Genomic DNA, 144179 nt, shown 5'->3' on the forward strand with positions numbered 1-144179 from the left:
TGCTCAAGACTAGAAAACTGCAGAGAACCAAGTAGAACTTTATTAAAAGCTTGGCGTCCTATTTTCAGGAACCTTTTTGTTTTGGCCTTTCTACCCTTAGGGCTCCTTCACACGAGCATGTGGTGACGGCTTATTACAGACGCAGGTTTTGCGCACGTAATACGGTGTATCAAGCTGCCATAGGCTCCCATGTTGCCGCTCACACACATTGCATGAAACTGTTTCCCTGAAATGAAGACAGGGACTTTTATTAATTTTTGCTTCAAAATATATATTTTTTTTTACATGTATAGCTGCCTGGAAACTTTTTAAAAATCATGCTAGGCCTTATTTTCAGGGAAACGGGGTACATGTGCAAGAAAGATCGCAAGATGTTCTATCTTGGCGCTTATTACGCACCTACAAGATGGTGCATGACGATTGGCGGCATGCAGCAAATACACAATGTCACCTGTGTGATGTTGCCCTTACAAGTGCGTATTTTTGCTGGAATTACTGACCACATTTGGTGATGCACCTGAAATAGAGCCACAGAGCGATGTTATGGTAGAGTAGTAGACCATCCACCCTCAATACAAATTGTTGCAGTGCGAGGATTGTCTGACGTCACCAGCGTGTTGTGCAGACAGTAAAGCATGAAAACTACACACATTTCAGCACTTGATTTTATTTTTTACATATTAAAAAGACTATTTGGCTGTGACCGATTCAGGGCTTATTCACACATCCGTATATCGGCTGGGTTTTCACGCCTGGCTGATATACGGTGTCCCTTTCTGCAGGAGGAGGAGGCGGGCCGGGCCGGGAGGCATATTAACACATTCTGCCGCAGTTCTCCAGCGCGGCCGATTCACCCAATCAGCTGGCTGGAATCGGCACATGTGACTACACAGCGTGCACGCGGATTGCCTGCAGCAGCCGTGTGCACTACACAGTACAGTTAAGCAGCCGTGTACTACACACTCCACTTAAGCAGCACGGGGTTAGGTTTAGGGTTAGGTTTAGGGTTAGGGTTAACTAAACCTAACCCTAACCCCAACCCTAAACCTAACCCTAACCCCAACCCTAAACCTAACCCTAAACACTAACCCTAAACCTTAACCCTAAAGCTTAACACTAACCCTAAACACTAACCCTAAACACTAACCCTAAACCTAACCCTAAACCTAACCCTAAACCTAACCCTAAACCTAACCCTAAACCTAACCCTAAACCTAACCCTAAACCTAACCCTAAACCTAACCCTAAACCTAACCCTAAACCTAACCCTAAACCTAACCCTAAACCTAACCCTAAACCTAACCGTAAACCTAACCGTAAACCTAACCCTAAACCCTAACCCCGTGCTGCTTAAGTGGAGTGTGTAGTACACGGCTGCTTAACTGTACTGTGTAGTGCACACGGCTGCTGCAGGCAATCCGCGTGCACGCTGTGTAGTCACATGTGCCGATTCCAGCCAGCTGATTGGGTGAATCGGCCGCGCTGGAGAACTGCGGCAGAATGTGTTAATATGCGGCCGGGAGCAGTACACTGAGCTTTCACCCGATCTCCATTATTTGCAATGGGAGGGGGTGGGATGGGACTTAGCTCCGCCTCATCCTCCCATTGCAAACAGTGGTGAGGGGCAGGGAGGGTGCGGGAGCTCAGTGCACTGCTCCTGGCCCAACCCGCCTCCTCCCCCCTTCAAAAAGGGACACCGTATATCGCCCGGGCGTGAAAACTCGGCCAATATATGGATGTGTGTATAAGCCCTCATTTTGTATCCTGGGATACATGCATATATATATATATATATATTTTTCTGTAAAACAAAAAAACTGAAACCTAAAATCCCATCTTATTTCTTTGTCTCCACAGCATGGCTACCCAGTTGGCTGTTGTGCTGTGCCTCCTGCTGGTATAAAGCTGATACCTGCCACTGATGGCATCTCCTGACGTCGACTGCTCGCTTACCAAATTACTGCTTTCTCTAATAAAATAATTTTACACTACTAATAATCTGTTGTAATTTATTGATTTGCCCCTAAGAAACTAGTAAATTTGTGTGTACATGGTGGATGGTTGCCATGTGTGGCTACTAGAGTTATGGCCCTTTTACACGGGACCTGACTCTGATTCTCGTTAGCAGAACAAGCTGCTGATTGCTTAAGCATGTTTGTTTGTTGCCATAGCTAGATAGGCCACGCTACTACGACTTGTCATCTGTGGATGAAAATGGACTGGTCCTTCTACTACCCCTCGTGATGGACACCTATAACGCACCACCACATTACATCAAGGGGGTCCTTTTCACTGAGGGCCAGATCAGAATTATGATTGCCTTTTAAAGGGCGGTTTGTAAGCCCTCATTCACACAGGCATGTTTGCACTCTGTATTAGAAGCATCAATACAGAGAGATTAAGGGCTCTTCCACACGGGCGTCAGCGTTTTTATGTTTGTCCGCTGGTGCCGTTAAAAAGCGTGAACAGGCGCATATATAACTAGCCCACAATGCCGTTGGGCGGGGAGGAAACAGTTTAGCTCTGCTAAGCTGTCTCCTTCCCTCCCCCTTGCCAGCTCTCAGCAATGGGAAGAGGCAGAACGGGCGGGAGCTAGTGTGCTAAGCTTCTGCACCCTCTTGACAGCCAGCAATGGGAGGGGGCAGCAGCTTAGCAGCTAGCTCTGCCCCTGTCACACCCCTCACATTGCAAACAGCTGGTAAGGGGCAGAGAGGAGGAGGTAAGGGGGTGGGAGTTTAACAGTGTGTATACTAAACTGAGAGGAGGAGGTAAGGGGGTGGGAGTTTAGTATCCATGCTGATAAACTCCCTCCCACCTCCCTTCTCCGGCCGCTGTCATTGGCTCACATAGGAGTCTATGCAGCGGCCAACTTATTTCGGCCAGAAAGATAGTCCTAAAACTATCTTTCCTGCCCGATGGTATATTGGCTGGCCAGGGGCTTTTACACCGTGGGAATATGCCTGTGTGATCTGATGCATTGGAATCCAATGCATCAGATGGTATTATATATTGGCCAGCCGTGAAAACGGCAGCTGATATACGCTCGTGTGAATAAGCCCTAAACACCATTGATTTGCATTGGGGTATTCAGACAAGCGTTTTTTATATATGTAATTGTGTGGTCTGTTACAAACCCAAACTGCCCATTCAATTCAATGGGCTTGCGTAAATACAATGAATATGCATGATACATGCGTATACATGGTATATTAACGCATGAAGGCTGTAGAAATCCTATGGGACCTTCTTGCGGGTTTTTTCTTTTATTGCACACCTGAAAAATGCAGAATACGTGTGCAGAAACCCCCCAACAAAACGCAAAGTCCAAATACGTAGTTAATGCGCATATTTTCGGTACGTGAAAATGCTATATATTTCACAGACCAAAACTGTGTCCACCCGTATGAATGAGCCATAAATAGAAGTACTCCTTAATATGGTGGTGTAGTTCTATGCACTATGCTGGCGTCTCTCCACTTCCAACTCTTTAGCACTCATCTTCCTACCCTGGAGGGTGGCTAAGGTGTCTGGGTAGGGTTGTCAGTGCTGTGCCACCACCTGGGAGATGGTTAATAGAGCGGTGTGGAGGTGTGCGCTGGACCTCAGAATCCAAGACTGTACCCAGTTGCTGTGGTGACACCACTCCCTCTGCCAAGCGCTGGCTGTGTCTTCGGGGGCAAGAGGAGAGCTGGTCCTCCTGCATCCAGACCACATAAAATGATGTAAAGGCCCGGATTCGAGCTCTGGGCCTGAGCTTGACACGTTTGCAATACTGTCAACTGATCCACCAATCTAACATCTATTTAGTGTGTGCAGCCAGCTTAATGCTATCGATACCCCTGTCAGCGCCATCACCAGATAATAACCAGGGGATCAGTTATCAGGGAAAGCTGCACGCTTCTACTGTAGCGACCACTGCAGGAAAAATATGGTACTACGTGCTTTAATGCACTTTTGGCATTTGATACTCTTTTTGTGAGGAGGCATTGTTTTTGCTTCATACACTACGGTTTAGATGTAGAGCATGAAACTACAGGTTTGGCTTTATTTGCACCTGAGGCCGCTGGTACGTTACTTGTGCGCAGTAATGTGGATCAAGCCCCCCATGTTTTACTTCTGCTACACATCATAAAGATGGAGACAGCCATCTGACTTTTACACTAGACCTTGCATGGGGAGAGATCAGGCAATTAGAACACAGAGCTCAATATTGTGAAGACACACTTTGGAAAACTTATCTTTATTGACCATCTTTTCTCATTAAAGAAACAAACAAACAAACAAAAAAGTGTTAATTGAACCTGAGCTGATGAGGGCCTTGCCCATGAGAGACTCATGTCTGGCCAGTTTAAGGGTATGCCCGTATGTGCTGGATTTGCTGCCGATTTTTTTTATTTATTTATTTTTCCTCCATGTGGAAAGTAGCAGCAAAGTAAATGAGAATGTAAGGCTCTCCTTCTCGGCTGCAGATATGAACATGCGGTGTGGAATTTAAAACTGCAGCATGTTAAGTATAACATGGGGTTTCCGATCCGGAATCTTCCAATGGGGTGATGCATTATTACTGAAAGGCTGTTGTGGTTCCGCACCAAAATGGTGCAGATTTTTTCAGCTGCAGAACATCTACAGCAAATCCCCCATGTTTGAACGCATCATAAAGGGGATTCCCATAGACCTGTGTGGACAGCGGAGGTTGCGCACGTACACCTCCACTTCATTCACTTTGATTGGGCTGCTGGAGATAGGTAAGCGTTGAACTTGGCTATCTTCGGCTTTTCCAATGAAGTGAAAGGAGCACAAGTATGTATGTGCATTCTTCACTGCCTGCTCTCCCTGACGACAGTTTAAGGGTTGGTGGGCGTCCCAGCATCACATTATCTAAGCTCCTGCGGATAGGGGATAACCAGTTTTGGTGGGAATACTTCATACATACTGCTCTTCTACAACTCTAGATAGAACCTCCGAGTTGTACAGCATGGTAAGACCGCACACCGGCATCTATGGGGCCCCGACTGTAAGCCGCAGATTTCATACAAATTGCGTCAGATTACATATGAACCCGACAGAACCTAAAGTTGTGCCATGTACTATTGGCCCATTATACTATGGCGCTACAGTCCAGTAGAGCAGTTTCCAGGGAAGAATCTCTCCATACTATGGCAACACACACGCCACGTTCATGGCGCATATTTCTTATGTTGCCAATCTTTGACCTACTAAATAATAAAGCGAGAAAAAAAAAACCCTATATCTACAACTTCCAAATATTCCGGTTAGGGCTCTATTCCATGGGCTGATGGATCGTTCAGTGTAAGGCTGGGGTCTCACAGGACGGAATCCCCTGGAAATCTTGCGGTTTTGCCGCAGCGAAAAACTGCAAGATTTCTGCCGGGAAAGCGCTGCTTCAAAAGCCGTGGTACTCAGTCATGGGTTTGGAGCGGCTTGGCTGCATGCTTTTCCATTGTAGCGAGCACAGCCGCAACTGGAAAAAAAAATAGACATGCTGCAGCCAGGAAACCCAGAGTGACGGATTAGCTGTCCCGTGTGGATGAGATTTTTGACAAATCTCGTCCACAAACGGATGGCTAATCCCTAGATTAGCGTCCGCAAGGAAATTCCAGACCCACAGCAAATCTGCCCTGTGTGAACCCAGCCTAAATGCAAACTCCAAATGAAAGGCGAACAAGAATACAGAAAACTGAACGATGGATCGGCACATGTAAACATGCAGTCGTTCACTTCTGAACCACTGTCTGTCTACTGTGAATAGAGGCGGGTGGGCCGGAATGATCACCGCTCCGCCATCATTCAGTAGCGATGCTCGTTCCTGCATAAAAGCACAGAATTGATTATTGCTGGGACGACTTGTTGGGCATCAGCATGCAACAAGTCATCCTGTGTAAAAGGGCCCTTTGAGGAAAGAATACAAGTACCTTCAGGATGCCATGACTAAGAGCGGTGACTACTGAAAGGCGTAGGCGCTGTTGTGTGCAGGTACTACCTTTGTCATTTTTTATGGATTGGTAATAAAGTTGAACTTTGTAAGGAAGTGCTGGGATTTTTTTCAATGTCTGGATCACTTTACTATCTCCAAGGGTCCACTGGAACTTCCCTGCGCACTCCTCTAAGCAACTCAGGTTGAAAGCAAGATTGGGTGAGCGGACCTTTTTCTTAACCCCCGCCCCTTATAAATGAACGCACACGGACTCCATGATAATTTTCCACTTTTATTAGCACAGTAACAAATGCAGACTTCTTTAGCCTACAACATATAACCAATCCACGGAGTAATTCTTATTCACTTTTACATTTAGACAGCTTAAGGTATTTCACTACAGATTCCGTCTCTCTCAGCTGAGTTTACCGATATACAAAAAGGAAGAATATAAAGGAAGCTATAAAGTGTAAGATGGTTCCATAATACGGATATAACCAGTTCCTCAAAGCATGGTGGAGACTTGGTTAGGTTACACACACACACGCTGCGGCTCATCTCTCGTACACAAACGACTCATTCAACCCTTCAACAAAACGTAACACAGACATTTACTGTATAAGCAGTGTAACTGTACAAAATCAAATAGCTTCGATCGCTTACGAGTCATAGAACAAAAATGGGGGGGGGTGGGGGGGAGGACTTTCGGTTTCTTTGTGTTCCTTACAAGGTAACATTACAGGTTTAGGTCGGTCTTGTCTCGCTCCAGTCAATAACTGCAGAAAGATACCTTAAGTTACAATAACAAAATTCTCTGGAAATAAAAAGACTGAATAAAATCTGTTATAGAAATAACCTATTCTTTGCGGACTCCCACCCTCCATTGCCTAGATAACAAGCAGCTCTCTCCATCGCAGACTCAGCGGGGTGTCGGGATATCTATGTAGCGTATCTCTTGGTCCACTGTCGGGCCATTCTGTCATGCTCGGCTCTGTTGGTCATGTACTGAGTGGCGATACTTCCAACGAGAGGATCAGCTGCAAGAGAGGAGAAGAGTTTGTGTTACACATGGAGGATACAGAGGTTTTAAAGAGTTGGACCAAGATGAACTTATAACGTATCCACAGGACCCCCACCATCCAGAAAACAAGGGGTCCAGTCTCCCCCGTTCTCTGCACCAGTGAGGAGGAGGTTGAATGGGGTGATGACCGAGCATGCATGGCGCTGCTCCAATCATTTTCAGTGGGCTGTTGGATACAGTGAAGTACAGGCGCTCGACTATTTCTGTCAACCCGATTAGAAATGAATAGAGTGGCAGCCGTGGCCATAACTCCATTCATTCTGACCCTACTGCAGGTGGGAGGAGTGACCACACATTGATGAGAAAATAGAGAGATGGGACCCCCGTTCTCAAGATCCGTTGGGGCTTCAGCAGTAAGGCGTCCATCAGTCACTTTTACCACCTACCATGGAGCACTTTGTCATCGTGATAACAATATAATGATAGTTTAGTCACAGAGAATCGCGGCAAGCCGTAATTTTTAGACATGTACATCGGGCTGCGCTTTCTATAGTTATCCTATGGAAAGCGTTCACTGCGTTACCCACGTGCAGATTATCGCCGCAGGTAACGCTGTGAAATGTCGGCCTTGGGCAGGAGGCCTTACACTCTTTGTAAAAAAAAAAATCTAAGTACCTCGGCGTGCAGTTACATCTCAGGCAGATATACAATTTGAGTTGTGGCTCGATTAGATGAACAGTCTTGTCACTTGAGGACCTTACGGTGAATGCCTACGGACGTATCTGTACTGCGGCGGAAATCCGTGTGAGAATTCCGCAGCTGTTAGGTTCTATTGAACCTAATAGTTTTCTTCCTGCCAATGCTCACGTGCAGAATTCTACCGTGGATTTCTAAGAGCGGGGGAAAAAAAAAAAGCATGTTCTATTTTCCGCGGATTTACGTAGCGGAAGGTCTCCATTAATATAGCATTAATGGAGACCGCAGAAATTTGCGATCACTTGCAGGCACTTTTTTGTTTTTAATTGCGGTACTCTCGCGGTGTAAATCCGTAGGCGTATTCCGCGTTGTTCGTGGGCATGAGCCCTAAAAGTGGTTCCTCCCTTGGCCTATAAGAGGCTCTCGGAGGCTCCTTGTGTGTAGTGACCTCTTCTACCGCTTGTGTAGAGCTTGTTGACCACTAGACGCCTCTACGACACAAAGAAGAGATGTCACCCCGTTACCAGAGTCTGAGAGGGGCGCATTATTGGGATGTGAGAAGCTGGATGGTCGTATCGATGAATTGTCCCCCCAGGCCGTTCTGTCCAGACTGCTAGGGGGTGTTGGGACCATTGGATGTGTAAGGCTACACAAGCCAACCGAGCTCAAGACACCCTCAACAGATCACCAGTCAGACAATCCTTTCTATAAGCATGAGCACCTCCGACTGTTTCGTATTCCGCCATGCAGAGACAGTTGGCGCCATCTTTAAAGGGCCCTGTGTCTGTCAGAACCATTTCCAGGACATTTGGTCCCACGGCACCAATTACATGTACTGCCATTTGCAGTGGTGTTGTGAGCGACAAAACTAGGATTAGTCTGGAATGTCTCCACAACATTGTCACACTTCTGTGGCTGCCCGGTCACCAGATTTATCCCCAATAGAACATGTATGGGGCCATCTGGGATGACAGCTTGCATGTTTGCAAAATCTAGGCGCAGGGTACAACAGAGTACTAGAGCCTCCATGCCCACCCGCATCACATCTTGTATACAAGCTAGAGGCGGTACAATAGGGTACTAGAGCCTCCATGCCCACCCGCATCACATCTTGTATCCAAGCTAGAGGCGGTACAACAGGGTACTAGAGCCACCATGCCCGCCCGCATCACATCTTGTATCCAAGCTAGAGGCGGTACAACAGGGTACAATTTCCACAAGAAATTGGTCTACGCTGGCACAGATTTCAGTATGACGCACACGGCTAGCCCACGATGCATTAAGAAGTTTGCCCCACTTAACACAATTGAGCATCTTACTTCACCATCACTTATTTAAGATCGGTGTGTAAACCGCCAGTCATAGATAAATGTGCCCCAGTGGGCACTATAGAAGCAGCACGACTGAGTCCTTGTAAATTCGGGATCCCTGCATTATCGGTCACCTGTCAGAACTGCTGGCTCTTGGGCAGCACAATCACATTATTAGGGCCGGTTCCCCAAGTAACTGCAGCCCCAGTAATGGCCCTTTTACACGGGCCGACAGCCATTTAAACAACTGCATGAGCGCAGACGTCACTGGTAAGGTCGTTAGCGCTTGTGTAGAGTGTTTACACAGAAAGACTTCTCTTCAGATCGTGGGCTTCTCGCTCAGCGCTTCACCTCCCATGTAAAGCGGAGAGCATTTACACATAACAAGAAGCCAACGATCCAGCGATAGTTATTATGCTGACAAAGTCAGCAATAACGACAACGAACCGAATACTGAGCAATTGGTTTTGCATTTATATGTAACGATAATCGCTCACATTCGTTCGTTTGAACTAATTTTGAGCGATAATCGTTACATGTAAATGGGCCATAACAATGGAGGTATCTAGTGCAAATATTAACCCTTTCCAATCCACTGTCTGACGTCTAAAAACATTCTGATTTAAGGCTGTACAATACTGATATCGGAAGACGTCCGGCAGGGTATTCTTACTGTAGATTCCTGGCCTCTCTGTTGTCGGAGGGCCTTTGCAGCATATCCCATACCACAGTACCGGCTCTAGCCAGCAGATGGTGCCATTGTATAATGGAAGAAAAAGAAAGCCCCCTAGGAAACCCTGAATCCAAAATTGATTGCAAAGGGTTAATGTTTGATCCTCATTATGGCCAGCTTTAGACCACTGTAGTGCATATAAGGGCTAAACACATGGATGTCCTGCAGTTCAGCTCAACTTCTAGGGATCTCTGGTCCCAAAATACGTGAGTTAGAATTATTGCTCATAGGTTCCAGAGATGGGTGAGGTCTCCGCTTCAGATACAACACCTCATCTTCATTCTGATCGGCACGTCAATAAATTAATACTGGGCCAAATAGGTAGAGGCAACAAAAAACGGTTGCATGCGGATCTTATAGTTTCTGAAAATAACAACTTTATGAATCTTTCAAAGTAATAACAACATTCTGCATATCCTAAATCTGTGTACCACGGTGCGGTCAGAAGATGCCTACCAGGGTTGCAGTCTGTGAGCAGCGAGCAGATGGAGAGGAGGACTTTAGAAATGGTTAGTGCCGGGCTCCAGTTGTCTTTCAAGATATCGAGGCAGATGACACCTTGGCTGTTAATGTTGCAGTGGTAGATTCGCGTCCGAAATGTCACCTACAAAATATTAAAGATCATTTGATGGGTAAAAATATAAACACAGACTTTCCAAACATGTATTTTCTGTAAACCTAAAGATGAATGAAGCACATTGACAAGGAAGGTTTAGCGCACACATCGAAAATCAAGGATTCCACGGCTCGTTGGGAAGATAAAAGCTGCACTGGCCTTTTGGCGGCCTCTTGTGGTAAATCGTAAGAAATGCAGGTAATAACTTCACTGGTTGCAATTTAACTCTTTCAGGACTAGAGATTTTTCATTTTGTCACTTTTATTTTTACCTCCCCACTTTAAAAAAAAGAATCAGCTTTATTTTTCCAATGATTTAGCCGTACTTGTTCTTTGGCATGCCTTATATTGTTTAATGGCACAATTTAAATGTGCCAATATATTGAAAGACTTTACACTGCAATTATAACATTTTTTTTCTTTCGCTGTTCATAATACAGTAAGAGTGACACGGTAGCTTTACTCTATGAGTCAATACGATTATCGGGACCCCAAATTTACAGTTTTTTTAAAGTATTCGTTAATAAAACATGCTTTTCTCGCCATGCTCTGTGACCCATAACTTTTCCATTTTTCCACCGATAGTGCTGTGTAAACTACCTTTACATGGGGCGACTAATGGCGGAACGATCGCTTTAAAGAGAGAATTCAAACCATCATGTTTACACTAAAAAACAGGGTGACGAGCGGTAAGTCACTAATCGTTTTGGTTCAGCTTATTGACCAAAAGTCAAAGTTGTCCGTATCTGAACAACTTGCGAACAACTTTGATATCTCGGCAAACAATTAATGAACAATCATCGCTTTACGTAAAAGCAAACAAACAATATTCGTACACTTCAGTGACTGTCTGAACAATATCTAGGTAACTTTATGATTGTGGGGTCTGACAACTGGGACCCCCACAATCCCTCCCAATGGTCCCTCCATGGTAGAGCAGAGGACACGGATGCACATCATCATTCCATTCAGTTTAATGATAGCGCTTGTAGAGTATGAGCGCTTGGCAATCTCCAGTAAAATCATTGAAACGAATGGTGTAGGGGGTCCCAATTACCCGACCGCCACACATCAAAGTAATCCCCTATTTTGTGGAAAGTGTTTGTTCAACGTTTAATATTTGTTTTAATATTTAAATGATTTTTTTTTACTGCCTCTATGTTTTTTTTAGGCCAGCGGACTTCAACAAGTGATTGCTTGTAAAACACACTGCAATACTTCTGTATTACAAGGTATTGTTCCATAGGAGTACTATGATGGAAAAGCCTTCAGTAAGCCCCCAGCTAAAACAAGAACTGTTCAGCACTAGAGATGGGCGAGCACCAAAAGGCTCGGGTCCTCGTTATTCTTTCATTCTGTCTCTCTCAAACTACCATTAACGTGCGCAGCGGGGAGGGGTCAAATCTGACACATCAGCGGCGGGGAGGGTCCAAAACTGGGGCAGGGTCGAAAACGACATGATGCTCGCTTGAGTAACGAGCACCATCGAGTACGCTAATACTCGAACGAGCATCAAGCTCGGCAGAGTACGTTCGCTCAACTCTATTCACCGCCCTGCAATTTGAGTGCAAGACCGCCCTCTAGGACACCCACATACATAAGTACAGGGGTTGTCTTCTGGCGATAATCCTTTTAAAGGGCCCAAGAAATGGTAGAACTAGGACTAAGCTGAGGAAATAGTTACTAAATTACTGCGTACCATATCAGTCATATACTATAAATGCTGCAAATTAAAAAAAGAACCCATCACTGGTTTGGAGCCGTAAACACTAATGGCGGCTAAACAAAAAAAAAAAATAGCATTCCAAGGTTTTCTTGTTACAGTGTCTAATGTTATTGTATCTTGTAATACAGACTTTTAAAAATTCCCACGCTGTACGCTGATCCAGTACGTATGGTCCGATGGGCGGCGAGGAACGTTCCCCGCAGTGCGCACCAATAGCTGGCCTCTCTCTCTATGAGGGATGTGTGAGGTTTCGCAAACCACGGACGCAGTTTAGTCCTACTGTGCGTAGAACTGACTGTTTCTTCTGCGCATGTACCAGCCTGTGGTTGTGCGAGACTCAGACAGTCTGTGGGTGACGTAGGGAACATCATCCATGTCACTCAATGAGAATGGGCGGCTATTGGAACGACTCCAGATGATAAAGACTGCGTGTGCCGCCGTTAAAGGAATTAGGAGATGGCAATTTTACAAGGTAAGACGGCCTCAGAGGCAAGGAAAGCTTTGGAATGCTAAAGGTTTGTTCTCCAGCTGCCATTGGTTTGTCCAGTCCAAACTGGGGCAGGTCCCCTTTAACAAACTGGAGGTTATATACAATGTTTTGCCCGTTTCCTCCTGTGTATACATGTACTACGCGGCTCCAAACAGCTTCCAAGTCATTAAACTGCTAAGTGATTTTTTTTCTATTAAAGAATACAATTCCACAGACATAAATCAGTGTAACAGCTTCAGTGTAACAGGATCTGCTTCACTAGTCACTATATATATATATATATATATATATATATATATATATATATATACACGGTTGTGGGAGGGGACTGGACACAGCCGCTTCCTATTACAGTAGATTATGTGGATAATAAACCTACAACAATCCCGCATCTCCGCACATGTATTACAGGCCAGTATCACCCGATCATTATCCCGACGCACACCGCATTAACTCCTCGCCTGATCCAATTTGTATATTCATGTCCTGGCAGCATACACCTGAAGGGCGCCTTCACACTTGCGAGAAAATTGCAGGTTTTTTTAGCGATGCGCAATTGAGAACACAGAATTATGAAACCAATGATTTTCAATGGTTTCCTTCACATTTGTGATGTTTTCACTCATGCGATGTGGAGTGAAAAAAAAAATTGCGTCATGCCCTATCTTTCTGCATTCCGCGTTCTTTTTAAAAATCTCCCGTGTTTCCCTATGGACCTTCTTTTTTACCTCATTTTTGAGCAGCAGCGATGCTTTTTATTGTAAAAAATTGCACATCTTATCGCTGCCGCCCGTGATTTTTTCACGTGATTTCCATGTGTCCCAGGTTATAGGAGTTTCGAATGTTAAAAACACATTGCACAAAAATCGCAAGTTCGTGCGTTGCGTTAAAAAGGGGCTCTGTAGAAAAACATGGGCAAAAATAAATAAGAAAAAAAAATATTGCAAACCGCACAGATAGGACACGCTGTGATTTATTTTTAAAGCCACATCAAATGAGTAAAAAAATCGTAAATGGGAATGAAACGATTGAAAATTATTGTTTTTTTTTTAGAATTCTGCGTTTTTCCTCGCTCTCGCGCCACTCGACAATCATTCAATTTTTATTTCAAGTGCGAAGGGTATGTTCACAGGGTGGCTTCTGCCGCACAACTCACCTGTAGTGGTAGACAGCCCCACGAATCCGCCTGTGGATGTAGTCCCGTTAATAGGCAGAAACGACATGTGGAATTTATCACGTGCTTCCGTGGAAAGAAGCGACATGTCAGATCTGCGTGTGGATCCTCTCGAAAATGCGTTGGGTATTCCGCCCATGGACAGGACTAAATCTGCATGTGGATCCAAGGAAGAAATCACAGCAGAATAGGGCAGATTTCTGCTGTGGTTTTACAAGCTAATTCTAAAGTGTATCGGCCATGTGAACACACCCTCGCCTAACAAGCCACATCGGAATCTGCAGATTTTTGGCCCAGCCAATGAGCATTATCCGTGTGCGCAATTCTGATGAACGTTTCCACATCAAAGTGACTTTTGGATTTTCTGAGTCTGAATTCCGCACGCAGATTTTGCCCGTTGACAGGGCAAATTCCATGTGTGGATCCGTGCCAGAAGGCCCAATTGGTGTCACCGTCTCCCGCCACCACAAAATGAAGAAGCGGCAGCACCAGCGGTGTAACTTAAACTAAAAAAGGCTTTATTGCTCCATGTTTCAAGATAAAACAGGCAACGTTTCCACCAGTGAGGTCTTCTTCAAGCTCAAGAAATCATCAGTACAATGTCTTCCGCCAACATGCATAAAAACCCAGTTAATACACATGCAACCGCATATCTGCTGTGTTTTTACACGATCCCATAGACTTTAATGGGAGATTTTGGTCTGTAAATACAGGCTAAATTAGGACATGCTGCGAGTTCTGAAATACATACGTCTAAGCAACCCGATGTCAATCAATGGGGTTTATGCTATTTGTATTATGATACACAGTTTTTTGAAGCCACAGCTTTAGTGGCACTTATTTTTAAGCATAACCCAAGCACCACAGCCCCCTCAATCAGCTGATCGGCAGGCATGCCAGGAGTCAGACCCTAATCCATCACATACTGATGGCCTTTACTAAGGATAGGCTATAGATATTAAGTCGCTGAAAATCCCCCAGGCTGTTTATCTTATTTTGATGGCCAATACTAAACATTTCGGCCACCATCTGGACAAGGAGTTCAGTGAGCTATGAAGTGCGCTCCCACCAGGGGCGGCTACAGCCGGCCACAATTATACTATGTAGTTGTGATGTAAAGGGAAACAGTATTTTGTTGATCTTGACCCCCCTTTCCCAGACTACAGGGATATTACTTTACAGTTTATTACTAACCCCTTCATCACCTCAGGAGATACTAACCATTATCTACTCTACCACCAGGGATACTACTGATATACCACTACCAACCTATAACAGCCAAGTTATTTACTGGCGGTGTTATATAATCCAGAGTAAACTCCTCTTCTAAAAATCCAGCATTTGTCCTTTACACTTTCGGGTCCATTTCAGTAGCACAGAAGGCAATGTTTTGCATTGAAGGCATCAAAGCTACATCTTCTAAGATACCCAATGGTCCGCTAAGATACCCAACGGTCCGCTAAGATACCCAACGGTCCGCTAAGATACCCAACGGTCCGCTAAGATACCCAACGGTCCGCTAAGATACCCAACGGTCCGCTAAGATACCCAACGGTCCGCTAAGATACCCAACGGTCCACTAAGATACCCAACTGTCACTTCTCTTATCTATTGCACAACTTTAAATGGTTTATCTACATATTTCTATAGAAGACGTTTATTAGGATTTACTGATGCAGTCTGATAGTTTTTAACAATGCTTGCAATGAACATGCAATGAAGACTCTTCACATGTGCGTTACTTCTTTACTATTGGGTTTTGGTTTCTGTTTGATAGCTAGAATGACAAAGCCTGATGGATCTGTTATGAGTGGGGAAAAGGCAAAAAGGATTCGGGATATCACAGAGAGCCATAATAATGCGAACACAGCCTATGGCCAGACTCAGGGCTCAGTTACACGGGCCATTTGTCGCACTATTTTTTGTGCGCATAACCGAAGCCAGCGTCACGGCGGAAAAAACGCTGCTAGCAGCGTTTATCCGCACAAAAGGGCTCGGTCACACGGGCGTTTTGATGCTCAAAAAGAGCGCTGCCCGCTATCCTCTGCCACAGCTGTCACAGAGGAGCGCGATGTTCTCCCATTGAATTCAATAGAGCCGGCAATACAGCCGGCTCCATTGAAAGCAATGGGCTGCCGGCCAGCGGTGTATTAATTTTCGGGGAAGGGCTTAAAATAAAAGATCTTCCCTGAAAACCATCCTAAAAAATGTGTAAAAATTTAAAAAACGTATACTCACCTCTCTGCAGCTGCCGGGGCTCAGCCGCGTCCAGCCGGCTCTTCTCCCTGCACTGCTCTAAGTAGTATTCAGCAGGCTGCCAATCAGAGGCAGCACTCACTCATTCACAAATTCATGAATGGGCGAGTGCTGTCATTCAATTTTCCTCTGCAAGAGACACATAAAAGCCCACCAGGAGTTTGCCAAAAGCTACTTAAAGGACTCTGAGATTGTGAGAAACAAGATTCTCTGGCCTGATGAAACCAAGACTGAACGTTTTGGCCTCCATTGTCAGTGTTACGTCTGGAGGAAACCAGGCGCCACTCATCACCTGTCCAATCCCATCCCTACAGTGAAGCCTGGTGGTGGCAACATCATGCTGTGGGACAGGGAGACCAGTTAGGGTGGATGGAAAGCTGAATGGAGAAAAGTATGTTCTTAATGAAACGCTGATCCAGAGTGCAAGCAACCTCAGATTGGAAGGAGAACCTTCTGCCCAACAAGACAATGACCCTAAACACACCGCCAAGACAACACAGGAGGGGCTTAGGGACAACTCTGGGAATGTGAGTGGCCTAGCCAGAGCCCTGACTGGAACCCAATCGTACATCTCTGGAGAGACCTGACAGCCTTAGCAGATCTGCAGAGAAGAATGGCAGAAAATGCCCAAATCCAGGTGTGCAAAACTTGTGGTATCATACCCAAGACTGGAGGCTGTAATCGCTGCCAAAGGTGCTTCAATTAAGTGCTGAGTGCAGGGTGTGAATACTCTGGAATTGCAAAATGTTAGTTTTTTTATTTTTTAAAAATGTACAAAGATTTCTAACATTCTGTTGCACTTCGTCATTATGGGGTATTGAGTGCAGAATGATTGGGAAAAACGTGAATGTCCTTTAGAAATGTGCCCAAGGCCACGACATAACAAAATGTAACAAACATGAACCTCCTAATGCTGCAGGGTGTACAGTCACATCCTGCAGGTTCAGGGCTTGCATGGACGGAGATCTCAGGACGATCCTGCTCCATACAATGCGGGGGCCGTCTGTGTCTTACACAGGGCTGCCATTGCAGAGTGCCTGAGGCATGACTTGATAGAATGATTGTATTATAATGTAATGCTATGGCATTACATCATACTGCAGGAGTGATCAAAGCATTGCACGTTCACGTCCCCTATAAGGACTTTAAAAAAAAAAGTAAAAAGAAGTTTAAAAAAGTTTTACTAATTATTAAAAAAATAAAAGGTAATAAAGTATTGGAAAACCCAGCTTTTGCCATTTTTATAATTAAAAAATCTAAATAATAAAACAAAAATGCATATTTGGTATCGCTGAATCTGTAAAGGTCCGATCTATCAAAGTAACCCATTATTTACCCCGCATGGTGAACAGAGTCAGAAAAATTAAAAATAAAGAATAGCAGAATTGAGCTTTTTTGGTTACCCCGTCCTGCAAAAAATGAGTAAAAAAATTACTAAAATATATTAAATATCTTTGAAAAAAAATAAAAGTAGTACAGCAAAAACCCCCACAAAACTATAAATTTGGTATTGTAGTAGTTGTACTGACCCACAGAATAAAGTTATCAGGTCATTTTTGTTGCAGTATGTACACTGTAGAAACAAGACGCACCCAAAGATGGTGGAATTTGTATTTTTTTTCTATTTTACTCCACTTAGAATTTTTTAAAAGTTTTTCAGTACATTATATGGTACATTAAATAGCATAATTGAAAAACACAACTCGTCCCGCAAAAAACAAGCCCTCATACAGCGACGGCAGTGGATGAATAAAAGAGTTACAATTTTTTAAAAGGGGGGAGGAAAAAACGAAAATGGAAGAAAAAAAAGGGCCGCGTCCTTAAGGGGTTAAAGGATTTAAAGACTTTCTGGACCCACTGTAAATTATCAGGTCTTCAGCACTGACACATGGCATAGGGGGATGCGCTTTAGCCCTAAGGAGGGAGTGAAAATATCAGAATCAGGGCAGACACCCACTGGTGTTTTTTTCTACACTGTGCTGCGATAGTAAGTGAAAACTCTTGCAGCGCAGTGCGAGAAAAAAAAACGGGATCCCGCCAGGATATTGCCAGTCTTGTCAATGGGGCCAGCGGCAGCAGTGCTAGCCCCATTGAAAAGATATGGATAATATCTGTGACAGCTGTGGCAGAAGTGCAGCATGCTATCCCATTGCTTTCAATGGGATCGGCGCTGCTGCCGGTCCCATTGAAAGCAGTGGTTTGTAGCAAACCCTGCAGTATGATTTTCGGGGAAGGGCTTGAAATATAAGCCCTTCCCTGAAAAGCATCAATAAGTGGTAAAAAATTTTTTAAAAAAATTACTCACCTCTCCGCCGCTCAGACGCGTCCTCTGGCTGACTCCCCGACACTGCTGTCCAGCACTTTCAGCAGGTGGGGATTTAAAAATCCCCGCCTCCTGAAAGGACTGTGCTGAGTGGCTGAGCGCTCAGTCAATTACGGATAGTGCTTAGCTATTTATTAATGCATAGCACTATCTTAGCTATTCATGAATGAAGAGCTAAGCACTATCTGTAATTGGCTGAGCACTCTGCCAATAGCTAAGCACTAGCTGCTATTGGCTGAGCGCTCAGCCAATTAGCCCAGTCCTTTCAGGAGGCGGGGATTTTTAAATCCCCGCCTGATGAAAGTGCTGGACAGCAGTGTCGGAGAGCCAGCTGGAGGACATGTCTGAGCGGCGGAGAGGTGAGTAATTAAAAAAAAACAATTTTTACCACTTATTGATGCTTTTCAGGGAAGGGCTTATATTTCAAGCCCTTCCCCGAAAATCATACTGCGGGGGTTAGCTACAAACCACTGCTTTCAATGAGACTGGCAGCAGCGTCGATCCCATTGAAAGCAATGGGATAGCATGCTGCACTTCTGCCACAGTTGTGACAGAAGTCTGCGGTATTCTCCATATCTTTTCAATGGGGCTAGCGCTGCTGCCGCTGGCCCCATTGAGAAGACTGGCGACATCCCGGTCTTATTTTGGCGTCTTTCTTGCGCTGCAAGGCGAGAGTTTTCACGTGCTCTCGCAGCGCAAGAAAGAAAATATCGCCAGTGGGTGTCAGCCCTCATTTTTAGGGATAGTGAAGAGATAACAATGGTGAAATAGGATTGCTTGGTGTAGTGAAGGGCAAAGTTGTAAGTTCTAAACCTGAACTTGTAATGGAAGAAATCTGCTGACATCTGTGATTTTCTCCACAAATGTTCAGGAGTACTAAAGCCTCACTGAAGGAAACATGTTTGAAGCATGTGTTAAGGTTGCAGCAGCCTGTGTCTAGAGTGTTGGAGTGTGGGTCTGTCTGCCGATAGTGCTGTTTGTATTACTGTGGCCTGGTTTGGTACTGCAGGCAAAGTTCCCATTGAACTCAATGAGAGAAGTACCTGCAGATCCATCTTTGGTTGCTCTAATGTTTACAGTGCTATCTAAATCCAGTGAAGTCAGCACCAACAGTGGATTATGCGATCAGCGGGGATCCTGATTGGCAGACGCCCACCGAACAACTAATGATGATTTATAATAAGGATGAGAGGTGGAATATTTTAAGATAAGAAGTGGGGAAGCTTAGATCCAGAGACTGTCATGGAGGGTTTAGGATTATCTAGAAAGTGTGTTGTAGAGAAAGAAAAACACCTAGTCCTCCATTACGCCTGTTCTCAGGTCTGGGGGTATGGGAAAAGTGTAATCTCTCATAAGATAGAGCAGAAACGAAAGCGGCGTTAGGCCCCATTTACACGCAAAGATGATCGCTCAAACTTTGTTCAAAAGATAGCTTGAATGACAGTTTGACATTTTGCACAAACTACTAATTAGCACTAATGCCCATTAGTAGTTTATCAGCTTCATTTGCATGTAAATGAGGCTCCCTTTGCTGTATGCAGATATCTGCATACAGCTACATTGCTCTCCCGCAGGACAGCAGCTGAAAACAATTGTATCAGTGCTGCCATGGAGAATCACAGCGTGAGGTCCCTGCTGTTAGCTGGCCAGCCGAACGATGGTTTTTATGCTGAGCTAAAAATCATTGTTCGGACGAAAAGCTAATGATGGTAGCATTTACAGACAACAATTATTGCTCAAAAGACATCGTTTGAACGAATTTTGAGCGATAATCGTTGCATGTAAATGGGCCTTTAGACTGCTGAATCCAAGCTCGTGTCAATTCAATTTACACACCTGCTTTTTTTTTCCATCATGGTCCATGTAAAAAATAAATATAAAAGATAAAAACACAGCAAGCACTATTCTATTCTGGCCCAATTTGTGGATGAAATTCACCCATTCAAGTAAATGGCGACGCAAAAAAATGGCTAGCACACGGAAGCAGGCTGTGTATTGTATGTGCTTCACAATTCTGTTAAGACGCAGAAAGAAAAAAAAAAAAAGAAATCTGAGCCAGTTTCACAAGAAGATGTGAAAAACGTATGGAATACAGATGTAAAAAGGGTAATGCGGAGAGCATACGGGCGTCATACACAAATGCACAGCAGATGTGAATTTGACCCTAGCGTAGTATTACAGGTATAGCAGTGACACTATACTTGGGGATAAGCCACATACCTTTGGAGGTTTAAAGGGGTATTCAGGAGTGAAGGTAATATCCAGGAAAAATACCCCCCCTTCATAGACCGAGCCGGGAGGACCCAGGATAGTAGAGCGCCATTCATAGATATTGTCTCCTTTTGGACCAGCACTGGATGGGAAATAAGATAAATACATACATATATAAGTATCTGCACATAATAATGCATTCAATTGGAAATGCAACTTAATTGGCATATCTAGATGCAATTACACAACTCTAGAAATATTGGTATTCACTTCCAGTTCTGTCTGGCCCATTCTTATCTAGAGGTACATGCACAATTCTGAAAGCTACTAAGATCTAATCCTCCAGGGGTCTCCTTTTGTTCCCCTACAAGAGGACCAATTTACATTACAGTATATTATAGTAAAGCACAATTTAAAAGGTTTGCTTAGTGGATAGAACTCTTTGTTTATTTTCTTATTATTATAACACACCATTATCATATTAAAGGCATTGCCTGGGATTTCCTTTTAGTATAATTGGCCATGTGATAAGGAATAAAGCTATATTATAACTGGTTTTGTATAACATTTTCTAACCCTTATTTCAGATGTGGGATCACCACCCAGCAGCTCTCCCCTGTAGAGCTCTTATGATCCGATCACGTGCTGCTATCAGTAATCAATCAGGAGCTGTACACATACAAGAGGCTAAAACATAAGGCCGGCTTCACACGACCCGATTCTTACTGTGAAATCCACGGTCGGCGTCCGGACGGTGGATGCGCAGCAAATACCTTCCAAAGCATGCTATGTAAACTCACTTTTTCCTTCTTACTTGCAGAAATGAATTGCGATTTCCGCGAGTGGAGGGAAAAAAAATAAATAAAAAAATAAAAATAAAAAAAAAATCGCAGCATGCTCTATTTTTGCTGCGGACTCTAAATCAGTGGAATTGACATTGCGGGTAAATCACGGGTACCCGCGTCATTGCCTAGCGACAGAATGGGAAAAACAAATATTTAAAAAGCAACCTCTTTACTGTGCGTAACCAACGGCCAGCCTCCGTGGTCACCCGCAGTACAATAATGCAGCGATATCACAGCGTTAAAAAAAAACGCTAGTGGGTAGAAGCACTAAGGCTAATTTCACACAGGCGAGCGCGGTATTGGTCCGTGAAACATTTTTCATTAAATACGCCTGCCATCACTTCATGTACCCATCGCCCATACGCAATGTTAACAAGTCGGACAGCGTCTGTTGACATCAATGGAGGCGGTCCGTGCAGATTATACGGCAAAATAGAGCATGTGGCAATTTTTCATCCGCTCAAAGAATTTGTGAGTATGAACGAAACAGCAAAAAATGCATGCCTTTCAATGCCCACATATTGCCCGCACAGACGGCGAATTGCAGAATCCGCAATCCAAATACGCACGTGCCAACCCCTCTAGGCAGACAACCTGAATGTATGAAATACTGAAGACAATCAGTAGAGGAATAGGCACTGGTGTATTCTGCATCATTGTAGCCACATCACCCGCATAACTAGATAACAAACTACACATTAAGGGACATACGGAAACACCAGGTGACAGAGGCGAGATCTTCACTGCCATTTCATTATGGATTTAGCAATTTCAGCAATGTCTTCCTAAAATACATGTACGCTGGAGGAAATGGCAAATCTGTCACAAACATGAAAGGGAAAACCTGCAGCAAGGTCACCAGAAACTGCTGTACATGTCACCCACAAGTCACCGAGGCAGAAGATGTGGGAGAGAAAACACAACTATCTCTACATAGAACACAGGGAAAATCCAACAGGAAGCCAGGAGCCTATATAAAGGGACACAGATGAGCCCCACCAGCTGCCCTCCGTAGACGTGAACCCACCCACAGCTGCCGGAGAGTTCTCCTACACTTCCAGCTTTATCCTCAGCCCAGTTATGAAGGTGTGGAAACTACTAAATGGGTTATGTCATTTTAGGTAATAAATGATTAATGACTGGAACTCCCAAGAATTACCAGAACGGCGCAATTCAAAACAGTCAATATTAACTAGTTTTCTTAAAGAGGTTATCCCAAACTCTAAAGTTATGAACAGGATAGGGAATAACGCTATGATCAGTCAGTGTCACCAATCCTGAGAACAGCGGTCCCGTCAAGAGTCCCTCTTCTCGGTTGCTTCTTCCACCCACAGTGATGTCAGACTGAGTAGAGCGCTGACTATGCATGCGCGGCCACAGATCCATTCATTTCAATGGGGTTGATAGTAGCTACCAACTGGGCTATCTCCGGGAATGGAGTGGGACCATGCATGTGTGACCGCCAGTCCAGTCAATCACCTCCTCACTGCAGATAGAGGATAACTATAGATTTTGGGATAACCCCTTAGGCTGGGTTCACACAGGGCAGATCCGCCTGCCACTACTAATCCCGGGATTAGCCAGCCATGTGGACGAGAAATCTGAGAAATCTCGTCCACACGGAATGGCGAATCCGTTGCAACAAAGCCGGCGCTGTGCCACGGATTTGCAGGCTGCAGCATGTCCATTCTTTTTCTTCCCCCGTTGCGGCTGCGCTCTCCTCTATAGGAGGGCCGGATGCAACAGAAAGGCGTGCAGCCAACCCGCTTCAAAACCCGTGGCTAAGCGAGATTTCCGCCAGTAATACGCCCTGTGAAAACCCATCCTTAAAACGGCTATATAATATAGTTTGTGCACACCTGTTGGGCTTTTTCAGTCAGGACTTGGCCATAACCTAAACCTTATGGGGCGACTGATTGCCATTCTCACACTATATAGCTGTATTCATCATTTTCGGTCCGCGCACTGCTCTACATGCTTGCAGCGCACCGCCTATGGCCAGTTTGAATGAAATCAACCAATTACAACCCAACGAATAGGGATATTATACATTTGGAGAAATGCGTTATGAGATTACATTCCCTCAAATAAAACAAAATAGTCACAAACATCAGATGCGCGGTCTGCCATGACTAACTCTTAGAGCGCATCAGTCATGCTTAGCACAAGTTCCACCGAAGTTACATAAATTACTACATTCCTTTGCAACGATTATGAACTCTAAGACATTACAGAGAGATACGTGGCCCCTTCACACATGCTGTAAAACTGGGTCTTCTATGAGCTCTGGGTTCCCCTATGATGTTTGATTTGATGGTTCCTGTTCGGATGACATAATATAATACTACCGTATGGTACTGGGTTAGGTAATGACACGTAAGTAGAGCGACGTAGAGCACTGGGTGGGCATGCCACATCAGCAATACCACAGTGGTCTACCAGGTCAACTCTGGAGGTTGTGCCCGCTGCTACCGGTAGCTGCATTTAGGAACAACATTTCTGGCAGTCTCATTTCTGTAGTGAATGCCTGATGGTTCCTTCTTTAAACTTCAGACACTATAGATTTTAACCTGCCCAATCTGTTGCCACATATGAATGCCAGTTGCTCATCCTAAAGCCTGGTGAAATAAACCGGCAAGTTTATGGATGGTTGAGTTGAACTGGACCGCCGTTGACCGATCAGCTTAATGGAGACTGCTAATCACATAATAAATAATTGTAAAATATGAATCCGTATTATATTTACCTTTTTAGGGTTAATGGAGTTCTCCGGGGAAATAATATTGATGACATATACTTAGGATAGATCATTAATAGTTGAGCGACTGGGGTCCGCCGCTCAGGACCCTGGCCAACCGGGAGTCTGCTACCAGCGAAGCTACTCTGACCCCTGTGTAGTGGCCATAGCATCGGCTTGCGCTCCATGTGTAGACATTGGGTGTTCCCGAGCAGCAGACCCCGGTCAATCAGCTATGGATGACCTCTTCTGAGTATTTCCCTGGAAAACCCCTTTAATAATGTCAAACATCCACAGATAGTCTTTACACGTCTGCACCTGCTACTGTAGACCAATAAAAGAAGACAACACTCCGCTATCAAAAATTCATAAAAGCTAAATATGCAACAATGTAACGTCTTTTTTCAAATAGAAACATAATTTCACATTCTAACAATTCTAAACCCCATCAAGCAGGTTTCTTCCGATTGAATCTTCCCCATAGATGTATATGAAGAATGTTGCTCAGGCCGCCAAGTCACGGTCAGATCTTCCTCACACTTGTGTTTGAGGTTACGTCTGTAAGTGCAAGCAGCGATATTCTTGCCACAAAATCAATGTTAATTACAATGGAACTTGCATGGACCCCATAGTAAGTTAATGAGGTCAACTGGTCTCCTTCGTATGACGGACCTGGTAGCATCATGGCTTTGGTTATAAATGGCCACCACAACCCAGCTGTGAACGGAGCATTATCTAGATTCTATGAACAGAAATACACAATATGGTGGCCCTTCTTGCTTTACCCTCAGGGGTCTTTCACACACTTTTCTCAGCATTTGTAAAGGATTGTAAGTACAGAAGGGTATCATCTCTCCTTAAGGAGAGCACCTAGGAGGTGAGTGAGGAGACTTATAAGGCCATGCATGCTCCTCTGGGAAATAAGAAGGATGGAACAATACCTCTGCAGCGCCACCTATTGGATGACAGAATTCCGGCAAATCAATGTTCAACCCTTTATAAAAAGACTGTAAATAATGCCATGAGTTTTTTTGATAGCACTTTGTGTGTTTTTTTTAATGTAGTTATATTTACAACATGCATTTTTCCTGGCGTTTTAAGTCCTACAGAGAAGCCCGTTTTAAAAAAATGCTAATCCAGAGCATGCTGTTTTTTGGAAGAAAAAAAAAAATCAAACCAAAAAGTTCAGTCTATAGTTCATTTTGGTATTAGTGTATCTTGACGTCACCGGAACAGATGGGTGGAGACAAGGCTCAGGCTGTTTGACAGCCAGGTTACAGCCCCCCCTTCCCTGATGATTGGCTGCAGGAGCTTGTTAGTGTAGGCGAGGACTTGGCACTGTGTAGTGGATGCAGCACGGCAGTCATGTAAGTTTGCGAGCGGCTCCCTTGCTTGCCTTTCCCTGCGCTTGCCTTCTCCTTTTCTGTAAGCAGCATTGCAGTTCTGTCCACCGCTGGGAGTGGCCCCCTACGCCACCCACAACCCTTGCATTAAGGAGGGGTGATTTCTGAAGGTGGTGCACGGCGCAGTTAGTGTCGCCTCCACTGCCGACCATCCTCCGGTGTGAGTGCCCCCTCCGCTGCCGAGCACACTTACATTTACGTGCGGTGATTGTGGAAGGTGGCAGCCGCCGCAGTCACTGCCCTCTCCACTGCCCAACACACTTTATTTTCCCTGCATGCCTTTGTGAAGGTGCCGGCCACTGCACAACCACCACAGCAGCGAGGCCAAGAACGCCAAAAGACATGGTACGGGGCAAGCAGGGAGAAGTCACCCATTACACGTACCGCAGTTACCTAGCCGGAAGGGGGTGGGCCTGTGATCACCTGCCGGGGAAAAACACACTCTGAAGGGCTGCTGACAGTAGGGGGCAAAAAGGGAGAACTGACAAGCTGGGTACTGCTGTATGTGGACGCCACCGGACTGCAGCCAATCATCTACTGGGGGTGTAACCTGGCTGTCAAACAGCTTGAGCCTTGTCCCCACCCATCAGTTTCGGTGACGTCAAGATACACTAATACCGTTCATTTTACATTTCTTTATTGGCTTGAAAGGTAATATTTGGTTGCAGTGTTCTTGTACCCTCCTTCCAAAAAGCACACAAAATGCCATGACAAAGGCCCAAAAAAGTACAGCTCTTTTCACAAGAGTGCTGTGTGTAAATCCAGTCATAAGCAGATGGATTCTGCATAACACCACAACACTGAAATAACCTCTTTAAAAAAGCGTAACGTAGAAATAAAAAGCACAAAGCAGGGAGCACCTTGATGTCTTCTACTTTACAGGTCTGAAATCACCACTTCTGAAGCCGCCGCTATTGTAAAAATAACATTCATATCAAGTTTTCATACCGCTGTGCGAGCTCAGCTGGGATCCCAAATGTCCTCTGCCTACTGGAAACCCAAAATTACTTCAATCTAAAAATCACAAAACAGCTAAATTGACCTATTCTGGGATCTGAAGGGTGAGATTATTACCTAGGAGCGAGTACATGCTGCGGACAGGCGGCATTCGGGCATCAATACCTGTTTTCATAATCAGATCTACAATGTGAGAACGGTCGGCACGTTGATTAAGAGCTGTTAGAACGACTTCCTTCCCAAATAACGGAAACGGCTTGGTAATTATTTTTAGACCCGCGCTGAATCTAGAGATCGCGGTGAATGCTCTTTCTAGCGTCCCCTTAGGTTTCATTACAAATCACATTTCAAGGATATACATGGCTGTTAATTTGCTGTTGATCTTCACACAATTGCCTTTTGTGCCTTCAGTCTGGCACTCAATGTGGCAATAACAATGACAGTAAATCCAGTAATGACACTACAGCAGGAGTCCCTGGAGCAAAGGCCAGCAACACAAGGCATTAACACACCATGTGTGGATACATTCAAATAACACCGGAATGTGACACCTAACCTTAGGGAACACGCTGAGCCACATACAAGAGCACACGGCCGGGCCGAGACAGCTACAGCTAGGATACAGCATTTTATTTTATTTTGGTCAGTATGAAAAAAAAAAACTAGAAAAATTCTAGACTGAGAAGAGACCAACGCTCAACATTGTAGAAAAGCAGAAAAGGTATAAAGTCACAAAAAACTAAGTACGCCCTCATTGAATTCTATAGTTTTATGCATCAGAACAGAATAAAAAAACACATCTGGTCCTTAGAAGGTCAACTCAAACGAACACTTGACAAATTACATTGTGCCATTATTTAACAAAATCTAGGCCAAAATGTAGAAGGAGGGAAGGAAAAATGAAGACTACCCTTACTGCTATCGTAGGTATTATGAGGGTAAGTAGCAGCCAGGTGCTGATAATCAAATGCCCTAGAATGAATTAACTGATCCTCAGCGAGTACGAGTACCTCTATAAAAACAGAGGTTTAGGCAGTTTGCTGGTCTGGAGCATTCAGGTGTGCGTTAACACAATACCAAGGAGAACTAACATCCGCAATGATCTTAGAGAAGCAATTGCTGAATCTTAAAGAGTGAGAAAGATTATTCACAAGTGGAAAACATTCAAAACAGTTAGTTTTCACGGGAAATTCATCCCAAAAGTCAGTCTATGTGATGCTCTGAGAAACTGCAAAAAGCCCAAGAGCTACAGGTGAGAGTCTAAAGGCCTCAGTAAAGGCCCATTTAGACACAACGATTGTCGCTCAAAAGATGAGCGATCACCTTGCGCTGCGAGTGGAGGATGCAGAAGACAAGCAGGGTGTCCAGCTCGGTTTTCCATACCCTGCACGGAGCGCTGGGCTGTACAACAGCCGGGCGCTCCGAGCAGAAAACAGCTGGATGCAGAAGATAAGCAGGGACACCTCGCTTGTCTTCTGCATCCAGCTGTTCCCCGTTCGGAGTGCCCGGCTGTGTAACGGAGCGGAGGAGGCAGAAGACAAGCGGGATGGCCCCACTTGTCTTCTGCATCCAGCTGTTCTCTGTACGGAGCGCCTGGCTGTTAAACAGCCAAGCGCTCTGTGAGGGGTATGGAGAACAGAGCTGGACAGCTCTGTTCTTTACTTAGCCTGTCATCAGATAGCGGGATACAGCTGAAACAATAGTATCAGCTGTATTCCGCTGTGAATCCCTGATAAGGCTCACCGTTGTCTTTCAGCATGCTGAAACACAACGATGAGCGACGGCTTAACGAAAACTGCACGATGTCAGTGCAGTTACACACAACGATTATCACTGAAAAGACAGCTTTTGAGATAATTTTGAGCGATAGTCGTTGTGTCTAAATGGGTCTTTAGGATGTTAAATGTTCACGTTCACGACAGTACAATTAGAAAAAAGACTGAACAAGTATGGATGTTTGGAAGGGTTGTCAGGAGAAAGCCTCTTTCTTTAAAGAACATGGCAGGACTGCTAAAGTTTGCAAAGTTGGATCTGAACAAACCACAATACTTCTGGAACAATGCCCTTTGGACAGACAAGGCTAAGGTGAGGGTGTTTGGCCATAATGTCCAGCACTACATTTGCCAAAAAACAAATATCTCAGTCAAGTATAGTAGTGGTCGGGTGAGGATGTGGGCTCATTTTGCAGCCACAGGATCTGGGCACCTTGCAGTCATTGACTTGACCATGAGCTCCTCTGTATAATAAAATGGAGTCAAATGTGAGACCATCTATCCAAAAGCTAAAGTTGGGGTCATAAAACAAAATAATGATCACAAGTACACCAGCAAATCTACAACAGAATGGTTGGAAAAAAAAGCATGAAGATGTTGCAGTGGCCCAAAGTCCAGACATCGACTCAGTAGAAATGCTGTGATTAATGAATGCCACGAAGCTCAATAAACTGAAGCAACACTGATAAGAAGAGTGGGCCAAAATTCCTCCAGAACAATGTGAGAGATTAAGGCCTCCTTCCCACGAACGGATTTCCGCCGCGTAATTCGCGGCGAAAATCCGCTGCGTTGCACGCAGCTATTAGGTTCTATTGAACCTAATAGCTCCATGCTCACGATGCGTAATTCCACCGCGGAATTACGCACCGCGATTTCTCCCGTCCTCACCCGCAGCATGCTCTATTTTCTGCGGGTGAGGACGGGCTGTACGCACTGACGGCTTCCATTGCAGTCAATGGAAGCCGTCCATTCACGCTATCTCCCGCTGTAACCAGCGGGAGATAGCGTGAAAAAACGCTTTCCCGCCCACCGCCGAGCGTCATATGACGCCAAATGACGCGGTCCGGCCGCGTCACGTGACACGGCTGGTGACGCGAGAGCGGTGGGCGGTGACGAGCGGTGACGAGCGGTGACGCGGCGGTGGTGGGCGGGGAAGCGATTTCACGCTATCTCCCGCAGGTAAGTATAGGGGCTCTGGGGGGCGCCGTGACGGGCTTCACAGCGGAATATTACGCTGCGGAGCCCGTCACGCTCGTGGGAAGGAGGCCTAAGGCCTCTTGTCCACGTTTCCCGCAGTGATAATCCGCACGTGGGTAACGCAGTGAACACTTTCCATAGGATAGCTATGTGAAAGCGCAGCCCAAATGTCCACGAGCAGAAAATCGCTTGCGATTTTCCGCTTGCGTTAAAAATCATGGCATGGTGCGATTTCCCGTGATTATCCGCGAAGAACCTATCATTATAGATAGTTTCATCGCGGAAAATTGCGGTACCAAAGTGCTCCCCGGCGGCTCCCGCAGCAGAAATCTGCGGTGGGATATCGCTACGCATGTGAACAGGCGGCCTAATTCATACAGAAAAAGATTACTTCACATTATTGCTAAAGGTGGTTCAACAAGCTATTGATTTCATGATGTAGATTTAATTTTTTCACACACTGCTTCTGCATTTTGATCTGTTTTTTTGTTAAACAAATATTGACAGATTGTAATGTGTCATGTGTTGTTGCTCATCTGAGGTTGTATTTATCTAGTTTCAAGATCTCTAAGATCCACATGCTTTTTTTTTAAAACTGTGCCTCGATATGTACAACCATAGAATTCAAAGAAGGGTGTAGGTGATTTTTCTCTTGACTGTATGAGTGCATACACCAGCACTTACATATTGGTTGAAATATATTAAAATATTTTATTTTTATTGTTAACTTAAAATGCATACTAATGTAAGCACAACGGAACAATAAGGACGAGGCGACATAGCTTCACCTGTTCACTGTTGTACTTGCAAGAAAACTGTGTTAGAACAGCATAATCATTAAAGGAGTTTTACAGGAAAGTGTCAAAGAATGACATTGTATGAATCAAGTTTTAAAGATAGATATTATTTAACCATTATTTTCCTTTTAGGTCCAATGTCCACGGGCGGATTTTAATTATACAATCCACGCTTGTTTCCCGCGCAGGAGATCCGCCAAACTATCTGCAGGGCAATTTAATGTACACGGATGTGATTTTTTTCCCCAGCGTGCGTATTGCAGGCATGGGAAGGAATCGCAGCATAGTCCATTTTTCTGCGGATCCCGCAGGGACGGCTTCCATTGAAGTCAATGGAAGCCGTTATATCTGCAGCAAAGCCATAGCTGTCATTGTGACTGTGCCACGGATCCGCGGGAGAGCAGTAGATTCAAACAAAAAAAAAGTGAGCACGACGCATGCTCGCAGAACGCCGCCAGGCAGAAGAAAGAATATCCGTCCGTGACGGAGGAGAGCCGCACAGCATCCGGACAAGTGAGTAAAATGTAATTTTTGGCCTCATGGCTGCGGGCACGGGTGGAAACCGTGCGTGCCCGTGGACACGATGCCTTAATCTTCAATGTCATAATCTATATGGAAAAAGCACATGCGTCCTTAAACCCAAAATAAGCTCTGCCCTTAAAAGAGCCCCATTGGGTCATTGTGCTGTGAACTCAGACCTGGGATGAGAATGGTTCACAACTGTACACTATATAAACCTCACTAGACACACGCAGATGTGCGCTGCATTATATATTTATTGTATAATCTGTATTCTATTTCTCTTTTCTATTGCCAACCACCATTAACAATTTCCGTTCAGCAGATTTTCACAGGACTCAATCGCTAAAGAAAATCCTGACATTCCTGATCTTCAGAAAATGTATTTTTTTTCCATTTTCAGGCATAAATATCATCATCTATTGAAAAGGTAAGAGAATTTCACAAAAGCTGACTACAAACCCCAAACAGTGACACAGCGAAATCAAAGTTAAACAAAATAATAAAAGAATTACGCTTATCTCCTCCATTGCATTAATTGTACTGACAGAAAACGGCTTTCATGCCAACACACAAACTGGGGTGGACTCCTATCACGGGCATGAGATAAAGAACAGCTATGCAGGCTGATCGACAATGCAAAACAATGTACTAAACACTGAAATGAGCGTGCAGGTTCAGGAAAGCCGACTACTGTGTGTGATCAACCTAGGGTGGTAAAAACAAGGCCTAGAAGCCCCAACAACATTACGCGGTACTACGTACAAACTCACAGACGTTCCCCCCAGCGCATGGAAATAGAACGATTTCAGTGATGGCTAAGTTGGTCTAATATGCGTTACCATAGGCTATGGCATGCATTTTCCTACAGATTCACCTCAGTCATTGAAAGGGTGTAATCCACTGACAGGCTATGGGCTTTAAATCCACTCCGCAGGTCAATTTACAAGTGGGATGTTTCCCGCAGCCGGTGGATGAGAGCTCCTAAATAGAGATGAGCGAGTATACTCGCTAAGGCACATTACTCGAGCAAGTAGTGCCTTAGCCAAGTATCTCCCCGCTCGCCTCTAAAGATTCGGGGGCCGGCGGGGGAGAATGGAGGGGAGATCTCTCTCTCTTTCCCCCGCAACTCACCTGTCACCGGCGCTGGCCCCCGAATCTTGGGAGGAGAGCGGGGAGATACTCAGCTAAGGCACTACTAGCTTGAGTAATGTGCCTTAGCGAGTATACTCGCTCATCTCTACTCCTAAAATGTCATTTACTTTGCTGCTATTGTAAAAACAATGGATTGTCCTCCCCCAAAAATGTTGATGGACAATCCAGTGTATCCACCTGGTGTTGGACGTGCCCTTGAGGCTGAAGCAATGGGAAGGAGTTTTCTGGAGCAATTAATTAAGCCTCACCATCTGGCAGTCTGATGAGAGAATCTAGGTTCGGTGGATACCAGTATTATAATTTCTGAATGAATCGGTAGTACCATGTTTCCCCAAAAATAAGAACTACCCTGAAAATAAGCACTAGCCTGATTTTACAGGATTTTCAGGGAGGCTTGAAAGATGAGCAATACCCCAAAAATAAGCCCTAGATACATTACATAAAAAAACAGGAATACATTACTGAGCAGGCTCGGTTCAGGTCCTTCCCGCTGCTCTCCAGAGCCCTGGCGCAGTCCTCGGCCGCCCACACAAGATCACTTCCTGATTACAGAATTCATAAATCCTGCCTCCAGGAAATGATGGCTGCGATTGGTTCTTCGAGCACTGCATTGATTGGTTCTTAAAGCACTGCTCAGCCAATCACAACCATTGCTTCGAGGAGGCAGGATTTATGAATTGGCTGAGCCACTGCTTAGTAAATTTATAAATCCCGCTTCCATGAGGCGATGGCTGTGATTGGTTCCTCGAGCACCACGGTTCAGCCAATCACTGCAGAGCTTTAAGAACCAGTTATGAATCCCGTAACCTGGAAGTGATCCTGTGTGGGCGGCCAAAGACTGCGCCAGCGCTCTGGAGAGCAGCGGGAAGGACCTGAACTGAGCCTGCTGGGTATGTAAAATAAGACCTTCTCCTAGGGACTCTTTTGGGTCAAAAAATAATATAAGACTGCATCTTATTTTTGGAGAGACAGGGTATCAACGGGAAAGTTAGTGTGAAAGAATATTGATTGTGCTTTGTTTTTAAGATTTGGGATGGGATTTTTTAAGAGGCATTTGGGTAGAAGTATGAACATATTACTAGACATACGTTTTGGGTTACAATTATGCAAAATTTATGGAATTCTTAAAGGGGTATTCTGGATAGTTGACGAAATTTCAAGTTTGCACCCTTCCACTGGGTGTATGAAAACTGATAGATTAGTGGGGGTCCGACCACTGAGACCCACACCGAACCCGAGAAAGGGGGGTCCCTCACATCTTAGTTTATTCTCCCACAACAATGAACAGAAACCCATTGCATAGACGCACTGCTGCTCCATTCAGTGTCAATGGGACTGCCGAGGACACCCAAGTACAGCAACGTGTAATAAAGCAATATAAGGTAATACTGGAATTTCTGTTTCAGGTTCAGCAGACTGACAGAACATTAATGAATAGCAGCTGAGCTCTTTACTGCCCACTTCATAAGACCTGGAGTTAAAAATATAAATTTCACCTTTTTTGCAATTGATGTAAAAGGGTTTTTCTGGGCTACTTTTATTGATGGCCTATTCTCAGTTGATTGCTCATCGTCATCAATAGCTGATCGGCTGGGGTCTGCTACTCAGGGGCAAGACCAATCAGGTGTTCGGGTACCGACTGTTACTGCCAAAACACAACGATACAGACCGCAAGCAGATTGCTCCGACCCCTGTATAGTGGTGGACACTAGTAACTGAAGGCACGTTAATTTTAATGGGAACTGTGCCTGCAGTTACCAGTGCCGGCCATTGCACAGGAGTTAAGGTGATCCATTTCTACTTCATACCCTGTTTTGCTGACAACGGGCGCTGGAACACCTGACCTGTGGGCCTCAGCCAATCAACTACTGATGACCTATCCTATGGATAGATCATCAGAAATAGCCTGAAAACCCCTTTAACCCTTTCCAATCAAATTTGTACCCTGGTTTTCCTAGGGGGCTTACTCTTTTACTGCCGTTATACAATAGCGCTATATGCTGGCTAAAGCCAGTACTGCATGAGGTGACACGTTGGATAGGCTCCGGCAGCAGAGAGGCTGGCAATATACAATAAGGGAACCCCAACGGATGTCTTCCAACATCAGAGCTGTACAGCCTTAAATCATAATGTCTTCAGAGGTCAGACAGTGGATTGGAAAGGGTTAAAGCCACAACAATGCAGGCAATCATTACAAAGTACAAGTTACAGTCCATCATACCAGAAATGTCACTCAGCAGGGACAAGGTGTTCTCAAAGTTGGTGTTGTTCCAATTAGATCCCACCTATTCTCAACGTAAAGGGGCTTTAAAGTAAAAATAAATCATTGGTGGCCTATCCTTTCAAGAGACAAAACTGACAAATCGTACTATTAAAAGGGGTTTCCCCTCATAACTATAATTCAGTTTAACACAAGAGTGCAGGATGTGCTGGACCTACGTAATGTACTGTCTGTTTCAGTCTCGCCCCAAGAACTGATCTCGGGGAGTATACCAGCCTGATTGTAAAAGTCTTCTTCATTGTCAATGAATATTCATTTTGTGCATTTCCTTATGGAGAACTTTTACAAGTACAAGTCAGGATGTTAGTCACAGATTAGAGCGACTCGGAGTACCGGCTACTTTGGGCTGTCAGCTCCTCGGTAGTTCTCTGAAGAGTTAGGATGAATGCCAGCTCTAATTCTGGAAGAGATTGGTGGTAGTGATAGAGCCGTTCACTCCACCTGCAGCTTAGTCCTCTCTAGGCAACATGAAGCAAAAAGTTGGCGGACTGGTTGTTTCAGAAAACATCTAATTGACAAGGTGCAGCCAGCCAAGATCCAATGTGCAGAACAAGACCTGATAAACTGGAACAGTCTCCAGGTAAGTCCTGAAGAGTCGGTAGAAGGTATCAGATGCAATGCTGGGGATCATTAGCCAGACAACTAACAGCACATCATCCAACGGAGCAGGACAGCTGAACCCCGAGCACAGCTGTGACACCACACTTAGATGTTACTTTTTGCATAATGATACATTGTACAATTGTGAAATCTACTTTCTGTAACAAATCCTCACAGTTTTCTTGCTTGTGGCCATTCCGTAAAACCCAGTATATACAGTACTGCTTCCCCAGGACAGGAAAGAAACAAATCTCACCCATAGTCACGTGATGGACACACAAGTGTACGGCTTGTTCAAAGACAAAGCACTTACACATATTACTATAATCAGCGCCGTAGAAAATGTCAGTTCATTTTTATTCATCTTCCTACAATCCCACAGCATACAACGTACTCCCAATGGCCAGTTTATTAGAGACCCCCATCTGGCCTTCAGAAGTGCAGCAATTCATCCCAGTATACATCTCACTAGCTGCTGAAATTGTTCTGCATAAATATGGGCCCATGCAGACAGGAAGCTTCTTGCAGTTGCAGATGGGGGTTATGGACATGCTCTGAACAGCCGATAGGAAGGGTTCATCAATTCATGCTTCTCGTACCAAATTATGACCATCCCATCATTGTGGTATGACAGAAAGCTGGACTCTTCTGACCAGGAAAGGTTTCTCCATCGCTCAGTGATCTAGTTTTTGCAGCCGTTTTCCCCACCAGTCTTATCTGTTTAGACTTCACTGGAACTGGTCATCTGCTGTTATAGCTCATCGGTGCTAATGAGTGGCAAGTTGTGTGTATATACATGTTAATGGAAGTACCACCACTGTAATCGTATGCAGTGTGTTTGACTGTGCACTGCCTGTTCATCAGAACGATTTTCGACATCCTTCTCCAAGCCTTTTTGTAGTCAGGATCCCCTTTCGCTGGATGCTCTTCCATGAGGACATCTGGTCATCAAGGTTGGCAGTTTTTTGAAGACTGGTCTTGACTAATCCAGCACCAATGAGGCCTCATTTGAAGTCGCTCAGATCACTTGATTTTACCATAGTAAAGTGGACTCACATTGAAAACGGTCCACATAAAACTTGCTGAAATTATTCTGTGCAGCACCCTGAGGTTGTTTCCTTAGGCTACCTACATACGGGCGAGCGCGATATAGTGACCATGCGATTTACCTCCGAACACAATGCGATTTTCAAGTAAAAACGCCTCGCATCGCATTTGTAAAATTCCAATCCTTTTGCGTGACTTTCATACGCGATTGGAAGGGTTTCCCATTGATTTCAACGGGAAACCTTGCATCTGAGAACCATGCAATGCATTAAAGGTGCCATTCAAAATCAACGGGCGATGCGTTTCGAGGAACTTGAAGAGATACAACATGCAGCTGGTGTATATGGCTCCATTCATATTTACACAGCGCACAAATCTCACGTGAGTTTCTCAGCCCTGTGAAAGCGGCCTTACAGTGAGGCCGGATTCATACGAGCGTATACGTATTTGCACACGCATTTGTGCTGCATTTTTGCTGAATGGGGGTTGCCTTCCTCTGGATCAACATTTGGGGGTTAATAGGCTTAACTAGATGGACATGTCTTTTTTCAGCCTTACATACTATGTTACTGTGTGTTGCGTATTTGTGCGGGCAAGTACGTTTTTCTGTACTATGCTCTCAGCCATTGAAATAGCCCGATATCTTAAAGACTGTAACATGTGTTCTTCGCCTGTGCACATGTGCTGGAAAATAGAGCATGCTGTGCATTTTTGGCACGACCGAAATGCGCACGCAAAATACGTGCCTGTGAACGTACCCATTGCAATGAATGGATTCTATTCTCTGTGTATTGTGCGTGCAAATACGCCTGTGTGAATTCGGCCTGAAACTCCAATCGTGAAAGAACAGGTGTTCCTAATAAAGAGGCCGTGCGATGCATTTTACAGCTCCTTGAGCGAGATCCACATTCATCCTCATGTTCCCAGTTTCATGAAACAAAAGCAACAACTACAGTGAAGACTGACAAACTGGAAGATCAGTAATAAAAAGGAGGCAAGGAATAGAATTGTGCATAAATGAAAAGGAATTTCCAGACCCCGCTGTCTCTGTGGAATGACAACCATTAGCGGTTTAACATGCTATTAGCTTGTGACATTCATTTCAGGCACCCTACCAACTGCAAGTCTAAATTATTTCTTCTTTATCCACACATTGTAGAAAGAATCGGAACAATTCATCAACTTCACCAGCGGCAGCATTCTCCTGTCTTGAGTCAGCAATGTCACACAGGACAATGTTATTGAGACAGGAAGAGTAATGCTCAGAAAGACTAACCTGCAGTTGGGCGGAGGGTCCAGGGTGATGTCTGCCAGCTCCTTCTGAATCCTGCAGCAAATAGAAGCAATAGTTAGAATTAATGCACTGAAAACCAACCACCTGCAGGGAATATGTGACATGGCAGACGTAATAATCAGAGAGTATCTAGCTAGCTGGTGCATCCATAGGCTGGAGACTCCATGTAGCGCTGACTACAATCTAGTCCGAAAGGCACAGAAGTCTTTTTACAAGGACCACTAAAATCTTAAGTCAACTATCTTACATAAAGTAGGCAGTAATCAGTAAGGCCCCACACTCCTTATCTACATCAACATAGTCAGTCTTTATTACTGATGGCAAGGGTGTCTTTACATCACACCATGCCATCTCTCGATGCATCTTCACATATATGCGTTTTGTAGCCCATGTGAAAGAGGCCTTACAGTTGCTGTGATAACAAATACGGCCGGCTGCTCATGACCGGGTCAGATTCCGCATGCGTGTGCCCGCAGTGGAATCCGACCCTGTGTCCGGCCGGTATCTGCGTGTACCTGACATCATTCTTCTTTTTCTGTACTGCGGATGGTCCGCACAGCGAGCCGTCCAACATGCGCAGTACAGATTGTTTTTTAATCCCTGCTTTTCCCATATCCGTGCGGAATCTGCACTAAAATAGACCATGCTGCGATTTTTCCTCTGTGTAGAGGGAAAAAATGCTTTTCCATAGCATGCTATGGCAGGTATTGGCTGCGGGATCCGGAGGTGGACGCTCGCTCCGAATTCCGCAATGCAAATCAGGCTGTGTGCAGCCGGCTTAAGGTTTAGCGATTTTTTTTGTTTTGATTCCTTTTAATATAAATGCAAAAAAAAAAAGATTTTCTTTAACTTTTAGTATTATTTATCTTTTACAATAATACAACACTTTTTTTTCAACTTATTTTAACTTTCAGTCTTCATAGAGAACTTGTTTGATCGCTTATACCATATACTGCAATACTTCAGTATTGCAGTAAATGTTACTTCTGCCGGCATTCTATTAGGAAAGGCCACAAGCACATCCTGATAGGCACAAATAAATGGCATACCTGAAGGGCTTCAGAAGGCCCTGGGCTGCCACAACAACCAAACAGCACTACGCGATGACATGGTGAGGGGGCTGTTCAGGACCCCCGAATGCCAATCAGAGCATTTAAGGAGTTAGCAGCTGTAATCAGCTCTCACACTGATGGCGGGTGTTGCAGATAGACAGCCGGCACCTGCTGTTGTATGGAGCGCAATCAGATCCTGATCCCCCTCCATACAAACCCTGCACCCTGAGGGCATACATGTACAATCTTTAGAGTGAAGAGCATTAAAAACTATAGGGAGAAAAAAAAGGAACCCCTCCCATCAAAACCTCTAGCAGCAGACACTGGAAAACTCATTACTGCGTTGGTAGTCAAGCAGTGTGCGGATCCCATCATTCCCAAGGAAAAACACGTATGACCATATAAGATAAGAATCCCCGGGGCTCCATTACTGCGTTTTTCTTCCTCTAGATCATGGCCATATCCACTGCCCAGTAGAAACCATTGCCTAAAATGCTTTCAAGAACTACATTACTTATTGTAAAGGGACTATTACTGAATATGGGAACCATTTCCACTACAATTCTGGACAATTGCCAGACAATGGTTTCCGTCTTGGCCAACTTTAGAAATGATTCATTTATGTAGTAAAATTAAACACAAGCTGTGGGAAAGTTTGAGAACGCCTGCAACTTGTACATAAGGGTTTATAGTGGCTTCCCTGGCTCTGGTAGGTCTCAGTCCAAAGGTCACTTTCCACATATCCACATGTGACACACGTCATTTGGCACCTACAGTAATCACGGTTTATTGGCCAGATTATTCTGTTACTATCCAGAAAATATGTTTTGCTCAACTGACTTATAAAAAAAAGTTGTAATGACAACACAGAAAGTAATCTAGGAAGCCAAGGGGCACTAATATTGTAACTAGTGTGCAGCAGGCAGTTAGGCTCCAGCAATAAACTTCTAGATACCTTGTCTATCTGACTGCTGAGATCTACCCAGTGCTGGCATACACATCCGATAAGTGGAAAGGATCATCTACAATGTAATGTGTGAAGAGGACCTCCACATATCACATGACAACAAAGTGCTGGTAAGGCCGGCTGCACACAACCGGGTCGGATTCTGTGCCCGGCCGGTGACCCAGCGTACCTGTCTTTTCGTCCTCTTTTCTGTACTGCTGATGGTCAGCACGGCTCTCCGTCAAACGTGTGCAGTACATATTTTTTTACTCCTGCTTTTCCTTTGTCATCATCTAGCGATGATGCGGAATCTGCGACCTTTCCGCAATTTCAATTGCGGAAGAGCTGTGGGTCGGACGGCTTCTATTGACTTCAATGGAAGCTGTCCACATGAAATCCGCGCGAAAGTAGTGCATGTTGTGATTTTTTTGCCACTGGCGGAAAATCACAGCCGCTGTTCGCTCACACGAGCAAACAAGTGGATGCTCTATTGGTTTGAATTGGTGCGGAATGTGGATTCCGCAATTCAGACCCCGCGCCCTTAGGCTGGGTTCACAGTGGCACTTATGCATTCAGTTGTTCGGGTTTGTTATAGGAGCTAAACAACTAAAAAGCTGGAAATACCAGATCTGACCAGCACCAGATAGGCCCCACTATAATGGGGTCCATTTGGCTTGCAGTGTTTGGCTGTCAGCCACAGCAGAGGATCGCAGAGCGCCTCCCATTGTTTTTAGTGGGGAGACATCACATTGCATTGCACTCGTGTGCACCTAGCACGCGGTGCGATGCTGCTGCCGGGGTCATTGAACAGCGATGGCACGCCCAAAGAAAGGACATGCTGAAATTTGTTTCCCGTGCTCATTTGTATAACCCCATTAAAATTCGCACGAGATTTATGCGTCTCGCAGCACACAAATCTCACACAATTTTCTCGGCTATGTGAAAACAGCCTTAGGCTTCTTTCCCACTTTCCCATGAGTGTATCACATGGCTGTATTCCTGAGACGTCGGGCCCAAAAGATAGTCCTGGAACTCTTTTGGGCCGGAATACGTCAGCCGCCACATGGGCTCCTATGGGAGCCCATGGCAGCAGCCGCAGGTGGGAGGTGGCAGGGAGTTAGCCATCAATGTGAGGAGGTGGGACGGGTTGGCGCTTAGCTCCGCCCCCTCCCCACCCCATTGCAAAGAACGAGCAGGGAGGAAAAGAGAGGTGAGCCTGCGATGGGGAGAAAGGGAAAAGGGGCGACGGCATGGTAGTCTCGGCGCATATGCGCTGGGACCCATGCCGTCTGAACGTTTGATTTGTGCGCCTGCTCACTAATTTTATCTCTCCCAACATAGCGTATAACGGCCGGCTGTTATACACTCGTGGGAAGAAGCCTTAAGGAGAAGCGACTGACTTGAATGTTCTTCACTAGGGTGATTGACATGAAGTCCAATAAAGTGTCTGCCCCACGATTACCAACTAATGGTACAGCCTCATGTAGCCACCACCAGGAGACAGAAAATCCCGCAGACGTCCAAGCCAATGCGGTTTTCGAATTGACTGTTTAAAAGCTCATTGTTAATGGATTGTTGATTGATCGTGCCTGTGAGGTTCTGCAGGTGCCTGCCCGCAGCCATTACACTAATTAACAAGAAAGCTTTTTTTGTTTCTGAGAATTAGGCCGGGCTCATACAGGCTTGGGCTGCATTCCCACGAACGTATATCGGCTCGGTTTTCACGCCGATATACGTCGTCCTCATCTGCGGGGGAGGGGGGGGGGGAGTATGGAAGAGCCAGGAGCAGGAACTGAGCTCCCGCCCCCTCTCTGCCTCATCTCCACCGCCTCTCCGCCCCTCTGCACTATTTGCAACGAAAGGAGGCGGGACGGGGGCGGGGCTGAGTTCCAAGAATTAGCCCCGCCCCCATCCCGCCTCTCCCCATTGCAAATAGTGCAGAGAGGCTGAGAGGGGGCGGAAGCTCAGTTCCTGCTCCTGGCTCTTCCATCCTCCCCCCCCCCCCTGCAGATGAGGACGACGTATATTGGCTCGGTGTGAAAACTGAGCCGATATACGTTCGTGTGAATCCAGCGTTAAGCGCATTTCAGCCGCGCAATTATGCTGCATATTTGTTTGACCGAAAAGGCGCTTTCCAAGCATCTTTCGCCTGCTCCCACGTGTATTTACGAGCAGTAATGCATCGTGCGTGCACACAAGAAAACATGCAGTCACATTGATTTTCTGCGTATATGCAGGTTTTCTACATTTATTGTGCACTTTTACACAAGCCCATTATTTCAATAGGCTCTTGCGATACGCAAATGCGCACAAGATTGGTCATAGGGCTTATTCAGACGAACGTATATCGGCCGGGTATTCGCGCCGGACAATATACGGTGTCGCTATCTGCAGGGGGAGGGACTGGAAGAGCCGGGGTCAGTGCACTGAGCTCCGGACCCCTCTCTGCCTCTCGACACTATTTGCAATAAGTGGAGACGGAGCTAAGTTCTGGAGTAGCTCCTCCCCCTCCCATTGCAAATCGTGCCGAGGGGCGGAGAAGGGTCAGGAGCTCAGTGCACTGCTCCCGGCTCTTTCAGCCTCCCCCCCTCTGCAGAGAGGGACACCGTATATCGGCCGGCATGAATACGCGGCCGATATACGGTCGTCTGAATAAGCCCATATAGTGTATTTTTCACACGAACACACATCACGTGAAAAAATACACTCATGTGAACGAAGCCATTGAAATCAACAGGTTCTATTCACTGTGTATTATGTGCACAAAATTTGCGCACATAATATGCTGCGCAAATACGCTTGTGTGTACAAGCCCTTAAATACTAGTGTTGTGTCACATAGGTCACATGAAACTGGTAGTGTGCATTTACTGAGTCATAACTTTGGTTTAGTACCGACTGAGCTACATTTGTCATATATCCTATGCAGCAGATCACAGCACGCGTCACACCCAATCGTGGGGTTCTTCTTCAGGCTTAAATGAAATAGATCCCAAGAAGCATGCATATTTATATACACATACCTATGACAAGGCACAGACATGGATGTGATTGTTTTGCACTTAAAGGAATACTGCAACAGAAACATTTTTAACTAGACACTGATAAGGGAGTGAAAGTTTTATGGTCCCTGAATTAGTGTTGGGGGGTCACCAGGCCAGCAGTGTTTTCTGTGCTGTTTCTCATACCTCCCTTTTACGCATAAATCCTTGTGAAAAATTTAACCCACCATTCAAAGTGTCAAAAGTTGTTATAAATTTATATTCCCAAATTCTTCTATGGCTTTGTGACCTGAAACTGCCCTTCAGTATCATAACTCTCATATCTTTTAGGTCGTGTCCGTGGCTAGAAAAGTGCTCGGCCACGGGTAATTCTATCTTTCTCTATTTAATTGTGTGGCGATGAGATGCGTGAATGGGAGGTATGAGACATCTAAAGACTGCTGGCCTGGTGAACACCCTCAAGTAATTTAGGGACCATTAAACTTTCACTCCCTCATCAGTGTCTAGTTAAGAAGGTTTGTGTTTCTGTTGCCGTATTCCTTTAAGCGCAAACCAATCACATCCACATCTGTGCCTTGTCATAAGTATGTGTGTATATATATATATATAATATATATATATACCTCTTCGGATCTATTTTATTTAAGCCTGAAGAAGAACCCTGCGTTGCTCGAAAGCTCGCACTAACCTCATGTATTTTTGTTAGCCATTAAAAGGTATCATATCTACAGGATTTCTTGGTTTCTCTTGCTGAGAACAATCACATTTTGCTCTACTGACTAACAAAACCCTTTTTTTCATCAATCGTGGCAGATTGCGCACAGTGCATGCATCTGTTTGTCTTTGCAGGTTTGGATGTCTGAAGTACACTTTCTGTTGTTTGCAAGTATATACTTGCAACCTCTGGAGGCTCTGGGAGAACTGATGACTATACTTTGTTTGTCTGATTGTCTCTTGCAAACAACAGAAAGTCTACTTCAGATTGTTAAACTTGTAAAAGCAAACAGATGCGCAAGGACACAATTGTTTCCAATCTGATACAATTAGGTGTGATATATGTAGTGATACGCTGCAGAGGACCAGCTAAAATATCAGCTCTATTGGTGCAAAACAAAAGTTATGACTCAATAAAAGAATATTACTAGTTACATGTGACCTATGCAACACAAACCTAGTGTTAAAGGGCCACGAACGTTTCCGACATGTGCTCATCTAATAGTCTGTGTGTGTCTCATCAATCAGTACATAAATACAGCACCTGCTATGTGCACTTACCTTTATATTGTAGGCATCAGGCTGTATGTGCATGGGCTACAAAATCTTGCTACAAAACATCGCTCATGTGAAAGAACCCATTGGAAACCCTGGGCTTCACCTTGTAGCAATGTTTTGTAGCGAGATTTTGCAGCCTGTGCGTTTGCAGCCTTAGATGTGTCTTAAGTTTGCTGCGGCCGACACAATTCTTATTGGATTTCTCTTTATTAGTTTCTTTCCTAGCCCTTGTGTGTATATAGCGATCTCTATATATGCTGTGACCATACAAACACACAAGACCTAGTAAAGCAACTAATAATGATCAATGCAATAAGAATGATGCTGTTTTGCCCACAACAAACTGGAGACACATATAATGCCTACAACATAAAGACAAGTGCACATACCAGGTTAGGTAAACAGAAGATCAGGAGAGGCAAAGATTGTGTACACACTGACTGCAGATCTGAGAGCAGTGTGAGTTCAGGGAAGACGAACCTGTGAAGAAAGTCCTTCCTGCCTAGCTAGTAAGAAGTCCTAATGTCCCAGTTGCTACAGAAACGGCAACTCAACCTTGATTTACAGTGGTGAAACAAAGCTTAATTACAGTATTTTAGGAGATTGATGAGACACACACAGGCTTTTAGATGAGCATACGTTGTCTGAAAAGTCAGTGCCCCTTCACATTTCCATTTATTTTTGCCACCTAGTATTATTTGTGTTTAGGTTAGGCTGGGTTCACACAGGGCGGAATTGCTGCGGATTTCCTGTGTTTTGCCATTGCAGATACGCAGGACAGAAAAACCGCTGCGTTTGCAGTACAAGCCAAAGTCAATTTGTTTTGGCAAAAAAAGTTGTTCTCACAGAACGAAATATTCCCGCACTGCGGAATTGTTGTTGTGTCGCGGTTTTTGAAGACGCAGCATGTGAATTCTTTGGATGTTTCCGCTGCGTTTTTTTGTCCATAGGCCTTCATGTAAGGAGCAAATCTGCTCTATAAACCGCTGGAAATGATGTAAAAAGTGCTGCGGATTTAAACGCACATCACTACCTGCGGAAATTCAGTGCATAAAAACCGCACATAATACGCTACAATAAACGCAAGAACAAATTAAGCTCTTCAGCGGCTTTGCCGCATAACCTGAAATTTTGTGGAATTTCCACACAGAAATCCCGCCGCAAATCCGCAAAGAATCCGCCCCGTGTGAACCCAGCCTTAAGGTTGCTTCATTTGAATTAGGTATTAGTGCATGAAAGGAATTTTTTGAATAAAGTGTTTTTTTTTCTGGCCACAAACCCAAAGTTTAAAGCTACTGATAGATATTTCCTAAATGCTTGTGACCTAAGACATTAAGAACTAAGGCTGGACTCTCACGAATGTGTTGTATTCCGCATGCAGGAGGCCAGCAGCAGATTCCGTCTGTAAGCCCAGACGGTGACCCTGCGTTCCTGATTAAACTGTACTGCGTATGACATGCGCAGTACAATTATTTTTACTTCTTTGTTTCTATTTCCCACACCGTTGCTTAGCGATGATGGGGATACCTGAAGCCTATACACAATGTTAATTGCATATGGGCTGCAGTTCGGACATCTCCATTGACTTCAATGGAGGCCATCTGCATGGAGTCTGCAGCAAAATACAGCATGCTGCGATTTTTCTTCCACTCACAAAATACACAGTTCGTATCCGCGAGTGTGAAGGAAAAAAAAAAAAGACGAAACCACATGCCTTTTTGAAGACTGCGTTTTGCTTTGGCAAATCTGTTCGAACAGTGGATGTGGATTCTGCAATTAAAATCTGTCTGTATGAGACCCCCTTAAGGGTTACAGCCTGGGAACAAAAGGTTTGTTACACGGCGAGATCAATCAACTATGGATTTTTAAAATCTTAATTGTCAGGCCCCATAGCAGCGGCTATGCAATGCTACATCGCCGGCGTAATGAAGACCTTATACGTCTCCTTCCTGCTGGATCCGATTCTGGCCCTGCTTTGGCTCAAAAACTGCTACAAAAAAGTGAAATTCCAACTTGGTTCCTGGAATTAAGATCTGCATTGGGCTATATTTTGTCTAAAATATTTAAGCTGTATTTAGGTTTACTTTCAAAGGATCTCCACCAGCAAGGCTACATTCACATTACATGAATACTTCCAGTGCCACTTTAGTCTAGGATATGTGTCTTCCATATCAAAAACTGCATGGGGATAAAAACCTGGACAGAATCAAAGTCTAATAAGTGAGACAAAATACCTCCTCGGTCTCCGTTTCACGTTTTCCATCCCTGTCTTTTTAGCTGTATAGAAAAGCACTGAAGAAAGCAGTCTTCTAAAAATACTGGCAAGAATGGAAACCATGTAAAACAGAGACTAAAAAGGTCTCGGTCCCACATACTTCACCCTATGGCGCCATCCAGGTTTCCGTCGCTATACAGTTTGCTGCATCGAAGACAGAAACTCAAGGTTAAATTGGCGCTGGAAGTAAAAACGTAATGCAGTGTTTCCCAACTTCAGTGCTCAAGTCCCACCAACAGGTCATGTTTTCAAGATATCCTATAGTAAGAACATCTGTGGCAATATCGGAGGCACTGACAGTAATTACATCACCTGTGTAATCCAAAAAAACATGACCTGTTGGGGGTCCCTGAGGACTGGAGTTGGGAAATACTGGCATAATGTGAAAGTAGCCCGATTTGTACCAAACATTAAACAAATGGGATCCTTAACAAGCAAACATCTGCAGATCTCTACAATAATATTTTTGTTACTTCCAGCTTTTGTATCAGAGCTAAGAAACTAAAAATATACATGTCTAGAAACAATGTTACTTTATAATAACACCACAAGTATTAGTTTCTGTGCGCCTGCTTTCACTGTATGGACTTGTCAGAGTGTAGTTGTAGTTTAATTTTAAGACAAAACAAGAGCAGATCTGGGAAAAAGTGCCGGTCTTTAATTTATCTGCTTTACCTTATCGGTCTCTTTTTAGACTTTTAGTATATAATGGAACTTTTCCATACTTTTAAGACAACAGCAGGGCAGGATTCTGAATGCACAAGTATGCTAAGAGGAATTGTCTCATCAACACAACCCCTTTACCCTAAGTCCCATTAGGACATACTTGTATCACAGAGGTCTCCCAAAGCCAACATCCGCTAAGATTGCCCCCATTCCTATGGACATGACTGTGTATTACACCTTTAACTGGTCAGCATGTAATACTATATGTATGGGCAAAATAAACCACCAGAGAGAACAGCTCATTTCCAGGCGTTCTAGGAGCCAGAAAATTAAGATCATTAAGGTGTGTGTGTGTGTGTGTGAGAGAGTGTATGTGAGAGTGTGTGTGAGAGTGTGTGAAAGTGTGTGTGTGAGAGAGTGTGTGTGTGAGAGAGTGTGTGTGTGTGTGACAGTGTGTGTGAGAGAGTGTGTGTGTGTGAGTGTGTGAGAGAGTGTGTGAGAGAGAATGTGAGAGAGAGTGTGAGAGAGAGTGTGAGAGAGAGTGTGAGAGAGAGTGTGAGAGAGAGTGTGAGAGAGAGTGTGTGTGTGAGAGTGTGTGTGAGAGAGTGTGTGTGAGAGAGTGTGTGTGAGAGAGTGTGTGTGAGAGAGTGTGTGTGAGAGAGTGTGTGTGAGAGTGTGTGAAAGTGTGTGTGTGAGAGAGTGTGTGTGTGAGAGAGTGTGACAGTGTGTGTGAGAGAGTGTGTGTGAGAGTGTGTGTGTGAGAGAGTGTATGTGAGAGTGTGTGTGTGTGTGTGTGTGTGTGTGTGTGTGTGTGTGTGTGTGTGTGACAGTGTGTGTGAGAGAGTGTGTGTGTGTGTGTGGTCAGATTTAATCTATTGATGGCCCATCCTATAGCAGACTGTGGGGGTCCAGCACCCGGCATCCACACCCATCAGTAGTATGATCGTCTGTGCTTGTACAGCATACTGAGCTGTGGACTTCCAGCTCAAATGGGCCCATGCAATAGAACTACAGTTATGATCAATAGGTGATCGACAGGGGGGTAAAAAAAAAAAACAACACGGATTGCAATCACATGATGAGAGTTCGATCCGATTTCAACACAAGTAACCATGGAAACCATAAAAAATAAAAGTAGTAAGATGCGATTTTTTTTTATGTGTACGTGGAAAATGCACTAAAGAAAAGTAGTAGCATGGAAAAAAAAAACGCAGGAAAATAGTTTGCAAAATTGAACCGATTGATACGGTACGAGTTAGCAAACAGTCATATGAATATGCCTTAGCATTGTGTAAATTAGGGCCGAGAGGGGGAGGAAATGTATAAAGCAGAGATATAAGGAATAAACGACTGGGCCTTTGTGATTTCTGGTGTATTCAGATGCATATGCAATGTACTCCCCACGGATGTATTTACATGAAGTGGGAGGTATAAAGTACTATGTATACTACTGGTAAAGTAGTAGTACGCACAAGCCCCACAATGGACGCATTGCTGCATACTGGACAGCACATAGCCCGCTCAGCCCAGTAGAAGTCATTGGTGCCGTCACAGAGAAATCTAATCCAAAGTTCTAACTTTTCCATGAAGTTATTATGGCTGTGTGTTTACATCTCATTAATCGCTACATCATTCCAATTCTCTATATGTAAGGCTTCTCTTACAGGGGTCACGCAGATACAGTCGCAGCCCCTGAATCGTAGTAGTCAGAGGAGAATCAGCGGCAATTATTTTAATGAAAGGATTCTTCTCAGTAAACCCGATTCTCGGCCTTTTGTGTCATGTAAAATATTTATGTGCTAAAAGCAGAGACGGACACATGACTACAGACGCTGAGAGCCAGCTTGATGTTATAAGTGGTCCGACAATGAGAACTTCCATAAACATCAATAGAAGATGCCAAGAGGTGACAGAGTAGCAGAATGTTTCTATACGCCAGTGCCTGGATGGCCGCTGAGATTGGTAAGGCCCTGGTGGAGGATCTAGTTCTATGGTAATGGCCTCATTATGGGCAACATCAACAAGACTGTGCAAATAAAAGGTAACTAATGGACCTCTTCAATGAGGATTACAGTGTGAGCACGTCACCGGATAGTCAGAAACCTGCACTGCTCGTACTATCCTTAAAGAGGTTACTTTGGATGGCCTAACCACAGGATAGTTCATTAATAACTGATTGTCGGGGGTCCACTGCCAAAGATCGCCGCCGATCGGCTGATCGCTGGGCCCACTGTCAATGTGATACTGCAGATAATCCTCCCGTGTAAAAGAACCCCAAGGCCTCATTCAGATGTCTGTACTGCAGTATGTGCCCAAGAATCTTGGACGTAACTTGCATCAGACGGCACGCGGATACCGCTCCATGCACCGTCTGATCCGCCAGGACAGCGCACACTGCATTCCTATTCCCATCGGCGATACGGACAAGAATAGAACACGCAGCAAACTTTTTACCCACGGAACATTGGTCCAGATGAAAATTTGCACGTGAATGGCTTTATAGGTTTTAATGAGTTAATGTGCTGTCCGTGAAATACGCGGACAGTACTAGGGCGATAAATATGGCCTCCTAACTAAACCCAGAGGGTACGCTTATACGTAGTGAAATTGGGGTGAAAAATCCGTGCCAAAACTATATTAAAATCTGTACCGTTAGGCTGGGTTCACACGGGGCGGATTTGCAGCGGAAATTAGCCAGCCATGTGGACGAGATTTCTCAGAAATCTCGTCCAGACGGGATGGCGAATCCGGCGCTGAAGCGCGGATTCGCCGGCCGCAGCATGTTAATTTTTTTCTTCTTCCACTGCGGCCGCGCTCCACTCTGTGGGAGCGCCGGTTGCAGCGAAAGAGCAAGCGGCCAGACCGCTTCAAAACCCGCGGCTAAGTGCCGCAGGTTTTGAAGCAACGCTTCCCCGGCGGAAATCTTGCGATTTTTTTGCTGTGGCCAAACCGCGAGATTTCCTGCCGGGAATCCGGCATGTGAGAACCCAGGCTTAGGCCCCTTTACAGAGGGTATTAGTGCACGAGCGATACGCAGAGAATCGGACCTACTGATTTTAATGGGTTAGTTTATATGCACGGATTTTTGCTGTGCAATTCGGCTGCGTAAAAAAAAGCAGTATGCTCTATTTTCTGCGCATTTGCGCACCAAAGGTCCCTATAGAAGCACGCAACACGCTAGGAGATGCGGGATACGATGCGTAATTCTGCTCGGAAAAAAAACACAACTGGAACTCAGACTAATTAGCCATTTAATTTGGCGCGTTTGTTTGCTGATTTACCCAGTGATCGCTCAGCTTATACAGCCAATGGGAACGGCTAAACAGTTTCCCGTTTGAACGAGTAAACGATGTACCTGCTGTATAAAGAGGCTGCCCGAGCGAACGAGCGTAAGGGCGGAGCGCTCGGTGATGGCCACTAACGTGCGCACAGCTTGTCACCCATCGGCGGAACCCCATTATTATCTGTAACCATCATTGTTATCTGCTATCAGACACAACGCCATGTCTGAAGAACAAGTCTATGGGGTAAAACCTATGAGGTAAAGTCTATGAGGTAAAACCTATGAGGTAAAGTCTATGAGGTAAAGTCTATGGGGTAAAACCTATGAGGTAAAGTCTATGGGGTAAAACCTATGAGGTAAAGTCTATGGGGTAAAACCTATGAGGTAAAACCTATGAGATAAAGTCTATGAGGTAAAACCTATGAGGTAAAGTCTATGGGGTAAAGTCTATGGGGTAAAGTCTATGAGGTAAAGTCTATGAGGTAAAACCTATGAGATAAAGTCTATGAGGTAAAACCTATGAGGTAAAGTCTATGAGGTAAAGTCTATGGGGTAAAGTCTATGAGGTAAAGTCTATGAGGTAAAATCTATGAGGTAAAACCTATGAGGTAAAGTCTATGGGGTAAAGTCTATGAGGTAAAGTCTATGAGGTAAAATCTATGAGGTAAAACCTATGAGGTAAAGTCTATGGGGTAAAGTCTATGGGGTAAAACCTATGGGGTAAAGTCTATGAGGTAAAACCTATGAGGTAAAGTCTATGGGGTAAAACCTATGAGGTAAAGTCTATGAGGTAAAACCTATGAGGTAAAACCTATGAGGTAAAGTCTATGGGGTAAAGTCTATGGGGTAAAACCTATGGGGTAAAGTCTATGAGGTAAAACCTATGGGGTAAAGTCTATGGGGTAAAACCTATGGGGTAAAGTCTATGAGGTAAAACCTATGGGGTAAAGTCTATGGGGTAAAACCTATGGGGTAATGTCTATGAGGTAAAGTCTATGTGCTAAAACCTATGAGGTAAAGTCTATGAGGTATAACCTATGAGGTAAAGTCTATGAGGTAAAACCTATGAGGTAAAGTCTATGTGCTAAAACCTATGGGGTAAAGTCTATGTGCTAAAACCTATGGGGTAAAGTCTATGAGGTAAAACCTATGGGGTAAAGTCTATGAGGTATAACCTATGAGGTAAAGTCTATGAGGTATAACCTATGAGGTAAAACCTATGAGGTAAAACCTATGGGGTAATGTCTATGTGCTAAAGCCTATGAGGTAAAGTCTATGTGCTAAAGCCTATGAGGTAAATCCTCAGGAGAAGCCCTGTGCCCACCACAGTTTAGGACCCCAAGGGTGACAACATTTCTCCTCACACATTCTAGTCAGACATGGGGGGGACAACATGGCGGCCGCAGCTTCGTCCTCCCCTCCCGGCAGCTGCTTCGCTTCCGACCCCATTAAAGCTGCAGTATTTTGGGGGTTCTTTATGAGGCAATCCCTTCTAAGTAACGACAGGGGGGATCACACAGTAACCCCCAAAAGCTAACATGCAAATGAGGCGTCGTGGGTGGCGCCCCCGAATGCAAATCGCGCCACTCCTTCCTTGCCGGGGGGGCGCTAGAGAGGAGAGAAAGGGTTAACGAGGGGGATGTGAGGCGAGACTTAAAGGGAACGCACTTTTTTGTATCCCCCCTCTTTTGTTGTCCACTTGTGATCATCATCACAATATATCGATCCGGCCCGACCCCCATTGTCTGCGTGAGACCCCCGCTCCGCCATCCGCTGCCTTTGTCTGCCACAGGTTAACCCGTGCGCTGCCGGCGCACAGAGGTGGGGGCCAGTGCGGCCTTGGCACCATCACCCCCATGCCCCCCCCCCCCCTCCGTGCCATCATGGAGGCTGGCAGCACACAAAGCACGCCGCCCGCAGAGCTCCTACCTCTTGGCGCTGGTGGACAGCAGCTTGGAGTTCTTGCTCATGCTGACTTTGCTCTCCTTCTTCTTGGGGTTGGCGCTGAGCTGCTGGCTGCCCGGCTCCCGGTCTATCTGCTGGCTGGAGGCGGTGGAGGAAGAGGAGCTGCTGCTGGCCCTCGAATCGTCATCCGACATAGCGAGATCACACACACAAGCCTGCAGCGAGAGAGAGGAGGAGGAGGGTGACCAGATGTAATATCCTCCCCCCACCCCAAACACAACAATGTGCTGCCCCCACCCGGTGCCCACAGTGCCACACAACCGGAGGAGGGGAGAGAAGTGTCTGCAAACTAGTCAGTGCCAGGAGGAGGGAAGGAGCGCTGACTACACAGATGTGATCATGGCCACCTACCTGCCACCTCTCTCTACAGATAGGGGGGCACATACTTATCTGGGCATCAGTCAGCAGCTACGGGGTCGCAGATGGCTGCTGACGGGGGACAAGAAGGGAAATGTTGGCCCTTTATAGGGGGATTTACTATAGGCACAGGATCAATAGTTGATCGGCAGGGTCCACCGAGGATCCGCTGCCATAGGCGATCACGGCCGGAAGTGTCATAAAGGCTTTCTATTACACTTCAGCGTCCTCGTTGCAGTCAGACCCGGAAGTGTAATAGAAGGCATCCCTCCCAATGATTTCAGTGACCACCGATGACAATGTCCGACCTTGCTGTTATCATCCGGTTGGACGTCATCATAGGTGATCACAGACGGAAGCGCAATAAAGGCTGCGCTACCAATGAAATCAGTGGGAGGGGTGCCTTCTATAACACTTTTGACCCAGAAATGTAATAGGAGGCATCCCTCCCAATGATTTCAATGGTAGCAAAGCCTTTATTACGCTTCCGGCTGTGATCACCTATGATGATGTTAGCCGGATGATAATAGCGAGGTCGGACATCGTCATCGGTGGTCATTGAAATCATTGGGAGGGATGCATCCTATTACATTTCTGGGTCCTCATTGCGGTCAGAAGTGTAATGGAAGGCATCACTCCCACTGATTTCAAGGACCACCGATGACATTTCTGACCTCGCTGCTATCATCCGGTTGGACGTCATCATAGGTGATCACAGCTGGAAGAGTAATAAAGGCTTTGCTACCATTGAAATCGTTGGGAGAGATGCCTCCTATTACATTTCTGGGTCCGAAGTGTAATAGAAGGCACCCCTCCCACTGATTTCAATGGTAGCAAAGCCTTTATTACGCTTCCGGCTGTGATCACCTATGATGATGTTAGCCGGATGATAACAGCAAGGTCGGACATCATCATCGGTGGTCATTGAAATCATTGGGAGGGATGCATCCTATTACATTTCTGGGTCCTCATTGCGGTCAGAAGTGTAATAGAAGGCATCACTCCCACTGATTTCAAGGACCACCAATGACAATATCCGACCTCGCTGCTATCATCCGGTTGGACGTCATCATAGGTGATCACGGCCGGAAGCGTAATAAAGGCTTTGCTACCATTGAGTTCAGTGGGAGGGATGCCTTCTATTACACTTCTGACCACAATGAGGACCCAGAAATGTAATAGGAGGCATCCCTCCCACTGATTTCAAGGACCACCAATGACGATGTCCGACCTCGCTGTTATCATCCGGCTAGACATCATCATAGGTGATCACAGCTGGAAGAGTAATAAAGGCTTTGCTACCATTGAAATCGTTGGGAGAGATGCCTCCTATTACATTTCTGGGTCTGAAGTGTAATAGAAGGCACCCCTCCCACTGATTTCAATGGTAGCAAAGCCTTTATTACGCTTCCGGCTGTGATCACCTATGATGATGTCTAGCCGGATGATAACAGCGAGGTTGGACATCGTCATCGGTGGTCATTGAAATCATTGGGAGGGATGCATCCTATTACATTTCTGGGTCCTCATTGCGGTCAGAAGTGTAATAGAAGGCATCACTCCCACTGATTTCAAGGACCACAGATGACAATGCCCGACCTCGCTGTTATTATCCGGTTGGATGTCATCATAGGTGATCATAGCCGGATTGAGATCAGTGGGAGGGATGCCTTCTATTACACTTCTGACCACAATGAGGACCCAGAAATGTAATAGGAGGCATCACTCCCAATGATTTCAATGATAGCGAAACCTTTATTACATTTCCGTCCGTGATCACCTATGATGACGTACAAACGGATGATAACAGCAAGGTCAGACATAATCATCAGTTGTCATTGAAACCAGTGGGAGTGATGCCTTCTATTACATTTCTGGGTCCTCACTACGGTCAGAGCTGGAAGTATAATAGGAGGCATCACTCCCAATAATTTCAATAACGATGTCCGACCTCGCTGTGATCATCCGGTTGGACGTCATCATAGGTGATCCCGGCCAGAAGTGTAATATAGGCTCAGCTCCCATCTAAATCATTGGCAGTGATGCCTCCTATTACATTTCTGGGTCCTCATTGCAGTCAGAGCCGGAAGTGTAATAGAAGGTATCCCTCCCTCTGATTTCAATGGGAGTGAATCCTTTATTACACTTTTGGTCCTGCTGAACAACGTCTAGCCCGATGTCATCATTCGGCTGAACGGGATCGTCTGTGATCATGGCCGGAAGTGTAATAAAGGCCGCTTATTACACTTCTGGGCCCTCATAGTGGTCAGAGGTGTAAAAATGAAACATCAATCCCACTGATTTCAATGGGAGCGAAGCCTTTATTACACGTCCAGTCCTGACCAACGATGTCGGCCCGCTGTCATCATCCAGCCAGATGTCATAGTTGGTGATCACGGCCAGAAGTGTAACAAAGGCCTCCTATTACATTTCTGGATCCTCATTACTGTCAGAACCAAAAGTGTAATAGAAGGCATCCCTCCCACTAATTTCAATGCCTTTATTACACTTCTGGCCCTGACTACCAATGACGATGTCCCACCTCGCTGCCCTGTAAGTGGGCCAGAAGATCATCTAAGCAGCAGGTATCCTGAGAGATGGACCTCTACTGATCATCTATTGATGATCTATCCTGAGGGTAAGTCATCAATGGTAAAAGTTCAGAAAACCCCGTTTACTTTCCCATTAAAAGAGTTATTGCACCACCAAAATCATTTCTGCACAGGATAGGTAATAAAAGGGCTGATTGACAAAACCAGTTCCCCTTAATCCCCCTAGCGAGTGGATCAGCAGCCCCCGTGTCTCCACCACTCCATTCACTGTATATAGTAACAGCAGAGAGCTGTGCTCAGCTATCCTCATCAGCCCCATAGAAGTGAATGGCGCTGTGGCACAGATACACAATGCTGCTCCGTTCACCCAAGAGTCTTGTAGTGCCCTCAAATGCCAGCGGACTCCCGCCTCCATGATCAACCATCACCTATCCCGTGGATACATGTGAAATGATTTTGGTGAAATAACCCCCTCAATTATATACAGGAATGGATGTGGAGCAGAGAGGGGTACATAATAAAAAAAATAAAGGAAATTGGGCTATGTTGTCGATTCTTTGTCATGATCCCGCACCATCTCCTCTACCCACTCTTCCAGTACTTGTAGGACATGAGTGGTATAAAACTCTCACTGGTTCTTCACCACTTGTTTGATAATGTTGCTATGATGTAACAAAAGGGGTTCACACAACCCATAGAGAATGGTCCTAAAGTTAAACTGGCCCCATAGGACCCCATAGTAGCTACATGGGGTTCATCAACGGTCCACCCGTGCCCTTAATTTAGTGACCTGATCTTCCATATTTAATGTCAATAAACAGAAATTACGTAATGTCCTTTGTCTTTCAAATTGCTAAAAATTCTATTCGGCTTTGGCCCCTTAACCCATCATATTGGGAGGTCCGCTCTCCGGTAGTTTTTCTTACTAGGCCATGTGCACACAAGTGTATATTAGTTCCGTATTTGGTCTGTGTTTTGTGGACCGGACTGTAATATAGAGCAAATGTAAGTCTACGTATCTATTCATATGGCTGTGTTTTTTAAAAACGCAGCATAATATATTTTTTCCCTTTTTGTTGCCATATTGCTATCGAAGTGCAAAAGGCCACTTGTCCGTGAGTGAGTGCGTTACATGCTCTGCCCCTGATCACATGATGGTGATGTCATCATAGGCCCTGAAGCATAAAACATGCAGATGCTGACAGCAGCCGTGTGCTGACAGGACCTGTGATGATGTCACCGTCATGTTATCAGTTTTTGGGCTCTGACCTCCGCCCCTGATCACATGACGGTGACGTCATCACAAGCACTTCACTTTATTATAAACCTGCTGAGCCAGACAGCAGCCATTTGCTGACAGGAACTGTCATGATATACAAAGAAAAGGGCAGCAATAAATAAGTGCAGGTTTCTCAATCCACAAAAAATGCACTTTGGGTCGAAACATTTTGCATCTTTTCTCACAGAAGAATATTGCTGCCCTTTTCTCTACATATTGGATTACTTGGGACTATTTGGTCCATAGGACCTGGGGCTTTGCATGAACAACCTCACTCAACTGAGTTTATATGGATTGTGCTGCTGATATCTACTGTTCAATAGGAATTAGGGTGATGTCACAGGGTCTTAGCTCCACCCCTGATCACATGACGGTGATGTCATCACACATCCTAAACCAGCAGAGGCCAATAAAAAATGTATGTAGCAGAGCTATGTGTGTGACACTTGTATCCAGCAGTGCTATGTGTGTGTAACAGGTGCATGTAGCAGAGCTGTGTGTGGTTTGTGTGTGTCACGTGCATGTAGCAGTGCTGTGTGTGACATGTGCATGTAGTAGAGCTGTGTGTGACACGCGCATGTAGCAGAGCTGTGTGTGATGAGCATGTAGCACAGCTGTGTGGTGTGTGTGTGACATGCATGTAGCAGATCTGTGTGTGACATGTGCATGTAGCACAGCTGTGTGTGACACGCATGTAGCAAAACTGTGTGTGGTGTGTGTGATGCATGTAGCATAGTTGTGTGTGGTTTATGTGATGTGAATGTAGCAGAACTGTGTGTGGTGTGTGACATGTGCATGTAGCAGAGCTGTCTGTGGTGTGTGACATGTGTATGTACCAGAGCTGTGTGTGTGACCCTCGCATGTAGCAGAGCTGTGTGTGACACGCTCATGTAGCAGAGCTGTGTGTGACGAGCATGTAGCACAGCTGTGTGGTGTGTGTGACGCGCATGTAGCAGAGCTGTGTGTGGTGTGTGTGACGCGCTTGTAGCAGAGCTGTGTGTGGTGTGTGTGACGCGCTTGTAGCAGAGCTGTGTGTGGTGGGTGACATGCGCATTTAGCAGAGCTGTGTGTGACACGTGCTTGTAGTAACGCTATGTGTGGTGTGTGTGACACACATGCAGCAGAACTGTGTGTGGTGTGTTTGTGACACACGCAAGTAGCAGAGCTGTGTGTGGTGTGCGTGACGCACATGTAGCAGAGTTGTGTGTGGTGTATGTGATGCACATGTAGCAGAACTGTGTGTTGTGTATGTGACATGTGCATGTGGCAGAGCTGTGATGTGTGTGACGTGCATGTAGGAGAGCTGTGTGTGGTGTGTGACACGTTATGTAGCAGAGCTGTGTGTGGTATGTGTGAAACCTGCATGTCGCAGAGCTGTGTGTTGTGTATGTGACACGCACATGTAGCAGAGCTGTGTGTGGTGTATGTGACACTCTCATGTCGCAGAGCTGTGTGTGGTCTATGTGACACATGCATGTAGCAGAGCTGTGTGTGATGTATGTGACACACGCATGTCGCAGAGCTGTGTGTGGTATGTGTGACACGCACATGTAGCAGAGCTGTGTGTGGTATGTGTGACACGCGCATGTGGCAGAGCTGTGTGTGGTGTATGTGACACACGCATGTCGCAGAGCTGTGTGTGGTGTATATGACACGCGCATGTCGCAGAGCTGTCTAGATCCAAGATCTGATCCTCTGTTTGATCGAAAAATACAGACAGAAGAGTAGATCCACAAACATCATGCAAGGAGCCTTGTTCCAAGTGATCTGTTTCTGGAACAGCTGGCTGACAACCAATATGGCAGCATTACAGCAGCTCTGGGTGTCTCCCAGGTTTACAAGTGTCCGGAAAACCATCCGCCTGGTTATCTGGTGACATATACCGGACATCCATCACTTGCTCATTAAATAGGCAGATTTATCATTCAGGTGTATGGGAGAGCTTGAGCTATAATGGCATAGAGTTTTGTATTCATCATTACTAAATGAGGTTGTTCCCCAGCGATAGATCCTCCTTAACTGCGGAATTTGGCAAATATAGTTAAAGAAGTTAATTGTTTCCCAGCTACTGTGCTAGCAAAATATAAGCAGTTAAAGTGCTAAGGAGACCTTATTCCAATAGCTGCATGGTAAAGCTATCCGACACTAGGTGTAAACTATGACTTACTGCACATTAGCACCCAGCTGGAGTTGTCATATGGTTAGACGTCCTAATGTGTATGAATCAATGCGTCTGCAGTGCACCAGAAGGTAAAGGTTGCAGGTAGCTGCCAATGTGGGGTTTAACAGTGTCAGGGGACGTATGACCTTCACAGAGATGAATGAAAAGTTTGACGGTCACTCAGTAAAAGTAAGTCGTATCTATTGACTTTAGTGGAAAGTACGTGATAGTCACTTCATTTATTGCATGTCAAAAAAATTGTGTTTTTCAGGCCCCCTTCACACGGGCGTATTTGCACATGCAAAATTTGTGTGCAATCCGCAGCAAATAGAAGCCATTGATTTCAATGTACAGCAAAAGGAAGTAGGTCCAGCGTAGGGTAAAAACTCTTTCTCTTTAATGAAAAATCCAGACAGATATAGAGGAACAGAGAGCATGTGCCTTCTTACATGTTTCAGGCAAGCATGTTGCCCTTAATCCTAGACATAAAGACACATGTGAGTAAGGGCTTATTCACACGTCCATATATCGGCCGGGTTTTAACGCATGGCCGATATACGGTGTTCCTTTCTGCAGAGGGAGGAGGCGGGCTGGGAGCAATGCACTGAGCTTCCGTCCCCTCTCCGCCCCTCACCACGGTTTGCAATGGGAGGGGTGGGACGAGGGCGGAGCTAGGTTTCACCCTCGTCCTGCCCCCTCCCATTGCAAATAGCGTCGAGGAGGCGGGAGCTCAGTGCACTGCTCGCGGCTCGGCACACCTCCTCCCCCTGCAGAAAGGGGCACCATGTATCGGCTGGGCGTAAAAACCTGGCCAATATAGGGACGTGTGAATAAGCCCTAACACATATATCACAATAGATAGCCAATGGGGTACCTGAAACAAAAGCACATGACACTAGAGGCAAAATATAATAACAAAGAAACATATAAAAATAACTAATAGTGCAATAAAAAAGTCAAGTCGGCGGTCTATTCTGTGCGGTTCATAGATTTGCAAAACATGCATCCAAAATGCCTCTCTATCAAGAAGCTTGGGATGATGATCCCCATCCTGTAATTTGGGATGAACTCTTTCAATACCGCAGACTTGTAGCGTTTGTTCACATGCGTGTATTTTTCCTGCACATTTTGTACACACACAAAAAAAACAGCATTTTCCATTTTCCTGCACATTTGTGCACAAAAATTCCCTATAGAGGTCAATGGGGATGCGCAAATGCGTGCAAAATACGCTAGGAGATGCATGAAACACTGCGTGATTGCACAGGAAAAAAACACATCTGGAACTCATTAGACTAATTAGCCATTAAAATCGGTGCGTTTCTGTTGGCTGCGCACAAATACACATGCCTTGTGGGCGCAAAAGTACGGCAAAATATGCAAAGAAGCATCGGTTATTCTCCAAATATGCAGCGTTCAGGTGCGTGCAAATACTCATAGCCTCGTGTGAAAGGGGCCTTGGTGTGCCATTTATAGCACAATATATAATGTATGGCAGATAGGGAAATATTAGGCGATTATATTATGTCAGATATGCTGTTTACCATTCAAACAAGAAATGACACCTGATGTCGGTCTCAGTTCCAGAACTACATATCTCTGCTGAGCTCTTAAACCTTTCACCAAGGACCGCTGGAATCAATAGCAGTTTGCTTGGAAGGTTCTTTGAATGTTTTTAGTTACAGAAATCTATGAGCGGTAGTAAAGATATAAAAAGGGATTTTCTGACTCCTAATAAAAATCTTCCAATGGCCTGGAAATAGCAAAAAAAAACAAAACTAATTTTTAATATACTAATTTTTTCATCCCAATAACTGTCCTCTCCTCCTACTTGTTCCTGCATCACAGTGCAATAAAGTGTTATCCGGTACCACGTCACAGTATGTCACTATGGAAGGCACATCATCATAGCTGCACAGTAGTCATGATGTGTTGTAAGAGGGGTATGGCTTATGTTAAATGTTTTACTGTGTTCATCTGGTTGGTACATGTTTGGAACTGTGACTATAAGGGGGACGGGAATGAGGAGGTCTTTCTGAACAAGAAGACAAGACGCGGGGCACTCTGTGCTGCTATGCTGCTGAGTGAGGATACTCCCTGTTGTGAGAAACTGCAGTGTTCAGAAACAGCACTATGGACTTGAGCTTCATAAAACCCAATAAATAGAAAATTACTTGTGCCTGAACATATTTGACAGCCGGGGAATGACTTTAAGGACTTTTCTTCAATAGTACTGTTGGCTTTAGCTTGTTTATTAAATTGCTATGCCATCCATGTCAGAGTCCAAAGTTTTTGAAAGTTATCATCAACTCCTCTGAGCCACCATAACCTCATAAAGCTATTTTTGAAGTTAGCCCTTCATCAAACTGGCCTGGATGGAACCCAGACATGAAGCCTTGCTGGTGCCAGCAATCAATTATGTGGACCCGGAGGCAATGGTCACCCTACAGGAATTAGGCCTAGCACGTGTCTCCCGCCTCCCAACCGGTCTGTCTCTCTCCTCCAGTGAACCCTTCCACTCTGGAATCAGTGGTGGTTCAAGATCGTTAATTATACGTAGTCAGTTCCACTTTACAGAGGATGTAGGGCTGTATTTATATGGTTGCTTGCGATATCGGTCAGTGAATAGCTGTCCGTTTTTTCAATCAATTACCCTGCAATTCTGATGCATGTCCAATGCATTTTTGCATTAAAAACATGCGACTTGCAGCAGATCTACTTACGTTTTTCATGCAAATAGTTCTAATGGTAAAATGCTAGAAAAACACATCACACTCCCATGCAAATCACAGGATGCAAGTACGATGTGTTTTTTTTCCCCACGCTCCCATACAGAATAATGGGCAATTCTTGAATAAGACTCACCCAAAAATAAAGCATGCTGCGATTTTTCAATTAGTCCGAGAGAAAAACCACTCGTGTCTAAATCTATTGAAATCAATGGCTTCTTTTCCCATGCGAGTTTTGTCCATGTCGCAATCGGATGGAACTCGTGCCAGAAAATCGCCCGTGTAATACAGCCTGACAGTCCTCTGTAAACATCTGCTCATACCGAGCTTTGCAGTCATCCGGGCAGTCCTCTTGACAGCTTTACCTATGCGACTGTGTGTGCAAGTAAGCACCTGTTCACATCTCGCTTTCATCTCCACTGCCGGTTTCTTTCACTGGCTTCCTTTTAGGAAACGTGTTCCTTTCCAGCATTTGGAGCTGAATATAATACCGTGGTCCACTACACTATTCCTTCCAGCTCAGAATGCCAAAAACGTAAAGGGAACCTGTCACATCCTCTGAAGTCCGCTCCCAGCACAAAAATCTTTTTCAAGTGCCAAGTCTATGGGAGAGCGCACAGGCATGGCACTGAAAAGAGGGCGCCTGGCGCGGAGTTTGAAAAGCCGGCGCAGGGGAAGAAATTCCCCTCATTCAGGCACAACTACGCTCCATGCCGCCGAGCGTCGTTACGCCTATGGTAGTGTGTTTGAGCCCTAAAAGCTAATGTTTCTGCTATAAGGGTCCATGTGCATCATATTTCTAGATGCATTGACATGGATTGGCTGTCCATATATTGTGGACTCCTAGGCACTCTGTATGGGTCCTGCAAAAGGCTCCATGTTCTCTCCCAGAAGCAATCAGATGTGGCATGCATATGAATCCTTGAAAAAAAAAAAAAAACACTCCATGCGTTGGAGGCGTGAGGATGAATAGTATGGGCCCATAGTAATCTAACACAGGTCTATAATACAGCAGTGTGAAGCCTAGGGGCTTATTCACATAAGCGATATTCTCGTGCGAGTTTATTGCAATGCGCACAAAAATCGCACAAATATGAAATCCATTCTTTTGAATAGACTTATTCACACAAGCAATTTTTCTTTGGGTGTTCCTGCAGAACGCCTCACTCAGTGTTTTCAATGGAACCCTGAAATACATCGAATGGCACTCGCATGCCATGTGATGTGCATTGAGTGCATGTGATGTTTCCTATTGAAATCAATGGGAAACACTTGTGATCCTTCGATGCATGTGAAATGCGTGCCTGAGGATGCTATTTCACAGAAGTGATGGAAGGCGGTCTTGAATCAAAAAAATGCCTCCCATCGGCGTAAAAAACACTCATTGACAAGCGCGATTTCGAGACGAGATACTTGGCCCGATAACAGTGATCACTTGACACATTTTTTTACGCATGTATGCTAAAGCTTACACCATGGAATTGATCATTTTGCCATTGTACACAGTGACTGTAGGCCATTTTACCCACAACAATTATCGCTCATAATCCGCTCAAAAGCCATCTTTTGAGCAATAATTGTTGCGTGTAAATGTGTGCCCATTGTGTACTTTTCGTCCATCGCTGAGTTCAGTTTAGCATAAAATCCATTGGGACTGATAAGATGGACCGCACGTCGAGTTCTCCTCGGGCAGCGCTGATAACATTCTTTCAGCCGCTGTCCCACTGGAGAATAATAGCGATGTATTTAGAGAACAGACCACCCGCTGTTCTCTAAATACACGCAAATGAGGCAAGTTAGCTTCTAATGGGGTGATTAGCCCATTAGTAGCTAATGCAAAATGATCGCTCAAAACTGTCAGTTTTTGATGAATTTTGAGCGATCGTCTCTGTGTGTAAATGGACCTTATCCCTTGGATTTATAATTTGCTTTATGATTGGGAGAAACAAACATATCATGTGCCAAAAACTGGTCCATGCAATCTCTTCCAACTATTATAAGGGTGACTGATCAGTGGTTTAAAAAGATCATGCAGGCAGGACCTCGTGCACACTTCCATCAGGATGATCTTCACTGCTCGCCAGGAAGAAACGCCTCCTTGCCGGGTGAGGGTTTTACACTGGAGGATGTGAGAATAAATCAGTTCATACATAAAGGCTAAGCATCAATAAAGTTTATTTAAAGTGATAAAGAGTGGAAAAAACATACAAGATATCAAAAGATAGCATCAAAACAGACATAAAAACAGAGTATATCAAAAGATATCATCAAAAGAGACATATGAGATCAAAGGATACAAACAGTATATCAACAAGATACAGAAGAGTGATACAATGTTACACTCAGCATTCATGATAAGCAGTTAGCAATCTGACAAGAGAATATGTTGATTCATCGCTCAGAGGTCGAAAGTAGACTTATATTATATATTTTAATATATTATAGTAGACTATAAGTAGATTTATATTACAGTTCTATGATAGGCTCTACTTAACCCTTTAATGCTGCAGAGCGTACATTTACGTCCTGCAGCATTAGGGTATGTATGAAGGGAGATCCCCCTTATACACCGCAGGCGCCGGCTGTTTCTAAGGCTGCCTGTCCACGGGCGTTTTTGGATTGCGTTTCCCGCGCACGGATTATCACCGTGATTATCACCACCGATTTGCTATGAAAAGCGCAGCCCCTCTGTCCACGAGTGGAGAATCGCTATGATTCTCCGTGGTCAGCCTATCTGTCAGATAGGCTGACCGCAGAGATCCATCTGCAGGCTCCTGCTCCCAGGCGGCGGCTCCTGCGGCAGAGATACCACAACACCTGTTAACAGGCAGCCTTACAGCGGACACCCAGCAGCAACAACTCCGATCAGCTGACAGCTGATTAGAGCTATTAACCCTTTAAATGTTGCTGTCATATCTGACAGCGGCATTTAAATCCCCTGAATGATGCTGGATTTCAATCGCGCATGTCCTATTATTTTAGGTGTGATTTTTTTTTTTTAACGCCCTTAAAATTCTCCCATCTGAACATTTTCATAGGAATCCATTGGTTCTACTAGCCATGATTTTTTTGGGGCGGTTAATACGGTGTGCATCTCACGCTCATGTGAATGAGGCCTCATACGGGCAGATTTAATTTGCAGATTCCGGATTTGGTGTCAGCGCGTATGATCTAAGGTAATATGCAGGCATTGAAAGGCATGGACGTTCGCAATTCCCTCAGACATGCGGGTCAGAATTGTGGATTCTGCAAGCGGAAGAAAAATCGCAGCATTCTCTATTTTAGTGTGGATTACATGCATATGGTGTTCATTGAAGTCAATGGATATGAGTGTTCTGTCGCCCGTAATCAATTACCATTGAAATGACCTCGCTTTTTCATAGGAGAATAGATAGAAAAGCTGGAACGCCGGCTGGAGAAGAGCAAGATATCTTTCTTCTGCGTGGATAATACGCTGTGCATATGCGTACATCCACATGGAAAAACGATCATATCTGCACATATTATTCGCATTACTTAACACGATGTATCACATATCTTCCGCTGCAGAAATCTGCATGTGGAATCTGACTTGTTCGTGTAAGCTTGGTCTAAGAGTATGTTCACACGTAGGGGAAAATTCTGCATTCCTGTGTCAAAATCCACACCATTGGTTTGGATTTAACTGGTATTCAGCCGCAGATACACGCAGATCGCCCTGCCATAACTTTTATGCTAACATGATTCAATGAAAACACATTCCAAGTGTGTTTTGTTGTCCTTTCTCTTCATACATTGTCCCTTGCAAACGGGTCTCGTACAATGCAGTTTTTAACTTGTTACAAAGTATCAGTGTGGTTAAATGTTTTTACAGATTCTCCTGTGAGATCAAGGGTTAATCACACCTACTGCACTATACAAAGCCTGGGTGTGGGGAAACAGTGCTGTGTGGGAACCATAGGAGGTGACAGTTATTACAGAGACATTCTCATCCTAATTCTGTAATTATACTGGGACAGTTCTGATATTTACATATTAATGGGATTTTTTTAAGGGAATGTTTGTTATGCTGAAGAATAAAACATCAAAACGTTGTCAGAGTGATACAACAGATTTATGAAACATAGCAATGTACGGAATACAAAGATACTGTAGCAAAGAATATGTAAATTAGCTCTTAGCCTTCATTAGTAGTTTTTCCTTTTTTTTTTTTACTAGAAAACCGAGAGAGAACGACACATATTACCTGTGCTCCAAGAAAAATGTTTTTATCTTTTCTGGACACGTTTTTTTGTATTTCTTGGGGCGCATTCACACTGGCGAGAAAATCTGGCCAATTTCCTCTCGCTGCGAGAGCGAGTGAAAACGCATGATTATGAAATCAATAAATTTCAATGGTTTCAATCTCATTTGCGATGTTTTCACTCCTGCAACCACCATAACTCCCAGCATGCCCGCTGTCTTGGGGTTATATTCGACCCCAATCTCCCCTTTACCCCCTATATCCAATCTGTCACCTGAACGTGTCACCTACACCTCAAGAACAGCGTAAAAATCCGCCCCTTTCTCACCATGGACGCGCTAAAAATGCTTACTGTTGCCCTCACTCATGCAACTCGCTGCTGATCGGCCTTCCCCCGCATCAGACTCTCCCCTTTCCAATTCATCATGAATTTGGCAGCCAAGCTGATCTTCCTGTCCAGCCGCTACTCAGACGCCTCTACCCTGTGTCGGTCACTGCAATGGCTGCCTGTTAAATACAGAATTCAATTCAAACTCACTACCCTCATCCACATTGTTCTCCACAGCACCACGCCGCCCTACATTGCATCCCTCATCTCAATCTACCACCCAGCCCGTATCTCTGATTTCACTAGCAGAGCAGATTAGGTGACCCTTTAATTTGAACCTCTCATTCCCGTCTCCAAGACTTCTCCAGAGCAGCACCTGTCCTCTGGAACGCGCTACCCAAAACTATCCGGCCAATCCCTGACACACAAAACTTCAACCGCACTCTAAAAATGCACCTCTTCAGGGAGGTATACCATATCCCCTAAACCAAACCCCTCTGTACTCCACCTGATAACATGCTCCCTGTCCTACTGACTGCAATCCCTGCTAGGCGCAAACAACCGCCCCCTGCAGTCATACCAATTCAGCCACCAAAGGCTTAAAGTCTTAATGCCTGACCATTGTTTATGTGTATAGCATCGCTCACTCTCCACCTCGCCATACCGTGCACATCTCCACCCCCTTTACCTTCTGTATTACCCCCTTATTTGTAGTATGTAAGCTCGTGGGAGCAGGACCCTCACCCCTACTGTTTCCATCAATCTTTTAGTACATGTAACCGTGGTTTTTGTATTTGTTTTTTGTATCTGTGCTCCCCTGTTTTGTAAGCGCTATATAAAGAAAGATTATTATTATCAAGTCCCAAGCTTTAGCAGCAGTTTCTCGTCCATTCACACGAGTGGCTGCGGCGTATTAGCGAAAAAATACGCTGCTGCATGGAAATCCCTCGGTCTGCAAAAAATCATCGGAATGACTATTAATGCCTAAATAGAGCCAACTGTCTTCTTTTCCTGGCATTGGGCACTGCTAAACTCCCTCCCCCTCTCTTTTTTTCAGCCAGACGACTATGGGGGCCTCCAGCGCAACTTGGCAAAAGATAGGGCAAGACCTATCTCTTCACGCACCGTATAAATTCGGTTGCCGATGTACTATTATTCCTGGCATGATTTTTTTTACATAGTTAAAATTTGCTCATCTGAATTAATATATTGGAAACCAATGCTTCAGATGGGCGCGGTTTTTTAACTTGGCTAAATTAGCCTCGTATATAGGGTTGTGTGAATAAAGCCACAAGATAATCGCCTGAGATATCTTTTGAATTGGGTCATACACATGAGTGATGTTTTCCTGCATGGCACTGCGATGCAATGCAGGAACCAAATCACAACATGTTCTACCTAGCTGCGGGATCTCGCATCGCAGCACCCAATATTCCCAATGGCGCCGGCAGCAGCACTGCAAGGTCTCCCATTGAAAACAACGGGAGAAACTCCGCCATCCTCTGCCGAGGGCCGGGATTCTTGGTCCCATATCACACTTGCCACTGTGAAGTTAAACTAAGTCACTTATTTCTTTTATGCACGCCAGTGTTCTTACTCGCTTTGCTCCACCCCCATCCCGCCCCTCCTATTGCAAATAGTGGCAAGGGGCAAGGAAGGGGCGGGAGCTCAGTTCCTGCTCCTGGCTTTTCCATCCTCCCACCCCCCCTGCAGACAAGGACACCGTATATTGGCTCGGCGTGAAAACCGAGCCGATATACGGTCGTCTAACTAAGCCCTAAATGTGAGCCAACGACTGAATGACAAACAGGAATTGTTCGCTTCTTGTTTAGTTTCAATCATTGTTGGCTCGTTCACTTGTCATTCCCTTTTAAACAGCGCCCATTCAGGGTGCCTTCACACTTGCGAAAAAATCACGCAATGCGAGCATGAGTGGGAGCAGAAAATTATGAAACCAATGATTTTCAATGGTTTCATTCCCATTTGCAATGTTTTCACTAATGCGATCTGAAGTGAAAAACAAATCGCAGCATGTCCTATATTTCTAAGGGCTTCTACCCACTAGCGTTTTTCTTACCGCTGCAATATCGCAGCGTTTTTTTTCAATGGGACTTTCTAATGCTAAAATCTCATCGCACAAAATTCGCAAAAGCACAAGCTTGCGATTTTAACATTAGAAAGTCCCATTGAAAAAAACGCAGCGATATCGCAGCGTTAAAAAAAAACAAAAACGCTAGTGCGTAGAAGCCGTAAGCTTTGTGATTGTTTTTATCTCCCATGTTTTCCTATGGAGCCTCCTTTTTATCACATCACAATGCACGAACTTGTGATTTTCGTGCAATACGATGCGTTTTTAACATTGGAAAAGCCCTATTGACTTTCATGCGAAAAAAAATCATTGGCGGCAGCGATGCAATGCGAGAGTTTTCCCAAGAAAAAACGTCACTGACGCTCAAATATCGAAAGCACAAAGATGCGATTTTCTCACAGCAAAATCGCTAGTGTGAAGGAGCCCTCAGTGTTTTACATACAAATGTATGCAACTAAGGAAGATGGGACAATACCTCTGCAGCGCCACCTATTGGATGGCAGCATTCCTTTAAATGAACATACAACTCTTTAACAAGTCTGTAAAATAATGATTGGGAATAGGAAACCAAGCCAGAAAACCATACACAGACAGCTGTTTCGGGGGATTTTCCCGCTCATCAGTGTACAATAGGTTTCTGGCTTGGCTGGTGAGAGGCTTGTGATGTGGGTGAAGAGGCTTGTGTGTGGAGACACCTATGGAGTGAAAGGATCGGGGAGGGAGGGGGTGGCATGGTCTCTTCCCAAGGAGACTACCCGGAAGATGTGTGAGAAGACACCCGAGAGGTGAGTGAGGAGACATATATGGCCATGCACGCTCCTCTGGGTAATTTATGCAAATAAGGAAGATGAAACAATACCTCTACAGTGTCACTTATTGTTTCACAGACTGGTTAAAGAGCCGTACATTGATTTGAAGAAATACTGCCAACCATTAGGTGGCGCTGCAGAGGGATTGTTCCATCTTCCTTATTTGCACAAATTACCCAGAGGAGCATGCATGGCCATATAAGTCTCCTCACTCACTTCTCAGGTGTCTTCTCACACCCCTTCTGAGTGCTCGCCTTGTAGAGAGATGATGACTCTCTGACCCCCTCACCCCCTAGGTGTCTCAACACACTTTTTGGGTGTTCCCCCAAGGAGAGACGACACCCCTGTTTACCCTCATGGGAATGTTAACACTAAATGAGAAGTGGACGATTCTCGATGAGGAATCTGCCTTTCTAAACAGGCTGCATGAGCATGAACTAGCTGATGATGATGATGATGATGTCACCAGCTCGTTTGTTCATGCAAAGGCGAATTAAAGGAGCATTAGGGAGGGGGCTGTGTTATCCACTGCTAATTATATTGCAGAGACAGATTTTGCTAGGCAGTATCTGTAACAGGAATGTAAAACAGCTGATAAGACAGCACCTCCCTCCATACACAGATAACACAGCTCCCTCCCTTAAGAGCCATTTACATAGGATGATTATCGCAGCATAGAACCAGCATTGGATCGCGGGCTTCTCGTTCCGTGTAAATGCTCTCCGCTCAGATCTTCACATAGAAGCGTAGAGAAAGAAGCCTGCGATCCGGCTGTGTTCTCTGCCTGTCTAAACTCTGTGCACGAGCGCTAACGACCTTAGTAGTGATGTCAGCACTTGTGCTGTCTAAGGCCTCATCCACGCAAGCGTGTGCGTGTTCAAACTGGCCGCACGTGGCTGTAAATTGCAATAATGAAGAATATCTGTGATCGAGACCTGCGATTAATTAGCGTTTTATCGTCCATTTACATGGGTATATCACAGGAAAAAACTCTGCATCATGGAATGGTTAAATAGAGAGAGCTGTCTTCTTTCCTGAGGGCCGGATGCAGGTAAACTCCCTTCCCCTCCCTTTATTTTCAGCTCCCATAGAAGTCAATGGGAGCCTCCAGTGTTTTTCATCAACAGATAGGTCAAGACCTATCTTTTGACGCAGTGTGAAAAATCGGCGACTGAAAGCAGTTGGCGATTCGACGATTTAACAGGGCGATTATTTTCATGCGCCCATGTGAATGAATGCATTGGCATCCAATGCTTCACATATTTGTAATTTTCGTCCGACATTTTATTGCGGCAAAATAGCCGCGTAAAAACGGTTGTGTGAAAGAGACCTAAATGGGACATTACTCAGACACTGCAGACCTGTATTCAGTACTCCACTGCCTGATCTACAGTAGCGGTCAGATGCTCTGTTGAGAAAAGTTCAGAAACAGTTTGAAAAAGAACTAAGCAAAAATTACTAATTAAATATATTACAAAGTATCGAAAAGTCAAATGTACAACTCCAATCCACCCCCTAAAAAATGTAGTTACTCTAGGGAAATTGGACATTGTGAAACGCGAAATGACAAGACTTGACATTGATATTCTTGGGATTAGCGAATTGCACTGGAGAGGTGATGGATATTTTCAGTCCAATAACTTCACCTTGCACTATGCCGGACATGAGGAAATCAAGAGGAATGGAGTAGCCTTTATTATTAACAAGCAGACCTCAAAGGCAGTAGAAGGTTTTAGAACTGTCAGTGACCGTATCGTTGCTATCTGGATACGTGGTAAGCCGGTGACCATCTCAATCTTACAGGTCTATGCCCCAACGACTGATGCTGATAAGGAAACCTTTGAAGATTGTTATGCCAACGTCCAGAAAACTCTAAACGAAGTGCCAAAAAGGACATCCTTTACATTATGGGTGACAATTCCAAAGTTGGCAGCCAACCAAAAGCAACCATCACAGGAAGATTTGGGCTGGGTGAAAGAAATGAAGCCAGTGATCACCTGGTACAGTTCTGCCGAGAAAATCGGCTCAGGATAGGAAACACATGGTTTATGCAACCCAAATGCCGACTGTACACATGGACATCTCCCAAAATCCATTGAAATCAGACTGATTACACCCTGTGTCATCATCGTTGGCGAAGTTCAGTAATTGTAATAATTACCTTTCCTGGCACCAACTTCAGCACTGGTCATGAACTGCTTGCAGCTAAGATCAAGATCAAATTCCGTAGCATTAAGAAAGGTGCTCCAATGAGAAAATGCAACACCTCTAAAATCCCCGATCACTATTGAGGTAGCAAATAGAGATGAGCGAACACCAAAATGTTCGGGTGTTCGTTATTCGTAACGAACTTCCCGTGATGCTCGAGGGTTCGTTTCGAACAACGAACCCCATTGAAGTCAATGGGCGACCAGAACATTTTTGTATTTCGCCGATGCTCGCTAAGGTTTTCATGTGTGAAAATCTGGGCAATTCAGGAAAGTGATGGGAATGACACAGTGACGGATAGGGCAGGCGAGGGGCTACATGTTGGGCTGCATCTCAAGTTCCCAGGTCCCACTATTAAGCCACAATACCGGCAAGAGTGGGCCCCCCCCCTCCCAACAACTTTTACTTCTGAAAAGCCCTCATTAGCATGGCATACCTTTGCTAAGCACCACACTAGCTACAACAAAGCACAATCACTGCCTGGATGACACTCCGCTGCCACTTCTCCTGGGTTACATGCTGACCAACCGCCCCCCCTCCCCCCCACAGCGCACACCAAAGTGTCCCTGCGCAGCCTTCAGCTGCCCTCATGCCACACCACGCTCATGTCTATTTAGAATTACGTCTGCCATGACGAGGGACCGCAGGCACACACTGCAGAGGTTGGCACGGCTAGGCAGCGACCCTCTTTAAAAGTGGCGGAGCGATAGCCCACAATGCTGTACAGAAGCAATGAGAAATAGAATCCTGTGCCACCGCCATCAGGAGCTGCACACGTGGGCATAGCAATGGGGAACCTATGTGCCACACACTATTCATTCTGTCAAGGTGTCTGCATGCCCCAGTCAGACCGGGCTTTTTAATTCATAGACACAGGCAGGTACAACTCCCTATTGTGAAGTCCCTGTCGACCCACAGCATGGGTGGCTCCCTGGAACCCACCGGCGGTACACAGAAATATCCCATTGCATTGCCCAACACAGCTGAGGTAGTAATGTCGTGCTTAATGCAGGTGGGCTTCGGCCCACACTGCATGCCCCAGTCTGACTGGGGTTCTTTATAAGTGTACAGATGTAGTAAAAACTCCGTGTGCACCTACAGCATGGGTGGGTGCCAGGAAGCCACCGGCGGTACATAGAAATATCCCATTGCATTGCCCAACACAGCTGAGGTAGTAATGTTGTGCTTAACCCTTTCCAATCCAATTTGTATATGGTTTTCCTAGGGGGCTTACTCTTTTTCTGCTGTTATACAACGGCGCTATATGCTGGCTAAAGCCAGTACTGCATGAGCTGACACGTAGGATAGGCTCCGACAGCAGAGAGGCTGGCAATATACAGTAAGAGAACCCCGACGGACGTCTACCAACAACGGAGCTGTACAGCCTTAAACCCTAATGTCTTCACAGGTCACACAGTGGACTGGAAAGGGTTAATGCAGGTGGGTTTCGGCCCACACTGCATGCCCCAGTCAGACTGGGGTTCTTTACAAGTGGACACATGTAGGTTTAACTCCCTGTGGACCCACTGCCTGGGTGGGTGCCAGGAAGCCACCGGCGGTACATAGAAATATCCCATTGCATTGCCCAACACAGCTGAGGTAGTAATGTCGTGCGTAATACAGGTGGGCTTCGGCCCACACTGCATGCCCCAGTCAGACGGGTTCTTTAGAAGTGTACAGATGTATTAAAAACTCAGTGTGCACCTACAGCATGGGTGGCTCCCTGGAACCCACCGGCGGTACACAAAAATATCCCATTGCATTGCCCAACACAGCTGAGGTAGTAATGTCGTGCGTAATACAGGTGGGCTTCGGCCCACACTGCATGCCCCAGTCAGACTGGGGTTCTTTACAAGTGGACACATGTAGGTTTAACTCCCTGTGGACCCACTGCCTGGGTGGGTGCCAGGAAGCCACCGGCGGTACATAGAAATATCCCATTGCATTGCCCAACACAGCTGAGGTAACGTCAGCTGTAATGCAGGTGGGCTAAAAATTAATTTGATTACACTGTAGGCGAGGGCCCACAAAAATTGCTGTATCAACAGTACTAATGTACATCCCAAAAATTGGCCATGGCCAGCCAAGAGGGCAGGTGAAACCCATTAATCGCTTTGGTTAATGTGGCTTAAGTGGTAACTAGGCCTGGAGGCAGCCAAGTGTAACGAAAAATTGGTTCAAGTTAAAGTTCCAATGCTTTTAAGCGCATTGAAACTTATAAAAATTGTTCTGAAAAATTATTTGAGTGAGCCTTGTGGCCCTAAGAAAAATTGCCCGTTCAGCGTGATTACGTGAGGTTTCAGGAGGAGGAGCAGGAGGAGGAGGAGGAGGAATATTAGACACAGATTGATGAAGCAGAAATGTCCCCGTTTTGGATGGTGAGAGAGAACGTAGCTTCCATCCGCGGGTGCAGCCTACGTATTGCTTACGTATCGCTGCTGTCCGCTGGTGGAGAACAGAAGTCTGGGGAAATCCAGCCTTTGTTCATCTTGATGAGTGTAAGGCCTCCTTCCCACGAACGGATTTCCGCCGCGTAATTCGCGGCGAAAATCCGCTGCGTTGCACGCAGCTATTAGGTTCTATTGAACCTAATAGCTCAATGCTCACGATGCGTAATTCCACCGCGGAATTACGCACCGCGATTTCTCCCGTCCTCACCCGCAGCATGCTCTATTTTCTGCGGGTGAGGACGGGCTGTACGCACTGACGGCTTCCATTGCAGTCAATGGAAGCCGTCCATTCACGCTATCTCCCGCTGTAACCAGCGGGAGATAGCGTGAAAAAACGCTTTCCCGCCCACCGCCGAGCGTCATATGACGCCAAATGACGCGGTCCGGACGCGTCACGTGACACGGCCGGCCGTGCACGTGACACGGCTGGTGACGCGCGGCGGTGGGCGGTGACGAGCGGTGACGAGCGGTGACGCGGCGGCGGTGGGCGGGGAAGCGATTTCACGCTATCTCCCGCAGGTAAGTATAGGGGCTCTGGGGGGCGCCGTGACGGGCTTCGTAGCGGAATATTACGCTGCGGAGCCCGTCACGCTCGTGGGAAGGAGGCCTTAGCCTGTCGGCACTGTCGGTTGACAAGCGGCTACGCTTATCTGTGATGATTCCCCCAGCCGCACTAAACACCCTCTCCGACAACACGCTAGCCGCAGGACAAGCAAGCACCTCAAGGGCATACAGGGCTAGTTCAGGCCACGTGTCCAGCTTCGACACCCAGTAGTTGTAGGGGGCAGAGGCGTCACCAAGGATGGTCGTGCGATCCGCTACGTACTCCCTCACCATCCTTTTGCAGTGCTCCCGCCGACTCAGCCGTGACTGGGGAGCGGTGACACAGTCTTGGTGGGGAGCCATAAAGCTGGCCAGGCCCTTAAAGACTGTTGCACTGCCTGGGATGTACATGCTGCTCGATCTACGCACATCCCCTGCAACATGGCCCTCGGAACTGCGCCTTCTGCCACTAGCGCTGTCGGCTGGGAATTTTACCATCAGCTTGTCCGCAAGGGTCCTGTGGTATAGCAACACTCTCGAACCCCTTTCCTCTTCGGGAATCAGAGTGGGCAGGTTCTCCTTATACCGTGGATCGAGCAGTGTGTACACCCAGTAATCCGTAGTGGCCAGAATGCGTGCAACGCGAGGGTCACGAGAAAGGCATCCTAACATGAAGTCAGCCATGTGTGCCAGGGTACCTGTACGCAACACATGGCTGTCTTCACTAGGAAGATCACTTTCAGGATCCTCCTCCTCCTCCTCCTCCTCCTCCTCCTCAGGCCATACACGCTGAAAGGATGACAGGCAATCAGCCGGTGTACCGTCAGCAGCGGCCCAAGCTGTCTCTTCCCCCTCCTCCTCATCCTCCTCATGCTCCTCCTCCTCCTCCTGTACGCGCTGAGAAATAGACAGGAGGGTGCCCTGACTATCCAGCGGCATACTGTCTTCCCCCGCCCCCGTTTCCGAGCGCAAAGCAGCTGCCTTTATGGTTTGCAGGGAATTTCTCAAGATGCATAGCAGAGGAATGGTGACGCTAATGATTGTAGCATCGCCGCTCACCACCTGGGTAGACTCCTCAAAATTACCAAGGACATGGCAGATGTCTGCCAACCAGGCCCACTCTTCTGAAAGGAATTGAGGAGGCTGACTCCCACTGCGCCGCCCATGTTGGAGTTGGTATTCGACTATAGCTCTACGCTGTTCATAGAGCCTGGCCAACATGTGGAGCGTAGAGTTCCACCGTGTGGGCACGTCGCACAGCAGTCGGTGCACTGGCAGCTTAAAGTGATGTTGCAGGGTGCGCAGGGTGGCAGCGTCCGTGTGGGACTTGCGGAAATGTGCGCAGAGCCGGCGCGCCTTTACGAGCAGGTCTGACAAGCGTGGGTAGCTTTTCAGAAAGCGCTGAACCACCAAATTAAAGACGTGGGCCAGGCATGGCACGTGCGTGAGGCTGCCGAGCTGCAGAGCCGCCACCAGGTTACGGCCGTTGTCACACACGACCATGCCCGGTTGGAGGCTCAGCGGCGCAAGCCAGCGGTCGGTCTGCTGTGTCAGACCCTGCAGCAGTTCGTGGGCCATGTGCCTCTTATCGCCTAAGCTGAGTAGTTTCAGCACGGCCTGCTGACGCTTGCCCACCGCTGTGCTGCCACACCGCGCGACACCGACTGCTGGCGACATGCTGCTGCTAACACATCTTGATTGTGAGACAGAGGAGGAGGAGGAGGAGGAGGGTGCTTTAGTGGAGGAAGCATACACCTCCGCAGATACCAGCACCGAGCTGGGGCCCGCAATTCTGGGGGTGGGTAGGACGTGAGCGGTCCCAGGCTCTGACTCTGTCCCAGCCTCCACTAAATTCACCCAATGTGCCGTCAGGGAGATGTAGTGGCCCTGCCCGCCTGTGCTTGTCCACGTGTCCGTAGTTAAGTGGACCGTGGCAGTAACCGCGTTGGTGAGGGCGCGCACAATGTTCCGGGAGACGTGGTCGTGCAGGGCTGGGACGGCACATCGGGAAAAGTAGTGGCGACTGGGAACTGAGTAGCGCGGGGCCGCCGCCTCCATGATACTTTTGAAGGACTCCGTTTCCACAACCCTATACGGCAGCATCTCAAGGCTGATGAATTTTGCGATGCGGACGGTTAACGTTTGAGCGTGCGGGTGCGTGGCGGCGTACTTGCGCTTGCGCTCGAACACTTGCGCAAGCGACGGCTGAACGGTGCGCTGAACTACACTGCTGGATGGGGCCGAGGACAGCGGAGATGAGGGTGTGGGTGCAGGCCATGAGGCGGTAGTGCCTGTGTCCTGAGAGGGGGGTTGCATCTCAGTGGCAGGTTGGGGCACAGGGGGAGAGGCAGGGGTGCAAACCGGAGGCGGTGAACGGCCTTTGTCCCACCTTGCGGGGTGCTTGGCCATCATATGTCTGCGCATGGTGGTGGTGGTGAGGCTGTTGGTGTTGGCTCCCCGGCTGAGCTTTGCGCGACAAAGGTTGCACACCACTGTTCGTCGGTCGTCAGGCGTCTCTGTGAAAAACTGCCAGACCTTAGAGCACCTCGGCCTCCGCAGGGTGGCATGGCGCGAGGGGGCGCTTTGGGAAACACTTGGTGGATTATTCGGTCTGGCCCTGCCTCTACCCCTGGCCCTGGACACCGCACTGCCTCTTGCAACCTGCCCTGCTGATGCCCTTGACTCCCCCTCTGAAGACCTGTCCTCCTGAGTAAGCGTTGCACACCAGGTGGGGTCAGTCACCTCATCGTCCTGCTGCTCTTCCTCCGAATCCTCTGTGCGCTGCTCCCTGGGACTTACTGCCCTTACTACTACCTCACTGCAAGACAACTGTGTCTGATCGTCATCGTCCTCCTGACCCACAGAAAGTTGTTGAGACAGTTGGCGGAAGTCCCCAGCCTCTTCCCCCGGACCCCGGGAACTTTCGAATGGTTGGGCATCAGTGACGATAAACTCCTCTGGTGGGAGAGGAACCGCTGCTGCCCAATCTAAGCAGGGGCCCGAGAACAGTTCCTGGGAGTGCTCCCGCTCCTGAGCAGGTGTTATTGTAGTGGAGTGAGGAGGCTGGGAGGAAGGAGGAGCAGCAGACAGAGGATTCGGATTGGCAGCAGTGGACGGCGCAGAACTGCGGGTAGACGATAGGTTGCTCGAAGCACTTTCTGCCATCCAGGACAGGACCTGCTCACACTGCTCATTTTCTAATAACCGTCTCCCGCGTGGACCCATTAATTGGGCGATGAATGTGGGGACGCCAGAAACGTGCCTCTCTCCTAATCGCGCAGCAGTCGGCTGCGACACACCTGGATCAGGAGCTTGGCCTGTGCCCACACCCTGACTTGGCCCTCCGCGTCCTCGGCCGCGTCCACGTCCTCTAGGCCTACCCCTACCCCTCAGCATGCTGTATTACCAGTGATTTGATTTCACAGGCAGGAAATAAATTGGCGCAAGACTGCAGGCCAAATATAATTTTTGCCCTTTTTGGAAAACGAAAGGCCCCACTGCCTCTAGTGAATGAATTATCTAAGTTTAATAACTGTGCTGTGTCCCTGCTTATGTGTCACAGAACGTGAGGGTAGCAGAGTTATTATAACTCTTGGAGAGCAGGTATTTTTTTCCCAATTAAGGAAAGCAAATGGCGAAGCCAGCAGTAAAGCGTAGCTGGGTGCGTATGATTTAGCACTGTTCTTCACGCAGCTCACACGTCTCCACAGGCGTAAGGACGGACAGAGGCTGGACAAATAGATTTGTTTTCAGTTTTTTCCCACCAACAGGCAGCACTGCGTATATTCAATGAACATGAGAAGTTTAATAACTGTGCTGTGTCCCTGCTTATGTGTCACAGAACGTGAGGGTAGCAGAGTTATTATAACTCTGGCAGAGCAGGTATTTTTTTCCCAATTAAGGAAAGCAAATGGCGAAGCCAGCAGTAAAGCGTAGCTGGGTGCGTATGATTTAGCAATGTTTTTCACGCAGCTCACACGTCTCCACAGGCGTAAGGACGGACAGAGGCTGGACAAATAGATTTGTTTTCAGTTTTTTCCCACCAACAGGCAGCACTGCGTATATTCAATGAACATGAGAAGTTTAATAACTGTGCTGTGTCCCTGCTTATGTGTCACAGAACGTGAGGGTAGCAGAGTTATTATAACTCTGGCAGAGCAGGTATTTTTTTCCCAATTAAGGAAAGCAAATGGCGAAGCCAGCAGTAAAGCGTAGCTGGGTGCGTATGATTTAGCAATGTTCTTCACGCAGCTCACACGTGTCCACAGGCGTAAGGACGGACACAGGCTGGACAAATAGATTTGTTTTCAGTTTTTTCCCACCAACAGGCAGCACTGCGTATATTCTATGAATAATAACTGTGTTGTGGCCCTGCCTATACAATTCTTTCCCTGCAGTATCAATGGAGGGTGGAATGCTCTGCAGAGGCGATTTTGAGAAGCCCAAAAAAAATGCAGCACAGCTAACAGCAGCCTGGACAGTACTGCACACGGATAAATATGGCCCTAGAAAGGACCGTTGAGGTTCTTGAAGGCTACACTCACTCCTAACACTCTCCCTGCCTATGCAGCACTTCTGTCCCTAATGCCAGGTGCAACGGTCTGCAGAGCCGATTTTGAGAAAAAAAAAAATCCCACTGCTAACAGCAGCCAACACACAGCTATCAGTGGCCCTAATAAGGACCTTTGGGGGGTCTTGAAGCCTACACTAACTACCAATTCTTTCCCTACAGCAGCTCCGGTATAAACAGCACTGTCCCTCATCTAACTCACACCGCATCTGAGGCGAGCCGCGGGAGGGGCCGACTTTTATATTAGGCGAACACCTGATCTCGCCAGCCACTCACAGCAGGGGGGTGGTATAGGGCTTAAACGTTGCAGGGGGAAGTTGTAATGCCTTCCCTGTCTTTCAATTGGCCAGAAAAGCGCGCTAACGTCTCAGGGAAGGAAGTGAAAGTAACCAGAACACCGCATGGTGTTCGTTACGAATAACGAACATCCCGAACACCCTAATATTCGCACGAATATCAAGCTCGGACGAACGCGTTCGCTCATCTCTAGTAGCAAACTGATTCAAACTGCTTGACACATCAGAAAAGCATCCGGTGGACCTATGGCACGATATAGAGTCCACAGTTATAGAAATAGCCAGTAAGCATCTCACCTATAAGAAGCAGGAAAATGACGCTATAGTACGAGCAAACCCTCAGAATAGTCGATAAAGAAGAGCAGCAAAGGTGGCCAGCAACAAAGACGAATTTCAGCATCTAAATGCCGATTTTCAGGGAACGGCAAGGAAAGACAAGGAAATGGACTGGAATGAGTGTTGCAAACAACTCGAAGCAGAAGCCATAAAAGGCCATATCCGGGGCCTATTCCCACAGGTCAAGATGGCTTGAAAACCTTTCTTGGCATGCAACAGCACAATCAAAGGCAAAAATGGGAAGGAAATGAATGACGAACAGAGAATCAAGGATAGGTGGAGGGAATACTCAGAGGAACTATATGCCTGCAACCACATATCTAGACCATTGCATGAGGTGGAGTCTGTGGACTTTGAGCCCTCCATTATGGAATCAGAAGGGATAATGGCAATAAAACAACTAGCCAAAAATAAAGCACCGGGCATAGATAACATACCGGCAGAGCTATTGCTGCCAGTACCAGAGAAAACCATCATAGCGCTGTGCCAGCCAGTATGGGCATCCACACAATGGCCACAAGACTGGAAAAGATCTGTCTTCATCCCTCTACCAAAGAAAGGCGACTCCCAGACTTGCTCCAATTACCGAACAATAGCCCTCATTCCGCATGCAAGCAAGATCCTTCTCAAAATCATACAGGAAAGACTGAGATCAGTAGTTGAAGCAGCGCTCCCTGATGCGCAGGCAGGATTCCGGCAAGGCCACGGCACCCGTGACCATATTGCAAACCTGCGATGGACCATGGAAAAAGCTCAAGAATGCCAAAAGAATATCTACATGTGCTTCATCAACTATATCAAAGCCTTTGACTGTGTTGACCATGACAAGCTATGGCAGGCCCTACAAGAGCTGGGCATATCAGAGGAAATATATGCCTGCAACCACATACCTGGACCATTGCATGATGTGGAGTCTGTGGACTTGGAACCCCCATTATGGAGTCAGAAGTGGATATGGCAATGAAACAACTAGCCAAAAATAAAGCACCGGGCATAGATAACATACCAGCAGAGCTATTGCTGCCAGTACCAGTGAAAACCATCATAGCGCTGTGCCAGGCAGTATGGGCATCCACACAATGGCCACAAGACTGGAAAAGATCTGTCTTCATTCCTCTACCAAAGAAAGGCGACTCCCAGACTCGCTCCAACTACCGAACAATAGCCCTCATTCCGCATGCAAGCAAGATCTTCCTGAAATTATACAGGATAGACTGAGATCAGTAGTTGAAGCGGCGCTCCCTGATGCGCTGACAGGATTCCGGTGAGGACGCGGCACCCGCGACCATATTGCAAACCTGTGATGGACCATGGAAAAAGCTCAAGAATACCAAAAGAATATTTACATCGACTACATCAAGGCCTTTGACTGTGCTGACCATGACAAGCTATGGCACGCCCTACAAGAGCTGGATGTATCAGCACATCTAGTCACAATGATAAAATCACTTTATACCAATCAAGAAGCCATTGTGAGAACACAGTATGGTGACACGGATTGGTTTGGGATAGGCTGCATCCTCTCACCCTTCTTGTTTAACCTGCATGCAGAAGTGATCATGCGGAAAATGTACCTATACGAAATGGAAACTGGGGTGAAAATAGGTGGAAGAAACATCAACAATCTCTGTTATGCGGATGACACAACCAGGTCTGCAGTAGCTGATATGTAAACTGGAAGTGAAAAAATGGGTCTCTATCTGAATTTAAAGAAGACAAAATCATGACAACTGCAAAAAAAAAATGACCAAATTCACATCAAAATTGACAATGAGGTCATGGAATGCGAGCGGAACTTAATCTTTCTTGGTTCAAAAAGTGACCAGGCTGGAGAATCTATGCCAGAGATAAAACGTAGCATAACATTGGAGCAAAGCATGATGCTAAACATGGACAAAACCAGGAAAAGTAGGGATATTGGCATCACAACTAAACGCAGGATAGTGCAAACCACCATTTTCCCCATAGCCATGTATGGATGTGAAAGCTGGACTGCGAAAAAAGCTGACAGGAGGAGGATTGATGCGCTGGAGCTGTGGTGCTGGTGAAAGCTGCTGCATATACCCTGGACAGCGAGAGTAACAAACAGAGAAGTCCTGAATTGTATAAGACCCGATATATCACTGGAGGACAAGACGACCAGCTCAGGCTCACGGATTTTGGCCATGTAATGTGAGCAAAGTCGCAAAAGACCTGGCCACGAAAGGACACGATAGCGGATACTGTCAAAGCTGACACTGGCATGGATATCACACAACTGAAAGAAGCAGTGCAAAACCGAAAAACATGGAGGGAGCTGGCCTTTAGAGTCGCCGAGGATCGTGAACGACTAAGACCTTATGTCCACAGCCCCCCACGGTTTCCCTGTGCAGAATCCTGCAGCGGATTCCACCTGGCCTGCAGACATGAGGCCAAAAAATACAGAATACTCACTTGTCCGGACACTGCACGGGTCTCCTCCGCCGCAGACGGATCTTCTTTCTTCTGCTGGCGGATGTGTTCGGGATACCGGAGGCATGCTGGGCGCATGCGCCGTGCCGTCTCTTTTTTTTTTTTAAACCCCTGCTTTCCCGCAGTCTTATGGCACGGACGCAGTGTCAGCTGCATCTGTGTCGGGGGCGGATGCCTTCCACTGACTTCAGTAGAAGCCGTGGAAGCCACCAGTGTGGGAAAACCGCACAAAATGGTGTTTTCCTGCGCAAGCGATCCGCGTGTCAGAGGAAATGACATCCGCAGGTATTTAATTACCTGCGGTTGCCTAACGATTCCCTATGAGCACGGATCACGTGTGCGGGAGACCTGCGCAGATTTACGAATTCTATTTTTCCCGTGGATATTGGGCCTAAAGGCTAACAACAACAATGAAGAGGTAGTTCCATCAGGACAACCTATCTTTAAAAGAAGGTTCCCCAAAGCTGAAACCCCCATCAAAACAAGATGTTGTCATAAGAGGAATCTGTATATAACAACACAGTGAGTAACTAAAGCTCATTCAAATGAATGGTTGACTATGTACTATAAGGTCACACTGAATGACAGAACTTTCCTGCATTAGCCAGAGAGTCTGAGTGGTGACATCCTGATAGCACTCGCCTAACATGCCAATGATGCCTGATAATTGAAACTCCTTTTCTGTGTCACATCACCTTTGATCTCTGAAAATGAGTCTTATTTGGGAGTCCCATTAGCACCTGGTCTATTTACTAGCTCCTCACCACTTCCTGCACAAATACAACCACAAAATTAGAGTGACTGTGTAAATGCAAGGTCACAATTAGAGGCACTCGCCCAGCCTGGCTGACATGTCATGAAAGTCATTAGCTGGAAGCTTGCAGTTACATTTTTATCCAACCACCACTAATTTTTTTTCATGACCGGCAAATGGCCAGCAATTATCTATGTGTGCAAGTTACAGAAGAAACATTTTCATACAATCTCAAGACTAGCCTTCCCACTTGTGCTACTACGCATATGGCGGAACTTAAGGGCTTGTTCACACTAGCGATGGATCAGAAAAAAAAGGTTTTTTTGTGTGGATTTATAAAAGGGATCCAGGAGAAAAAAAAACATGCTTTCTACTTTTTTCCATTTTTCAGCACTTCAAACAAACCTTTTTTGGTGGTGGTGCTTTGAAAATTCTATACAGCCATCATCCTTGGTCTGATTTGAACCTAGAACTTAGGCACTACAAGACACCAATGATAACAGCTGAGCCAGCACACGTGTTCTCTCGTCACCAGAGAAAGAAAAGAACAAAAAGAATAAATACAAAGAGAACATAAAAACCCAATACAAACATCACCTGTGGTCCGGTTTGAACCTATAATTCCAGTACTGCAAGGCAACGGTGTTAATGACTGAGCCACCATGCTTGTTGTTTGGTCTTTCTTCTCTGGAGGAGGAATAGGACAAGAAACACAAAAAGTTTGTGTACTCAAGTTTGAACCTAGGACCCCAGTGAGAAGGCAACTGTGCTAATGACTAAACCACCATGCTTTTTCTTCCTTCTGGTTCTTCCTCTTTCTCCTTCAATGGAGTAGAAGGAAAAGAAAGAATGAAGTGAAGGAATGGAGGAGGAGAATGATGATAAGAAGAAAGAGAACACTATTTACTTCTCCCGGTCGTCCGGAAAAGGAAGAAGCAGGAGTAGGAAGAAACAAGATGTTTGATGGCTCAGTGACCAGCACTGTAGCACTGGAGTTCTAGGTTCACAACTAATTATGGACAGCATATGCATGTTCTCATTGTGTTTTATTCTTCTCTTTCTTCTCTTCCTCTGGAGAAGGAAGAAGAAAAAAACAAGCATGGTGGCTCAGTCCTCAGTCAATACTGATGCCTTGCAGTGCTAGAGTTCTGGGTCGAAATATGACCAAGGGTGATGTCTGTCTGAAGTTTTTCAAAGTTCACATTGACCTTGATAAGTTTTAAACTTAAGACTCCAGCATTGCAAGACAATAGTGCTAGCCAGTGAGCCACAGTCATCGAAGAGGCACCACCATGCAGAAAAAAAACACAATTTGGAAATGAAACATTAATTTTTTTCCATTTCCATCCATTTAACTACAATGCAATAAAACAAAGGATCCGTCTGTGTACTTTATCCTAAACTGGAAACATAACGCAGCAGTCTGGACTGTGCGTTAAGTGGATCCAGTGCAAAAAATGAAATGGATATGGAAAATATAAAAACAGATTAAGGGCTTATTCACACTTCTGTATATTAGCCGGGGTTTTCACGCCCGTCCAATATACGGTGTCCCTTTCTGCAGGGGGAGGAGGTGGGCTGGGCCGGGAGCAGTGCACTGAGCTCACGCCCCCTCCCCGCCCCTCGCCATCGATTGCATTGGGAGTGACAGGACGGGGGGAGCTAAGTTCCTCCCCGTCACGACCCCTCCCATTGCAAATAGTGGAGAGGGGGCAGGAGCTCAGTGCACTGCTTTGGACCCGGCATGCCTCCTCACCCTACAGAAAGGGACACCATATATTGGCCGGGCGTAAAAACCCCGGCTAATATACGGAAGTGTGAATAAGCCCTGAAACTGAAGAATTTCAATACATTTCTATGGGCTGGAAAAGGAAAACATTTTCTTACCATTTTGCTGTTCCGAGGATGGAACAACAAAACTGAAATGAAAACGTTACCGTGAACGTAGCCTAATAATGTCAGCTTTGTCCTCATTTAGAAATTTTGATTCCAAATAACATTATAAATTAATTGTTTCTGATGTATAATAAGCTACATTTACTACATATCATTTTAAGGTGCTTTAAGATGGAACGATTATCGTTCAAAAATCGTTTAAATGAGCAAAAGTAAACAATAATCATTTTGTCTAAATGAACGAAAATCGTTCGCTTTTCGGACGCTGTTAATTTTGAGAATACATGAAAATCATTGTTGGCTCATTCACTTATCTTTGGTTTAAACCGCGCTCCTTCAGTCCTTCTATTCACTGATACAGCGACTAAACGATTCTCATTTGAATGAGTCAACAATGCATTTACCTGTCTAAACAGGCTGCATGACAGCGAACAAGGTAGTGGTGACGTCACTCACTCATTTGCTCATTCAAATGAGAATCGTCTCATCTAAAGGTACCCTTACTTTGTAACTTCCTTTCTCTTGTTATGTATCAAGGCATCTAGTAGGATTTGACTGACACAACATATAGTATCCTGCTTTCATGTTTTGACAAGTGAACGGCTGAAGAAACATTAGCGAAATCTTCAGCAATGTCTGGACTCGCAAGCCATTCTATATTTTGATGAAAAAAGCTACAGTATGCCAGACTAGTTCTCCATTCACTGCATATAAGTTTTGTGTTTTAGCACCTGATGTCCACTGGTTCATTATGGTCAGACTTGTGACAGGGCCAGACTGGTCCACACGGACCTCAGGCTTCAAGTGCCCGATGGCTGCTGCACAGCCTCTCACACTGGCTCACAGCCAACTTCCCCCTGAGTGTAGCAGGAACTGATACTATTATCTTACTTCCTGCAACAACCACAGGTGTTTTCTCTGGTTTCTGGTAGCAGAATGCATGTCTACAGCCTCCGACATGCCACTCTGTGTACTGCCCTTCCACACAGCATAGCAGAAAAGGGTGCTCCAGCTGTGCCTGCACTGTTCTCTATAGCGCAGCTGCAGACACAGCAGTTCCCATTCAACACCTTAATAACAGCTGCTTTATATATTTTATTGAGTCTTACACATATAATATTTCCTTCTGTGCCTGACCACATCTGTCCCCGGCACTGTTATTTCTCTTCTGTTGGTTGTTCTATTTCTGTTCTTCCCTGGGCAGTGCATTGTGAAGGAGAAGCTGTTCTATGCTGCAAGCAGCTTCTCCCGTTCACAGCACCCACTCCCCGCCAGACTGGATGCACTAGCTGTGTCTTAGTGCATCGGGTAGTGACATATAGTACTGTGCACCTGATGCACTGAGAACCCTGACATTGCATTGGGCCCAGCGGGGGGTTGACCTGTGAATCGGAAAAGCCATTTGCAGCACAGAAAGGTTTCTCCTTCACAGCTCACTGTCCGGGGAAGAACAGAAATAAAACAGCAAACAGAAGAAAAATAATAGCGCTGGGAAATTATGTGGGGCACTGAAGAAATGATGTTAGTGAGACTCAATAAAATGTATAAGGCAGACTTTATTAATAAAGTACTAAATGGGAACAGCTGTGTCTGCAGCTGCACTATAGATAACAGTGCAGGCACAGCTGGAGCACCTTCTTCTGCTATGTGATTACGGATTTCCCTAGCAACTGCATAGCAGCATAACAGAAGACAGGTTTTGAAGAATTTACAGAATAAGCTAATAAAACATATTGCAAAAATGCTTAGAATTACTTACTCTGTACTCTTAGAATAATGTAAATGACAGCTACACTTTACACAACGGCGTACGCTAGCTTTAAAAAAAAAGAAAAAACACAACAGCGAAAATGAATATTGAGTTTTCCATACAAAACAGTTTTACAGCAGCACTTAGAAATGTTGCTGTTCCTTTTCTGATCAAATAGAATTATTTAGTCTGATGACAAACTGTAAACTGCATCAAAACTCCGGCAGTCTGTGCTATGTGAGCCGCGCCGCTGCACACAGAAGAGTTAGCTAAAATCGCATAATAAATACCTGCAGCAACCTTTTGTAGCAGCAAACGATCAAAACTATGTTAGTGATCGATCTCTGCAGCGTCCACAAGAAAAAAGTGCAACATGCTTTCATGGATGTCATGTATCCTACCAAGCAGAGGGCCCCAACGCAAAATTTGTAACAGGGCCCCAAACTTTAACCCTTTGCAATCCAATTTGTATCCTGGTTTTCCTAGGGGGCTTACTTTTTTCTGCTGCTATACAACGGCGCTATATGCCGGCTAAAGCCAGTACTGCATGAGGTGACACGTTGGATAGGCTCTGACAGCAGAGAGGCTGGCAATATACAGTAAGAGAACCCCGACGAACGTCTTCCAACATCGGAGCTGTACAGCCTTAAATCATAATGTCTTTACAGGTCAGACAGTGGATTGGAAAGGGTTAATGCTTTATTCCTAGGATGGCCTCCCTATATGGAGAAGAGAGACCTTATGGGCCCCCTAAGACTCCTGGGCCCGGGTGCAACTGCATCCCCTGCACCCCCGAGAGTTACGCCAGTGCTACCAAGTCCCTCAATGTTCATTTTAGTTCAGTAATTAATTAAAATGCGCATTTTTTTCTGGTCTCATCATTCCTTGCTCTGATTGCTATAAAACCAAAAAACGTTTTATAAAACTTTGACTGATAATGATGATGTATGGGTTCTGATTAGAGATGAGCGAACACCAAAATGCTCGGGTGCTCGTTACTCGGCACGAAATTTTCGCAATGCTCGAGGGTTTGTTTCGAGTAACGAACCCCATTGAAGTCAATGGGCGACCAGAGCATTTTTGTATTTCGCCGATGCTCGCTAAGGTTTTCATGTGTGAAAATCTGGGCAATTCTACAAAGTGATGGGAACGACACAGCAACGGATAGGGCAGGTGAGGGGCTACATGTTGGGCTGCATCTCAAGTTCCCAGGTCCCACTATTAAGCCACAATAGCGGCAAGAGTGGGCCCCCCCCCCGCACTGTCAGCGTAAAGATCGTTCTCCTCTGGCACAGCTGTAACAGCTGTAGCAGAGAAGAACGATGTTAGCCCATTGAATTCAATGGAACCAGCAATACAGCAGGTTCCACTGAATGCAATGGGCTGCCGGCGATCGCAGGATGAATGGTCGAGAAGGGGTTAAATATATAACCCCTTCCCTGCAATTCATCCAGAAATGTGATACACTAAAAATATATACCGGCGTATAAGGCGACGGGGCGTATAAGACGACCCCCCAACTGTCACCTTATACGCCGGCAATACAGTGGAGCAAAGAATAAAAAGCATTACTTACTTCTTCAGACGATCTGCACCGCTCCTGCAGACTGTCACTCCCTCCTGGTGTTTGTAGGCTCTTGCTCGCTCCTGGTCCACGGCAGACTAAAGCTTTCTCTACGAAAGGCTTGAAATCCCCGCCTCCAGAAACACAGCCAATCACAGCAATTCAATGACATCACTGTCATTGGCTGTGATTGGCTGAAGGCACGTGTGTTTCTGTGTTTTGTACAGACCTTTTTGCAAGCGCCACAGTCCCAGTCATGGAAACGGCCATTTAGTGTAAGGAGTTCCATATGTTCTATTTCCCAACACAAATGCACAGGAAAATAGAATATTGTGCCTATTCTTTGCATCACTAAATTGTGTGCGCTAAACACGCTCTGTGGACCTTTTCATATTTTACACAGTAATTGTCCCCCAGAAGACTCTCAATCCTTGTCTTCCTTGTTCAGACGGTTAGTCAACCTGCAAGACGAAGCATTATTTACAGCACAGAACAATATATATATATATGTGTACATCACATGTCAAAAACAAGGATGTGACCCGAATCCGGTCCGTGTATGCCGGCTGTGCAGCATTCTACTCACCCAACCAGCAGCTCCGATGCAGCAGCAGTGCAGCGTGTGACCGCCCGCCCCCCCCCCCTCGATGTATGCGTTCACTGACCTGTACTCAGCACTGATGCAGAGGGGAGAGGTCAGTGGTTACATACCGCACTGTCGCTGCCGGACTGGAGATGCAAGCTGAGTGAGTAGAATGCCTGTAGGGATGCTGCCCGAGCCGAGGCCAATGGGGAGGTTGCTATTACTACTGGGACCAACATAGGGGTCGATATTACTACTGGGACCAATATAGGGGGCCGCTATTACTATTGGGACCAATATAGGGGGCACCATTACTGTTGGGACCAATATAGGGGGCACCATTACTGTTGGGACCAATATAGGGGGCACTAGTACTACTGAGGCCACTATAGGCAGTTTATCAGGTGGTGCATTTTTGGCTTCTTTTTCTGTGAGTTATGTCTTTGTACATTTTTCCTCTCACCTCGGTGATTTTAATTTAGTTAATAGTGAGCTAGCGTGGAGAAAAATCGCATGAAAGAAAAATAGCTGGGATTAAGTCCAAATCTTAATTAGCGTATTATCGAATGCCGCGAGAAGGCAAAAAAATATGCTGCTGTGTGGTCGGCAGAAATCCTTGGTATGACTGCTAATGCTTAAATAGAGCCATCTGTCTTCATTTCCCAGCGTAAAACGCAGCTAAACTCGCCCTCCCTATCTTTTGATGCTGTGTATAAAATCAGTCGACCATTTCGGTCGCTGATGTCCTATTTTTCCCGTCACGATTTTTTAATACACCCAAAAATCATGTGAGTGAATACATTGGAATCCAATGCTTTAGATGGTCACTATTTTTGGACGCAGCTACAATATCTGCATGTATACGGTCGTGTAAATAAGGCCTTGCGATTACAATTGGCCCTTTGACGGCTGATGTGCCCCTTGGTGAAAATGAGTTGGACACCCCTGATGTACATGATATAATCGATAAACATCTGAGTATTTCTTCAGCACACTTCAGTTCCTTTAATAAAACCAGTAAGTAAAGTATACGTAGGCCGTTAGCGCAAATGCTGCAAATGGAATCACAAAGGTGAGAGAAAAAATGTACAAAGACATAAGGCCTCCTTCACAGAGGAAACACGATATCACTGCGAGAAATTTGCAGCAATATCACATCGGTGGTCCATGCGATATTGCTGTGTTTTTCTGGTGCTACAAAGTCGCGCGACTTTGTAGCACCACTTTGCGAGGATTTTTTTTGGGGGAGAGGGGCTTGAAATAGCCCTTACTGCAGGAATTAAAAAGAATACATCACCTTAGAAACGCTGTCTGGCTCCGCTGCATCTTCTCCCTAGTCCCCGACACTGTTCTTCATCATCTCTTCTGGCCAGGGATTGAAAAATCCCCGCCTCCTGGAAGCGCTGCCTTTGATTGGTTTAGCGCTGTGACGCTTAGCCAATCAGAGCCAGCACTCGATGAGCCAATCATAGTCATTCATTGAGTGCTGGCTCTGATTGGCTAAGCGTCACATCGCTCAGTCAATCAGAGGCAGTGCTTCCAGGAGGTGGGGATTTTTCAATCCCCGGCTAGAAGAGAGGATGAAGAACAGTGTCGGGGACTGGAAAGAAGATGCAGCGGAGCTGGACAACGCTTCTAAGGTGATGTATTTTATTTTTCATTTTTCTGCGCCAGAGCTTAGTTTAGGGCTTTGACAGTCGGATTTCCTACTGTCAAAGTTGCCTCGCACCGCACAAAAATCGTTTTTTTGTCGCCCGTGTTACTCACAGAAAAAGAAGCCAAATATGCATCACCTGATACTGCAGGGCAGCTCAATCACCATATCCCCTAGTAGCATGCAAAAAGCCAAATATCAATATGAGAGAGCTAAATGTTCAGTGCAGACTAATATAGTCACAATGTAGTCTGCACATATGAACTGATACCAAGGATGCCAGCCATAGATAAGTGTGCTACACCATACAGGAATACAAGCCCTACTGGCAAAGCAGTGGATTGCCTTGTATCACCAGAGTGTGCCACACTGACATGACATCCCAGGCTTCCCCAGCATCTATAGCACACTGCATGCCAAAAAAACACTGATAAATGCGGGTATTAGTTTGCATTTTGGCCAAAACATGTAAGCTGTTGGTCTGCGGCAAGGCCACCAGGCGCACGTCAGAACCTACGCTAACTCACCAATAGCTAAATAAAATCACAGAGGTGAGAGAAAAAATGTACAAAGACATAACTTACAGAAAAAGAAGCCAATTATGCAGGACCTGATACTGCAGGACAGCTCAATCACCATATCCCCTAGTAGCATGCAGGAAGCCAGGCTGCAAATGGAGTTTACATGATTCACCCTCCATATATCTGAATATGGCCTAAGGCCGTTTTCACGCAGCCGTGAAGATCGCGTGAGATTTGTGCGTTGCGAGACGCACAAATCTTGCATGAATATGAACGAATACGAATGAGGTCATACATATGAGCGATTTATTTCCCACATCGCGGGAAAAAAATCACGGCATGTCCTATCATTGTTTTCAATAGGCTGGCACAGCAACGCACGACGTGCGAGGTGTATGCCATTGTGATGCGAGGTTTACCCATTGAAAACCATGGGAAACACTTTGCGATCCTCTGCCTAAAAAACGCTGTGGAGGATCTCTACTGCCCTGAAGTGATGCAAGGCGGTTTTAACACACAAATGCCTCTCATCCTCGGGGACATCACATGGCGAGTGCGATACGGGTTTCACAGTTTCCATGTGAAATTAGCCTTAGACTTTATTAACATGAACGTCGTTTTAGCGCTCCAATAGCCACGCAAAAAAATTGTGGTTATCGGAGCGCTAAATCACATGAACAAAGAATAACTGCGACCAAATCGCAGCTATTTATTGCGAGTTTACCTGGCTGGCTGCAGCATCTTGCAGGGCACCGACACCGCAGCCACGAAATCCCTCAGCCGCCAGAACAATGTACAATGAGATGAAATGCCTAATTAGAGGTACATGTCATTGTTTACTCCCTCCCCTTCCCTATGCCAGCTGGCTCCCATTGACTCCCATAGGAGTCTATGAAGTCTCTGGCGTTTTGCCATCAGATATAGGACCAGACCTATCTTTTGACGCAATAGGAATATCGTCGTTAAAATATTGCACCTATGTCCTATCTTTCGAAGCACAATTTTTTTTGACGCTCATCTGAAGGAACCCATAGGAAACCTTTGGTTCTTAAAGATATGATTTTTTGACGCGCCTACATCGCATCATATACGCGCCGAGTGAAGAGGGTCAGTAGACTTCTGTGGGGTGCACCTACATATTCCAATTTCATATGAAGGCATACAGGTTTTTTTCCATATAAATCATCCATAATGTGGCGCTGTAGAGCCGATGTGCCTACCACGGTGCCATGTGCACAGGGATTACACTGACTACAGAAGGACTCACTGATAATGCTCCAACTCGTTATGGTAGAAAGTCAGTTTGTCCTCTAGAAAATCTGTCTGTTTAGCACTTTTACATGCTTGCAGTGAGTCATTGCCTGGCAGCTTCTTGTCTTGTTCCTGCCCTCGTCATACGCCATTCTACTAATTATTTACCACAGTATTATGTTCTATTTTTAAAGTGTATCAGCCCAGCATAAAAGTTTACACAAGCTATTTGTACGGATCCGTAATATTTGGATTTCCCCACACATCTTGCAGATACAAAGGGAGGAGAATGTAAATTTAGTGCAAACATCTCATTCTGGCCAGTCCCACGCAGGGTTAATTAAGGGGACACTTTGGTGATTTTTTTTAATTCATTCTTAATGCAGGTATTCACCCAGTATATATAAGTGGGCTAGGGTTACCTTGGTTAGTTATTTCTTTCTATCTGCATCTGCCGGCATCTTTTTTCTCAGATGGTCATGTGATCTCAATTCTCACAGCTCAGATCTGCTTGGGGTTATGGATTCATTTTCTAGTCAAATTCTCGGTTTGTTTGATGCTGTTACATGATCTCTACCACAGGAACCGCCTATAGGAGGACACAGACACTCTTGTCAAGTTACTGCTGATGATTAGAGGCTCCTGTCAAACAATTATAATAGAGGAGATCACAGCTCATCCTCCTGATTGTATACTTAGCATCTGTAGCTTATTTAGGTGAATATAAAAGGTAATGATAATTAAATTGCCCTCCAAGAAGGCAAAAATAGTATAGCCTCAGCTAATACATCATGGGATGGATGTGACGCTGAAAGTAAATAATCTCAGCCTCGGGGTACATGCACACTGGCGATGAAATCGCACGATTTCCCAGCGCTGTGAGGCTGCGAGAAATCTCAAAATTATGAAGCAAATGGCTTCCAATGGTTCCATTCACATGTGCGATGTTTTAACGCTTGCAATGCTGCGTCAAAGCAAAATTGCAGAATGTTGATTCTTTTAGCCCCGCCCCCGTTCTGCCTCCTCTCATTGCAAATAGTGCAGAGGGGCGGAGAGGGGGTGGAGAGGGGGTGGAGAGGAGGCAGAGAGGGGGCGGGAGCTCAGAGCACTGCTCCTGGTTCTTCCAGCCTCCCCCCCCTGCAGAGAGAGACGATGTATATTGGCTGGGCGTGAATACCCAGCCGATATACGGTCGTCTGTATGCACCCTAAGGCTGGATTCCAACGGTTGTATGCATTTTTACGTTGCCTGTCAACGATGTAAAAACTCGTGAACGGACGCACAAATTAACATTTGTGTGCCTGTCCAGACGGCACAGGCCTGACACATATACGCCAAGCCCGCAATGCTGTTGGGCGGGGGGAGACAGTTTAGCTCTGCTAAGCTGTCTCCCCCTTCCCTCCCCCTCGCCAGCTCTCGCCAAGGGGAAAAAACGGAACAGGGCAGAAGCTGGTGTGCTAAGCTTCCGCCCCCTCTCTGCCCCTTCTCGGCAGCCAGCAATGGAAGGGGGCGGGATGGGGCGGGAGCTTAGAGACTAGCTCCCGTCCCTCCCTGTCCCACCCCCTCCCATTGCAAACAGCCGGCAAGGGGTGGAGAGGAGGAGAGAAGGGGGTGGGAATTTAGCACACATAGGAGTCTATGCAGCCGTCGCCGTCATAAAAACGCCAGGCCAAAATGTGCTACCTTGGCCGGCCAGTCGCTTTTATGCCGTGGGAATACGCCCATGTGAACTGATGCATTTTAAACCAATGCATCAGAGGAGCAGCGTATATCCGCTGGGCGTGAAGGTGTGGCTGATATACGCTCATGTGAATGCAGCCTAAGGGCTTATTTACACAAGCGTATATCAGCCGCCGGTTTCATGGCCGGACTATATATGCTACCATCTGAGCTGTCTTCCCCCTAAGCTACCTCTCGCCGGCTCACCTCCTCTCTCCTCCCCTCCCATTGCTGGCTGTGGACAATGGGCAGGAGCTTAGTTCCGCCCTGTACCACCCCCTCCCATTGCAAACAGCCAGAGGGGAGGAGATAGGAGGTCAGCCGGCGAGGGGGAGGGGGAAGACATCTCAGATGGTAGTGTATATCGGCAGGCCGATCTACGCTCCTGTGAATAAGCCCTCAATGGGATATTGTTGTGATAGCGGTATTTGCATGTGCCTGAGCACAGAGAATTTGCAGAAACGACAATACTTTTTTGTGCACACCTCAGTGTATTTTATTGTACTTTTTCCATGCACAAGAGCATGTGAATTTGCATGCGACAAAAAAATACACACTGCTTGAAATGACTAATTAGTCTAATGAGTTGCATATGTGTTCTTTTTCCTGCAGTGTTTCACTTATCTCCTTGTGTATTTCTCATGCAATTGTGCATCCACATTGACTTCTATGAGGACTTTTGCTTTGCAAATGTGCAGGAAAATAGAGCATTCTGTGTTTTATTGTGAACGAAATGTGCATGAAAAATATGCACATGTGAAAAACCCCCCATTAAAACCAAATTTTGTGTATGCAAATACACCCATGTGAAGCCGGCTGAAGTCATCATGTCATTTTTGCCTGCAGTGTGTACCACTGAAAAATACTATTTTTCTGGCATAAAAACAAGCCTTCAGACAGCTGCATCGATGGAAAAATAGGAAAAGTTATGTCTTTTTGAAAGTGGGGAAGAGAAAACAAAAGTGAAAAAAAGAAAAAAAAATAGCTGTGCCCTTAAGGAGTTAAAGTCAGAATCACCCATCCCCCAAGTTCCCAATCTGAAATTAACATTTGGAAAGGGAGGGGAGAGTCTGCAACATTTCCTCCATACACACCTATGACCCCTTAGCGCAGGCATTTGTCTCTGGTGATCTTTAAAAGCTTGACTCGGTCCTTTGTATTTCGAATGTTTCAGGGAAGGGGGGGGGGGGGAAGGGTTAACTTTAACTGTTCCATAGATGTATCAAATGTCAGAAAGAAACATTTATGAAAATGTAGCTTATCCATTCATGAGTATTTGGTTACCTTTTCCTAGATCTACATAGGCTTTGCATATCAATCCATAAGAGCTCCATAGATGTAACTGTGGACATCCCAAGAGGATTAAGGCAATGGGGTAAAACACGAAACCATTTTTCTCAGCTCACTGTCATGCGGTAATTAGATTGCAGATGATGATCTTGGTTAATGATATTCAAACAAGTACAAGGAGCATGCATGACACATTTTGCTTTCTATTCAGACTCTATATAGATGTGTCCCCAGAGAGGTTCCCTGCTGTGTTACTCTGCCTGAAAAGAATCCAGGATTTCAAGTAGCTCCGACCCTTTTATAGTAGAAGAGGAGGATTTATTCTGCACAGATATTAACTGTCAGCCATGCATGCTATGGTTACAATAGGCAGTAAATAGAATCTATCCCATGCTCTAGGTGTAACGATCTGTAGATGAGCTGCTCAGACATACAAAGCTCCATATCCACTGACGTAACTTTATGTGCCTACACTATTTTTTTACGTCCATGAATACTTCTTCTCTGGCTGGCTTCCCAGTAATGGGTGCTACTCTGTCTCATGTATTTTAAATAGTACATTAGAGGGCAGCAACCAACACCTGGTGTAATTGCAAAGGGCTTTGTCAGTCAGCAAGTAATTGACAACACGGTTCTGGCGCAGCAGATTATTAATAATCTCCACCGACGTAATAACAGGATGCATTTGGAAATGGAGACGAAAATATAACAATGATGCGAGATCCGACGTCTTGATACTTATCATGTTCAGGTCATTTATTCTTAGCTGTTGCGTTCACTGAATTTGTCATGATGAGGTGTTTACTGCGAGCTGACGTGTTATTACATACTTGTAGCACTCTGTAAGTGTGCCGTACCTGGAACAATAGTGCGCTACGTGGCCGCCGTTTTGGGAGGCAGTTTTTGGCTGTATGACTCATACAGGTGATACACATGTACAAGGTGCACATGCAAAAAGCACATTGCTAAACTGTGTAGTAACTGTGATTTCAATGGGTTTGTTTACATACGTGTTTTTCGTGCATGCGTTTCAATTGCGCAAAAGTTGTGCCGCATGCTTTATTTTTCTGCGCATTTGCACAGGGATAGGGAACACATTGAACTAATTACACAAATTGCCCATTTCAATGAATGGGAGTATGGTTGTGTGTTGTTTGCATGCAAATAGTATAGTAAAACACACATACACAATGCCCATTGCACAAATATGCAGCGCAAATGCATTTACACCCGTGCGACACCGGCCTTAAGCATGCATTGTTTCCTGGTGTTTTTAAAATCCTATAGAGAAGTCTGTGAGTTCTTTAACATGGGATGAAATTGTAGGGGAATTTGCCATTGTGAAAAAAATTCTGCCTCTAAATCCATAAGGCTGGATTCACAAGGGCGTCAGTGTTTTTACGTTCGCCCTCCAGCGACATAATGCATGAACGGGCACACAAATCTATCATATACGCTGAGGCCACAATGCCGTTCCCTCGTCTCTCGGGAAGGGGAGTAGGCGGGATGGGGTGGGAGCTAGTGTGCTGAGCTCCCGCCCCCTTGTCGCAGCTAGCAATGGGAGGTGGCGGGACAGTGGCAGAGCTTAGCTCCGCTCCCTCTCCACCCCCTTCCATTGCAAACAGCTGGCAAGTGGCGGAAGGGGGTGGGAGTTTAGCAGTCACGCTGGTAAACTCCCTCCCACCTCCCTTCTGTGGCAGCTCTCATAGGCTCCCATAGGAGTCTATGCAGCCGCTGCCCGCGTAAAAGTGCCCGCCAAAATGCAATATTTTGGCTGGCCGGGTGCTTTTACGTCGCAGAAATACGCCCATGTGCACCGATGCATTGTAAACCAATGCATCAGAGGGGCAGTGTATATCGGCCAGGCGTGAAAACCCAGCCGATATACGCCTGTGTGCATCCAGCCTTTGTCTGAGAGCTTCTTCACATGACCGTGTTTGCGCAGGTGTTTTTTTAATAAGCGCATTTCGCGTGCACATAAAAAAGTAGGACCTGCTCTGTTTTCCTGTGTTTTGCACAGCAAAAGTCTTATAAAAGTCTACGAGAGGTGCGCAAATATGCAAGGGGAAGCGTGAAACACTGCGCAAAAGGCATGAAAAAGAACACATCTGGATCTCATTAGGCTAAATAGCCTTTTATTGCACGGAAAGCGTGTGTCACGCTCATGTGTGAACTGACCATGCCTGCGCAAAAAGCACAGGAAATTCTACTGACGCACACAAATCCACCTTGTTCATGCGCAAATACACTGCGCTGAGCATACTTGCGCATATGATCATGTGAAGCCACACAATGGCTGGTCCCACACGACCAGATTTGATTTACGGATTCCGCAATCGCCATTCGAGCGTATGATACGCATAATACGCAGACAAATGCATTGACTTATGCATTTTTTTCTCACACTTGCGTGTAAGGATTGTGTATTCCACAAGCAGAAGAAAAATCACAGTATGCTCTATTTTACCGCGGATTCCACGCGTATAATCCCCATTGATATCTATGGATGTGTTCGATGTGCAGTGCATACACAATTAATCTTGCGTAGTTTTGCGGATTGGCTTACAAGTTGCTAGGAGACCAGATAACAAATGGTACAAAGAAAGCATGAATTTGTGGACAGACAATGCCGGACAGAGTCTGGGGAGCAACACACCATCCAGACTGCTGTCTGCAACCTCCACTTATTCTTCTGGGCTCTTCCTCCACAAGAATAAGTGTTTTTTTCGTGAAAGTGGTTTATACTATCCTGTTTCCCCGAAAATAAGACGCGTCTTATATTAATTTTTGCTCTAAAATATGCGCTACGTCTTATTTTCAGGGGGTGTCTTATTTCGCCGCGGCAAATCCGTCTGTGGCTGCTAATCCCTCAAATGGCCAGCTTTGTGGACGAAATTTCTTAGAAATCTCGTCCACATGGGACAGCAAATCTGTCACGGCAAAGCTGGGAGAAGCCGGTGTTGTGGTGCGGATTCACCGGCCACAGAAACGGAAAAGCGTGCAGCCAGGTCGCTTCAAAACAAGCGGCTGAGTGCCGTGGGTTTTGAAGCAGCGCTTTCCCGGCGGAAATCTCGCTGTTTATCGCTGTGGCCAAACTGCGAGATTTCTGCTGGAAATACGCTCTGTGAGAACCCAGCCTTAAGAATCACACACAGGTTGCCTGACTCACACACAGAGCCATAAAAAAATAAGGGCTGTAAAGTAACGTACCTGTCTGCAGACAGAAGTTCCTGTACCACTTGTAAGCTGAGATGGTATTGCAGCTTCCGACCACCAGGGGGAGCTCATCATAGCAGACATGTACAGCAGGAATAGAACGTACAGTCTGGACTTTTCCAGCCAGCAAGGGGAGCTCACAACAGCACACTCGTACAGCATAGCAGGGACAGGATAACAGCAGACTGTCTGCAGATCTACCTATACATCTGGAGGTAGGAGACAACGGGGATGGCAGCAGGGGACACGCCTCTTGACTTGCCTGCACACTTTACTATGCCTTACTATTGGGGGGGTATCTTATATTTGGGACTTCTGCAAATTTCAGGGGGTGCCTTATTTTCGGGGAAACACGGTACTTCTAAAATAAGTAGTATTAACCAGCCAAGCCTGGAGAGCAGCATCCGTTCCTGGAGGCTCTCAGAATAGCTTTCACCATGATGACATAAGAGAATGTTGCCTGGACTGTTACCTGAGTGATAGAAGGGATTTCCAGGGGGTTGGCCAGCTTTCTGATGTCATTCCCTGCTTGTGTTCGTTCTTCCACGCGGACGATACACTGTCTTTAAATGTACATCTGTGTGAAAACTGTACGCATACTCGACTATATGCAATTCGCTTCAGCAGTCATACGTAGGTCATACACTGCTGATATATATACTCACGGAATACGAGTCAGTCGTGTAACACCCTACATATGGAGGCATATGGAATAAAAGACAATAAGAGACATACACTACTACAATAGAGGTTTCATGGACTTTTATGGAAGCCTTATTAGAACTTAATAAAAAATGGTGTCATTATAGGGCACTGAAAAGGCCTGAAACTAGAACTAAAATATAACCTTTATTAGTTAACCAGATAAAAAACCACCTCTTATTAAAGGGCGGTTGTGACCCAAACAGACACAAAATGACAGACAAACACCTATATGGGTTATGCAATTGATTGATTGTGTGTTTCGCTATACGGACCGGCGGATATTCAGGTTACCATTGCCCCTAGTTGCGCATGACGGTAAGTATTGACTGATATTAGTAAAGGGGACTACTAGATATGCAAAAAAAACAACAATTGCCCCTTGATGCATCTGTGGCTTACGGATACAACTTCTAGCGCTCTAATTAGAGCTCTATTAAAGTACGGTATTAATTGCGGCACAGTTAGCCACACAAGTCGCCGGTCAACTTCTACCTTCTGCATCGCCTATACGCCTGACATCACTGAAATTCTGGTGGCCTAATTTCTTTATCTGCTTTCCATCACGGTTAGCCACAGATGCTCAGTGTTGTGCATGGTCGTCGCACCACTTTTTGAGTGGTCCCTTAGACTACTTAACCAATACCTACCCTTATGTGCATCAAGGGGCAATTGTTGTTTTTTTTGCATATCTAGTAGTCCCCTTTACTAATATCAGTCAATACTTACCGTCATGCGCAACTAGGGGCAATGGTAATCTGAATATCCGCCGGTCCGTATAGCGAAACACACAATCAATCAATTGCATAACCCATATAGGTGTTTGTCTGTCATTTTGTGTCTGTTTGGGTCACAACCACCCTTTAATAAGAGGTGGTTTTTTATCTGGTTAACTAATAAAGGTTATATTTTAGTTCTAGTTTCAGGCCTTTTCAGTGATAAGGTTACTATTAGTGTCAAGAGCCTTGGTTGTCACAGTGATTTCTAGTGTCATTATAGGGCAGGTGGAGTGAATCAATGGTTGACACCCTTCCCTGTATGAGTGTACATACAGAGATGGCTGTCAATCACAGTTTAAGACCGCCCAGAAGACTACTTAGCCTAGAAGAAGCAAAAGATTTAAATACATAAAAAGGAAGTTATATAGAATCTTTCCCACAACCTGATCATCTCCTCCAGACCAGACTGCTTGTTCAATTTGACAGGTCCCACTTAAGCCAAAAGTTAGAAAATTCTGCAAAAGTCCAAATGATTCCACTGTAGTTTTTTGCATTGTACTTTTTCTTTGTTTAGCTCCCACTATCAGCAACCTGAAAGTAACATCATCATCGTTACCTAGGATGCTGTATGAGCGCTAAGCACGGCTCCGTCAGTCACCAAATATACAGAAATGCTCACGCCTAGAAGCAATGGTTCTGGGGGAGAATACTTCTCTAAACATTGAGACCAATGAAAAATGCTACAACTGGAGTCATGGAATAAAAGAGAATAAGAGGCATATGGAGACACAATAGAGGTCTAATGGACCTTTATGGAAGCCCTATTATATACAATCAAGGCACCACGAACATGTCAATCCCCAAACTGAAAGAAGCAGTGAAAGACAGGAATGCGTGGAGAACATTGATCCGAAGGTCGGATGCGACTGAACAGATAATCATCCCATAAAAAAAATGGGACCATTACAGGACGGGATGCATTAGCCCTTAGGCTGCAATCATACAGGATGGTTTTGTGGCAAAAACAAGGATTTAAAAAGAAAAAATCTGTACTGCACATGACTGACTGGGAGCCGTCGCAGTCATCCGCAATACAGACAATCAAAGGTACGCGCGGTCACCGGCCGGGGACAGGGATCTGACCCGTCCCTGAGAGATCGGCCTTATCCACTTTTTGAAAACTCCTGGGAAACTTCTTTAAAGAAGCCAACTGGTTGCTAAAGGTACAGATCTAACCAAAACAGACAAATACAGATAGTCCCCGACTTGCGAACATTCGAGTTACGAATTTCGCTAGATACGAACTATCTGTCCTGCACAGTATGATGTAATGCTACGGCATTACATCATGCTGTGCAGGGACCGGACAAGCTTCTATCAAGCCTGATAGAAGCCTGTCCGGTCACATCGCGGTTGCTGGGCAGCCGGGGGTCTTCTGAAAGGCCCCAGGGCTGTCTATGCAGAGCGCCTAGCAAGCCGTGCGCTTGATAGGCACTCTGCATAGGCAGCCCTGGGGCCTTTCAGGAGGTCCCCGGCTGCCTAGCAACCACACAGCGTCCCACGATCTCATCGTGGGACGCTGTACGGGCCCCCTGAACGTCGGGTGCAGGCTGTTTCTTACAGCGGGCACCCGGCGGCAGCAGTTCCGACGAGCTGCGCCGCTCGTCAGAACTGTTAACACTTTAAATACCGCTGTCAGAGCGGTATTTAAAGTGTTAACAGTTCTGACAAGCGGCGTGGCACGTCGGAACTGCTGCCGCCGGGTGCCCGCTGTAAGAACAGCCTGCTCCCGACGTTGTATGGAGCGGGATCCACCCGCGATCCCCTCCATACTACCATTTGTTCGACTTGCGAACAAAACGGACTTGCGAACGGGCTCCCGGAACGGAACCTGTTCGCAAGTCGGGGAGCACCTGTATATAATATTATATTGCTATGTAGATCAGTAAAATTATTCTGACCAGCAGATCTAATCACTATCTAACCTGCTAAATAGTTTTTTCCAATCTAATTACTGTTACCAGCATGATTACAGGCTAATAACGGAGTTTTATTTTGCACTATTAAGAGCACAGTAAAATTGTTAAATTTTAGTAAATGATCTCCTTCTGTAGAAATACACTAATCAGATATTACTTCTATCCAGGGGCGTAACTAAAGGCTCAGGGGCCCTGATGCAAATGGTGAGCTGGGCCACCCCCCCCCCCCTCCTCTATCTGTACCCATACCTAAACCATGCTGCACAGAGGTATAACTTGAAGCTTCTGGGCCCCAATGCAAAATCTGTAACAGGGCCCCCAACTATAATGCTTTATTCATAGTACTGGGCTCCCTATATGGAGAAGAGAGACCTTATGGGCCCTAAGGCTCCTGGATCCGGGTGCAACTGCATCCCCTGCACCCTCTATAGTTACGCCCCTGCTTCTATCCTTTATTGGGCTATGCACTTTTATATTAAAAAAAATACACTGTATATAACCAAAGTATATTGTAGAGTACAACACCTTGAACAATAGGGCACCATTGTTGGTTTAGTCCCTTTAGGACCATCGCTTTTTTCCATTTTCATTTTCTGTTTTTCTTCCCCACTTTCAAAAAATCTTAACTCTCTTATTTATCCATCAAGGTAGTTGTCTGAGAGCTGTTTTTTTTTTTTTGCGGGGCAACTTGTATTTTGTAGTCGACCATATAATGTACTGCAAAATTTTAAAACATTTCTAAGTGAAGTGAAATTCCACCATCTGTGGGCTGGTCTTGTTTTTACGATGTGCATACTGTGGCAAAAATGACATGATAACTTTATTCTGTGGGTCACTATTATAGCAATGATACCAAATTTATATATATATATATATATTTTTTTGTTTGTTTTTGTTTTTTTGTTTAACTTTTTTTTTTGTTTTACTATGCTGCTTTTAAAAAACAAAATATCTTTATAAATTTTTTTAATTATTTTCTGACACCCATCTTCTGATCAACATTACTTTATTTTACCGTTGACGCAGTTGTGTGAGCGGTCGTTTTTTGTGGGAAGTCCCTTAATTTCAATTGGTACCGTTTTGGAGTTTTTATGACGTTGATCGCTTTTTATTACTTTTTTTTCTTGGAGATAGGGTGACCAAAAAAGTGCAATTCTGGTGTTGTGTTTTTTTTTTCTTTTTCTGATGACGTTCATCATGCGGAACAAATAATGCGTAATTTGCTAGATCAGACTTTTATGTACGCAACAATACTAAATATGTTTTTGTTTTTTAATGTTTTGATTGTTTTTATTATAAATATGGGAAAAGGGTTTTTAAACTTTTACTTCCTTCAATTTTTTTCTAATAAGTAACAAAAGTTTGTTCTTCTCTTTTTTTATTTTGTCCTCACAGGGGACTTGAACTTGCGATAATTTAATTGCTCCTGCAGTATAATGTAATACCATAGTATTACATTATACCGCAATCTCACAGGCATTCTATCCAGCCAAACCACAACCCTGGCTTGACAGGCAATCAAGCATCGCAGTACTGGGGGGCCTTCAGAAGGCCCCAGGCTGACATGGCAACAGAAAGGCACCTTGCAATCGCATCAGAACTGACAGTGGCATTTAAAGGCATAACAGCCCTGATAGTTCTGTGGTCAGAGCAGCATGAAACTATATATACATATACATAACCTCTATACTTTATGCAAATAATGCTTCCATATAGCGCTGATAAATCCTGCCCATATAGTTCCCAAACACTACTGCTAGACAATTGGCAATTACAGTTCATTGCGATCTAGGGTTTTAAAAGGGTTAAAGGTGGCAAACAACGGTGGTCTATAATGGTGAAGTAATTAATACTGACATCCCTGCCTGTCTATGGATTGAATTCTCATGTGGAACGTCTTTTTAAATTTGTTTTTTGTACAAGTTGCACAAGTTTTATTGCAAAGTGCAGAAATGTGCCCAACATCTGTTAGACTGAGACATAAGAAAGTCATTACTGTGGACACTGACATTACAAATATGCTGTAAATATCTTTAAAGAGAACCTATCACCTAACCTACCTATTGTTTTTATATTAAAACTCACTACCCCCCCCCCAAATAAACCTTTAATTGGGACCCATTTATAAATAAAACTTAAAAAGGTTACATACTGTGCTGGAACCTTGCCAACTTTTCCAGAAAAGTTGAGCAGACACAGTTTCTGGCTCTTAGCATCTGTCCAAAAGCTCCAGACAGCCTGGGAACACAAGACCTCACAGCTTATCACTAAATCTTGCCTTCTGAATACAACTGCAAGGTTTATTCCATTTTTAAGGCAGTAATAGACCGCTATGCATTAGAGCGATCCTCCAGGGCTGGACAAACGTATAGCCACACCCTCTTCTTTGACTACCGGATGCTTTGATTAACCAGTGCAGTCCACATGAGTGATACTGGCAAGTCAGAGCAGAATGCAGCGTCTTAGACTACCCATACATACTAAGGACTCATTCACATGAGCGTGGTTTTAGAGCAGCATAGTCGCGTGAAAAGATCGGCTCTATTAGAACCAATGGTTTCCTATAGAAATGTTCAGATAAAGGAATTTTAGGCGCTCTAAAAACTCACACCTAACAAAGACAGGACATGGGTGTGCAAAGCACGCAGCTAAGGTCTGTGGTGTGAGAAAAGTTAGGACCTGACCTATCTTTGGTGCGAGCTGCGCTGGAGTTTCCATAGACTCCTATGGGAGCAGGATAACTCGCACCACGCAGCTCCCGATCGTGTGAATGGGCAATTTCACCACTAATTAAGCTTGAGACTTAAGAGCTGGAAATCGCCCGTTCGCGCTATTTTTAGTGCAGTATAGCCGCGATCTTTTCTCGCACCTTTACTACGCTAAAACCACGTTCATGTGAATGAGGCCTAATGCATCAGGCAGTAAGAGAAGCGGGTGTAGATATCTTCAACTCAAGAGGGTCACATTAATTACTTAATTAATTAAATTAAGCCCTTAACGACCAGGGTGTTTTGGTCCTGAAGGACCAGACTCTTTTTAGGGATTTTACCCATGTGGTAGTTTTACTGCCCTATTTTTTTTCTTCAGCTACCAAAGTTCTTTTTAATGTGACATCGAGGACTTTTTTTTTTTAGATCTTTTTTTCGCTGACTTTTTTTTATTGGGGGTAAAAAGCTAAAAAGAAAACTATTTTTTTAAATGTATGGTATATTTACTAATAAAGTGACTTGCATTTTTGCTAGATATCACACTGGCTATCATAAAAGCACAATTTAGTTAAAACGTTGGCGACCATTTAGCGTAACACTCTGCATCTTGAAATTTCCACTGTGAAATGAAGAGTTGCCTTAGGAATGGGTCTTTTGTTCTATTAAAGGAGAATAAAATGAGCAATTGTACATCTAATCAGGGGCTCGCAAGCAGATTTTAGCCTGGGGACACAAGTACACACAACTGGCCCATGAGCAGAGGAGTCTATTCCTAATAGGTTTTGTTCATCTCAAATGCTCTTGAGGTCAGAATATTAGCTAGAAACATGTAATTTTATGCCTTTCTTACAAAATGTTGCATTTTCATGCAAAACTGCAAGAAAGAGCCCATGATCGTAAATGCTAGAGGGCAATGTCATAATGTGCCAGGTATCTACTTTCAGAAAATATAATTTGTTTAACAGTCAGTAACAGTCAAGGTAAAATCAAAATCAATAAAGAAGAAATTGAAGCACTTCAAGACTTCATTTTCTTCGGATCGAAAATCGACCGTAATGGAGAATCAGGACCCAAAAAACCCCAACAAATCGCACTAATTCACAGCACAATGTTAAGTATGGATAAGATCTGGAAAAACAAAGACATAAGCATCGCAACAAAATGCCGGATAGTCACCGTAGCCTTCTTCCCAATCACAACTTACGGCCGCGGAAGTTGGATACTGAAGAAAATGGAGCAGAGGAAGATTGGTGCCTTCGAACTTCAATGCTGGAGGAAACTCTTAGGAATTCCTTGGACCGCCAAGGTCACGAACAAAGCAGTCGTAGATCGCATCAAACCAAAGTTTTCATTGAAGGGCAAAGTTACAAAACAGAGACTCTTGTACTTTGGCCACATAATGCGAGCTCATTCATTAAGAACATCGATAATGCTTGGAGTCGTCAGCTACAAAAGGCGACCTGGCCACCAAAGAACCCGCTGGCCTGATACATTTAAAGCCGACGCCAACATGCAAATGATCGAACGGAAAGCTGCCGTGCAAAACAGGTTGAAAGGGCTGATCCATAAAGTGTCTGAGAGTCAACCCCAACTAAACAGATAAAATATATATAAGAAGATATTTTATAACTCAAGTTTTGGGTTTGTCAAAGTATAAAAATAGTCCTGGCAGTTGAGGGGTTAAACTGGTCAAACATAAGATAACTGCTGCTGAATGGTCACTGCACCAATGGTAGAATCTCCGGCACAACTTTTTTTAACGCCTGTGTGCATGTAGCCTCAAGACGCAGAAAATTCTGCACCAAAATCTGCATGTATAGATGCAGGTTATGGAGCAAGAATCCTCAGCAGCAGATTACGGCTTCATTCACACAAGCAGATATAAGGCGAGTTTTTACGGCTGACCGATATATGCGACCATCTGAGGCATTGGTTTCCAATGCATTCATTCACATGAGCGAATATACTGTGCGTAAAAACATCGTACCATGAAAAATGGAACATACGCGATGTAAATACGCGCCGGCGATTATATGGTGGAGGCTCCCGTAGACTCCTATGGAAGCTGGAAAAAAGGGAAGCTTACAGGTGCCTCTATTTAGGCCTTTGAAGGCATCCTGAGGCTTCATGCTGAGCGAGAATTTTTTGGGGTGCAATGTATTTTTTTCACCAAATTTTGGAAATCTGACATGTGTCACTTTAACATAGAATAACTCCTTAAAGGTTTTGCATATCCAAGTGATTCTGACATTGTTTTTTTGCCACATATTGTAATTTATTTAGGCGGAAAAAATAGGCCGATAGAATTTGTGTATATTTATTAAAAGCGCCGAAATTGGGAAAATTTGGGATTTTTTTTTTTCACATTTTCAACTGTAATATCAAAAATATGTGCAAACATGCTGTATAATTGAAAACCTTTTTTTTTTACCATTTAGGAGATGTACAAATTTAACAATAATTGCTAACATTTTGAGGAACACTTTGTTTTCCTACACCAAGCCAAGATTGCAAAGGCTCATAGGTGTCAGAATGATAGATACCCCCACAAATGACCCCATTTTTAAAACTACACCTTTTAATGTATTCACTGAGGGGGGTCACAGGTAATTTGACCCCACAGCTTCTTTTCAGGAATTTTCTATAGTGCACATGAAAATGAGGATTTGGACCCCAAAATGGATACCCCCATTTATCCTGTGTTCAGAAATATACCCATTGTGGCCCTAATACTCTGTCCGTATGCACAACGGGGCCCAAACCGAAAGGAGCAGCTGGTGGCTTTCAGATCAGTAATTTTGCTTGAAGGCGTTTTAGGCCCCATTGCCCACTTGTAGAGCCCTTGAGCTGCCAAAATGACAGCCCCCACAAATGACCCTATTTTGGACACTAGACCCCTTAACGAATTTTATTTCTCCATGACGTATAATAGACAGCAACCTTTCAACCTTGACGTCTTTATCAAGCTATCAAACAATGCAACCACCACCTCTTAAAAAGGTATAGCAGGGCAGACACCACTAATCACATGAAAGGTTACCACCCTGTAGACCCCACACATTTAATTACAATATTAAAAGCATCTGTGTACATAGTAAAAACATACAATTGCTTCACATATGTTGCTGATATCACGTTGATCTCCAATGCTCCCGGTCCCCGGCTCCAGCCAATGCCGTCGTCTCATTCCCGCTACTGCGGGTGCGTGAGAACGGCATCGCGATCTTGCGAGGAAGTGCCATCTTGGATGAGGCATAGCCATCTACATGGACACAGTGTGCAGGTGTAAGCCGCGCCATCTTGTAGGTGGCATATTTAAGACCTACAATGCCATATCATACCTAGTAGTGATACGTGATGTATGTGCAGCGGATCTACATAGTCACGCCCATAACATTTGCTGGGCAGCACGGAGATAATGTAGAAAAGTAAGTAAGAGATGAAAGATGAAAACAGACAAACCAGTAACCATCAGGTGAGGACAATGAAAAAACATAACACAAAAAGTAAATATAAACCAAAAAACATGAAAAAAATGAGAAAATAAGATGAATAAAAGAAAAAAGGAAAAAAAGAAAAAAGGGAAATGAAAAAATAAAAACATGAAAAAATATATAAATAAATGAAAAAAAACTAAAAATAAAAATAAAACATGAAAAATAAAGAATAAAAAAGAAAAATTGAAATATAAAAATAAAAGATAGGAAGGCAAGAAGATAGGAAGCCAAAAACAAAAACTAGATAAGGAAAAATAAAAAAAGAGTGAAAAATGTGTGTAGAAAAAAGTGAAAGCGAAAAAAAGAAAAATAATACATCCGTGTCATATCTTCAATCCATAGTCAACGAACATAGTCAAGCATATCATGACCCATGCACAATACAGCACGCATAACTATCACAAATTAATGCATAATTATTCTTTATTGTTCGAGAAATTTACACACTATCGAATTATTTAAAGACTAGAGATGAGCGAACGTACTCAGTAAGGCCGATTTCGCAATCGAGCACCGCGATTTTCGAGTACTTCACTACTCGGGTGAAAAGTACTCGGGTGCGCTGTGGGTGAGCGGGGGGTTGCAGCGGGGAGTGGGGGGGGGGGGGGGGAGGGAGAGAGAGAAAGCTCCCACCTGTTCCGTGCTGCTACCCCCCGCTCCACCACGCCACGCCCCGCCCCACAGCGCCCCCGAGTACTTTTCACCTGAGTAGTGAAGTATTCGAAAATCGCGGTGCTCGATTGCGAAATCGGCCTTACCGAGTACGTTCGCTCATCTCTATTAAAGACGTATAGAGGCGGAGATCAACAATGGTGTAGCAGACATCTGTGAGAGAGGAAAAGATATATATAAGTAAATATCATAACACAGCAAATGATGCATTGCTATATCCTAACGGAAATGGTGAGAGGGATATATAACTGTTCACATATGTGGCATATATACGTATTCCAAGTTTAGACCTTTGTAGTCTTAAACGATCACCTCCCCTTGGGAGTCGTGGTACGTGGTCTATCACCCAGTATTTTAATTGGCTCACTGTATGTTTGCTTTCTACAAAATGTCTAGATACGCGTAACTCGAGGTTCTTAGTTCTAATGGTACTTTTATGATTTATTATTCTCGTTTTGACCTCAGTGGAAGTTTTTCCCACATAGGCCATACCGCATGGACATGTGATTAAATACACCACAAAGGTGGACAAGCAGGTGTAGTGCTCTTTTAATTGATATTCATTGCCCCTCGTGGGGTGCCTGAAAGTATCCCGTTTGACCAAATTGTTACAGCAGCAACAAGAGAGACAAGGGAAGTTTCCCATTTTTTTTAGGTCTCAATGTGCTCTGAATAGAATCCCTTTTGTTAATAAACAAGGAGTGAACAAGTTTGTCGCCAATATTTGGGCTCCTTCTATACGCCATCATTGGAGCCTGTTGTGCCTCTAGAACATTGGGGCAACCCTCAGATATAAGGGGCCAATGTTTCCTTAGCACACCCGTTATCTTGTGGCTATGTTGTCCAAAGGTAGACACAAATGGTAATCTATCAACTTTCTTTTTTGATTTTTTTGGTCTAACCCTGAGTAACTGACTCCATGGGAGGGAATTTTTGTTGTTTTTGGAAGAAAACTATCATAGAATAGTAGGCTATGCGGTCTGTGGTAAAAAAAAATTCCCTCCCATGGAGTCAGTTACTCTGGCTTAGACGGATTACGAATGATGACAATCTGGATTTCAGGTTACAAGAGATGTGTAAAAAATTCCTCGCTAGAGGTTATCCAGCAATGTTGCTGAATGAGGCTAGAATTAAGGTGAGAGATCTGGAACATGGGCCTCTTTTGTCCCGTGTTCAGAAACATACCCGTTGTGGCCCTAATCTTCTGTCGGTATGCACAATGGGGCCCAAACCAAAAGGAGCATTGGGTGGTTTTCAGAACAGACATTTTCTTGAAGGTGTTTCAGGCCCCATAGCACAGTTGTAGAGCTCTTGAGCGGCCAAAATAACAGAGAGCCCCCACAAATGACCTCATTTTGAAAACTAAACCCCTTAACAAATGCATCAAGGTGTGTAGTGCGCATTTTGACCCCACCGTTTTTGAATGAATCACAGCAAAGGAGAAGGAAAAAATTACGATTTTTGTTTTATTGGCAATTGCGTCATTTTAAAAATAGTTTTTTTGTGCAGCATACTGGGAATAAAGACTTTCACCCAGCCCAAACTGAAGAAAGCATCAAACTTCTGTCTTTTAACTTTCATGTGATCGCCATTATCCATTGGATAATGGTGATCAAGGGACCAAGGAACCAGGAGCAAGGAGATTTTAAATTTCCCTTTGCCCTCCCCAGGTTCTGCACTTGCGTCCGCCATTTTGGGGACGGGCGCATGTGCCAAAGCTGGGGAAAGGTCCACAGATAAGGGACATCGCTGGTGGCCTTGGTTAAGTAATTTCACCTCCCGTCACAGATCGAATCCGTGAGGGGAGGTGAAACTTTAGCTTTTTTTTAAACTTTTACATGATCGCCGTTATCCATTGGATAACGGTGATCACATGACTGGGAACGGCGCACTGTGGCCCCCCATGAAATTTCCAGGCTCTTGGCTACATTCAGTAGCCAGGTGCAGGGAGAATTTAATTTACCCCAGCAATCTGCAGCTTTTGCGCCTGCGTCCACCATTTTGGCAACGGACGCGTGCACAGAAGCCGGAGTAAAGTCTGTGGGTAAATCCGGGGCCCTTAGGTACCTAATTTCATCTCCCCTCACAGATGTGATTCACGAGGGGAGATGAAACAAACTTTTTTTCTTTATTTTTTACACTTTTTAAAACTTTTACATGATCCCTTTTATCCATTGGATAGCAGCGATCATGTGCCCGGAAACCGCATACAGTGGCTCCCGGTGACAGCTCCCTGCTCTCAGCTACTCATAGTAGATGGGAGTAGGGAGTTTTTAAATTTCCCGGGCCTCCCGGCACTCTGCGCATGTGCGTGGCTTAATGCATCTGGCGCGCATGCGCAGACGCCAGTTGCAGGTCCGGGGAGGACGAGGAAGATGCCGTACATGGGGGGGGGGGGGGGGGGAGTATTCTCAGCTCCCCTTACGGATCCAATCCGTAAGAGGGGAGGGGGGCTGAAACTTTAACTTTTATTTATTGTTCATTGACTTTAATGTCATTGCCGCTATACGGTGGATACCTGCGATTGCGTGACCAGGAATGGGGTTCTGCACCCCAGAATGACAGCTCCAGGATGTCGGCAACCTCCGGTAGTTGACAGCATGGAGCTGTCACATCCAGAGCTTGCAGGGCTTTCATTCCCAGAGGAAGCATGCTTTTACGTCCTCTGGGAATTAAGCCCAGCAGGCCAGGAACATAAAAAAGTAATTGGCTGGTCACTAAGGGGTTCAATCTCCCGGGGTGCGGGCCCTTCTGTGCATGCGCCTGACGTTTTTGTGGGGGTGCATGCACAGACGAAGACGTAAGGTCCTATAAGGACCATATCGTCGAAGGACATTGCAGAGGACGGGGGTGAGTATTTTCTGTGATACGGTCGTATACGGTCGTATGTGAAAGTGCCCTTCGGTGGCTGATACATGCTGCAGATTATCTTTGATAACGACATGTGGATTATTGCTAATTGTCAGGAAGTACCTAGACTTTGCAAGTCCAATTACAGCCTGGCAGTTATCAGTGATCCGCATACAATAACAATGGATCATCTATAGAGAAGAGCGAACCTACTCGGCCACGCCCCTTTTTCGCCTGAGTGCCGCAATTTTCGAGTACTTCCGTACTCGGGCGAAAAGATTCGGGGGGCGCCGTGGGTGAGTGGGGGGTTGCAGCGGTGAGTGGGGGGGAGAGGGATAGAGAGAGGGCTTCCCCCTGTTCCCCGCTGCTACTCCCCGCTCCGCCACACCTCCCCCTGCCCCCCGTCGCCCCCGAATCTTTTCACCCAAGTACGGAAGTACTCGAAAATTGCGGTGCTCGATCGAGTAATTACTCGAAACGAGTACGTTCGCTCATCTCTAATCATCTACAATGTGGCTGGGAATGGCATCAAATTAATAGTCATCTATCAAATAGATTGAACCCATGAAGGTTAATATGGCTGACAGGAAGCAGCTGCCCGCTTCTTCTTGTCTTAGAAGTCCGGCCCATAAAAGCTAAAGTAGGAAGAGAAAGCCTGCAGTTACTAAACTTGGGCACCCAGGATTAGAGCTTCATTTTATTCTTTGGCTGTTGCTTCACTTTGATTTGTGGCATAAGATACAATTTATTCAGCTTGAATGTCAGCGTGAGCTACGTCTGTGACTTTAATATGCTTCTGGAGTGCTTGACTATTAATATCTTTTTAATTTGAATGCTAATTTTATTCAACCCACAGAGTCTGGTAGTAGTTACTTACGGAAACCTACTAGCCTGTTCTATGTGTGAAACCAAATGTGCAAAAATTGGTGGCATCCCGTATTAGAATGCATATTTTTAGTAAGACTGTAATAGAGCGGTAGCCTCAGACCACTAGAACCAGGACGTTTCCTGTACTAAGATATGCATACAGACTTTATAGAACTAATACCCAAGCAGTAAGGAGCAGTGTCACTAAACAAATTGTTGTGGGACAGTAACTGAGCTGAACCTGAAGATGCAGTATAGCCATTTAACATAATTGCCTCACATGACCTAGACTCTATGCTTTTCTTAATACATCCCAGAATTGTGTTTGCCTTTTTAGCGTGTGCATCACATTGTTGACTCATGTTCAGTCTATTAATATACTCAAGTCTTTTTCACATGTAATGCTGCTTAGCCCAATTCCTCCCATTCTGTATGTGTTTTTTTTTCTCTTGTCTGGTGTTAGCTATCCTTTCTAGCTTGGTGTTGTCAGCAAATTTGATCAATTTCCCATCAATTCCCTCCTCCAGATCATTTAGAAAAATGTTAAACAACACTGGGCCTAGGACAGAGCCTTGTGGTACCCCACTTGAGACATTCTTCCACTTGGGTGTGCAGACATTTATGACCACTTTTGGAGTACGATCACTCAGTTAGTTGTGAATCCACCCACCAGTTGCCTTGTCAATCTCATATTTGGTCATTTTTTCCATAAGTATAGTATGAGATACTTTGTCAAATGCTTTACTAAAGTTAAGATATACTATATCCACTGCATTTTCCTGATCAACCCAGTCAGTGATTCTGTCATAAAAGAAAATTAGATTTGTCTGCAGTGATCATTCTATCCTTGAATTTTGGATAATAAGGGGAGGAAGACCTGAGAAAACTCAGATGTCAAGGTTGGATTTCAGAAAGGCAGATTTTAATGAACTCAGAAAGAGAATAGGAAGAATCCAATGGCTGGATGTTCTTAAGGACAGAAATGTCCAAGAAGGTTGAGAAATATGGCGAAATGAGATTCTTAAAGCACAATTGTTAACAATCTCTAAAAGAAGGAAGAATGGGAAGCATTTAAAAAGACCAGAATGGATAAACACAGAACTTACACACACATTAAAAAGGAAGAATAATATGTTTATCAAATGGACAGAGGGGGGAATATCTACAAAAGAATATATTGCGGTCTGCAGAAACTGTAGGGCAAGTGTCAGAAGAGCTAAAGCTAATAATGAATTGAGCCCTGCAACAGAGCCCAAAAGCAATAAAAAGGATTTTAGGGGGATGCCAAAAGCAAATGAAAAGTCAGAGATGCTATTAGATACTTATAGGATGAAAATGGTGAATTGGTTGAGAAGGCCGAACTTTTGCATTCCTACTTTGTATCTGTTTTCTCTCAGAAAGTTGATGTAACATCAACTGACCTTCCTGTGCTTTTGGGGGAATAAAAGAATGCAGGCAATCTATAAGTAGAGAGATGGTGAGGGAACACAAAGCTAACTTAAATGAATTCAAGTCTCAAGGTCCAGATGAATTACATCCTAGAATACTAAAAGAAGCAGTGGAGTTAATTGCTGGACCACTTGCCAGAAGCCATGAAAATTCTTGGAGAACAGAAGTCCCAGAAGATTGGAAAAGGCCAAATGTTGTCCCTATCTTCAAAAAAGGGAAGAAAGTGGATCCAGGAAACTACAGGCCTGTAAGCCTGGCTTCTATACCGGGAAAGATCTTTGAACAAATTATTAAGCAGCGTGTATGCAAGTACTTGGATAAAAATTGAGTAATTAACCAGAGCCAACATGGTTTTGTAAGAAACAAGTCATGCCAGACAAATCTAATTTCCTTCTATGACAGAATCACCGACTGGGTTAATCAGGAAAATGCAGTGGATATAGTATATCCTGACTTTAGTAAAGCATTTCACAAAGTATCTCATACCATTACTATTGAAAAAATGACCAAATATGGGATTGACAAGTAAGATGGCTTCACAACTCACTGAGTGATCGTATTCAAAGAGTGGTCATAAATGGCTGCACATCCAAGTGGAAGAATGTATCAAGTGGGGTACCACATGGCTCTGTCCAAGAGCCAGTGTTGTTCAACATTTTTATAAATGATCTGGAGGAGGGAATTGATGGCAAACTGATCAAATTTGCAGACGACACAAAGCTAGGAGGCACAGCTAACACTAGGGAAGAGAGAGAGTATTCAAAAAGATCTTGAAAAGCTTAAACAATGGGTGGCAACTAACGGAATGGTATTTAACAAGGAGAAATGCAAAGTCCTATATCTGAGCAAGAAAATGAAGAAAGCACATACACAATAGGAGGAATTGGGCTAAGAAGCAATACATGTGAAAAAGACTTGGGTATATAAATAGATCATAGACTGAACATGAGTCAACGATGTGATGCAGCAGCCAAAAAGGCAAATACAATTCTGGGATGTATTAAGAGAAGCATAGAGTCTAGATCATGTGAGCTAATTATCCCCCTCTACTATTGCTTAGTCATACCTCATCTGGAATACTTTGTCCAGTTCTGGGCACCCCACTTTACCATTCTATGACTAACGAGAATCGTGCGCTTTTCATTGGTTATTCAGTTCTGTCTGGCATAAAAATCATCGCAGACTCGGGCAATTATCGTACCGTTTAAACACTGATCGTTCAACGTTTCGCATATTAATATGAAATACTGAATGATAAATGTCTGAGGACGGCACAATTCTCAACAAGTCTAAATAGGCTGCCCGAATGTGGAAGAGCTGGTAATGACATCACCAACTCATCCTGTTAGGCAAAAGAGAATTGTGAGATTCTCGGCCCATGTAAAAGGGCCATTAGCCAGGGCCAGTATTTCAAAATCTGTCAACCTTGTTGGTTTTTCTTTTGCAACACTGTTGAGAATAAACTGAGAATGGTGTGATCAAGAAAAAAAATCTAGCAGAAGAGGATCCTGTTGACCTAAATATAGAAAAACAAATTATTAAACAGCATGTATGCAAGTACTTGGATAAAAATGGAGTAATTAACCAGAGCCAGCATGGGTTTGTAACAAACAAGTCATGCCAGACAAATCTAATTTCCTTCTATGATAGTATCACTGACTGGGTTGATCAAGGAAAATGTGGTGCATATAGTTTATCTTGACCTTACTAAAGCATTTGATAAAGTATCTCATACCACACTTATTGAAAAAATGACCAAATATGGGATTGACAAGGCAACTGTTATGTGGATTCCCAACTGACTGAGTGATCGTACTCAAAGAGTGGTCATAAATGGCTGCACATCCAAGTGGAAGAATGTATCAAGTGGGGTACCACAAGGCTCTGTCCTAGGCCCAGTGTTGTTCAATATGATCTGGAGGAGGGAATCGATGGGAAACTGATCAAATTTGCAGACGACACAAAGTTAGGAGGGATAGCTAACACTAGGGAAGAGAGAGAGAGTATTCAAAAAGATCTAGACAAGCGTGAACACTGGGCAGCGACTAACAGAATGGTATTTAACAAGGAGAAATGCAAAGTCCTACATCTGGACAAGAAAAATGAAAAAAGCACATACAGAATGTCAGGAATTGGACTGAGCAGCAGCACATGTGAAAAAGACCTTCCAACTCTACCATTCTATGATTTTTCAGAACATCAGTGCTGGTTCACAGATATGAAGCTTCATCTTTTCCGTAAACCATAGGATTTGCCTATCTCCGTCTCTTTAACCACACACGTAAGGAAAAAATACACATATGGTTGCAGCAAAAATCCTACTTATGACTGATACATAGTAGCATTATGTTATTTTTCTCCCCACATAATATAATTTGCACATTGGAGAATGTGATTAACACAATTACCCATTCTATCAAATTCTAGTTTGGCCTGACAGCAAAATTGAGGTGGAAATCCTGAACTATTGTTTAATAAAGGCTAGAATGCATTCGATATTTATCTCCTGTAAATTGGTTTATAGCTGCTATTTTACTGGAACAAAAATGACACGTCTGACTCTGATAACACCGAGCAAATTATTATTATGCTTTTTGCAGCATTTATGAGCCTGTCAAGTGCATGCTGCAATTTCTCTCTTCGCTGATGTTGTTCTTTAGTCATTTTACAACTATGTGCAAATTAGAGACAGCACAAAGAAAATACAGCTTATGATACTATTAAAGTAGCACGCTGCTCTCAATATGTTGTAAGATAGGTTGTAAATTAAATTCCCTGGAACCAATGCAAAATCTAGGAAATGGTCCCCCATGCGAAATACAATACTGACCAAACCAATATTCTAGACTGCTGTAAAGGTAGAATCAATGGCGATGTCCAAATATGTGCAATATACGCTAGGAGATGCATGAATGTGCAGGAAAAAGAACACATCTGAAACTCATTAGACTAATTAGCCATTTCAATTGGTGCCTATTATTTTACCATGTGCAAAAGCATGTGTTGCACGCGGGATAAATGTAGTAAAATATGCTAATGCATGCGCAAAAAAGCATAGTTCGTTCCACAAATACTTGTACACCGGCCTTGGATGCTGGCCAAAGACAGACATCCATATAAAAGAAGATCCCTGTTGGGACGGACCTTTGCACCAACGTATGCTGCCAGGATACCTTTATATTTTTGTGATTGTGCTTGAGGATCTTGGTCAGATATGTCTGTCTGCTGGCGTGCATTTATTAGGCTACTCCAACCCTGCTGGTTTGACTGGTGAGTGCTGTGGATCAATATACCGATCCACGTAAAAAGCAATCTGCTGCGTTGGAATTTTTTGTTTAATATCGGGTTGAAGTGGTTGGATACTTGGAAAGTTGTGCTTGACAAATGACAGATAAGTACCAGCATGTTTATAACAATTGTGTCATTGCTTCATCAATAGTGAACTTATTGGTTGCCAGTTTTCAAACAATGTGCAATGTATCAGTTGGGTTCTATCGGATCTAAATAAGTACAAGTATACAAATTATTTAATATCTTTACAGAAACCAGGGCTTTAGTACTCTCTAGTCCTCATCTAGATCAGTGTTTCCCAAGTCCAGTCCTCAGGGACCGCCAACAGGTCATGTTTTCAGGATTTCCTCAGTATTGCACAGGTGATGTAATTATTGTCGGTACCTCAGACATTGCCACAGGTGTTCTTACTATAGGATATCCTGAAAACATGACCTGTTGGGAGTCCCTGAGGACTGGAGTTGAGGAACACTGGCATAGAGGATCTACAATATTTTGGAACATTAAAGCCTGGTTAAGACACAACGATTATCGCTCAAAAGATGTCTTTTGAGCGATAATCTTGTGCATTTACAGGGCAAGGTGATCGCTCAAATGTTGAGCAATCACCTTGTGCTCTGAGCGGGGTATGCAGAAGACAAGCAGGGCCACTTGTCTTCTGCATCCAGCTGTTCTCTGCTCGGAGTGCTCAGCTGGTATACAGCTGAGCACCCTGAGCGGAGTATGCAGAAGACAAGCAGGGACGCTTGTCTTCTGCATCTAGCTTTTCTCTTCTCAGAGTGCTCAGCTGGTATACAGGTGAGCGCTCCAAACGGGGTATGCAGAAGAAAAGCAGGGCCGCTTGTCTTCCACATCCAGCTGTTCTCTGATCGGAGCACTCAGCTGGTATACAGCTGAGCGCTCCGAGCGGGGTATGGAGAAGACAAGCGGGGCCGCTTGTCTTCTGCATCGAGCTGTTCTCTGCTCGGAGCGCTCAGCTGTTATACAGCTCTGATAAAAAAGAGCTCTGTTATACAGCTGGAGCGGGATAACAGAGCTCCACTCTGAGCAGGATATGCAAAACACAGCTGGACTGATGTGTTCTTCATACTCCACCTGTGTTCACGGAGCGGGATACAGCTGAAACAATAATATCAGCTGTATCCCGCTGTGAACTCCTGATAAGGCCGATCGTTGTCCTTCAGCATGCTGAAAGAGAACGATCAGCGACTGGTTAACGAAAACTGCACGATGTCAGTGCAGTTAGACCCAACGATTCTCGCTCAAAAGACGGCTTTTGAGCGAGAATTGTTGTGTCTAAATCAGCCTTAGGTCAAAATCCACAAATTGTCTAAACAGAACTGTTGAGGTTTTGTACATGAAGCAGCTTGTTTCTCGTGTATTTTCATACTTCTGCGTTCCCTTGAGTATTTTGTTTTCCGTTACACATTATAAATAACAGCTAAATATATTCTGCTACAAACCATATGCCAATAATCCAGCCTGGGTCAGACAGACACTTTGTGGGCAGTTCAGTGAACTTATGAAAAGTACAAGCATTTAGAAGGAAAGTATGGAAAGAGGAACTCGAATCAGAGCAGGGATTGAGCCGCAGGCCGGTCTAATGCTGTATATATAACTGGGAAGGATAATCGGTATGTTCTACAGCTACTCGCTGATTGCAAATTTACCAAATATGTAATTTTATTTTAATATTCAAATTTGTCTTTAGGCAGCAGCCTCACTTATGGAATCTAAAATAATCCACCAAAACCTACTAAGTATCACTGAAAACCCTCTAATTAAGCACCAAGATATGAAGCGTATCTAGTCTACCACACAATAAAACTAAAAGCGCACTCCTCATTAAAGCGTACCTGTCATTTTATATTATTTGCATGAAACAGCAGTCCATGTGAATGCAGATATGAAGCTTTGGAATACGTTTTAATAGGGAAATGTAGAATCTTCCGTAGGCTTCCTACAGACGGTAGAGTGCGATATCAGGCTGTGGAACTTGGACCGAAACTGCGCTTGTGAACGTGCGAGGTACCTGCGGATGCGAGGCATTTTTCTGTCAAAATGTGTTTTACAGATCCATTGAAAACAATGGGTAATGCATTCCGAGGAACGCAAAAAGTTAGAACATGCAAGTTAGAAATCTTTCATGTATATGATTCCATTCGTTCATGTATATGATTCCATTCTAAAGAATGGGGTTCATATTCGTGCGAGATCTGTGCGTTTCACAACGCACAAATCGCGCGTGCTTTTCCCAGGGTGCTGTCACATTTGTGACGGGGGTTCTGGTTTCCTGCTCTGTTAGGGGAGAAGGAAAGGGAAATCCTCTGGCCAAACAGATCTGTCCTAAGAAAGAACCAAATGGACCTGATTGACCATAATGGGGTCCATTGGCTTTCCGCTCAGCCAGGTGGTTTTTTGACAGAAGAGAAAGCGCAGGTATTTTGTACCAGATCTGGGATGGAACCTCCAACGCAGAGGTGAGGACCACCCTTGCAAAGTTTCAGCTATTTATATTACAGATGTATGCTTTGATTTACTTTTATCAACATTTCATATTATCATATATAACAATGTAACAAGTTTCACCCATAAAGTGCAACAGTCCAAAAGATACAAAGTGTCAGCTATTTATGTTACAGTTGTGAATGCGGCTCAAATGTTGTCACTACGTGCCTGGTTAACCCCTTGTGAACCGTTTTTTGTACTGACAACTTCCTTACATTGCAGCAGCCTGCAGTTCCCCTTTTCTGCCCGCAGACTGTCTCTGTTTAGAACCCACCACAGTCCCCCAAATCTGTCTAGACGTAATAGAGGAATTTAGAATGCAGAGAGGAGGGAGAGGAAAGAGATGAAGCTGTAGTATCTCTCCATCAGGGTGGCTTTAGACGAATGTAATTCGCTGCATGCCACCCGTATCAGACAGTTGTGTTGCGTGCAGCAAGTATGCAATGACATTGCATACCTGTTGCGTGCCACAGATCGCCATGCACTATCTTGCCATGTATGCACGTAATATGCGCCAAGATGGAACGTATGGTGATCTTTAATGTGTGCATATTTCGCACAATATGTGTGACCCTATTTAACGCCTTATTTATCCATCTATGTCGCTGTATGAGGACTTGTTGTATTTTTCAATGGTGCTATTTATTGTACGATATAATGTACTGAAAAACTTTTAAAAATTTCTAAGTGGAGTAAAATGAAAAAAAAACTACATCCCGCCATCTTTCAGTGCGTCTTGTTTTTATTGCACACAAACCGCAATAAAAATGACATGATAACTTTATTCTATGATTTGGTACGATTACTACGATGCCAAACTTAAAAGGTTTTCTTATTGTACTACTCTTTTGATTAAAAAAATTTAAATTTTTTAAAATTGTTTTCTGCCACCATATTCTGCGCGCAATAACTTTTTTCTGTCGACGTAGTTGTGCGAGGGCTCGTTTTTTGCGGGATGTCCTGTAGTTTACATTAGTACCAATTCAGAATAGATGTGACTTTTTGATCACTTTTTATTGCAGTTTTTCTGGAAGACAGGGTAACTGAAAAAGTTCATTTCTGGCGTTCTTTTTTTTTTTTTCGGACGACGTTCACCGTGCGGGGTAAATAATGCACTACTTTGATAGATCGGACTTTTACAGATGCGACGACATCAAATATGTATTTTCTTTTATGATTTAGATTGTTTTATTATAGATATGACAAAAGGGGGTGATTTAAACTTTTATTACTTTTTTTTTAACAATTAATAAAACTTTATTGATCTTATGTTCAATTTTTTTTAATGTCTCCCTGGGGGACCACAACTAGCGATGCTTTGATCGCTCCTGCAGTATGACGTAATGCTATAGCATTACACCATACTGCGATTTGACAGGCAGTATATCAAGCCACCCCATGGGGATGGCTTGATAGGCAGTTTGCTAAGCCAGCCCTGGGGCCATGACACCTACACGGCTCCCTGTGATCTCACGCCGGGGGGCCGTACGGGACCCTTGAACAATACTCGGGGTATTTAAAGGGTTAATAGCTGCAATGGGCCACGTGGCTGATTGCAGCTATTGCCTGCAGGTGTCAGCTGTAATAAACAGCTGATGCCTGCATGTGCTGTATGAAAAGGTCGCCCAGCGAACTCTCTGCATACATACTCCGACGCTTCAGGACGTATAGGTACGTCCTGGAGCGGGAAGGGGTTAAAGTTATTGATATCTGTTTTACTTATTTATTTTAGCCCAAGCCATGGATAAGCCATGTGTGGAACCATAAAGGAAAAAAAAAAAGAAAGAAAATAAAAATATATAGAAAAGACTGATTCTTCTCTCTCTTTTCTATTGCTAAAGGTGCTTTTAGTTGGAATGATCATTGTTTGAAAAAATCATTCAAATGAGTGAAGGTAAATGATAATTGTCCGGTCTAAACACGAGCCAACAACTGAACGACTAACGAGAATAGTTCACTTCTCGTTCGTCGTTCATTTTATGCAGGACTAAAAACCATCGTTGACTTGTTTACTTATCATTCGCTTTAATTAGCAATCGTTCAGACCCTGCATTCGCTTACACAAAGACTGAACGGTTCTGGTTTGAACAAGTCAATGATGCGTCTGCCTGTCCAAATAAGCTGCATGAGTGCGAACAAGTAAGTGGTGACGTCACTCACTAATTCACCCATTTAAATGAGAATTGGCTCATCTAAAAGGACCTCACGTGATATGCAAGACAAAGCCACATGCTGAGCTAAACTGCTGTAACAGAAGAAAGGCTGATTTTCACGCAACGATTATTGCTTAAAATTCGTTCAAACGATGGCTTTTGAGCGATGATTGTTGCGTGTAAATCCTACCATTGCTTTTCTGCTGAACGATGGATTTAATGTGCGCATGAAATCTATAGTTCGTGATAGCAGGGAATGCACGTTGAGTTCTCCACAGGAGCGCTACTAACATTTTTTTCAGCTGCAGCACCACGGCAGAACAAAGGGGCTGTATGCAGATAACAGAACACCTGCTTTTATCTGCATACAGTGAAGGGAGCCTCATTCATACACAAATGAAGCTGATAAGCTACTAATGGATATTAGTGCCTATTAGTAATCTATGCAAAATGATCTCTCAAATTGTCAGGCAAGCTGTCTTCTGAACGAATTTTGAGCAATCATCTTTGCATGTAAATGGGGCTTAAGAACCCGCTTACCTAGTTTCTTCTGTTTCATTGCCGGTCCTGTGCAGTACGGGGGGTGGGGTGTGTTAAATCTTTGTTTTTCCCGCACCATCGCTGGCTGATGACACAGGTACCCTCGACATATTTGCAATGTCAATTGTAGATGGGCCATGGGTCAGACCGCTTTAAGAGACAATGGAAGCTGTCCGTGCGGAATCTGCATAAAAATAGAACATCCTGTGATTTTATTTCCACTCATGAAAATTGCATGAGCGGACATGCGAATGTTCTATTCTTTAAATGGATGTGGAATACTGTGGATCGTCTGCACAGGTGACGGTCACCGATTCCGCAATTCAAATCCGGTCATGTGTCACTGGCTTCGTCACCGAGACAGAAAAATTCCCTGAGGAACAAACAGTAGATCACCGAGGGAACCACTAAATAATAGATAAAATATAACCTTTATTCATATAGCTTTAAAATTATAGATTAAAAGGGCGTGATCAATCCTTTATAGATATCGTGCCTGTCACGACCAATCGGCACTGTACTTAGAAATATGATAACTTGGACAGAAGAACAATAGTCCTTTACCATTAACTTATGCAACTGTCACGGTGAATGGTAAAGGACTATTGTTCTTCTGTCCAAGTTATCATATTTTATCTATTATTTAGTGGTTCCCTCGGTGATCTACCATGTGTCACTGGCCTAAGATTGTGCCTCCCCTGCCAGAGTAGTGCTACTACACATAAGGACTATGTAAATATGTTATTCAATTGTGGTTGTCTGACTGTTGCTTAAACGTTAATGAGCAAATGTCAACCTGAGCAAAAATTCAACAAGATCCGTGTGGCATTATTTGGGGTGAGAACCTATCCCACTGCAGTACCCCACTGTGGACGTGACTTTACAGTGCCACATGCTAGTAAGGACGTATTTTGAGGCTAGTCTTCCTTTAACCTTTCTAAAAACAGAATGCTTATGATTCAAAAAATCGTTCAAACGAGTGAAAATGAACGATAATTGTTTGGTCTCAACGTGATCCAACTACTGAATGACAAATTCAGTTCATTTTATGCAGGCATAGAAACCATCGTTGGCTCGTTCACTTATTGTGCGGTTTAAACAACGCTCGTTCAGTCTTCCTCATTCACTTATGCAGCATTTGTGAAAGACGAACAATTCTGAACTATTCTCTTTTGAACGAGCCAACAATGAATCTACCTGTCTAAACAGACCCAGCTGTGTAGGAGTCATTCCCATATGCCAATCCCCAGCCCATATGAATGGGGAGGGTTAGGGAAAGACCTGGTGTCCTACTCTGTAAAAACCTTGCCTTCAAAACCCTATGGAAGAGCTCTCAAATGATTCAGATATAGTATACAATGGTAGGCTCCCTAGACCAAAGGATTCTCTGAATTCTACTAGGGAAGAGCAAGGTCTGACTACAATTACTTGGGGTTTTCCTCATGATGCAACTTGGGGAAAGCCTTCGGGATGCGGAGCTGCTGATGCACCTCACGATGAAAGGAAAGGACTGTGATGTACCAAAGCTCACATACTAGCAACATACAAATGTGCCTGGTATGAGACTAGGGAAATTGGACATTGGGAAATGCGAAATGACAAGACTGGACATTGATATTCTTGGGATTAGCGAATTGCACTGGATAGCTAATAGATATTTTCAGTCCGGTGACGTCACATTGAACTATGCCGGACATGGGGAAATTAAGAGGAATGGAGTAGACTTTACAAACAAGCGGACCTCAAAGGCAGTGGAAATCTGTGACCGTATCATTGCTATATGGATACATGGTAAGCCGGTGAACATCTCAATCTTACATGTCTATGCCCCAACGATGGATGCCAATGAGGAAACCGTTAAAGATTTTTATGCCGACGTGCAGAAAACTCTAAACGAAGTGCCAAAGAAGGACATCATTTACATTATGGGTGACTTCAATTTCAAGGTTGGCAGGCAGCCAGCCAGAAACAATCATCACAGGAAGATTCAGCTTGGTAAAAGAAATGAAGCTGGTGATCGCCTGGTACAGTTCTGCTCAGAATAGCAAACAAATGGTTTATGCAACCCAATTGAAGTCTGTACTCATGGACATCTCCCAATGGCCTCCATCGAAATCAGATTGATTACATTCCGTGTCATCATCATTGGCGAAGTTCAGTCTTTGCAATTAAAACCTTTCCTGACACCAACTGCGGCACTGATCATGAACTCCTTGCAGCTAAAATCAAGATTAAATTCCGTAGCATTAAGAAAGGTGCTCCAATGAGAAAATTTGACACCTCTAAAATCCCCTAATCATACACTATTGAGGTAGCAAACAGATTCGAACTGCTTGACACATCAGAAAAGCATCCAGAGGAACTATGGAATGATATACAGTCCACAGTTACGTAAACAGCCAGTAAGCATCTCGCCTATAAATTCACCTGAACTTCTCCTGCTCCTGCCCTGGCTGACCCGCACCCCACAGCTTCTATGTTTTAAACACCAGCTGAACTGACGAAGGGGTTATCCCCGAAACGCGTTTTCATAAGCTGATCACGTACTTTATTAAATAAAAGGAGAAGTTTCCCAAACCTTTGGTCGCTTCCTATTTGCTTTAACCTGGAGTGTTGCGCCTTCTTCACTGCCAGTTTTTTAGTTCTATTCTCTTACTGAAAACATTTTATGGCACGCAGTGGCACAATCAAAGGTAGACATGAGAAGGAACTGAATGACCAACAGAGTATAAAGGATATGTGTAGGGAATACTCAGAGGAGCTATATGCCTGCAGGACCATTGCATGAGGTGGAGTCTGTGGACTTGAAGCCTCCATTATGGAGTCAGCTGTGGTTATGGCAATGAAACAACTAGCCAAAAATAAAGCACCAGGCATAGATAACATACCGGCAGAGCTATTGCTGCCAGTACCAGAGAAAACCATCACAGCGCAGTGCCAGGCAGTATGGGCATCCACACAATGGTCACAAGACTGGAAAAGATCTGTCTTCATCCCTCTACCAAAGAAAGGCGACTCCCAGACTTGCTCCAACTACCGAACAATAGCCCTCATTCCGCATGCAAGAAAGATCCTTCTCAAAATCATACAGGAAAGACTGAGATCAGTAGTTGAAGCGGCGCTCCCTGATGTGCAGGCAGGATTCCGGCGAGAACGCGGCACCCGTGACCATATTGCAAACCTGCGATGGACCATGGAAAAAGCTCAAGAATACCAAAAGAATATTTACATCGACTACATCAAGGCCTTTGACTGCGTTGACCGTGACAAACTATGGCACGCCCTGCAAGAGCTGGGCGTATCTGCGCATCTAGTCGCGATGATAAAATCACTTTATACCAATCAAGAAGCCACTGTGAGAACACAGTAAAGGCCCATTTACGCGTAAAGACAATCTTTCAAACAATTGAAAGATTGACAGTTTTAGCAATCATTTTGCATGAACTGCTAATAGACACTAATGTCCATTAGCAGTTTATTACTTTCATTTGTGTGTAACTGAGCCTCCAGCAGCTGTTAGCAAATCCCAGTATGTGCTCTGGACTTTGCACTCAGCTGCATTGTGTCCACACAGGCTGTCAGCTGAACGCCATGTAATCAGCTACTGCCGTGGAGAACACAGCAGGCAGTCCCTACTATCTCTCTCCGGCTGAACGATGGATTTTAAGCTCACTTAAAATTCATTGTTCATTGCTAGAAATATCTGTAATGCTTGGACAGATCAGTGGCAAAAGAAGAGCTGGCCGCCAAAGGACACGATGGCTGTTACTGTCAGAGCTGATACTGGCATGGATATCACACAACTGAAAGAAGCAGAGCAAAACCGAAAAACATGGAGGGATCTCGCTGAGGGTCGTGAACGACTAAACGGCTAACAACAACAAACAGGCTGCATGAGAGCGGAGGAGCTAGCCGTGATGTTACTCACTCATTCAAACGGGATTTGGCTCATCTGAAAGGACTCTAAGTGATTTTGCCTGTGTCATTGCTGTTCCTACTTGTTGTGAAATGTTGCCCAACACAAGGATGATTTCAAACCGTTCCATTATATGGAGGATGGAAGCACTACAAATACAATACAAGATTAGCCAGGGAAGCACTGGATAAAAGACTCAGTCGATCCACAGCTGTTTTTCAGATTCTTCCTGAATAGCTTGCATGGTACGTGTAATTAATTACTTGGAAAATGATTGCATCTGCGCTTTGAATGCAACTGATTGAGGCTCTAATGCTGAATAGGCTAGTGTTTGCATCTGTTTGATGTGAGAGCTGTACACTGAGCTGATATATTATCTGAGAGGTGCTGCTATCTTAACTACTACAGTTCAAGAGGACAATACTATATAATGAGAAGATTTAGGCTGGCCATAGACATTCAGTGTCAGCTGACTTCCCCTTACAGCCTCTTCAAGTCACCTCCCTCACCTCTAATTTCTTTGCCTGAATTAGGTAAGAATCTAGCCTGTCACATTTGTTTCCAGAAGGCAGATGTCTATGGGAGTTGTTGGACAATTCTTGACATTAGATTGCAGCTGGATCCTGGACCGCTGATGGTTAATTTCTCTAAATGGTCTATGCATAATGCAGGACTTCCCCTGAACTTTCAGTGTAGGTGGAAATGAATGCAGATAGGACCCCTCCCGGGTTAATAGCAGTTGATCTAGAGGGAAGTCCAATGTCCAAATCCTCCATTCTTAGGAGAAATCACTAGATAGAAGTTATTTAAAGTGAGCATTACTTTTAAGAGGCAACACCCTTGGATCCACTTCCCCCCCTGCCACACCCCATCCACCAGTGTCCACATTATGCAAAAACAGTAAAATAGTCTTGAGCTCCCTACTTTACCATACTCCATCTTGTAGGCTGCAGAATGTTTCAGACCTGCTGCATAAAAAAAGTTGGGACTACAAGAGAACATCCACATCCTGGTGCAGACGGTGTGATGACATCGCTTGCACATGGCGATAACTGTAGAAGACTGATGGGATTAGGCATCAGTTTTATTTTCTTCTATGACACATTGTTTTTTAAGGCAGTGCCTGGGGGCATTCTTATTTTTTAAGGGGAAATTTAGGGGCATTACTACTTTTTGCAGGGGTACTAAGGAGATATTATTAGATATTAAGGGGGGACTAAAAAAGCATTATTCCTTTTAAGGAAAGACTAAGTGAGCACTATTATTTTTTAAGTAGGCTAAATGGGTTTTAACATTTTTTAGGGGCACTTTGGATGCATCATTACTACAGTACCAAAGAGGGATATAGGAGACATTATTGATTTCAGTGGACTATATTACTATCTAGGGGGTAATGAAACATTATGACTTCTAGGGGGCACTCGGGATGCATTATTACTATCAAAGAGTCATATAGGAGGCATTATTGATTTCAGTGGACTATATTACTATCTAGGGGGCTAAATGGGTTTTAACATTTTTTATGGGCACTTTGGATGCATTATTACTACAGTACCAAAGAGGCATATAGGAGACATTATCGCTTTCAGTGGACTATATTAGTATCTAGGGGGTAAAATGGAACATGATGACTTCTAGGGGGCACTCAGGATGCATTATTACTATCAAAGAGTCATATAGGAGGCATTATTGATTTCAGTGGAGAATTATTACCATCTAGGGCGTAAAATGGGGGGTTATTATTTCGAGGGGGGCACACAGGAGGAATTATTACTTTCTCAAGAGCAAAAAGCGGGCATTATGACATTGTAGCATGCAGAACACAAATCCTGCTGGATCAAAAACCACATTTCCAGTGGTTTTGCAACACAGTTATTGGTCGTGGGTTTTCACAGGTGAAGCACGTAAAATAAATGTTCATAGGCTGCTCTGTATGAAATAAAACACACCTAAAAAAAGAAGAAAAACAACATATTTTAAAAGTGTGTTAATAAAAAAAAGCCAAACAAAAAATGCTTCTAAAAAATGCATGCAATTCATATACTTTTTTACAAGTCAGAAACAAATATGATAAAAAAGTGTATGTGAAGAAAGTCTTTCTAGAGATTTCTATCTGACTACAGGTTAAACTAATAAGTCACCTTAAAGAGTTGGCCATTTGTAAACTATTTGATGGTTTATTCTCATGATAGGTCATCAATGGGGAATCCATTGCCAGGGACCCCATGCCAACCAGCTGTTCTCTGGACCAATGAGCTCCTGCACTGAACTGATTTCTGCAGAAAGCAGACAGCTCCATTTTCACAGAAGTGGCCAAGCTTGGTATTGCGGGCAAAGCTCTCACAAAAATAAATGGAAACTTGACCTGCAGTACCAAACTATGCCACTGCACTGGGAACAGAGCTATTTGCTTTGGGCAGAAATTAGTTTACTGCACAAATGCACAAGCTTGGCAAACAGCCAATCGGCAAAAGTCCTGTTTAATGGACATTTGCTTTTGATGACCTATTGTAGGGCCATCAATAGTAAACTGGACAACCCCTTTAACTCAGTGAGTTATCATGGGACGCAAAGAAAATACTTCAATGGCAAATTCAGCTCTGCTTCATCTATATATAATTCACACTTCCCATCTACCTCTTTTCTGGTTAATTAATGTGAAGTAGGTATTTAAAAAAAAATTGACTGACTGGACATGTTCCCTTTACGGAACGTATTGATTTTTCCAAAGAAACAGTGGTAATACTCTGCAATGCAGCTTGTTAAAATGACAACTGTGTCAGCAGTAAATGCAAAGATCTGCCCGGTAGCTAAGTGTTCTTAGAAATAATTGCTCTTAATAAAACATACTTGGTAAAAAGCAAAGATGTTTTTATAGCTGATGCTCAAAAGATACAATTTGGCTACCAACAGATACATTTTACTCGACTTAAAGAAAATAAAGAGCCGGCCCTTTGTCTGAAAAATGACAAACGACTACTTTCTGTCTACCTATATCTATTTCTGGAAAAGATGGTGGGAACAAATAAAGTAAAACAAAAAAAACGTTTGATACGGTGTTAGCTAGTAGAGCAAAATGTGATTGTTCCCAGCAAGAGAAACCAGGTAAACTTGTAGATATGATACCTACTCAGGGTTCTTCCTCAGGCGTAATGAAACAGATCTGTACAAATGTACACATATGAAAAGGCACAGGCATAGCGAGACTAATTTGCACTTAAAACAATACTAGACAAGATGAGCAGAGAAGTAAATACTTAAAGGGGTTGTCCCGCGGCAGCAAGTGGGTCTATACACTTCTGTATGGCCATAATAATGCACTTTGTAATATACATTGTGCATTAATTATGAGCCATACAGAAGTTATAAAAAGTTTTTTACTTACCTGCTCCGTTGCTGGCGTCCTCGTCTCCATGGTGCCGACTAATTTTCGCCCTCCGATGGCCAAATTAGCCGCGCTTGCGCAGTCCGGGTCTTCTGCTTTCTTCTATGGAGCCTTTCGTGCAGGATGCCGGCTCCGTGTAGCTCCGCCCCGTCACGTGCCGATTCCAGCCAATCAGGAGGCTGGAATCGGCAATGGACCGCACAGAAGAGCTGCGGTCCACGGAGACAGAGGATCCCGGCGGCCATCTTCAGCGGTAAGTATTGAAGTCACCGGAGCGCGGGGATTCAGGTAAGCGCTCCGGTAAGCTTTCTTTACCTCCCTGCATCGGGGTTGTCTCGCGCCGACCGGGGGGGGGGGGTTGAAAAAAAACAAACCCCGTTTCGGCGCGGGACAACCCCTTTAATTTGCCCGCTGGTAAGGAATGTGACAGTTTTATGAACTCTAAATTGGTGTTAGGGGGTCACAGGCTTGTGTGTTATCTCTTCTTCAGACCTGCAAATAAGGACGATGGAACAATACCTCTGCAGCACCCGCTATTAGATGGCAGCATTCCTTCAAATCAATGTATGACTTTTTACCAAGTCTGTAAAGGAATGATTGGGAACAGCACATCTTCTGGGTGCTATCCTTGGGGAGAGACAATGCCTTCCACTCACCCCCCCAGGTGTCTCCACACACCCCCTGGGTGCTCTCCCAAAGGACACCCCTCTTGACCTCCTTCAGGCCTTTTTTATTCTCCACTGATGCAAGAACCCCGCTCTGAGGTGCATTCCATTCTTGAGGGCCATAAATTTATACTCCCAAATTCTTCTGAGATGCTGCAACTTGAAGTTGCCCTTCAGTATGATAACTCCCATCTGTTCTATGTTGTGTCTGTGACTCAAAAAGTGTTTTGCCACAGGTAATTCCATCTTTCCCTCTCTAATTGTGTTGCAATGAGATCTCATCCTGCTCTCAGTTTTTGTGCTATTTCCCCAATATAAAGCTCCCAAACAGGATATTTACGGCACAGGATCAGGTACACAACGTTGGACGTGGAATATGTGAATGTCCCCGGGATCTTATAGTCCTGCTGTGTGTTGGGGATTTGTATCCTGTCTGCAGTCATTACATGTGAGCAGGTCTTGCAGCTCCTTACATTACAGGGAGAAGTTCCTTTTTGTGTGTCAGAGGGCAACGCACTCCTCCTGATTATAAAGTTCCTCAAAGTTGGAGGTTGCCTGTAACATAGGAGGGGAGGGTCCGGGAATATGGTTTTCAGTCCATAAAGTGTAACGACTCCTACAGGGGTTATCACCACCCGGACATAGCTGATGCCTCATTACATGGCTATATAGGTGAAAAAACCCTGTGGTGGAATGAATGGCCTAAAGGGGTTTTACCACTTTTTACTATTGCTAACTTATCCTCAGGATAGGTGATCAATAGCAGATTGTTGGGTCCTCCTCCAATCCTCCAGCCCACCGTCAGTGCAGCGGGGCATCAGATGATTAGGGTGGAAGGTGTAATAGGTGGCTTTGCTCTCACTGATAGTAAATAATGAGTGATTCTCACAGTGGAATCACGCCAAGATAGGACATCGAGATCGAAAAGTGCAGCATCGGTGCAAGCGAAAGAGCACTCATGTAAAATGAACCCATTTCCGAATCGCACAGAATGCGTTTTGCAAACATCACCCATGTAAATACAACCTACGGCCCCCTTCACACAAGCGTACGGGTATTTGCGAGCGCCTAAGCACTGCATATTTGTGGAATAACCAATGCTTTTTTGTGGGCACATCTGCATATTTCACTGTACTTTTTGTATCTGCAAGGCATGTTCATTTGCGCCTGGCCAAAAAATATGTACCGATTGAAATGGCTGATTACTCTAATGAGTTCCACATGTGTTCTTTTTCCTGCGCAACTATGTAGGGTTTCACGCATCCCCTAATGTATTTTGCGTGCATTTGCGCATCCGCATTGACTTCTTTGGGGACTTTGGGTGCGCAAATATGCAGGAAAATAGAGCATGCAGCGTTTTTTTGCGCAGGAAATACGCGCATGTGAATGAACCCATTGAAATCAATGGGTTATATTCACCGTGTATTGTGTGCTCTAATTGTGTGTTCGCAAATACGTGTGAATGGGGCCTACAGCATAGGTATGACGATGCATTGTGTTCAGTTTATTTTGGTTAATGATTTAGTGTCTTGAAGACTTCTTATTTTTTATTGCATTGAAATATAAAAAGACATACATTTTGAGGTGGTTTAATAGCTTTTTTGAAGAAAAAAAACAAACTTTTTTGCGTGCAGTTTTTTTTTTTAAGCCAAAACAAGGAATAGATTCAGAAGAATGCGATATATGCAGGAAGGTCCTATGAACTGGCATTTTGTCTCCACCTAAACAATTGGTCTATTTTGCATTCATACACACAATGCATCAAGGACTTGGTAATGAATTTAAACATCACAGGATTGAGGGTGGTCAGCTCATCTAACCACAGCATGTGCTCAGAACAAGGTCTCTGTGGGACAAAAAATATTTCAAAGACATCCTTGACCTAATTCTTTTCTGGGCAACCACAAGTAGGATTTTTATAATTAGAAAATGCAGCCCTCTTATGTGTCTTGAGCACCAAAATGGGAGAGCCTCAGGAAACCCAGAACTTAATATTGACTCAATTTACTAAGATATGACCCTCATGCCCGGTATCAATAGATTCATAAAAATAGGCACTGAAGGTCATAACTCTTTTCTGACAGTTTCGTACAAAATCATATGATAAAAGTAAGAAATATCAGAGAAATTTACTATGGCCGGCCTTTCTTATTCCAGACTTAAGGCCCATTTACACGCAAAGTCAATCTTTCAACCGATTGAAAGATTGACAGTTTAGCGATCATTTTGCATGAAGTGTTAATGGACAAGAATTCCATTAACAGTTTATTAGCTTCATTTGTGTGTAAAAGGGCCTCCAAGAGCTGCTTGCAGAGCACAGCATGTGGTCTGAGCTCTGCACACAGATTCTTTGTTCTTGCATGGGCTGTGTCAGAATATAATGTAATCTTCGACTCCCATGGAGAACACAGCGTGAGGTCCCTGTTATCTCTCTCCGGCTGAACTATAGATTTTAAGCTCACCTTAAAATCATTGTTCAGCCGAAGAGAGAACGATGGCAGCGATTATCGCTTATATGCCATCGTTTGAACAACTTTTGAGTGATAATCATTGAGTGTAAATGGGCCTTTAATATAAATTCCCCTAGCACACTCAATACATGAAGAGCTGCACACCTCTTCATGTACAAAGCACATCTCAAGCAGGTCTGTTGCACCTGTGTACATTTCTGGAATAATTTACGCCATAATTTCGTTTGGTCCACAGTGGTCACACCTCCTATAACAAGCCACAGACACTTTCCCTGAAAGTGGCAAAGCAGGCGCAGAAGGCTGAAAATTTTTGCACAAGCAGCCCTTGCTCCAAATTTTGCAATGTTTCTACAGCAGTATTCTGGCATAAAGCCTTCTTAAATGTCCCCCTATCTCTCAAAGCCTATATTACCACACCGGAGACGCTCACTGCTGTGTCCAGAATTAATCAGAGCGCCATCTACCTACCCCATTTTCTGAGGGGTAGATAGACATTGTTCCCAAACTGCCTCCTCACTCAAGTATTTAAAGACCTCACCTAGGAAGAGAAGAGAGACTCTATGGGAGAGGGGAGTTGATGCTGTGAAAGATACTTGAAGAAGAGCCATTGATTTGGGAGACATCCATATGGAACCTAGTGGAGTGAGAAGCTAATGCTGTAAGCCAACACCCCAGAAGTATACTGGGAGAAGATAATTTACTTTCAGAGGCATTTGCCACATATCAGGACCTACTGGACTATACCTTAATTTGTGGACTGTTACTTTCCTGTGTCACCTTTTTGTGTTCTGATGTACTTTTTTAAAGAGCGAGCAACTCCAGCATGAGCCCCTCACCTGATTGCCTGTCACACACTGGAGGTCTCCTTTTTCAGTCAATTCCCTAAAGTGTAGCCCCAGTCTGATACTTATCGGACACCATCTTGATGGTGAGAATTTTTTCTTTCAATCCCATGGCACACCAGCCCAGCATTAGTTTAGTCTATACCATTTTTGTCTGCAGAGGGGCAATATAATTATCATTACCTTCTATAGTCACCTAGATATACTACAGACCATAAGTATACAGTCAGGAAGATGAGCTGTGATCTCCTCTATTATACCTGTGTGACAGCAGCTGTGTGATCATCATCAGTAACTGTGACAGGAGCACCTGTGTTCCCCTCTAAGTAGTTGTGGTAGGTACATGTAATAGCATCACACAAACTGAGAAATTGACTAGAAAATGAACCCAGAACCCCAAGTCGATCTTAGCTGGTCAGAACTGAGATCACATGACCATCTGAGGAAAAAGAGGCTGGGAGATTCAGACAAAAATAACTAAGCAAGGTAACACTAGCCTACTTATATATTACGAGGATTGCTGCATAATGAATGAATTAAAAAAAATAAAACACCAGAGTGGCCCTGTAAGGAAGAATAAAGTTTGTTGGTGCTGTTCCATCATTAATCGCTCTGTTGATTGTGTAATAATCTAATAAGCCCATCACAGTAAGGGCTCTTTCACATGAGCGTATATCAGCCACCGTTTTCACGGCCGGCTGATATACGCTACGATCTGATGCATTGGATTCCAATGCATCAGATAACATCGCCGTATTCCTACAGCGTAAAAGTGCCCCTGCTGGGCCAATATAGTGGCGGGCGTTTTCATGCCGGCTGATATACGCACCGATCTCATGCATTGGATTCCAATGCATCAGATAACATCGCCGTATTCCTACAGCGTAAAAGCGCCCCTGCTGGGCCAATATAGTGGCGGGCGCTTTCACACTGGCCAAAAGGTTAGTCCTGGAACTATCTTTCCGGATGGAATATGTCAGCTGCTGTATGAGCTCCTATGGTAGCCAATGACAGTGGCCAGAGAGGGAAGGTAGGAGGAAATTTAGCAGCGTGACTGCCAAACTCCCTCCCTCTTCTCTCTTCCTCTCTCCTCCCATCCGGCTGTTTGCAATGGGAGGGGGTGAGGGCAGAGCCAAGCTCCGTCCCCTCCCATTGCTGGGTGTGGACAAGGGGTAGGGAGGGGGCGTGTGCTTAGCTCTGCCCCAGTCCTGCCCACTCCATTGCAAACAGCTGGAGGTATGGAGAGAGGAGGTGAGCCAGCGAGGGGGAGGGAAGGGGAGGCAACGGCATTGCGGCCTCGGCGTATATATGCTGCGACCCATGCCGTCTGAACGGGTGTACAAATGTTAGATTTGTGCGCCCGTTCATGCCCGTCTGACATGCACAGTACAAATTTTTTTTCAAACGTTTATTTTTCCCGTGCCATCGCTAGGCGAAGACACAGAATCTATGACCTGTCCACAATGTTAATTGTGGACAGGCCACAGGTCGGATGACTTCTACTAACTTCAATGGAAGCCGTCTGTGTGGAATCTATGCAAAAATGGAGCATGCTGTGATTTTCCTCTGCAAGCGAAAATTGCAATTGAGCTCTGCTACTGTGCAGGTTCTGTGGTTCGGACGCCTGCCGCGGATTCCACGACAAATATCCACCCGTGTGCAGGTGTCCTTATCCTCATGCATGCGTGCTGTGAAGAAGCACTAATATCATGATCCTGAGATTGCATTACAGGTCAGTTGTATAGATATGGAGGTAGTACATATGCCACCATATCGTGCAAAAAAAAGTGGCTGCAGCACAACCAGCACCGTAACATTTTATATTACTCTACAGCGAGTTTCTCATGCAGTTTTTGAGCCAATGCATGAAGTATTTCCAGTTGGAAGAGGTATCCGTCTTTCCTTTATATTTCCTATTCCTTCTAACTCCATTCTTAACTTTGGCTCAAAAACTGCCATAACAATGTTATTTGTGATTCCAGCCTATAAGTAAGACGAAAAAGGGGGTTTGGTGCATTTAGCCTGATGAAGGGTCAATAGAAGACTCGAAAACTCGCTATAACATCATGTATTTTTGTTAACCATTAAAAGGTATCAAATCCACAAAATTACTTGGTTTCTCAAACTGAGAACAATCGCACTTTCGCCCAAAATGCACAGCTGCTGCCCAGTGGGTCAGTCCGAGGGCTCACATGAGCCTAGCGATGGTCCTGCACTCTTTGGATTCTGCTTTTGATCGGCATTGCCTTCTATGACGAGTGTAAATGATACTATGATTGGGCCCGTTGCCGTCAGGAGTAATAACATTTTTTTCAACTGTCTATCATGGTACCAAACTATTTTCTTATGATTAGGACCATAATATTGAATAAACAGATATCAGTTAATCCTATCTCCCTTTCAGCCTTTGAACATAAGTAGTTCTATTGGCCGCTAAAAGTGAAAGCGTCAACTACTGCATTTCTCAAGTTGAATCTGATTTGCTCCATCTCCAGATGCATGTTCCTGGAATGTGTAAAAACAAATCACTGCGAAGCTCATAAAACAGATCTGAACTGAATCATTCATATAAACTTGAAGGAGCTACTCGGAAAACATTTACATTCTTGAGCATTACTGTTGAGTTTCTATAAGGAACTGTTTAGCGGAAACAATTTGCTTTGGTTCAGATGTTATATGTCTTTTCAAGATCTAATCTCTTCAATATGTGTCTTACTAGACCTCGAAATGGTCGCAGAGGTAGCAGAACAGCATAAAACCACACAATTGTTGTAAACTATGGCTTGCTTGGCAAGCCAATTATAGAGTTACCGGTATTTCATGACTGGTCTAGTAAGGCAGATGTTAAGAGTTAATGGGTAAGAGCAAAGGTAATTTACAGTAAATTGTAAGAGAGGTTTTCGAAGTATTGGACCACCTTGGAAACTCATATAAAAGTCGAAAAATTCTAAGTAAATTTTACTATTAAGGTTTAAGTCACACTGTTTCCCCCCTGCATGTTTGCCATATGCATCGGGAAAAATGCAAACGTTAAACGGGACAATAGTCTATTATCATACTGATGGATGCTATAAGAGTGTTCTTTATGGCCTCTGTTGGGTGATATATATCAGGGGTACAGTTAAAAAAAAGTCAGTATGGTATAGTACTGCAATCTGCATTATTTCACAGAGAGTCATCTAGTAAAAAATGTGTATATATATAATTTTAAGACGAGTGTCTATAGAATCATCTACAGAATGCTGTAAAAGAAAAAATTTAAATAATGCCAAGATTAATGTTTTTTTCCGTCCAGTCTCCCCCCAAAAATGGAATAAAAATCAGTGATAAATTCCTATTTACACTAAAATGCTACCAATGAAAAGGTCAAATCATTCCGAAAAAAACAAGCCCCAACATTACTTGTCAACACATAAATTAAAAAAAAGTTACGGCTGTCTGAATATAGCAATGATAAATGTTTTTTCCTATGAAGAATGCTTTTAATTGTGAAGAAGTAGTAAAACATTAAAAAACATAATTATGTATAAATGTGGTATCACCATCATTGTACCAAATCACAAAATAAAGCTTATATATCATTTATACTGCATCATGAAAAACTATAAAGACAAAACCCCAAAACAAAAAAATTACAGAATAGCTTCCCCCGTCCCGAAAAAAAAGTATTTCAGTACAATTGTATCCAAAATGGTGCCATTGTGAAACAAACTTGTTCCACAAAGAACAATCCGCCATATTGCTACAACCAATTTACATGTATGGCACTATCAGGAAGGTCTTCCTGCAACCTGTTCTTGCGGAGCCTTAAAGGGGTTGTCCCGCGCCGAAGCGGGGTTTTTTTTTTTTCAATAGCCCCCCCGTTCGGCGCGAGACAAACCCGATGCAGGGGTTTAAAAAAAAAAAAACGGATAGTACTTACCCGAATCCCCGCGCTGCGGCGACTTCTTACTTACCTTGCGAAGATGGCCGCCGGGATCTTCACCCTCGGTGGACCGCAGGTCTTCTGTGCGGTCTATTGCCGATTCCAGCCTCCTGATTGGCATGAATCGGCACACGTAACGGGAGGGAGCTACGAGGAGCAGCTCTCTGGCACGAGCGGCCCCATTCAGAAGGGAGAAGACCGGACTGCGCAAGCACGTCTAATCGGGCGATAAGATGCTGAAAATTAGACGGCACCATGGAGACGAGGACGCCAGCAACGGAGCAGGTAAGTGAATAACTTCTGTATGGCTCATAATTAATGCACAATGTACATTACAAAGTGCATTAATATGGCCATACAGAAGTGTATACCCCCACTTTGTTTCGCGGGACAACCCCCTTAAGGGGTCACTGTCTGCTAACATGGTGACAAAGTCTATTACTACTCATTATGGAGAGGCCAATGGCAGAGTTACATTTCCTGTATGTTACAAATCCACAACAATTCCACAGGATGTCCCTAATTCTGCAACACAAATTTTTTTCTCTGATGCAGAACTTAGTCTTGCGGTTTTGAAGAAAAGATGCGCAGATTTTAACAGGTGCGGAATTAAAGCTCCATAGGTATAACATTGTGATGCAAAAATGTCCTCATGGACTAATTCCGTCCAGTGTGGGAGGTTCCTTAGGGTACGTTCACATGGCAGAATTCACTGTGGAAGAATTACATGTGAATTCTGCCTCTAATACCCATGTCTATTTGACGTGGAGTTTTGCGCAAATCTGCATGAGGAATTCACCATGTCAATGCAGAATTTTTTGAATTTCTACTTTGAAATTGCCCACTTTGAGTTTGACTATTGGCACATGGGCCTGGGCGCAAATGTTCAGCCCGGGCCCCCCATCTACTATTTATGGCTGCTGGCCATGGACTGCCAGAACCTTCTACTGCATCTCTGGGCCTCTTAATTGATCTGATAGACTACACAAGCAGTCAGAGGTGTTGCTAGGGTCTGAGGAGATGAGAAGCGCTGTAGAATATAATCATGCTATACAAATAAAGATTATTATAGGAAAGGGAATCAGAAAGCACATCTAAAATGAAATAAATATAGGTGCGTCTTACTAGTAACAGGTACCTATATTTATGTCATTTTGCATGTGCTGTCTGATTCCCTTTGTCTTGTGCAGCGAGCCAAAGTTGGTAAGCGTAGCCCAAGTGAGTGCGCTAATTTGGCTTGGTCACGGTGGTGGTTACACTGTCTAAGATGGTGACTTGTGCACCAGGTGGATTGCAATTGGGTTCTTGGCAATAACAATTTGCAAATCGTGTACTGTCTGATGTGACGCCAGTGCCTGTGAATGAGTGCATTCTTGCGGTAGGGAAATAACAAGACAGGTCCAAAACAGTTTCAGTGAAATCAAAGGCCCACAGTTTACTGAAGCTTTAGGAATTATGGTACAAGGTGTTCCACTTCCAGTCAGCAAACATTAAATATGCGTACGACATCTGAAGCACAAGTTATACAGCAGAGTTACACTTTGGTTCTCTCCTGGAAAATGAAACTTACAGGCGCTGCACTGGGAGGTTATTTGTGGAAAAATAGAGGTAATGATGCTGGCTTTACTGTGACCCCACTGACTTCTGACTTCTCAGGGACAAATTGAACTCATGGTTGCAATGACTACTCTCTGTTTGGCTTCCGCGGGTCTGCCTTGGCTCAGGTTCCTCCTAGCAGGGTTGAAGAAGACTCTACTTTCCTACTGGGCGCTGATAACTCACCACACTCTTGCACTGCTCTCCGCACCTTCCACTCGCTTTCCCCGCACCCTCCCCTGTTTCTCGGCTTCATCGCACTTCTCCTGACTCCCTCCCTCCACCACACCCTCTTTTCCTGGGCTTTTCTCAACTCCTCCCCTTTTTGTCACCTGCCCAGTTCTCGCCAATCCCCTAAAACCTACCCCGATAGAGCAGCGGACCAATCAAAAGGCACGTTGTTGCTAGGCAGATTATATTTACCTCGATATTCAGGGAATACCATCTTTTTCCCTGGAGGAGTGTTTCCTATGTCCCCCTAAGGGCCCATAGCGAGATCCCTGAGACCTATTAATACACTGCCTACCCTGTAGGACCCTCCGGGTCATTACACTTGAACATTATGGGGTGAAGCTGCTTCTATATTGAAGGTGCACTCCACCCTATCTGTCTACAGCATTTAAATTAGGCTTGATCCTACATGCCCTAGTTCATTTGCAGGCCATGGACCCAAGAAAGGTGAGTCTGAATGTTAGGGCCCCATCTGATGGAGATGCCTTGTCACTGGCAGAAGGGATTTCACAATTTGTTCAAAAAGTGGGCAAAGAATTTATGGCCCATTTAGTATGTTGTTACATAACGTAAATGTATGGAGTCTTTTTGGAGTCTGAAGTGGAAAAATTAAAAAAAACTTTCCACTTTCCACCTCTGTGAGGTCATCGGACCCCCATGATAAAAGTCACGGAGGGCTTATGTGTCGCTGTGGCATCAGGACACCAGATATAGGTGTCCTGCTTTGCCATCACCTCCACCGAGCTATCTCTCTCTCGCCAGCTCAGTGAAGGCGTATGCATCCCACAGCCAATCGGGAGCTGTGGGCATGACATAGGCGTTACCTTTAGCTCAGCCCAGTCACGCCCAAATTTCTGGTGGAGGCATATTACACTAATACCTGTTATGGTTAAGGGTCTTATAGATCTAAAACAAATAAGCAAGTTCATAAAGTTCTAAATAAACACAAGTGATTTTATGTTAAAGATTCAATATAGGATTCTATGGAATTATGAATAAAACTACATTCCCAAGTCTGGATTTATATTTTTTGTATTGTGCTAGATTTATAGGTTTTTATGGAAATCTTCATCTGTCTCCCTTCTATCAAATCCCTTTCTCAGTTGGAGAGTAAACTTTGATGAATGACCCTTGTCCTGATCTATTTTTACTACATTTGAATGTGATAATTGGTGCGTTTTTCAACTGCATTTATCCCTCTGTCTCTGTGTGAACCAGAAATAATGACCAGGTTGACCTATTCTCACTCACTATTGTTTTGCATACTGCTTCTCGGTACTGACCGCAGGCTAATATTGGCCATATGAGAATATCCCTGGACCTTATAATAAAGAATGCTGTCAATAAAACAAAAGTTAATTTGGACTGGACATCTTTATGCCTGCAATGATTGCAGTACTGAGATATCTCCATCAGGTATCTGGCGTGTAATGACAAAGCTCGGCTGATTTTGGCTGCTGTTAGACACTTGTACGTGTAATTGAATCTGGAATCAGTAAGTAATAAAAACCCTTTCGTTGACATTTACATTTCAGGAGGAGGTGAATAGCAAGGAGCAGTAAAATGTATGTGTAATGGAAGAAGGCGATCTCTCATCAGGGGTGATGAATGCCTTTCTAAGAACAGGCTGAGGAATGTGGAAAAGCCGTAACAATTTGATTATGGGGCTCAAGATACATTGTCAGCTTTGATTAAGAATGAATTGAAAAATCATAGCTGTAAATAAACCAGGGCCTATAAATAAGATGTCCGTATGCAGAAATGTCTATGCGTGCTATCCACTATTACACCTCAATTTTTCCAGTCTTTATTGATATTTACACACTTTAATGTCTCAAATGTACTTTGAAATTAAAGCCAATAAACAAGTTAAGATAAAGAAAAATAATGGATTAACTTTGTTTCACCAAATGAAATCAAGATTTTTGACTCTTTAAAGTTGCCCCCGCTAGCTGATATAACAGCTTTACACAATTGCGGAATTCTTTCTACAACTGCATTCAGACATTGTTCAGAAATTTCTTCTCCACATTATTGCAGAATTTGCCACAAATGTGCTGAACTTGTAGGTTACTTTGCTTTGATCCTTTTTTTCCAATCCTAAGCAAGCTCAATGGGGTTCAATCTGAAGACTATACAGGCCATTACATTCTTTGAAGCCTATCGGCTTCTTGTTATGTTAAGTAGTTGTGACATAACATAGATAAATGTTTTGGATCATTGTCTTGTTGTAATATAGGTGAACGCGGTATGATGCGAGGTTTCCCTATTGAAAACAAATCCCCAAAGTGATGTGAGGTGGTTTTATTACAAAAACATTGCACATCTGCGGCAAAATCGCATGTACAAGAATTATGGCCCGATATCTCACTCGACCGTGTGAAGTCAGCCTGAGGGTTTGATCCTACGGTGCGGTTCACTTTGCTGTGGGATTTCCTTTGTGTCACGTCCGTCCTGGACACGCTGGATCTGTCACTCGCAGATCTCCCACAAATGCAAATAAATAAAGACAAAACAAGAAAGGAACCAAAATATGGGAAACACTGTCCCTATACAACCAAACACTGGGAAGGGCCCTGCCTAAAAGCAGGCCGATCGCCCTGATAAGGACAGCCCTGACCATGGGCCTCGGCCCCTAGTTGACCCTACGTGGAAAAGGGAAATAACACAAGAAAACAAATGTAGCACTTAGCTTGAGATGCAGCAAGTAACTGAGCAATCCAGGAGCACACTTCTGACTGCCAGCCCACTGAGATAGAGACTGAAAATCAACTGCAGTTCAGCTCAGTCTCAGGCCAGGGTAAATAGCCCAAGTAGTCATCCCCAGGTGTTACCAAGCATGTAACACTTAATACCACATCCACTGAGCCAGAGGATGTAGAAACATCTCCAAAACCAGCACCAGACTTATCAGCAAAGCAGCATTTCCAGAACTGCCCTTTCAGTAGGGGCCCCAGGACCCTTAAGACCAGGTCAATTCGGATTTAATCTGTGAAAATGTTTCACAAGCTGGTCCGCATAAACACCTGCTGATCTTACCCATGTCCTCTCAAATAGCCATGCCAATGCACTAAATACTGTATTGCTCTCCTAATCAGATGAGAGTCCACTATGCGACTTATCTCAATATAAATATTCCCCTCAATCACAACTGGGGCTGGTGGAGATGAACCATTTCCTGAATCAACAAACTTCTTTAAAAGAGACTTATGAAACACATTAGTTAATCACATCAAACTAGGAATCTCCAAACGAAAAAACACAGGGTTAATTTTTTTCAATGATTTTGAAAGGGCCAATAAAAAGTGGACCTAACTTAAAAGACTGTTGTTTAATTTTGATGTTCTTAGTTGACAACCACACCAAGTCTCCTGCCAACAAGTAAGTCCCTTTAGAACGTCTATTATCTGCCACTCACTTGAAATTTTTAATCGTCCTTTGAAGATTCTTCTGAATATCTTCCCACACAGCCTCAATGTTAGAGGAGAACTCATTCTCTTCTGGTACCTCTGACACTTCCTTAGAAAATGGACCAAAACATGGATGGAACCCATAATTACAAGATAAAGGTGACATCCCTGTAGATTCCAACGATCTATTGTTAAGTGCGAATTCAGCTAAAGGCAAAAACCCCGACCAATCCTCCTGATTCTCTGAGACATAACACTGCATATATTGTTCCAGACTCTGGTTACATCTCTCAGTTTGTCCATTAGTCTTTGGATGATAGGCCAAGGAAAATGAGAGCTTAATACCCAACCAAGAGCAAACAAAATGCCAGAATCTGGAAGCAAACTGGACCCTTTGATCTGAGACGATATTTGCTGGTAAACTTCTCACAATATGAGTAATGAATAATCTAAGCAAGGTTTTAGCATTGGGAAGACCGTGAAGAGGCACAAAGTGACACATCTTGCTAAAATGATCAACCACAACCCAGATAACAGTATTACCCTCTGAAAGTGGCAAATCTGTAATGAAGTCCATAGATAAATGGGTCCAAGGTTTCACAGATAGTGACAAAGGCAGCAATCTCCCGGCAGGGGAATTATGAGGCGATTTAGTCCTGGCACAAACCTCACAGGATGAGACAAATCCGAATACATCTCGTCGCAAAGACGGCCACCAAAAAATTCTTGTCAGTAGTTTACGGGTATTATTAATCCACGGATGACCAGCCAACACGGAACTATGTACTTCAGACAGCACTTGCAGCCTCAAATGAACAGGAACAAACAGCTTTCCCACAGGAAGACTTGCTAGAGTTAAATCCTGTGCTTTACGGACTTGCTCCTCCAAATCTAGTGAAACCGCCAACACACAACCCACTCGGAAAGATTGGGCACTGGAGGTTCATCTGAAATCACCGGAACAAAACTCCTGGAAAAAGTGATGACCTTAACATTTCTACTGCCAGGACAATATGTAACCAGAAAGTCGAAACGCGAAAAAAATAGTGACCACTGCGCCTGTCTGGGTTAAGTTTCTTGGCTGACTCTAAGTAAATCAGATTTTTGCTCAGCAGTAGAAAATTTACGTTAAAAAAAGGATGAAGCTCTTGCCATGTACTTGTTCCCTGGGATAGCACCGCCACCACGTCAACCTCTGAGGTATCAACCTCCACCACGAATGGTCTCGACTGGAGCCGTCGCAAAACATCTCTTCAAGGCATGAAAAGATTGTAATGCCCTTGGTGACCATTTAGAAGGGAAACAACCCTTCCTTATCATATCTGTCAATGGTTTGACCCCCACCGAAAATCCTTTGATAAATGTCCGATTATAATTTTGCGAACCATAGAAACCTCTGAAGCGCCTTCATGTTCTCTGGTAACACCCAGTTCCGCACTGCCCGGACCTTCTCCGGATCCATATTGAAACCTCCCAGGGTTACAATGTGACCCAGAAATGTGATCTCCTGTACAGAAAAAAACACATTTTTCCTTTTTTGCAAACAAATTATTATCGTGCAAAGCTTGGAGGACCTGCAGAACATGAGAAACGTGTGAATCAAAATCTGATGAAAAGATAAGAATATCATTGAGATATACCAGAATGAAGCAGGCAATAAATTCATAGAGGACCTCATTAATGAAGGACTGGAAAACTGCAGGAGCGTTTCTTAACGCAAACAATATCACCAAGTTCTCAAAATGCCCTTCAAGGGTATTAAATGTGGTTTTCCATTCGTCCCCCTCTTTAATCCGAATTAAATAATATGCTTTTCGAAGATCTAATTTTGAAAAACAGTTGGCACCATTCAACTGTGCAAACAGATCTGGAACGAGAGGCAATAGTTAGGGATTACTGGCGGTGATCTTGTTTAGCTCCCTGAAATCAAGACACGGCCGCAAACCCCCATCCTTTTTCTTCACAAAAAACACCTGACGTCCAGAGGAGAATTTGAGGGGCATATGTTTTTTTTTCTTAATCTGTCCCGGATATAAACCTTTAGAGCCTGTCTCTCAGGAGCAGTTAGGTTGTACATGCAACATTTAGGCAGTTTACAGTCTGGGATGAGTTCACTAGAGCTATCCCCCTCCCTGTGAGGCAGTAATTTGTCTGCCCCCTTCTGCGCAAAGACATCAGAGAAGTCAGATAAATCAGGCAAATCATCTATTTGTATGGAAGACACCTTTACAGATATACAACACTTTTTTACAGAAAGGGCTCCATATAGAAATGTCTCCCCTCTCCCAATCCAGCACCGGATTATGCAACCGCAACAAAGGCACACCTAAGACTACTTACATTGGAAGGGATTCCATAATATAAAGATTGATAGTCTCCGTATAAAATAATCCGATTTTGAGACCAAGATTCGGAACACAGAACTTCAAAGACTTCTGTGATAGTGGAGAGGCAACCGTGGCAGAGACCGGAATGGGTGAATCCAGAGGTTTTACCTCTAACCCCAAATGCTTTACCATCTCCTGATGAATTAGATTGACACCAGCTCCACAGTCCAAAAAAACTGTGATCGGACCACTATCACCCCCAAAGAGTATCTCAGCGGGAAGAACCAGCCAGGAGGACGACATCCAGGCAATCTATGTACCTAGAGGAACCTCCCCTCTAACCT

The 144179-nt window shown here is 44.5% G+C and overlaps 2 protein-coding genes across 2 annotated transcripts in view; one reads left to right on the top strand and one right to left on the bottom strand.

The window, feature by feature from the left end:
* The window catches only part of NKIRAS1 (NFKB inhibitor interacting Ras like 1), a 7557-nt gene extending 5609 nt beyond the window's left edge, over positions 1-1948 (top strand). The window contains exon 4 of the mRNA XM_066584825.1: positions 1858-1948. Coding sequence (XP_066440922.1) covers positions 1858-1922 — 65 coding nt within the window. The 3' untranslated portion in view covers positions 1923-1948. The remainder of the gene's footprint in view (positions 1-1857) is intronic.
* Positions 1949-6214: 4266 nt separating this feature from the next.
* On the bottom strand, positions 6215-51758 carry UBE2E1 (ubiquitin conjugating enzyme E2 E1). Its single transcript, XM_066584570.1, has 5 exons — positions 51519-51758; positions 37077-37127; positions 20500-20632; positions 10152-10299; positions 6215-6972 (listed from the first exon to the last, which is right to left on the bottom strand). The coding sequence occupies exons 1-5, from the start codon at positions 51686-51688 to the stop codon at positions 6875-6877; spliced, it is 600 nt and encodes a 199-aa protein (XP_066440667.1). The 5' UTR covers positions 51689-51758; the 3' UTR covers positions 6215-6874.
* Between the last annotated feature and the right edge of the window lie 92421 nt (positions 51759-144179).

This window comes from Eleutherodactylus coqui, chromosome 12 (genome assembly GCF_035609145.1).
Source record: "Eleutherodactylus coqui strain aEleCoq1 chromosome 12, aEleCoq1.hap1, whole genome shotgun sequence".
Classification (NCBI taxonomy): domain Eukaryota; kingdom Metazoa; phylum Chordata; class Amphibia; order Anura; family Eleutherodactylidae; genus Eleutherodactylus; species Eleutherodactylus coqui.

Excerpts from the sequence above, each read along its gene's own strand:
- UBE2E1 (XM_066584570.1), bottom strand. The coding sequence starts at position 51,688 with ATGTCGGATGACGATTCGAGGGCCAGCAGCAGCTCCTCTTCCTCCACC. Across the intron at positions 37,128-51,518 it reads CTGTCCACCAGCGCCAAGAG|GATTCAGAAGGAGCTGGCAG; the intron begins GTAGGAGCTCTG and ends TATTTGCTGCAG. Across the intron at positions 20,633-37,076 it reads GACCCTCCGCCCAACTGCAG|TGCTGGTCCAAAAGGAGACA; the intron begins GTTAGTCTTTCT and ends TTTCCCATCCAG.